Here is a 138,487-nt window from a genome sequence, read left to right on the forward strand (position 1 = left end):
CCCCCCCCCCACGAGATAAATGAACAAGCTTCCTAAACACCGGCATTTTGCACCAGCAGAGATTTTAGACGTTCTCTTACAAAAAAATAAAGCAATGTCCTGAGGTGAAAAAGCCGTTCTGCTGTGCTTCCAAAGGACACTTATTTGCTGATGCCCAACAGCTGACTTCACCTTTTGAAGCTAGGCTTAACTCGTCAGCTTTGCAGTCCGTGTTCTGGTGCCTCGGTTCAAGTTTTACGTTGTGGCAGGGAGCCTGAATGTCTCAGGATCCTGGTGACGATGGCTCAGATGCTGACACATAGGGTGGTCGTGACTACGAGTGTGTTTGCTCCATGCTGTATCTCATTTCTAGCCTACATGAAGTGAACTGTTAATCTCGGCAGAGCTCCTCACAGAGGCGAGGCCACATCTCCCTTGCACTGTAATAAATTGGCACCTTTGGTGGCTTTTGCTGGCAGATGAAGGACCAAAGGGGCTTGAGGGGGAAACTTCAGAAGCGTGTGCCATAAAAACCTGGGTCAACTCTGCAGACTCCCAATGGAGGAGACTTTTTCTTCTGGGAGTTGGGTTACTTTGCGGGTGATACCAGCACATTAACTTGTGCTCCCTAGATGTGGCTCACTTGCACTGGAAGATTTGGCCACTGTCCATACAGTGTTGGCTTCTGCTCTGCCTGGTTGTTCCTTTTTATACCTGTTATCACAACTCAGCTGAGATGGCATTTTCCACAGGGCTTCATTCATAAGACTCTGTGCTTTAATACCCATGTACTCGCCCTAGTGGTTTAGAGGGTGTGGCAAAATGGAAACCTAGTGATAAAAAATAACCTACTGCAGCAATTCTTAGTTCCCTTGGCTCTATTTAAGAACTAAGAGCATAGTAACTGTAGACTTTTTTAAATCTTCTAGTGCAAGTGGCTGAATAAAAACCAGTATATGTCTGTATTGCAATTGGGGTCACCATGCCAGTACACAAGGCTGCTTAAAAATTGCTCTAAATTAAAGGGTGGGGTATGAGTATGAAGAGGAGTGGATCAAAGGAAACAAACGCTGCCAGCATTTATTTTGCATGCTTCACATCTGTTTTGTAGATGACTGATCTTTTCTGGATTTTGTATATTTTCAGTGATGGTAAGCGGTGAAGTACAAAATGAGTATCTTGCTGAGAAACGTACTGTGAGGCACTGCTGTAGTATTTAGTGCTGTCTGGGAGGGCATGACCAAATCTGAACTTTGGCTAAACTCCTATTGCTCTGGTTTGCCTTTTCCTGTAGCTGTATTTGCAATGCAGAGGAGGAGACCTGGCGCTAGCTGCCTACCTGTGCACTGCTGTCCCTGCAGATGGGTTTCTTGTATGCCTAGCTCAAGAGGTCAGGAGAATGAGGAGGACTACTGGATGTACTGAGCTCTTTAGGTAGGCACTTAGGARTGTCTCCTAGAGCCAGGAAAGATGGTCAGTGATGACCCTTACCTATCCTCCAGGGACTGTTGTATTATCAGTTCAAAGATTTCAGCTCTAATGCTGTTTCAGAGGCTAAATGTAACTGATACCTTGCAGAATTTTTGGCTCACAGGTGACAAAGGAAACGCATTAGTATCTTTTCCATGTAGTATCCATTGCTCAGATATCCACTCTGATATGGAGACTGAACTGGGACTATATGGAGACTATATGAAGCATCAACTGGGATGACATTTTGGGTGTTGAAATGCAGATTAACATACTGCACAGACCACACTATTTGCTGAAAGCAGTATTGTCATAAGTATCTTCTGAAGTGACATGAGGTTTACAGTGTGCCACCCACAAGTGGGTGGCCTTAACTCCAAGTATTAAACATTTAACTCACATATGCTAACATACCTTCACTGTAGTTCTTTGTAATTAAAAACATTACAAATATCTRAAGTAATAAATGTTTAGAGCTTTCTAATGTGCACAGTTAATTGTAGATAACTGAGATACTAAATGATACTACTAATGATAATTATTTTTATAAATGGTAGAACAATTCCATAGCAACAGTGAGATGGGATTGGATTGGCAGAGTTATTCATAATTACAYGTTACGGAGAACATTAAACTCAGTACATCTTCTTCCATTTTTTTTTAAATCATTTCTTTCTCATAACTCTGAGCCTTTTGAATCCCTTTCATYTGCTTTCAGTGTTTTAATCTGAGGTGATTTTTCAGGCCATCAACTTGGTTTCTTGCTGAAGTAGATGCATATCCAATAATGGAAACTTCCTGGTCTTAAATCTTTAATATTTATCCTGGATCTCTCAATCCTGAAAGATGTTCTCAGGATTTCCATTCACATCCATGGTCTTCTATGTACCAGCATCCCCTTTTGCTCATGGATGCTAGCTAATCAAGTTAGAAAGCTCTGAATAACTGGTGTGTGCTGCTGAGACTCTGAACATTTACTGAACCGTCTTTTGTCATCTTAYGGAAAGTGAGACATGAAATGACAGATAAAGTTAGAAAAACAAAGACATGATGTTAAAAGGTTAAAGGTCTGTATCTTATTATTAATTTGCTCAGCCTGTTGGTTCAAAGGCATCCTGTATTTCAGAGACTAAAAATACATGTGTGATAACTATTAGTTTGCATGAAGTTTGGGCCTTTGAGTTTAGTTCAGTTTCCAGAAGACCTATATTATACATCCATCCAAAACTATCTTCTGTGGTGATCTTAATGGAAAAGTCAGTTGATGGTACTTGCAAAAGCCTGTGATATAACAACAAGCCTATCACTAAAACTAAAGTATTGCCCATTTCATCACTACTACCTCCAAATAAATTTGAATTTGTTATTTAAATTCTGATGTCCCAAACTGGAACACTATTACTGGTAAGATTGTTCCATGTGAACTCTCTCCAGTAGCATTTCTGAAGTGCATGGTAGAAGATGCAAGGTGGTGTCATCCCAAAGAGACCCTAAAACAAAAGGTGTTTGTCTGGAGGGCAGATGGAGGATATGATATACAAAGTGACCTTATCATAGATAGTATTACGAGAATAGGATATGTAAACTCAAAGTTTGGAAGTGGCAGAAAGGTTTAAAAGAGTGGTCTCTCTACAGGAGAGTTTTCAGTACTGAGGTGGCGTAGGCAGGTCATTCAGACTTTCCATTGAAAGACATCTGAGCATAGAAGAAGACCCAGACACCTAAGCAAGATGTRGGCAAGACCAGAGCTGTAGAAGTAATGCAAAGGTCAGGAGAAAGAAAGTGACAATGCAGAGWGCAAGAAGATGACAAGTACAAGCATATATGCAGAAGGTTAGTTTGAAAGCTTGAAAACACAAGGGCGGCTTCAAGTAAATAATCAGTTTAAGAATGCCAGTAATAACTCTATTACTTWAAAAAGAAAAAAGGAAGAAACAGGAAAAGAGAACTTAAGGATGTGCAGGGCAGAGGACTTCCAAGGAAAATAAAGGCAGATGAGAGTAAACAAGCCATCTCAGTCAGAAGGCCTGCTCAAGGAGAGATGAGCAAAAGGSAAGATACCAAAAGAAGCACAGGAAAGAATGGCAGGAAAAACTAAATTAAGGAATGTATATGTGAAGGAAAGTCAATTAAAGGGTATATAGCAGCTGAGAGCAGATCCTCCTGACTGGGAAAAAGCAATAGAGAAGGTACCATGAAGCAAGTTTGTGATGCCTTTTACAGGACCTGTAGAAGTTTGGAGAGATGAATCCCAGACACTTACTGGAATTAGTGCTGCAGTTTGGTGGGAAGTCCATGGCTACATCAGGTCGTCTTTAGAGTTTAGACATTTAAAAAAAAAAGAGAGAGCGAGCTGCTGTTTAAAAACTTCTCCCTCCTTAATCAGGCTTTGCAATCAACTGTGTTATCTTGTAAATCAGCTCCATACAATACAAAGAGTTTTCTAATATCAGGCACTGCATATGCCCTTAAGCTCTTTGTTTTGCTCTAATTGATAGTAGTAGGCTTTGGGCAGAGACATGGATCCATGGATTGCCATTTTGCAAAGTGAAGCTGAGGAGCATTTTTGGTAAAAAGGAGAGAGAGAAGCAGTGCAGCTGATGAGTACGGCAATCAAGATACCRTGGTGTTGGGCCAGGCCCCATATCACTTCAGTGTGGTTTTGACTGAGCTGCTTTGTCATTTGTGTTCTAGATAATCACTAGCTTGACAGGCTGTACAGATATGGTGTACATACAGCTGATACACTGACAATCCTCCACTTGCCTGGAGCTTTTTGGAGTATTTTATGGGAGCATAATCTGAAATTTAGCATTTTAAGCCCTTCTGATCCAGCTTGTGCAATGTCACATTGCCACTTCCTTTACAGAAAGACCAAAAAAAGGCAGAGTGGACTCAGCAGGATATTTTTACTAAAACAAGAGCTCCATCTGAAGTCTCTGCTCCCAAAAATTTATAAAAATATGTAAATTCCTGGAGTGCTAATAGGCATATTTCCAGGTCTCAGAGCAACATTATCATATTGCCTGGAAGCCTTGCTAGCTGAGCAAGACAGGCAAAAATCATAAAGATTAAGTTTAGTGTTGCCCAAGTTCCAGTTGTGTTTTTATCTTTTTTCTTTTTTTTTTTTCTTTTGTCAGTTACATGAGTATATTTTGCAATGGGAAAACAYTCCAGAAAAGTTTACACTGACTGCATTAATACCACCCATGTAAAGAAGCGCACATGTAGAAGAGAAGCAGTGAGCAGGCGTCACCCATACAAATGTGGCTCCTGTTGCCAGATGGATATATTGAAAATGCAACTCTAATGTGTTCCTGCACACTGTTGTGCTGTGGTATTGAAGACCATGTGTAGGCATCACCTGCTGTTTTTTGTTTTTTTTTTCTTCCCTTCAGTTTGTGTGTCTTGCACTTCTAGCTGCTAGGATCAGTGTGGGAACAACCATTCCCCTTAATTAACTGCATTACTTTTYTGCACCACACTGTCATTTATTGCCTCACAGAGCTCCCAAACCTGCATCCGGAAGAGAGTGAGAGATTAAACTGAGATTAAAAGGTGGTGGTGATAGTAAGGCACAGTCTAAATAAACTACATTACCACAAATAAACATTATCAGCTAGGTGCAAGCTATGGTGACCATGARTAGCCTGAGAACACTCTATAAATGCCTTAAAATTGAAAGAAGTCTATTGAAATATTGACTAATGAGTTCATAGTAAAGTAATGAAAATTATATGATCTTTCTGAATACACAAAAATTTGAGACTAGTGGTATAACTTGGATCAGTCAAAGATGGACAGAAACATTAAGCCATGTGTATTTCTGGCCTTGAGCCTTAAGCTTGTGCGTACATGAGCAATTTGATAAGATAGCCACCACTCAACTTCCCTCACACATGTCTTTAGAGAACAGAAGAATATAYTGCAGTGAGGACAGTGCTTGTTCTCAGAAACTCAGCTTTGTTGCTGCCCTCCCAGCTGTGGTAGGCCCTAAGGATGTGTTGACAGTGGATACTTTGGGTCAGCTCCAGCAGCATGGGGGTTGCAACACCTATTTCCACAGAGCCGGGTCACTGAGTAGAGTCCAAAGAAAGGCCTTCAGCTGTACACAGGGTTGTCTGCTAGCGTGTCATCTGTAGTGTGCTGCCTGACACCTAGGTGGAGCGATGCCTAGCCGTGAGCCGCCTTGTGAAGCAAGGTGCCTGTGCAAACCGTTTCCTTTTTGTTACGAAAAAGTCCGTAACACCATTGTACGCAGCAGCTCAATAGTTGGAAAATGCTGCTGGCGGCTGAAAGACCTATTTATCAAGTCCCCGCTGTTTGGAGAGTCTTCTCTGACCGGAAGAAGTTTTGACCCTTTCCTCTGTTAAAGCCACTCCCCTTTAACAAGCGTTTGATTATTTAGACAGAGCAGAAACCTAAATCTAGTACTCCGCAATCCCAGGTAAGAGTCACACTATGAGTCAATCTCTCTCCATTGCTCAACTAATATTTCAATGTTACTGTAAAATGGAAGTTCAAATGGCAAAAAAAGGGAAAAGAGGTAGGAAGTTACTCCAGAATACCAAGAGTTACTGCTGAGGATATTTGTTTTCACTATGAAAAGTGTGGATTTAGCTCTATAGTGGGATTTAAAAAGAGGTCTCCCATTTCCTAGGTGGCTCACCTGGCTGATATATACAAGGGGGCCCAATCCCCCCCCCACAAGAAAGCTTTTTCTAAGGCAAACAGGGAGGAATCTAGTCCAGCAGAGACGCTCTGAGGGTATACCTTACATCTGACATCATAGCAGATGGAAGTAACAGCAAGACTGAGTCTCGCAGGAATTTAGGCATGCATTAGGACTCTCAGTAGAGCTGGGTTTTGGCAGGTGCTTTTGCATCTGGTCTTTTGAAAGAAACTCAGACACCTGCATCTGAAAGCAGCTGTTGAGTGGTGGTTTTGAGAATGTTGGAGTTGGTCTAAATGCTTGCAGAAGGCAGCTGTTTAACACCTTGATCATCCCATTTAGGATGTTTAGTCCTGGGTGGTGGTGGAATAAACTGCTTGGCACAAATTTTCTATTTATTGGCTATCCTTGCCTGTTGCTAATTAGGGGATCTGTATGATCTGTTGCCAAACTAACTGGTCAGGGTTTAAGTCTTTCAGAAATCTTTGTTTTATACAGGTAGCACCTACATGCTCAGCACTGGTTTTGCTTGGTGCTACTTCTCACCAGTATCTGTAGTTTTGTGGTTGTCATGTGTTTTAATGATGCAATTTTGGAATATCACAGAAGAGGGAAAAGGCTGATTGAAAGGCCTCCAGTTGTCTGCCCAGAAGTGGGTGKACAGACGCACATGAGATTTATCATCTTCAGAACACCTTGGATTTTGACTAAGCATCCACATGCAGTGACCCACAGGAAACGACTCACTCAGAATGTGTGTGGGAAACAAGGACATTGGAGGAAAAAGTAAAGAAGACCTGAGATAATAGCTGTTCTAGGGCAAGGAAGAAAGCCTGTCCTGTCCTTTATTTTTCCCCTTCCCCCCAAAAAAAACTCCTGCAATAAACTGGACTATGTCTGTAGCGTCTGTAGAACCTGTGATACTTCAGGAGACAGTGAGACGCTCAGGAGTGGTTTCTGAATGGGAGGGCATAGGGGAAGAAAAAAAAAAAGAAATTTTTGTTGTGGTCCAGCCTAAGCCAAGGATAGGGATTGTAGTTCAGGACCAGATCTTCCAGGATACAAAGATTTCTTTGGATAGTTCAAGCTCCAACAGCCATGGAGGTTCAGGAGGATCTTGGAAGACAAAGGCAAGAAGAAGGTATATTAGATTCTCTTATTTGAACCATGCCATGTTGATTGTCCATGTTGAAGCTATAGGACTGCTGCTCCCCCATCTCCCCACCACAGCTTCCTGCAAACGCCCGTCCTATTCTCCTAAGTAATTTTGTTCTTGCCTGATTACAATAGATTCCCTTATTTCAGTATGAGCAACTCTGTGTTTTCCCATCTCCTTTTTTACCATCAACTCCCTCAAATTTCTGACAGGAAAGGTTGCCCTGCTTTAGTCCTGTGTTACATGGCTAGCTGTGCTGTGTTACGTGACCAGTTACACAGTGTGGAAGTCAAGCACAGTCATTGCATCCTGGAAGTTCAACTCAAACCAGTCTTCAATTTTGACACACAGTATAGTTACTATTATATGTCCTAGGCAGCACAATCCCACCATCTATCTGCTGGTCTTTTCATTGGTGCATATGTCAGTCAAGGATGTCTGGCTGACCATTCAAGTAGTTACAACTACATTCCATTTGACTTTCTAGTTAATGTATGAAGCACTGTAGTCAGCATTATTCAGTAGCAAAATGCACTAGCTAGCAAAGACCCCAGACTCTGCAGTTATGTCTGTGTCCAACTTTGCTTCTGCCACTCTGAAAAACAAAGCAAGAAGTCTAGAAAACTGTTCATCTCCGCTGGATCTCCACCCAAAATCTCTGAAAGTCTTCTATAATGTCAGTGCTCAAACAATTTTAGTGTTTCATTTACTATTTCACTCCTTCACAGAAACTCAGCTTGTTCCAATTCTAGAGCATGCCCTGTTAAAAGCCGGGAGAATAGCCCAAGTGTATGGTTGTCAACTTTGTCTTTTGCTTTTTCAAACACCACTTTTTTCCTGCTACACACACTCCCTACAGAAAAAAAAAAAAAAAACCTCTAGGATTGTGACTTGTCCAGAATTGTCTGCTACTTACCTGTCWGAATTAAATCATCTTTGTTAAAGCCACTGATCTGCAACTCCCAACCTCGGACATCCACATCAAAGACACCATTTTGTAGTGAGAAAACAAGTGATGAATCAAGATAGTGGGTACTACCTGTGTTATTAACTACGTAACCAAGTCTACTAATGACAATTTCTTTTTTCAGAAACCTTTCCTGCACCAAGACCACAACATGGAAAATCTAGCATGCCTCAGAATAGGGCAAAACTAACTAATTGACTGTCTAGTCAGAAGAAAATGGTAAGTCACCTGTTTCGGGTCATACAAAGCAGCTTGGATACAGAGTTTAAACTCACAGAGAAAGAGGAAATTAACCATTTGAGGAAGAGGGGGAGGAGAAAGAACAGAGTGAAAAGATCAACTGAAGCAAGAGAACAGAGACCAGAAGGCAATGGCATGTACATCCATATGAAATTTAAAATGAGCTGGGGTTGCAGAAGCAGGAGTTTTGCAGACTCCAGAGAGGATCTGTGAAGAGCCAAAGTCACTCTGCATGGTTCCCCCACCCCAGTGTATGCTCCTTCCCAGATTCATCCTTAGAGGCAAATGGGATGAAGAACAGCAGGTCTACAGATACACCTATTCCAACAATCTGTAAATCAGCTTCTGTTTTGTTTGTTGCTTCTGTTGTTACTTCTGTAAGCTGCCCTGGGTATATTTTGAATAAAATTACTTACTTTTTTTTTCTCTTACAATCAGATTGCTATTGCACATAATTTTGAGTTATTGTTGATGCATCATCATTGGCCATTTCTTCATTACTTGATTAAAATCCAAGCTAAAACATAACTTAAAACATAAGAAGTATACTACCAGCAGAAGAAACTGTATTTAATACTACTCAGTTTCAGCGTGGCTGTTTCAAGAGGGGAAAAGGATATGAAAAAATATATTGCTGACTTGGATGTGGCACAGAAATTAATAGCACCAGATGGAGGCAGCATCAGCATGTATTACAGCTTTTTGTGCTGTTCAGCTGTGTATGAGTTGCAGCATACCTAAAGACTGTTTTGCTCTGTAGATCTCACAACCACTCACAACTCAACCAGCTCTCTGGCACGTTAAAAAAACATTGTGCTGAATATAACCAGCAAATACAATGTCCATTTTTGCTGAGTGCACAGTCATCATATGTCAACAGACATCTCTACTTTGCTTTAAAAGCCTTCTAAATGCACATTCCACTGCTGCTCTGCATCTATTAAGTCCATCAGGGAACCACCATCTCTTTGGGCTTGTATAATTGGTTATGACTTTGTAACCAAGGGGAACAGTAGATTTCCAGGCTCAGAGACAATCACCGAGGGCCTGGAGAAAGTCTCCCTCCCCCTCGTCTCTCTGCTCTTGAAAAGTCTAGAGTTTTAACACTTTCTTGTAGCTCGGATTATGCCTGGCCTACTTTTATATATGCATCTCTAAAGTGGTTGTGACAATCTCTTAACTGCACTTCAGGACTTGGCTGTAGGCGGCTTGCGATGGGTTCCAGTTGTAGTTCTTGTGTATTTCAGGAAGTGCAACTGTTCATATCTTTTAGAGATCTTTGCCATATTTGCCGCTCTGAGCACATAGGCAGCTCTTGCACTTACAGAGGGGTATAACCACCCTGTGCAAGGCTCTCTGTGGTCTTCACAGTTCCACCTGTGAATGATCCATGTATCTAGGTACTGTGGCACTGCAAGCTTATCCAAGGAGTCTTAGGCAAGTGCTGCCTTTTCCAGTACCTCTGTCATTATGTTACACCTGGAGTGTTTTCCTGTATCATGTGAAATGATTATGCAGGGGAATGATGATGGAAGTCCCAACACTCCCATTGCATTTCAGAAAGAATTCCAGGAACCAGGTTCCATTTCTTTTTCTTGCTTCCCACAGGTACGGAGAAGGTAGGCTGGTTTCTCAAGGGATATATGTGGTCAGATTCGGAACAGCTGCTTTTACGCACCCAGTGGATGTTACGGTGTCTCGAATGTAGTCACTGAACCCCAAATACAGTAATCCTGGTTATTTAATTTAGGTGCCTGATCTTTAATAGAGTTAGGTCCTTYTGCTGGTTGAAGAGTTGTCAGGTAGGAGATAAGAAATGTTGCCTCTGGGGAAAGGGCAAGGATGTCTGAACTTCCTCCACTGCTCTGGAGTGTAGGTACCTGACAAAGAGTCATAGAGTAAATGCCTTCGCACATACAGGGTTCATAGTATTTCTCTCACCTTCCCTGGGTAATCCAGAARGCTTTCTGTACCTCCTGGTATCTGTCTCAAGAACCTGTGACAAAAAACATAGGTAGTAAAAGAGCAGTACAAGTGAAATGGCTTGACTTGAATGCCATGTGCAGAGATCGAGTAGACCAAAGCCAGAAGAGAGGAGCAGCTCTGTATGGTTGTGCACACCTCCCAGTGCTGCTGTGCATTGTAGCTGTGATCATGGCCTTCATACAGGTGTGAGCAAACAGACTGTTATTTTTTTCTATACAAGCAGTGGTGATTCAGAAAAGCTTCCAGCCAGATCTAAAAACACACCAGGAAGCCAAGAAACCCATAAAAACCGCACAGGTCAGAATGGTTTGCAGGGGTGTTTCCTCAATGCTCTGAGTTGGTGCTCCAAGCTAAGTTGGCATTTTGCTACTTTTGCTTTCTTCTTCTCTGACTTCTTCATCTTGCTGTGAGATGAGGAATGAAAATGCACAGGAAGCAGGCTATACTGTGGCTGGCGTAAGAGACTGCTTTAACAAACACAGTCCGCTCACTTCACTAAAACCATGCCAAAAAAGCTGTACCAAATCCTGGTCAGTCTGAAACAGTGTAGTTTGCCTGTCAARGAACATCATGTAATTAGGAGCCTAAACCATTAAAATGAAGAGACTTGAGTCTCTTACTGCCCGTTGCATAGCTAAATCTCAGTTTATCAAGCCCGTCATCTTCCTCTTTGTCTTCTTCTTTGATGTTACATCGTTTGGATGCCATCAGTCATTCCTTGCCTCCCATTCCCCCATTTTCCTACCTAAAGGCCTGCTATACTTTCCATTCCCCCTGTTGTCCTCCTGGCTTCTGGGCTATTCATTCTTCAAGTCTTTAGTCTGGTCTTTTGTTTTTTTGTCTCTGTTGTTGTGTCTGGAGAGTATTCCAAGGCATACTTTCTTGTAAATGACTCCCTTTTTTGCGATCTGTAAATGTAAAATGAGCTTGTGTGTTGTGCCAAACTTCACAGTGTCAGGAAATACTGGAGTTCTTGAATTTCTTTCCAACTATTCCAAGTTGGAAAAACTCCTGGGATATCTTTTATATTTCATGGTTGACTATAAATAGCTGTCAAATAGCTGTCATTTATATTCCCTTCAGGAGATCCATAAGAAAGGGGATTAATGCACTCGTACATAGTGTCGGTGACTGAAAGCTTTCACGCAAAGTTAACGTTTTCATTTCCTTCTGTGACATATAATTGAGTCATCTTTGCAGGTGAGGAAGAATTGGGTCTGTGAYTTTATGCAAGACCCACGCAAACTGCAGAGGTGAACTGGAGGGATTTGGGATACTGGAGAAATAGTAGTGAGTACAGTTAACTCCAGACATCCTGTTTTCTAATACAACTGTGTAGTGTATTTTAGGTTAAGGTGGCTGGTTTGGTTCTTTACCACCATAGCAAGCATTCATGCTGATAGATCTGTAAATAGTGAGATAATTTTATCTTGCCCTCAAATCAGCTATGTAAGAGGTGGTGGGGAGTCCTTCATTTTCTGGAGCAGCATGGGTTTCTAGGGGGAGGAGATAGGAAAAGAAGGGAGCATAGGCCTTTTCTCTACAGGCACTGCGTTTTTGCTATACCTATTTTAGCCCTTGGGCTGCACAGCTCTCCTATTTACCTCCCCACTCAATTCTTCACAGACTGGGCTTGTCTTAGGTGAAAGATTTTTGGGGGATTCTTTTCTAACAGTTACAGATGATTTTATTCAGCAGAATGGAAGTGGTAGAGGAATAATACTGGTGTTCCTTTCTCAAGCCTCTGTAGGGAGCTCTACATAAAAAATGTACAGGAATAGGCAGAGCTCATCTGCTGTTATGACAGCATTTGGGGTCATGTAAGGTTCTGCACTAGAATGCGAGTTTCATGTGGTTGGAGGAGGGTTTGGCTCCTGCTAGAGGTGAGACTGAAACCTGATGAAGTGAGTGATCAACAGTTCCACAGACGCTGGCTTCATGGCAAGAAACCAAGGCAGCTTTTCTGCTCAGCAGCATGTTCGCTGGCTTCTCAGCTGCCCTGCTGCGGCGAAGTTTGTACCTGTTCATACCCCCTCCCCTAAACTTCTTGTCATCCTTTCCTCCACAGGTGAGCGACCATTTCCCTGCACGTGGCCCGACTGCCTTAAAAAGTTCTCTCGCTCTGACGAGCTCACCCGGCACTACCGAACCCACACCGGCGAGAAACAGTTTCGGTGCCCTCTTTGCGAGAAGCGGTTCATGCGGAGTGACCACCTAACAAAGCATGCCCGGCGCCACACCGAGTTTCACCCTAGTATGATCAAGAGATCCAAAAAATCCAGCTCCAGCTCCTTGTGAAGGCAGAGCTGGCCTGGGGATGGGAGCAGGGGGAAGTGAGCCGCAGCAAGGACATCATGAACAGTGCAAGAGCAGCCTACTGTGGTACTGCTGTGGTCCCTACTTGCGATTTGAAAGCACATGTAGCTGAAGTTCAAAGAAGAAGTACTCTGTGCCCCCTCTGCACCCTTTGGTGATAACAGCAGTCTTAATCGAGTGAATTCAGAGTGCGAGTGAGGGAAGGGATGGCGATCAAACTAGGCGATGACTTTCTTTTGTAATTTAAAGCATTGACACTGGTGTATATATGTCTGACTGGATGGTTTGGCCTGTGACACCAGAGTAGCGTGATTCCAGGGTCTTTGTGATTGCTGTGTCATGAACATGTTTTGTTGAACAATGTAATGCTGCTTGTATTTAAAATTTGTTGAGTAAAACCACTTTCCGAGTCATTTAAATAATTATCAAGTAAAAACTCCATAGCACATTTTAGAAGGGATTTGCTTCTTTCTCAAAATGATCCTTCATTTAGAAAGACTGTTAAGAGAAATATTGCATCTGTTACTAATAGCATCTGATTGACATACAGAGATAAGGTGAATTTATACTCAAGAAGATCCATTTACTTCAATGGGTCTTTTCATTTTTCTTTGTATTAACTATACTTTTGAATATAAGCTGCACTTTTTTTTCCAGTAAAAATGTGCATAATTCAAGTGGATACTTACAGAAAAAAAAGAAAAAAAATTCAGTCATTTTCTGACAGTATGTGTATTTAGCTCTAGTATTCACTCACCTGGAAAAAACACAAGTCAGCCTACATAATGTGGCAGGGTTAAGAGGGCAGAAACACACGTCCCTCAATTGATCCTATACTTTCATTTGACAGTAAATACCGTACTGTACTACAGAAATGCCACTAACAGTGCTTTATTCTGCTGTATTTTATTTGAATGGGTGCATAATAGCAGCTACCATCTTTATAAATTGCTGCTTTTTTAAAGGTTTTTTCTCTTCATACACTTGCCTTAAAGATTTATTCTCTTCATACACTTACCTAACTCCTGCAAAATCTGATGGGAGTTGTGTGTGCTTATGGTGAGAGTAGACCTTTCCTTAAGAGCACTCTGTTAATGGAAACAGCTAAAATTATTGCAAAGAGCACTTTGAAAGGGCTCCTATATATCTCTTTACATCTGTAGAGTATGGGGGAAACCGTGACCTAGCTGGAAATACAACATGGAAAGTATGTCATAATATTCCTTATGACAAAAGCTTCCCTCAGTACTTTGCGTTGTACCTGTGTCATGTGTGACACGTCAAATACTGATAAAGGCAATATTGCATTTATTTTAAAGCTGTGTTTTGCTCTTTAAGAGGAGCAAAAAAAAACATCACTGAAGGAAAACTTTAAATCATTGTCGTTATCTATTTCATCTTTGTTTATGTTAAAAGCATGAACTGTAAGAGGTTATCAGTGACTTTTCCCTCCCCAACTATTTATAGGGGGAGAATTATGTTTACACATTTTTTTTCTTTTCAGAAACATTCTTCTTCTGTTCTGTTTTTACCCCTTCCTCAAAAAGAGGAAGGGGAGGTGCAGCCCTACTATAGAGACTTAGGGCCAAATTCATCTTGGGAGTAATCACACTGAAATCTGAAGTGTTTCCACTACAGATGAATTTAGGTGATCTTGTAAAATTTTGTACATAAAAATCTTGTTAGTACACCTGCAATTACAGTATCTTATTGTTTTACCTGATAAAAAGCTTGCTTCCTAGAAACAAACAAAAAAAATCAACTCAGAGAGTAGAGTATTTTCTTCTACAGTTATATATGGCTTTCAGCATTAGAAATCAGTTTGCATACAGTGTYTTTACCTGTGTAGTTCATGATAAGTTCTGTCTGTGTGAAGAGAACTGCTTTTAAGGCATTAGGGATAATGAGCAGTCTGTGGAATAAAAAGGGATGTGTTTTCTTCAGTGAAGACATCAGGAAACCAAGCACACTTTCTACCTCCGTTTCAGCTTTTTGAAACATTTATTTTAGAAACCAAACTTTAATTTCTGGTGTCCAAATTGGGTTGTAAGGACATACGTTCTTCCTTATAAAAATAGGTAGCCTCAGTATTCCTACTGAGCTAGAAATATACAGAGTGTTGTGCTTACCAGTACTGTTAATGCTGCCTTGTTGAGTGGGGTCAGGGCCACATGTAACCCTGTGAGATTCAAAGGAGCATTCACATTTATCCCTATTTTTCTCTGTGAAGATCACACAAACTTCAGAGTCAGTCCTACAGTCTGTATTGCTGCCATTTGGTAGGACAAATGCAGTACTTGGAAAATTAAGGCCTGATCCTGTAAAATAGGAGAGACACCCTCACATCTTATCAACTACAATGGGGAGCTACAGCTGATTGATAAGCACCKCTTAAATCAATATGTAAATGTTTTGGTCACTTAGCTACCAGGATTAACCTATGTATGGATGTAGCCGTCYGACTTTAGGGATCCCCAGTTGAATATTTGGGGTAGACACACATTTAAAGAAATGTCAGACTCCTCTAAAAGAGTTAACAGATGGGGAGTAATTTGGTCCATACACACATAGATTCATATCATATTCACTTGTGACAAGACCCTATTTCTGAAAAAAAMCCTCCTAAGTAGTAACTGATTTGCTCTAATGTATACTGTATTTCAGCATAGAACAGTCAGGATTAATATGTGATTCATTAACCACTAACAGAATATATTGGGAATGATCAGGTTTATAGATTTTTATTTTACTTTTTCATTCGAGGTTTTGAGTTTTTCCTTTTAGTAAAAGCAAACAACGGATCTAATACATGAAATAAACTCCAGGTTACTTCTTTGCATCCTGAGGTTAAGTTTAGGAAGAGTGTTGCAGTTACTGGAAAAGAAAGGAAAATCAGGTTCTCTAATAACATATATACTTGTACTATTTTGGAAATACTTAATAGTGCTGAAGTTAGGACAGTTCCTCTCCTTGGTTAAGAAAGCCCATTACTATAGAGAAGCCATGGCTTTAAAGGTATAGCTATACAACATACATCTTTTTTGAACAATTTTTCATGACCTGTATTACAGATCTATTTTCAGTTTGCAGATGGACTTAGCCCAGCATACACCAGACTAGACACATACTTCAAAATGCTGTTTTACAGATTTAGTGATCTGTGACACTGTAAAATACCAACTTTCCGACAGTTTAATCAGTTTTATTTTTGTACAGTATTCGTATCCTTTATAAGTTATTTTGCTGTCCTGTTTTGTAAATCACATGAAATTGTAAAAAAAAGAAAAGAAAAAAAAAAGTAGGCATAGATGTTTTTGTACATATGTATATATATATTGTCCAAATAATAATAAAAAAGGGAATTAAAAAAGCAAATGTTGTTTTAAATAATTGTAGTCAGAGAGTGATCATGAAAACCGGTCTAGATCAATATAAAAAAATACTGCTGTGCATGATGAAACCCATGAGTTGAGTGTAATATGAGCCAGCATCAAAGATCTCAGTGTTGCTATTCATTATTAAACTCAGGTGGTGATTGCTGTTGGTTTTTGTACTTTTCCCAGGTATTGTCCCACACATTTTTTCATCCCTTTTCCCACTACTGCATGGGGACAACAACTGGTTACAGCACAACTTGCAGCGTGGGAAGAGTATCGCCTCACCAGCATGCACCGGCCCCAGGGAGCATCTCTTCATCACTCAGTGGCTTTTGAGCTCGGATCAGTGGTCCTCCTTGGACCATACGGCTGCCCCCTGAGCTAACGATGCTTCTGCTGGTGCTGCCACACTGCTGCCTCGAGATTCCYTGGGCTTGGAACGATTTACTAAAGTAAAGAGCAAAGGCACCTGTTCAGCCCCTGAAGGAAGGAAAGACAAGAAGCCCGGTCCCCCAAAGCTCGCTGACAGTTAATCAGGACAAGCTAAAAGCAMCTACTTACACGAACTAACTTAACGTGGCACCTGAATTGTGCTAGGGCATGATTGCAAGATTAGACCCCGAAGCCCAGGGAATATTTAACCCTCAGGAAGGGCAGGCAGAGGCAGAGGGGTGGGATAGTGCCATCTGCAGCCAGAACAAGGTATATAAGCAGACACCACGTTTTGACATGATGCTTCTTGTTTGGTGATGTAGTTGTTTTTATGCCCAGGCATAGGAATTTTCTGTGCTGAGACGTAACAGGCAAAACACAAATGCACCAAACTCAGCACAGTTTTCTGGTTTTCCTGTCATTCTTTTTATGAATAAAAGGACAAAGGACTAGGGCATTAAGCTCATTCCCCTACAATCCCATAATACAGCATTTTTCACAAATTTATCATTTCTTACTTAAAACATGCTAATTTTTGTCTTTAGAAGTCTAGAAATGCTACCAAAATCTTCCTAGTGTAGAGAAGGCTTCAGCATTTCCAACCACTGAGATCCAAGAGACCCCTGCAGAATAGCTCTGACATGAATGATGGAGATTTGGTCTGGATTAGGCATGACATATGAAGAACAGAAACATTCCTGTGATGCTGGCCACAAGACTTCAGCTATGAAACGTGGCCCTGGATACAGACCAACTGATTCAGAGAGCATGGTTTCTACAAGGACATGCTTTTCCCCCCTCTCTACTGAGGGCAGAAGAAAGGGAACATGACATGCAAAGCCAGAGAAGTTCAGTTAAATGCTTGCAGCATAGTTCAGAAAACCAAGGGTAATCTCCTACCTCCTAGGGTGACTTCTTTCACTTTCATCAGAGTCTAAAACACGTGCTGTTCAGCACTTGTTCAGAGACAAGGAGTTAGGGAGGTTTCCTTTCTGCATCAGAGCTTCATAACAACTGCTGCTCTTCCAATGGTTTTTGCTTTGGAGCCCAAATCTCTTCCAGGCTGAGATCCTCACATCTCCCAGTCATATCTGACAAACTACATCAACAATAACTTGATGCAAAGTTGCAATTTTCAGAACAATGTGCTTAGCAAAGTCCTCTTTGAGGGATTGCCTTAGAGCAAAGGAAGATTTCAAAATGGCAGGAATTGTGCAATTACAACACTTGTCTGTATTTTCTGTTGCCTCTTAGGCCATACAATGCCAATCAAAGCAAAATCTAAACATCTGCATTGCTGAACAGAAGCTACAAGGGAAATGGAGCATCTAAGTTACAGGATTAGATAAGACAATTTACCATCCTTACACATGAACCTGGAGATACAAGCAAAACCCCAATTTGGGGAAACTGGGGATTGAGAAGATACAGAGACCAAAGAGCACTGACTGTATCAAACATCTCCTAATTTTGTGCTAACAGTATGCAAAGAAAAGTCTTGGGCTTTCAAAAAGTTTTTTTCTTTCTCTTCTGGCTAATGGGCAGAGGCCAGAAAGACAGCAGCAGAAGTCTGCGGAGAGATGAGAGGTAGGAGGGTGACATACATCAGAGGTCTCAGTAGAGAGCATATGTAGGGTTTGGGCTCTCCTGTTGTTAAATACTGTTGCAGAGGCCTTGAATAGTGTTTCCAAATGGAAAACACTTCTGAGAGCCTATGGAAAGCCATGTATAGCTGCTCTGTCAAAAACACAAGGACAGGGAAAGCCACAGTTGTGTTATTAATATACGCAATTTTGGTTGTAAATCACTGTGCCTGTTTTACTAGATCATAGAAAGGTGAATCAGGCCTGCCTTAGAAGCTAACCTACAGTCAACTCACATCCAGCAAACCAGTTTTTGCAGAGACACAAATTTTTAGCTGAAACATTTGAAGTCCAACAGCATTCCTGTAAATGCCTTTAAAATGAAATAAAGGATATTCCTTCAATTTAACATATTCCAATAATTCTACACGAGTGAACTGGTCTAAGGCATACTGATACCTGTGGAGCTTCATACACACTGCAGCCTGTACCACTTTAATTACACTGGCACAAAAACAATACATTTTATAGGGCAAACTATTTTGAGCAGTACAAAGGTTCTGACCATAAAAATCCCGGGCAATACAATTTGGCTCAGAAGCAGATACTAAGTGGATCCTGATTCCTCAGCCACTGGGGCCTGCATAAAACTGTAACACCAGTTGCTTTCAGCCTGAACAGCTGTTCAAGCATCACAACAGCAGCACAGAGGGGCTGATACTGCTTATGGTGTGTGATGCCAAGTCCCCTTCTGCTCTTTTTACTGACCATCTCCTTTGGATTCATTTCATGTTCGCAGTTTTTAATTCTTGGGGAAAAGCTTTGTTTTCTGTGACAAAGATATTCTAAGAGCCAAACTGAGGTAAACCAGTATTAAGGCATTGCAGTCAAGATCAAGCAACATAAGGTTCACAGCCTAAAGCTCTGTCTACAATTTGGGGATGGGGGAAATCCAAAGGTGCACGTAAGGTCTCTTCCCAGATCTAGCACATTTGCTCCTTACCTCTTTGTTATGGACCCAGAAAGCAGCAAATGTTCCTTCCCACCACCAGATGGAGGAACGAGGATGGAGTTTCTCTTCTGTTGAAAACTCTAATTCCTCAGTATGGYAAGGTCTCCCAAAGACACTTAACTCTTGTACACTATTTACGGCAAACATCCAATGTCACAAGTGTCTGCTAAATAATACTAAGTTTAGAATTTCTCCTATCCTAGCTTTTCTCCCTCTGTTTATCTCCTCCTGTCTAATACCCATATTTATTTTCACTATAGTCTTTCTTTTCCTCTCAGCTTTTTCCCCGGGTGTCTATTTTTCTCTTTAAATCATGCAATCCTGATCATGTTAAAATATGCATTCACTTTGAACCATCCACATCGTGTATTACCTCTATCATTTTGCCTTTTGTTCTTTCCCAAGGCTTCTTGCTATCTTATGCAACCATCTTCTCACCATCTGCCCTTTCGTTGTCCACTGTCACCAATAGTTACTTTCCCCCTAAAAGTGACTTTTGTGCAGGTTACTTGCAAAGTTCTTGTCTCCATGCCTCCCAAAAGGCTTATCAGTCTCTGAGAGAAGATGCCTGCTCTTCTACAAGTAAGCATTAGGCTTATTTGCCAAGATTTTGTGTAGCCCCAGCTGCAAGTTGATGCAAATCTTTTGCAGTACTGAACTCCACTTACTGATATGCATTCATTTTGACACTAACATACACTGACAACAAAATGCTAGCCTGGTGAGAGGAATAAAGTAGCAGAAGAAAGACTGGATAATGAGGGAATTACTCTGAGAGCAACTAGGAAGCAGAATTGTGTAGAAAAGTTGGTGGCATTCAGTGGAAAGCACAGAAAAGGCAATTGCTGTCTCAAGAAACAAGCTGTTGGGAAAGGGTTGAGCCACAGGAGAGGAAGACAGCTGGTAGGCTGCTACAGTGAGAAGGCAGGCTGGTTACCTCTCTTGTCTTCTGCCTCTGCTGTTGCTGCTTGCCTTTATTTTTGCACATTTTCTCTGCTGATTTTCAGCATCTGCCACAATAGCCCCTGAAAACCTTGGAATAGCTAAACACCTCCAGTCCCTGCTCCCATCTCTTCTCTCCACTGGACAACAATGCAGCCTTGTCAATTATTAAAGTTAATACTGTAGTAAAATGAAGTTTATGTGCAGTAACCACTCCCAGATAATACCYTGCACAGAAAATCCCATTCAGTCCAGGCTGTTCTAACATGCAAAAGGAGAATTTCTCTTAGTGCAGAGGTGGATTTAACTCTCTTCTCTGTCCCTTCCTCCCCTAAATTATGACGTAATGAATTCTGGCTTTATTCTGAATTAGCAAGGCAATGGGAAGAAGTGCTTCTGTAACAAARAGTTCTAGAAAATTTTCATTTTGGACATTTTGTTTCAGTAACTCGTAACTGAAAAGGGTGAATTTGGCTCTGTATATTTATGGTGAAGCTTGAGTGCCAAGATTCCTCCTTACTATGCAGGYTTTCCCACCAAACACCTTCCATCATGTATTGCTGTTAAAGCAGAAGAAACTACAGCACACCTTTCAAGAAGCAGGGCAACTAAAGACAGAAGGGGAGATGATGCATATAACGTCAAAATAACTCGCATAAAATTACAAAACTTTCTGATGTAAAATCACCAGGGTACTTGAGCCAATACCGCTCTTAAGTTCAGCTCCTGTATAGCAGCAGTGGTGCTAACGGTTCTTGGGGGTGCAAGAACAAGAGTGTGGATTACGCATTGCCCAGGGCTTTCCCTGAACCACTCACTGCAGATGGGGAGAGGACCCCTGCTCAGCTCAGTGAACAGTAAACATCTGTAATTACAGATCTCCCTTCCTCAGTTTATTTCCCCACTAAGAAAACCCTATTACTCAAACCATAAGCATGGGCAGCAGTGTCAGGTAATATATTAATGATACACATGTGTTCATAAAATTGAATGAGATACATCACATCTTACGTATTTGTTTACTCTAACACTTTATTTGCTTTCTAGAAAAACCTAATGAAATGGTATGGGAACTGGGCAAGGRAGGTGAAATTAAGACTTACTAATAAGAGATGTGCAGGAAAAAAAAAGGCTAAGGGAACAAGCAAGCAACTGTAGGCTCGTGAAAGAAACTGTAAGATCATTTCTACGAAGCACAGGAAGCAGTGTTTGAAGTTGGGACAGCAGCTTCTAGGAAGGAAGCAACAGCTAAAATGCTTTGCAGTAAAAGAGTATACCTGGACATGAACCATAAGCAAAAGCCTCCCACAGGGTTAATTCTAAATAAAAGTGTCTATTAGGCCTACAGCAGATGCCTATTCTGTCCTCTGAAAAGCACCTACCATACCCCATAGTAAGTAGCCTGTAGTGAAGACCAGGTCTGTGCATCTGATGACCTTCCACTCCAACATAGAAGTTCAAGTCAGTAACAGCCTTAACAAATCTCCTTTATCCTTCTTCCCATATAAGTCCAATTTTTAAGTTAGCATGTTACAAGCCCTGTACTTACGCAGGGGCCTCTCCCTTGCTTGCCACCTCATCTCCCAAGCACTACTTTACGATCTTTCATAGTTAACAATAATGTACTTGCAAAAGTGCCATTTTCAGTCATGAAATACAGTAAAGGGTGACTTTATAAGGAAGCACTTTTGAGCATTTGGCTTTGCAAAAATCTTTTTACATCTCACAGTAAGTCACAATTTCCATGCTACTTTTCTTTCTACAYGAGCAGACACAGATGTTTCTCAGAACTGCAGATGGTGGTGGAAGAGGATCCTTATCATAGTCTTCTGCTGGTCTAAACAGCAGGGAAGAGTACTTATGTTTGAAAGCTCAATCTATACTTCAACTGTCAGGACTATTTGGGGTCCTTCCATTTTTCTACTTTTGAGAGGTCCTGTCTAGTCTGCAGTAAAAGCTGGATACTGTATGCATGTTTAACCTTAGCTGCTACTCATCCCCTCCTCCTCACACTTATACTGAAATTAATTCCATTTGTTCTTACAGCAAGTGTCCCAGAGGAGCTGAGTGGAAGCAAAAAAAACCATGAGGAACAGCAAGAAAGCTGGCAGCAATGCAAGGGTCCTGTACACAGCTAAGGAACGCTAAATAACGCTGTAGCTCCAAGTGACTTTGTGAGTATTTTCATGGTTAAATATATTATCCAGTCCAAAAGACTTACTGTATGCCAGGAGAGTTCTAAACATAGCAAGGACGCACCTGCCAATGAATCATCAGGTTACCAACTGTGTATGGGAGGCATACACTTATGTTTACAGCCTATTTGCAAATAGCAGTGGCTGCTTTGATATACAAGTTTACTTCCCCTCTACCCCTCCAGAAAAGCTTCAGCTTCTGGATGATGAAGCTCTGCTGGCCAGTAYTATGATGATGTGGTTCAGCTTTGCTGCTTGTCGCACTGTCTGGGGAAAAGTAGGAGCAACAGTGTCACATTAAGGTTGTAACTGGAAATGCTGAACATATTGTCAGTATTTACAGCCAATAGTGACAGAGTTCCAAGGGAAAAAGCAAAMACTCATGACACATCATCCTCTTTGCCTGCGCAATGTGGCAGGTGTGTATCCAGAAGAAGTTACTTTTGAAACAGGAAGTACACTCTTGAAAGGAAAAGTCAGGCTTACACTACATGTCTCAGTCTGAAACGTAAGGGAAAAAAAAAAAACAAAACAAAACAAAAAAAAATCAGAACTCTAGGAAGAAATCCTGCAAATTTCCAAGATGACAGCATTAAGAGAGGCTGTCCAGCCATAGAAGAACTGACCAGTAATTAACAATACCGGATCAGGGTTCCTAAGAGCCAAGTACTTTGAAGACTAACAAACACATTTAAAACCCGGATCTTGCAATGGAGTGCACAGATAGGCCTTTTAGCTCAGTTAAGTCAAGGAGACTCTTCCTGCTCACTCAGTCCCTGGACTACAGCCCGAGTTTCCGCACTCATTTAGGTCTTCTGACAAATATTTGTATATGGACACTAATCCTCATGGAACTAATTCCAGGAGCTCATTTCATAGTAAGACAGAGCTCCATTGATCAACAGTGGTCAGTATTCTGGCCCGTGATGTAGGAATATTTAGTACGCTATTCCCTTAAAGGCTCCTTTATCTAAAATAAGGACTGAAGTATTTCTTTTCATTTTAATCTTTGAAATCTTTCAGAACCTATTTTATATTTTGCACAGGGATTTTTGTTCTATTTTTAACATATCATTTTCATGTTAAAAGCTAGACATATCAAGTCTACAGGCAAGGTTCACCAATAGAAGGCTGTTAAGTAAAACTCCCATCTGAAATCAAATGGATGCCAAACTTTGCTGGCAGTTCTATCAACAGCCACTTTTCCGGTGAAAATGAGGATGCTTCAGAGAGTACTATGGGACTCACTCTTTTTTAAAGTGTATTTTACATACGGATGGTAGTTTCAATTTCTTTACAAAACATATTCTTCACAATTCAGTATTAAGTTTAAAWTTTTTTAATAGTTAACTGAGTAACTGATATTTTATATTAGGTATTCAATGTTCTGTTGATAACATCTACCTTCAAATATCTAACAGCTGTATCCAAAATTCCACCAGTGAATTTTTATGGTTATTTGTCAAATAGCTATTGTGTCTACAATCACTCCAATGTAGTCAGTCTTGTAAGTTAAAACCAGGAGGCTTTTACATGTGAAATCAGCAAGAATATTTTTTCCATTTATCAGCAAAAGCATATCAAATTTTATTTATAAATAAAGTTATATATTACTTAGCTTTATTTCTACAAGCTAACTAGTTCATTCTTTCAAAAACCCCTGGCTTTGTCACTTTGCTGTGAAAAAACAAAGACTTCACCCTTCCAGGAACAGAAAACGGAAYATTAGCTCAAAAATAGTAACAGTAATAAAGTACTTTACTATAAAATAGCATATTCTTTATGTTAACATCAGGTGTATTTTCACACACACACACAAAAAAAGAAAAGCACAGCTACTTGCAAATCCCTCTTTCCCCACACATCACTCATTCATTCAAAAAGTTTCCATTTCAATTGGAGAAGTTTGAAGTACACCCTTAACTGCGTTAGGACAAGTTAGGACACTTTTATCAAAAGTAAATTCAAATTTCTTGGGGGAAAAAAAAACAGACATAGAATTAGCCCAGTGTAATCTAGAAAAAACAACAACTATATTTCTGATGTTACATGCTTACATTGGCGGAGTCCTTACTGATAAAATACAGGAAACATCCTTTTTTATTTAAAACTACTGCTGAAGAAAAATAGTTTCTTTGGAGAAAGGCCACTAAAAAACATTCAGAAAAAAAATCATACATTTCAAATCTTTTATATTTCTACCTAAGTATTAAGAACCAAAGATCTTAATCATCAGTTCTTCACAGGTTCTCATCTTTTACAATTTTTAAGTCTTGAATGCCATGTGTCCCAAAAAGGATCTACAAAAACATTACATATATATATATATATATATGTATATATCTGTATATATATATATACACAAACACGTATATATGTCTGTATCATTGTTTGTGCATCTTTCCAACTCGCTGCCGCCGCCTACAGAAAGCCTTTAAGTTCCATTTGTCTGTTTCCATCATAAAAGGTCCGTTGTAGACAAACAACACTGTCATCTTGTCATTGTAAGTGAGATTCTGCAAAAGCTGTGAAAAAATGCAAAAAAAAAAACAAAAACAAAAAAACAAAGTAAAAATAACAAGAACAGAAGATGTTGCCATTATCTAAAGAAGATAAAGGRTATCTACATAAAGCCAGAGACCTCAAAAGGTCAATAAGGCAAGATCAATTTTAAATCCTTTCTGACAGACAATGTTTAATTTTTTTTATACAAACATCCAAAGAGACTCTACTCCCCCCCCAGGCAAACTATTTCCATGCATCACTATTCTTACTATGAGAAAATGTTTTTTTCATATCTAATCTGTACCTCTTTGCTGCAAATGAGATTATTACTTTTTGCCCTAATCACTACTGGCAGAAAATACTAGCTTGTTTTTCTTTCCTTTCTTTTCTTTCTCCTTCCTTTAGTTTCCTCACCTGTCTCTTGTCTTTCCTCCTTTCCCCCATCTTTCCTTTCCTTTCTTTTTTCTCTCTATTCTTACCCCTCTCCTTTCCACTCTCCCCTTCCATTCCCCCCCCCCTTTTTTTTCTTTTTAATCTTTTCTCCTTCTCCTCTCTTCTCCTCTGCCCTCCCTCTCCTCTCTCTTTTTTAAAGAGAAGCGGGGAAGAGGAGAGAGATCTGGCCACAGTTAATCWTTAGTCTCCCCTCTTCTGAGCTAAGTAATCTCCTCAGTGGGAAGTCAAGCTTTCAGAACTTCTCACAAGTTGCACTGCTGTCTTCCCAAGTATGACCAACCAGTGTACTATTCTTCTGGTGTGTGATAGCTAAAGCTTGACACTTTTACCCTAGTTAAGGTCTTCTTAGTGGCAAGTGCAGCAAAGCGACAACCTTCAGGTATCTTGCAAGCTATATGGCTGTTTGTACTGCTAGATACAGCAATTTACTTGCAACTAATACTCAACTTGTGATCAGCTATGATTTCTCTCCCTCCAGTCATTTAGGCATTTATGCCCTAGACCTGATGTTGTTGTTGATTAWTTCCATAGAAATACCAAGACCTATGCTTGTCTCTGCTGAAATGTATCCTGTTTTCAAATAAAATTATCTAATCTAAGATTGTTTTGAACTCTAATCTTGCTTTACAGCAAAGCTGCAATCACTCCCAACATGATGGTTACTGGCAAGTTTAATAAGTATACTCTATTTTTTCATAGACTGGTATTAAAACCACTGATTTTCAAAGCAAGACTTGCTCCTGAAGAACACATTCAGTTCATCTGCTCATTTTGATAGTGAATCATGACTATTCAGAAAACAATTTTCCTAATCAACCCTATTGCATATTAATCCATACCCTTTCCCTCTGTAGTTTGTTTAAGAGTATCTGGGAAAAATATCAAAAAATATACTGAAAAATTAAAATAACAATTTCTCCTGCATCCATAGGAAACATAAAAGGAATTTAGATTAGTAAGAAAACACGTTGCTGTTATTTCATATCTCACTTTAATAGGGGATTACATATAGCTAGGGCTAGAATAATTTTTCCCRGAACTGCAGATAAACCACTGGAACTGCAGGATCTGGCTTTCGCCTCAGCTTGCTCCCAGCAGCCATTTAATTACCCTCTGATGCAGCTCACCCGAATCATCTCATCAGCTAATACAAAGTACACTCTGAATACTGTTCTTTATGGTAGGCTGTTACAGCTTCACTCGAGGTTATTGTACTAATCATCTACTTGTGGTTGATCTTAGTAAACAACAAAAAGCAACCCCCCTCCTCCCCCCCAAAAAAAACTTTAGTCATCTCTTCCTGCTGATTAATGTTCTGACACAGTCCTTAATCTTCCTCTTACCATAAATGTTAAATTGATTTTTTCTTTTAAACCTCTGAAATTTCTTGTTTCTCATTTTTACTCTAATCTTTCTGGTTAGCACTACATGCTTTATTTTCTTGCTTATCTATTCTTAGGAATTTAATAGTGAACAGAACTTTTAAAACTAACTTGTAACCTTAGACAGTTGTCTTCTACAGCGCTTTTCGTCAGAAGCACTGCCGCTGGTAGAGCTATCTCTATCCTTACAGAACCCAAATCAACACTTATTTCTCAAAGTAGGAGAGAACATAGAAAACCAGAGCCAATGGTTAGAAAAAAAAAAAAAAAAGTAAAAGAGGAAAGATCATAAATACAGAACAAGTAGGACAAAAGTAATGCATAAAAGAAATGAGTGAAGTGTGTGGARATAAGGGAACTGCAATATCAGAAGGAACAGCAAGAACCACCTTTTTAGTATTATCAGTCAGGTAAATCCTGCAGGTGGGTTTTCACAGGTCATTCAATTGCTAAATTTAAAGAAAATTTCTTGTTAAAGAAAATTTAAAGAAAACAAAGGAAGCCAGATCTTTTAAAATGTAGAACTGAAATCTTAATAAAAAGTGCACACTTATTAGTGACCATTTGCCTCCTTGGTGAATAAGTAATCTTTACTAGTTCAGCATCTCTTGAGTTTAAAATAACATTAATCCCTGTTAACATTAATTTCTGGTGCAGACTAAACAGCTACCCTACTAGTATTTTAAGCTATGTTATCTTAACCTAGTTAAGTCAATAATCCAGTTTTCGATTTTAACATCAGAGCACCTCTAACCACTAGTCATCCCTGACTGAAAAGCCCTCCTCAAGCCTTCTTCCATGGAAGAAGGCCCTTTCTAAGCTGTTAGGCTCAGTCTATTACTTGAATCATTTTCTCTTCATTAACACAAGACTCCTGTATTTCTCTGGGTATCAGCAGCAGCAGCCTCTTTCAAGATCATTACCTGACTTGCCTGAAAGTGGTTGGTATCTGCTACTATTCATACTCTGTGAGAGGCAGGATATTCCAGTATCCCAATCCACTGGTGGTTAACTTGTGATGCTTCCACAGAAGCCACAAGTTCCAAAATACATTTATTATCAGATAAGCCTTTGTGTTGCCTAAAGGCCTGTCTGGACTGTCCTTAAAATGGACAAAATCTGTTATGTTGCATCCATTTAATATGAATTTCTCAGGTTAAACAAACTAGAAGCAAGTTATATAGTGTTTACAGAGTTATCACATAAAACTAATCCCTGATACACATTAAAGTTTCAATTTAATTTCCTATCACATACCTTTGGTGTAATAAAGAAGTACTGAGAAGTGCTTTCTTTACAAGCAGTTTTCACAACCATTTCAAAAACTCTTCTCTCATTGACTGGATCCATTCCCTTAAAAAAAAGAAAGAAAAAAAATGTCTGTTCCCTTGACTATTTCATAAGCATCTGTATAACAAGACTTTAGTTACTGTGCTATTGATTCTTACCTGATTTATTTCATCTACAACCCTAAAAGGGCATCTGTTGAGTTCCTGTAGCGCCATCAGGTACAACATAGTTGAAACACTTTTCTCACCTCCACTCTGATGATAGGGAGTCAATTCATGAAGTTCAGTGCTACTACGAAATTTGACTCTAATGCGAATCCCATATTTGTCATACTCCTCCTATAAAATTAAGTATCTGTTAAACTCAGCTTCTCTGTATTACAGCTCATTTGATAAGAAAAAGACATATGAAAGGAAATCTATATCCTACATTCTACAGAAGTCTACAAACTACTTAGGGTCAACCTAATACTGATATATTTGCTCTGTTTCATAAGGTTTCCTAGATTTTGATCTGTTCTTGTTAGATAGATCATTTTTTCCACACCACTATCTCCTCTCAACAATGATTTATTCATTTCCAAATCCCTAGTAAAAAAAACTTCAGATGCCTTAAGGACTTGACAACAACGACATTTCTTGGCTACAAAAAGAAGAGGGAGCAACACCACTAGATATTCCTGATTCTTCAGGAAATGGACCAGGCTGCATAATGCTATCAGTTAAAAAGTGGGGGAATAGCTCCCCCCCCCAAAAAAAAAAAAGTTAAGCTCCCAGGGAAACATCAGATATTTTCTAAATGCAAGCATGCTAATTAAATCTTTCTGAAACTTTGTTCCAAAATAAGATGAGAGGTTGCATTTCCTGCACTAGTAGATGAGATACAAAGCCCCAACAAAATCCACCATGACAATTTCCATCTGTGGAGTCAGGAAAACTGCACGCAGGGATTCTCATTCTGGCCTTTTCTTAAACAGCAGTCTGATGCTTGAGAATGGTCCGTGTCCATGAGGCATAGGTGTGTGGATAACAGTTGTTGAAAAGAAGGTCTACGCAAGGAAAACCATTTGATTGATGTAACTGGAAGAAAAAGGTATCTCTGGAGTACTTGCTGATCTTTCTGAAGTCCAAGTAAACTTAGCATAGGAATGGGAATATAATGTCCAGTGCAGAAAGCCCACGTTGATCGCTTACAACTTGGCCTGCGTAAGACACAATCTTTATCTGTACCTATCATCTTAATGAGAGCTACRGTGAGGATTCACAGGCTTCAGGAACTTGGGTTCTAGGAGGTTAATGTCTATTTGTATTTACTGTAGAACCAGAAATCCTGCACTTTGAGGCCATCCACGCACATTCATCATTCTCCAAACAGTACACAATACTAACGCCTGGAGAAGAAAGGAACGAATGAGACTTCCTGATTAYTACCTGCAGAATACTTCTGTTTTAGAAAGGAGGGTTACTCCAAGAMGACAATGATCAGCCCATCCTACAGAAGTTGGCATGTGTCAGATTGGTTCAGGTAACCATATACCATAGACATCAAAAGGCATAAAAGACTTGGTGATTCAGCAGAGGTGAGTCCCTGGATAATGGTAAGGCTGGCTTCTATGAAGTGCAGCAAGGTCTAATAGTTGCCATTAAAAAAAAACCCCACTCTCTCTTAATTGTCTTAATGAATTTTAAATCTGTAGGAACAATATTTGGCTTCTTTKCTAACTTCATTACTAACGTACATGCCACACAGCATCTAGTATTTCAGAACATTTGAGCGGACATCAGCTGATCTCCTAAGCCAGGAGAACAAGCCATTTTTTGGAGTTCCTGATGTGTCATTACAACTGTAGACAGAGAAACATCCTCAGGACTGCAAAGCTGACAGTCCTATGCTAATATTTACTTTCCTATACTACAAATCTCTGCTGCTTCTAGATTATGGGTATTATAGATCCACAGAACTGTGAATCCTTGAGGCCAAGACAAATGCATAAGGTCTTCGTGAGAGAATAAAGGTGATTCAGCATAATTACAAACTCAGTTTGCTTAAGTACATGATTTTTCTAGTTTTGAAGACAGGTCATCTTTCTCATGCTAAGTGTCTCCTCTACTGGATGGCACTTCCAAGGAAAACTGGAGCACCACAACAATGAATGCCATACAGCTGGCACTCTGGAATAAAGTAATACCAACTACAATTTACACCATTTGCAAGATGGTTTTGCTTACCATCCTTCTTTTGCATTTAATGTAGACAGCACTTCTCAGATTTGCAGATTGTACATTGACAGCAATGCCTGAGAATCAGGAACCTAAGCCATAAAAATCACAGATCATGCTTTCAAAACAAACAAGTGCTGTTGCACTGACCTTTTTGGGGGTGGTATTTTGCTAATGGGAGCTAATGAGAGACTCTCCTATTCAGCAGAGATAACAGCACCCTCATTTAGATGATCTCTTTCCATCTGAGTAGGATTTGGTACTTGATTATCAGCTCAGTCAAGAGACCCACAGTCTGACTTGCTTATGAGCAGCAACACTTCAAATATCAATGTGAAAAAATATCCATGAGTTTATGATTTAATTCCTCTTTGTTCTCTTAACGTATATTTGCAGATCTTTTGCTACACTCTTTGGAAAACAACTCAGCATCCTTTGGGACACCACAAACATGACTTCACAAATAATAATATAAAATAAAAAATAGGTCTTAAGTCCACTAGGTCCACTGTAGTTTCAGATGCATTGACAGAGGTTGAAACTAGGCTGGGAGAAGCTCACAAGGCATAGACTGGAAAAACTTCTAAAAAGAGGCATCTGAGCTATACCACAGCCACAATGTTATTATAAAGTCGGGACTGTTGACAGACTGCTGGGAATTACATTTCATACAATGGTCAGGTATTCCAAGGTCTATCATGGATGATGGTCAAAAATCCCTGTGGCAAACTAAGGCAGATGAGGATTAACAGTGCAAGCACTCGAATTCTGGCTATCAAGTGCAACCAAGGAAACTCAGAAGGTTCACTGAGGTTTCTGCTAGGATGCCAAGGGAGAAGCCAGTGAAGTGTTTCACACAGCAGGTCCTAACACCAAGGACAACACACATCAGAATACAAGATTCTTAAAGGACTGCAAGGTAAGCTGACACAGCCCTGACTTTCAATACCACAGAAATATTTGTAACAATGATAATTCTGCTAGAGGCTCTCTATTTTGATATTTACAGGTCAAGGTCAAAGAGTCTCCTGCAGAGAGGCAGGGTAAGGAATCCAGGTTCCAGAACAGATTATCCACTTCTCTGTATCAAGGTCTTGATTTCCTGGAGAAAAGCTGTATATCTTAATCGGCAGTGTACCACTAGTTTACCTCTTACATTATTTGTAAAATCTTAGCAAGAAAAGAACAGGACCTTCCAAGAAAGATATTCAGAAAGACAATCCAGACTCCTTTTGCCTTTAAACTGCTTTGCATGTTTTTTCTGTGTACTCCCAACTTTTTATTTTAAAGATAGTATTTGTTTAATATATATCCAACTCTGTAAGTAACTACCATGAAGAACTGAAAAGCCCACGTTTCATAAAACTAATATCTATACAAACAAACTTTTTAATACACTGCTCACATAAAGAGCTTTTTCAGTTATGTTTCCGCCCCCAGTAATAACTACCACCTTAAATATTTTAAGAACAACTGCCTGAGTCATTTACAATAGCAAAAAAATGTTTTAAGTGTCAACTTTCACTGTTGCAGAATGTATGCATTACATAGAACAGTCTTAAAATCATCACTATAGAGATCAGTTTTAAACAAAATATCCAATTTCAATTCAGCCCACTCCAGTGAGTATCTCTCCCCATGGCACTAGAAAAATTTTAAACTTTTTGTCAGAGGTAAATCCTGCCAATGTTAGTGATGGCATAATAGGCTGGTCCAAATGATTGCTACTGCTCCAGAACAGTCAAAATGTCACCAGACTTGAAAACGACCACATGCAGAAGCAAATCAGCATAACGCTAAATAGTCACTATATGGTAACAGAATAGCATAAATTATCCAAAAAATCAGAATTAAATCACTAATATAATAAATCTGAGTTACAACTGAAGTAAATATAATGCTTCTAACTGAGTATTTAAGTCAGGGAAAAAACAGAGAGGAAAAAAATCAGAACTAAGATACCTACTTTGACCTATTACAGTGAAAAGAAGGAAGCTGGGACAGGATTCTGAAAATTTAGATAAATGCACAGTTCAAACACTTACTGCTTTCCCTAAAGGGTATTGCTTTGGCAGAAGGTTGAAAATATTTCTGAAATTTAAAATCTAAAAAGCATACTCAAAATCAACTTTTGCTGAAAAGATAAAAGACAGCAATTTAGTCTTAGAGAAAGACGACTGTTTATTCAGTTGCAAGAAGGTTCCAAAAGTCAATAGAGTTGAACATCTATGCAACTGGACAAAGATTTATTTTGCTTTGGTCAGTTCTAGTRCTTCAAGGAAGTTTGTTCACTAGTTAAAAACATGAAGAACCCTTAAAAGATCATCTTTCCTATCCAAATGCCAGGTTATTATTTTATCTCTAGAAACATATAAAGTGCAGGAAGATGCATGAAAATTAGTTTGTTATTCTTCTGCATGAAAATTGTACCGTACCTCATTTTCTACATGAAGATCAACTTCACCAGCACACTGCATAGAACTAAAAAAGTTACTGAACTTCTCATTGATTTGCTCAACCAGCTTTTTCAAGGGGTTTAGCCATCTTTCTTTGACCTAGAAGTAGAAACACTCTTGTAAAAACATCTTTAACTGAGCTTTTCTTTATTAATAGCAATTAAGTACATAAATACTGTAATTACAGAAGTTAATAYCTCAGTTTACAGGCAAGAAACCTTGAAATGTTACCCAAAACATGCGTATTATATTTTTCTACATATATTGCATTCTAATAAGGGCACACAGCCCAGAAGTGCTAATTTCAACTACTACCTGTGAAATATTTTGTTTATAGTTATCCAATACATTTTTCTTTTCCTCTAGTTCTTCCATCAGCTGTTGTATTTCTTGTGTCCGCTTATTATATTCTTCAACAACCTGCCAAAAAGAAAAAAAAGTCAACAAAATGTTTGTCATTTCTAGCCCTGACTGTAAAAATATCACACCACACTGATTCTGTTCAAATACAACTACATAGCCAATTGCACTGTATACTGAACAAGATATATTTCTAATTCTAAACTAAAAAAAAAAAAAAAAAAAAAAAAAAAAAAAACCCCCAAACTTTAAAACAATTTTTTTTTTTTTTTTTTTTTTTTTTTTTTTTTTTTTTTTTTTTTTTTTTTTCCTATTTAATGCATGGAACACACTGTTCCTTTGGAAGAACCTACTTAAAATTCTAATAGATGCAGAATCTGGCATTTATAGCACATTGTTCCTGCTGTCTAGCTTATTATACCAAGAGATCTAGTACAGAGTGGGAAGCAAATACAATATGAGTGGAGAGGGGGAAGGGAGCAAGGAGAGAAAGCAGTGAACATACTGAAGCATTCAGGCCTGTGAAACAGGAGGCCCTGGATTTCTCCTCATTCAAGAAAGCATCAATTTCCTCCAGTGTGTTCGGAAGAGCCTGAAAAGCCTACAAGAGAAAGGACACACATGTTTTACAGCAATACTAATRAAGCAGTGAAGTTTACTAAAAAGAAATCAAGTAAGCCAGACAGTATTAAATTACTTGTATTCAGGATGCCAGTTATTTAAATTTACAACAACAATGTTCTATCACAAACTATTCTGGACTGAGAAAGAAGACTACAGTGTTACTACAGATACATAATTGCTCCTTTGTTGCCTACCTTGTGCAGGTACAGGTGCTCACAGACTTAGTATAAGCTAAGGGCTATGCTAGTTAAGCCATACAAATACTCTGAATGCTGGGAAGACCTCCAAGGTAGTCAGGCCAGACTTCAGTGCTTTTGCGTTCCTTCATTAGAGCAATAAGCTAGAAGAATATGGCCTCAAACTATTTCTATCAACAGAAGAATGTGGATTTTAATTGAAATTTCCGATCAGATTTTCTCACCCCCTACCCAGCTTTTATTAGCTCACTATTGAAAGGTGCTTTAAAGGGGTAAGCAACAATACACAAGTCAACAGTACCAGAAATTCACAACATCMCTTACTGGTACACTACTAGCATTAAATATATAATACCCACTGCTGCAAACATGATAATGGTGCATGTCATAGAAAATTCAAGAAATATGTGGAGATTCATTTTTTGTACATACAGTTTGAAATTCTTTTGGAAGATGTTGGTCTGGACTCAGTTTGCACACCTGTCGAGCTTTTTTCAGCAATTCCTTGCAGTTCTCTATAAGGACACGCTTCCTATCATCCAGTTCACGAAATCGTTGCTATCAGAAAAGATATTGAAATATGCATCTTTTTATTTTATTTTAAATTTCCTACTGATTTCCACTACTGCCTGTTACCTTGCATTGCATTTCACTGACTCCTTAAGAGAGAGCTGAACTTTTAAATGTTAAGTGATCTCTATACCTTCTAACTTTAGTTTTAACCAGAGATGACACTAGCATACCACCAAGAGACATTACAATCAGAGAAGGTCCATGAAATTGCACTGTTTCAAGACTGAAAATCCCCACTTCAACACACAAAATTCATTCTTTCTGCTCAAAGTCAACAGATGCCAAGGCAAGCAGATCAAAAGATGCTCTTGTAATATGGCTAARTTTACTTTTTCTGAACTAGACAAGCGTGTATGTAGGTTCAACATATGTCTAAAAATAGATTATTTTACATTAGATATCCTATAAGCCAAAATATAACTATTATGAGCCTTCTTTTTTCATTACTTCTAATTTAACTCTATTCATCTACTTGGGATAACACACTGAACATGACTTACACTGAATGGTATTCACTGTGCAGCTCCCCCAGTTATACAATCAGAAATAATTCCTTTGCTGTTTCATATTCCACCTCTACAGTGCAACTACCAAAACATCAAAAAAAAAATCCAAAATTTCTATACAGCCATTGTAAAGTAAGTGAAAAGCAGATACAGTATTTGCTTTTGAACAGTAGCCTAAAACTAAACTCTCTGGAATTTACTATAGGTAAGGTCACCAGACCAGCCCTATGACATTCACAATGCTATGCTATTGCAACAGTAGCCAAAACACAATGCTACTACCTTCATAAAACAATAAGCTACTGATTATCATGAAACAATAGTATCCAGGAAAAAGCTTGGAGAGCTTTAAGTTATCTCTTCTCCCTGTCACCAGAAATCTCACTTACTTATCTTTACACATTCCCTCCCAATCTCAGGCCTGTCACTTGCACATGCTGAAGAGGAAGTGCATGGGAATAACTGCTTGTTGCYGTCTTTCCACTCAGGTGAACGCTCAGCTGCAGATAGTTAGAAACTGCCAACAACTTTGAAGTGGAAAGGAAGATATACAAATAGATTGGGAATCCAGAAGATTTTTTATTATATGCTTAGTAATGATTACACAAGCAATGCATCTTTCTGACGGACAGTTATACCGTGGGAATGTGCTATTACTACTTTTACTACAGGCACAAAACTAAGCTAAAAGTCATGTGAGAGAGAGAGAGAGAGAAAGAGAGAGAGAGAGATTGTATGTGTGCATTTTTTTGAAATGTGTATCATTTGGGGACTATACAGTTGCACAATATTTATTCCACATTTTTACAATATTTAGCCACTGACACATAGCTCACATTGCTTACATTACACGTTAACTATATTATTAATCTCTATTTCCTAGATACAACAGAAGCAGTTGTAACAGAGAATCATGTGTGATCACCAGTGGAGTTCTCATGTTCAATTAAGAATTAGGGTGGATGTTCCGTATGGCAGATATCAACTCAGAATTCTTATTTTCCCTTTCTTCCACAGAACACTAGCAAACTTCTTCCTTAGAGTTAAGTATTTCACAAACTTCCCAAACCCACTATAAAGATATATTTTTATACTATGATCATGTTTTCAGAAAGTAAAACAAATAGCCATCATTCAGATTTTTCTCCACTTCCCTCCTTCTCTACTACTAGCCTTATGGAAGTGCCACATAAGGGCAAGAAGGACTGGCAGTAAAGTTATACAGATAAAGCTATACAGCCCTTTTAGCCACAGCCAAGTTATTATGTCATTCTAATTAACATAAATACAACTACATACCACAATGTACATGTTTCATTACATATCTGTATATGCCCTGTGCTAAATTAAACACAAAGATGAAACTACACTGTATTTTGTATCCCAGAACTTTAAAAGCTCATTAGTTTCATTTGAAATGTAAGTGTTCAGTTTCATGACAACAAAGGCAAAGGGTCCAGGAAAAGGCAACCSTCACTTTTTTTATATAACAAGCATCAGTTTTATAGTCATGCCTCTGACCATTTCCAGACCCAAAGCCAATTCTCAACCATCTGAAGTAGGAAACCTCAGCTTTCAACTGCACATACAGTCTCCATTTCAAGCCCTGCAAAGTAGCATGAAATAGGATTTTATGTTGATTTCTAGGCACTGAAAATCTGAAATAGATTCAACACTGAATATGCCTAACTCAGGCCTGAGGGAGGTAAAAATTTTCAAGGTGGGAAGAGGAGAAAATATGTTTGAGAAGAGGAAAAACCTCAACATGCAACAGAAAACTGGAAAACATCTGACATGGTTGAGAAGCATATACTAGAATAAACACACTGACAGTTAAGTCTCAATTTTCATTCAGCTTTGTCACTTGATTGTAATATCCGCAATAAGCCATGTTAAATTAAAAAAAGAAAAAAAGTGCTCATTCCAGCTCCCTCTTACCTATTCAAAAGTGCAAGGCAATTTTAAAGGTTCCTGTTGATTTTCTAAAGATGCTTTAATGAAACGCACCTAGATACAAAATTAACTCTAAGTAGAAAGAATTACTGTTTTGAATAGAGAAGCTACTAGGAAAAATCCTAGCATAGAGAGAGCTTTAAATTTGTTTCAGCGAACAAGAAACAACTTAGAGAGAGGTGCATCTGGGTATTTCAAGAAAGTTCTACATTAGCGGGAGGCTGTGGTTACAGCTTACCGGTCAGGAAGGCACCTACCTAATAGTAGAAGCCACTGACATTCTGCATTCACAAGCAATTTGTACTCTGTTGCACTCATCAGCAGTGTAATTAGTTTTGTGCAAAATAAGAAGCTGGTTTAAGAAAATACAGTTACCAGAAGCCAATGTTTTTCTCGTGAATTTCTGTTTGAACGCATGCTCATTGACAGTATTTAATTATTTAAAGTTTGGAAATTTATACATAGAAAACAGAATCTGCACTTTATTAAAACTTGGCTTAAGAAGTAAATGCTGCAATGTACATTCTCAGTATTAATATCAATTACTTCAACAAATTTGTACCAAATGAACCTAAAATTCAGCAAGCTATCAAAGCAAGACAATTAGCAAGTCTCTTTCAAATAATCATTATAAATACAAAGGCAACTGTGCCAATTATCTAATGAGCAGATGGATCCTCCTTAACGYTGAATACAGGTCACAAACTGAGATTTACTTCTTAGTCTCATTAAATAAATGTAATATAAAAAGTTATTAAAATAACACTCAGRTTCTCACTTGAACTGCCATCACAAAATATAAACAGCAGAAATCTGTTGTTGCTAACTTGAATTGTTCATAAACATGGAGTTTTTCGGCCTTTCTATCTATGCGCTTAAAAAAACCCAAGCTCACAAAGCAACAAGTATGATGCTCTCTCCATGGTACCCTGGTGCCAAGACCTCATAAAAGTAATGTTTGTGATCTTCTCTTAGATAGAATAAGAGGGTTTTGTGTTTGCTTCAAACCTTTATCATGTATTTATTCAGCTCTTTCAGAGTCAAAATTGCTTAGGAGATGAACATCACGAAGAAGTTCTAAGTGTTAACAAAGTTTTGCAGCTTCTTTGGCTGATTCCCAGCATTCCAACTTCAATGAATGCGTAAGACAGCACATGACCTACAAAAAGTGTCTGATGATTAAGCAGAAATTAATTGACATAATCACAGTATTTAGGTACCAATTAGTTTCACTACACAGCTTCTGTCCAACATACTTATTTCTGTTTCTGTTCGGCTTCCTCCTTTTTGTAGGTTTATTTATTTTATAAAAACATGCAAGAACTGTTTGCAAGACCTTTCCTCAGTGTTGTGAAGGCATCCTCAAGAGCAGTTTTGGGACAAGACTACCTTAACATAGAACTGCTGCAGAAAAATATTTATCATGAAGTAACTAAGAAGAAATTGGAAGGCGACACTTTAAATAAGTTATAATTTCAGATGATTATAATTTGGGATAATACATACTTCTAAGAAATATTGAGTGTTGTCATCCCCCCACAACGAAAGAGCATCGTGAAGTAGAAAACAAAACACAAACCCCAAAATACAAAACATACATCTATTACAGGGGAATACAGGAGAGTTAGAATTCATAAGGAAAGGCTAAAGACTTACATCAAAGACTTACTAGGCAACAGATCTGGGAAATCTAGGCTTTGGATTTTCACGTAAGTGAAAACTAAAGACGTACAAGAGTACTTAGAAGAGCTTTCCTCCAAAGTAGTTAYATTTTTCAGAATTCTAATCACAGGGATTACTGACTTATGTTAGGTTTTAAATATCACCAAAACTGACTAAAGCAGCCACCTAGAGTATCAATTCTGATAAGATTTCCTACAACTGTGTGGCTGAATCTAACCAAGTAACAATGACTAATGCGGCCTCAGTTAAGTCAAGTATCTGTTCACTTAGGAAGGAGAAAATTTTTGCTCAATCAAGAATTACCAGAAYGTTTATCTTACAAGTCCTGTCTGCTGATCTATTCATACACCACGTCAGGCTTACATTCTCCAAAGGAAGAACACAGGTGCAGGGAGGACCGAAAAATATTAAATAAATCTACCAGTGATGATATAGACTACTCATATGAAATTCATGGCTTTGTAATACATTCTTATTCTTTACTTCATAGAAGTATAAATAACAGCAGCATCAAACTACAGCTCTGATGCAACAGCGACCTTCCAAGTAACATGTTGGGCATGCCATAGTCTTCAGGGACTTTTTGCTCAAGATCTCCCTTTCTTAATTTTTCTGCAAGTGATGATACCTATAATCTTTAGTGGTTTTCCGAAGATATGCCAACGTCAATTTTTCTGGAAGTGTATGGCAATCCAAAATAAAAATCACTTACCTTTTGAACTGCTTTCTAATTTAACATGCAATTATTTCTATGGATTAAAYTGAATTAATATTAGGCTACAATTAAACTGACTAGTGAAAGACAAGGAAAAAATTACCTAGTAATATTTTTTTCCCAGTATCTTCAACATTTGCCTATCCCCTAAACAAATACAAACATTGACCTCCAAGCACCAATCCATTGGAGATCACTACATTCTCTGCTCTTAGAAAAAGAGTACCTGTCTGTGGGACTAACTCTGCAGAGACTGTCTTTTTACCTGAACACTGAATAGCTTCCTAACATGATCAGTGGAAAGACTGGTTATCCCTCTTYTCTCTCGTCAAAGAAAGCCATTTAAGTACCATATGAGAAAATGGCTATGAAAAAAATGACGAAACAGTTCTACTCCGCTATATTACAGTACTTTCTGGTTCATCTTGAGGCTCCATCTCCCACGTAGGTTGGGTTTACGTATCTATCAAAGACTCTGCAGAAAGAGAATACTTCTGAAGAACAGCTAAGCTTTTTAGCTAGACTACGTAGTACAATAACTAGATCCAGGACATGATAAATGTTCGCTACTTTTTTTTCTGGAAGCTCAGCTGTATTAACCAAGAAAAGCAAAGCTTTTTTTTTTAACCTCAAATGAAGAGGCTGCAGTAATGGATCAAGCTACAGAAATCAAAGTTAAATATTTTCCAGTGACAATATCCGTTCCTAAAGAAAGACACAGAAGCAGCCTTTCCTCCTCTATAAAGCCTTCAATTCAAGGTATTTTCATAGTTAATTTCCTAGTATTCACAGAAATATTTACCTCTGAAGCTCTTAGTTGTACACTTGCYGCTTTATACTCTAATTCTAGTCTATTCTTCTCAGCAGCCACAGTAGCGCTCTGAAGAACCAAGTCTGCTTTGATGATGTTCAGTGATACGCAATTCTAGATAAGAAAATAGAAAGTGTCAATCTTTTTCTGTGGGCAATTCAAAACTGATATAATTACTATCATCCTTTCAAAAGTGTGCATTTTTTAGCCATGGCATACAACCTCAGACTGTTCAGCTCTTCAACGGGATTTTATTTCAAATTTATTTTAAGAAAGAAAGGCAACTTGCTAGTGACCCACATTCTTCAAAATGTATACTCCTCATCTATTCTTATCCTGCAAGTATAAACATATCACCTGTGACTAAGTAATTCATGCTTGTACACCAGAACAGCATGCTCACTTGCTCGCGCTCTCTCTCTCTCTTCACCATATACTCAAATGTGAAGTATGAGACTACACAAAGCTATCTCAATTCCTTCTCAGAGATTGAATCCAACAGGTGGATTCTATAACTCAAAGATAGAGATGGAAAAGGGGTAAAAAATAAATGCACAAGACATGTCTCTTACTGGTGGTACACTGCAGAAGCTGTGATACTCTCCCTGTTCTTCTACCCACAAACACAGGAGCAGGGTCTTCAAATAACCAACAATAASCAAGTATCCTACAAGCTCTGGATGCCTCTCTGCTAATGCAGCAATCACTTGACAGATGTACTGTCATGTCTTAATACAACTTGAACAAGTTAAAACAACAGAAGTAGTTTTCCTTTTGGAGTCTCAGAGCTTTAGTGAACCCCACAACCTGGTATGACAACTCTGACATGGATAACATTGCTTCCTTAAATGAGCCAGCCTCAGGGACTCAAAAATCATCATTATATTCTGTAGTGTGAGGAGGACAGTTTTAACCCTAGAAGTGTGAAGCAATGAGAAGACTGGTTCACTGTTTTTCTTACGATCAATATAAAAATACAAAAGAATCTCCTCTCTTAAGGAAAGGGAACACAAGATCCCAGATGCAGACTTAGCAGACATGCAGGATGAAGTTTTGAGAGTGTTATCATCTGACCACACTAGTCTCAGACTCACACTAGTGAGTCTGAGATCTTCATCATTTCTCTTTTTAACACAAAGTTTCCAGTATTTCAGTTGTAAAGAACTCATGTGTGCCAGGTATACTCTGCCTTATATATTTGTATCTTGAACATTCATAAAGAAAACAGAGGCTTCTTTCTGTGGATAGAGGCAAGAGAGTTCTGAATACACGCAGGTGTATGCACACTAGTGTCTTTATATAGGGTGACTATTTGTCCCAAACAAATACCAGAACCTCTTAGAAAAATGCTAGGCCACATTGTTACCATGGAAACAAAAAAAAATTCCATACATGTTTTAAGTTTCCTTCTGTGGCAGAAGTGAGTATGCCCTAACCATATAACTACGTAAGTATTTGTCATTTTAGCCTATAACTAATGTAACTAAAGAAGCCTTTTGAAAAAAGTAGAAAGACTCCCATAAACTTAACATACTATGAAATAGCTTTCTTGAATTAGACCATTTTGGTTTCTTCAGCATATACTACCATCTATTTCCTACAGCACACACACAGCATCAAAATTAAGCTGACGTAAAACCAAAAGAAAATCCTTTTGTAATCAATAACTATTTCAGACAAGTAYCAGTTATCCACACATACATATACCCTTTCTGACATGCTGAGAAATACACTGTATGTCTCAGATTAGTTTCCTACACAGAGCAAAGAAGTGATTAAAATGCTGTTTCAGTCAGTACAACAGTCAAGAAGTGACTTTGGTGGCTCTTTACAACAGCAACATGCTCAGACAGTTCCCAGTACATACTGGGAAATGGGCACCCAGCACAAAAGTTAACAGCACATTCTACAAATTCCCATATTAAATACAGAGTATTTGTATGAATTTCAGAAGTAGTTACTTAGCAGCTTATTACTTGCATAGCAAGTTCTCTAAAGTAATCTAAAAGTCTAAGTAACTGTTTTAACCTGCCAGTCGTCATCTGCCATTCTTTGGCATTTTCAGAGTGGCTCTGGCTACCTCACCAAAAGGTGATCTCTGAAAACTTCAAGTATTGCAACTCCAAGCAATACCAACTCAGTGTACTGGAATCAGTTTAATGTCAAAGGTCATACGGAAGTCTAGCCAGGTGGTAAGCTAAGAAACATTGCAACATAATAGTAACACATGGCAAGGAAATAACATACATGCTCAAGGTAGTTGCAAGAACAGCACCATTTCTTGCTGAGCACAAAAGCTTGTTCCTTAGTTACTGAGAATACAAACCAAGATAATTCACCTCATAGCAGCTCCCATTATATGGGCTCACAGTTAAAGCCAAAGCAACAACTGAAACCCAGAGCTGTTGTTTGTTTTTTTGTTTTTGTTTGGTTGGTTGGTTGGTTTTTGTCAGTGAGAACAGTTGGGGTTGAGTTAAGAAAAGACAGACAGACAAATGTATATAACAATACCATTCGTGATGCCGGAGCCTAAGACCTAAGTCCTTTTCCCCTCCTAGCCCCATTCCACATGGATTCTTACAGTTTCAGGTCAGTTCTTCCCTAAGGGCAATGTGAAAAACTCAAAAGAGAAAAAGGAAATACAGAAAACTGAATGCAAATCATATCTAAAAATATCAATGAACAAATCAGTCAGGTTGTAGGAATTACTTCTTAGTTATCAATAGTAGTGGTCGTCTGTAAGGAAGATCTTCCATATTCTTAGAATGACAAATAATGATTACTCTTTTTCTAATAGAAGCAAAGAAATGGAGATGATAAATCAAGAGAAAGTAAGGGTGTACAGAAATATGAAGTATTCTGAAAATATACAGATTGAAATAATTACACAGTTCACACTTTTTTTTACTGGATTACTCCATGGACCACAAGACTTCAGTGAGTGAAAGTATAAATCAAAGGAAACAAACACTTGAGATAACAATAGATGAACAAATTCAAAAGTCTTTAAAGAGATGTATCTTCAAACAAGTTAGCTTATTAATATCTACATTAACATAGCCGAATTTTGTACGCCTCCTAATTATGTTACAATAATTGATACAAGAATTGATCTTTTCACAACAAGGGAACACTTACGAAAATAAACAAAAYCCCCATACCTTTATGAGATGCATTAATTCTGTAACAAGCCTTCCTTTCTGGACATTTATTTCTTTGATCTTCGTATTTGCCTGTTGAGACTCCTCTTCTAGATTGATAGCATCTTGTTCCATCTGTCTTAAACTATGGGAAGAACCAATATATTGTTAATCCTGATTTCTTTCTTACAGAAATACCAAAATTCTTAATCTCATTTGTGATGAACCATCAATTAGCAAGAAGTGAACTTTGCGTTTTGAAACATTTCAGACATTAGAGGAATGCACTGTAAATCTAAGAGGTCTAGAAAACAAAAAAAGCATAATGAAAGAAAACCAAATATTGGTTGAGCATGGCCACTGAGCAATCACAATACATTACTTTGCTAATTTCAAATTTTTAAAAACAAGTCAGTGCAAAAAGGGCATTTTTCTTTTTTTTTCGTACTTCCTTGTAACAATACAACATAGCAGAGGTTAAGGAGGTTTGCTTAATTCTTGCTATATACATCAGTAAGAAATAACTGTTCTTAGCTACTGTGCACTGCAGAAAACTATTTTTCACTCATTCTAAATCTCAGTCACATATATTTATGGGTTGATGAACTTCAAGTTAAATAATTCTGCCCTTCAGGGAGATGCAGTGTTTGGATATCTTCAAAGAAGGCCAAAAGTGTAATCCAGAAAACTACAGACCAGTCAGTCTCACTTCAGTCCCACTGGGAAAATTAGACTGAGTACCTCCGGAAAACATTTCTAGGCACATGAGGTGATCAGGAACAGTCAGCAAGGATTTAACAAGAGTAAATCATGTCTGACCAAGCTGATTGCCGTTTATGATAGAACAACTGGAATTGTGGAAGGACAGCCTATGTTATTAACCTCACATTATTGTTTTAGCAAGGTTTTRACATACTCTCCTATTGTATTCTTGTATCCAGCTTCTAATGTGACAGCCTGAATGGGCTAACAACCAAATGGGTTAAAAAAAATAGTTTGAATACTGAGTTCAGACAGTCATCACTAATAAGCTGTACCGTGCCTAGATGCTAGCATTAAGCGGGATGCTCCAGGGTCTATCCTGAGACCTGTTCAACATCTCTCTGTCAGTGAGTAATCTGGAGGAAGGGATGAAGGCTACTCTTGTCAAATCTGCACATGACACCAAATTGTAGGACCAACTGGGTTGCCATTCAGAGGCACTTGGTCAGGTGAGATGCATGAGTCACCAGGAGCTTGATGAAATTCAGCAAGGACAAATGTAGAACAAATGCAGAGCACTTCCACTGGGAAGTTGTTGCCACTTGGCAACAACACAGGCTGGGGACAGACAGGTTGGACAGCAGTTCTGTACGGAAGGACCTGGGATCTTGATGGCAAGCAAGCTGAACAGGAGCCAGCAGTGTGCCCTGGCAGCAACATGCACCAAGAGCCACCTGGGCTGTATGAATGGAAGCACAGCCAGGAGGTTGAGGAAAATGATTATCCYCCTCTGCTTTGCACTCATTAGACCATTCTAGATACTGAGTCCATTTTGCCTCTCACCAAATACATCAGTAATGTTGAAAACTGGAGCAAGTTCAGTGATGAGCCACAAAGATAGTGGGAGGCTGGAGCACAGGTCTGTGAGGAGAAGCTGAGAGCTCAGCTTGTTCAGCATGAAGAGGTGGCTTAAAGAGGCCAACCTAAGAGCAACTCCTCCAATATCTGTGAGAAAGTCATTGAGAGAACAGAGCCAGGCTTTTTAAAAAGGTGCATGGTAGAAGCATGAAAGATAACGAGCGGATAAGTGGAAACAAGAGCACTACAAACTGGACATCTAGAAACACTTTTTCCCCCATGAGGACAATCAAGCAATAGAACAGGTTGTCCAAAGAGGTTGTGCAGTCTCCGCAGAGGTTTTCAAAATGAGGCAACATAAATCCCTGAGCAACCTGGTCTGAATTTGGTGTTGACCCTGCTTTGAGTAGGTAGTTGGCCTAAACAGCTCCTGAAGTCCCATTGTATATTAACTTCAAAATTACATCCAGTATTATTTAGAAATTCTGAGAAATAGAAACATATTATATCTAAGAATGGTTACGCTCACTGCAAGGAGTATTTATCTCATTTCTATCTCTACAGAAAAACATCTACATTATACAACACATCTCGTAAGATCCTTCTCTGTAATTATGCCAGCATTCTTTCCCTTGCTTCAAAATTGAAGAATGGAATTATGTCCTTCAGGGGAAAGATTTAATCACTATTGAAGTAGTTTAGGTAGAGGGTCCATCTTTCTCCTGCCTTCAAACAGTATTATTGTAAAACAATGCAACAACACAAAGAACAAGTATATCTGTATCCCTAAGACACTATAAAGCAAGCAAGAGGCTTTGAGGTTAATCTCACGTCCACAGCATTTGAAGCTAACTCCCTTCACAGCAAACTGGCCTCTTGTAATTCCTACAGCCCTACAGCTTTTGTAGGGGGAGGGTTATGGGTCATTTCTTTCCCCTTTTTTTTCACCCTAGAAGTAACACAAGAGCTCAAGAGCTGTGCATGCAAGGACCATCATGTTTTTACAGAACAAAAACAAGTGCACCATGGGAACACACAGGAGTACTTGAGGGTACAGTCTGCGGGGACAGTGCTATTGTACAGGCTAGAGGGAGTGATGCCTGAAGGTGTCTATCCATACTGCCTACTGCCTTTTGAGAGTGTGATCTGTAGTTAAGTGTCTCTTGAAACATGCTGAGGCTTTGCCTCATGACAAAAGAGTAACAGAAATAACTGCAGAGCATCACAAAGCCAGAAAAGAAGGTAACACTTAAATACAGTGGATAGCCAGTATCCCAACATCTTTTTTTAGTACTGTTTATGCACTTTATGGTGTCATTTAGGTATGTGGTACCAAGACCTTAGTAATGTCTAAGTAAATGACTGCAGTGGTGTCTCACTAGAGTGCTATGATTATTACAGTAATCTGTCTAGGATGTYGTTAGATGGTTTCTCAATTTCTAAACATCCTATTTATCTTGATCACCACATATATCTCAAGCTCAGCTACTGCTTACTGTGTAAAAGCACACACAGTAGGAGGAAGCCAATACACATTTGTTATTAAAATACCTCTTGTCTAATATACAGTTTGGCTTGTCCAAAATCCTACCTGTCATGCTTCACAGCTATTTTTGATTCCAACTGTCTTCTTTTATTTCCTCTCTCTAAAAGCTCCTTCTTCTGTTGCCTGAGTTCATTGTCTCTTCGTTCCAGACGTTTCTGCCTTTCAAACAATGTAGCCAACTGACTATCCAATGACTTTATCATACTATTAATTTCCTGAAATGAAAGAGTTAGAAAACACACCATTAGCATTTTTACTACATTGATCTTAACACATGCAAACAGGCTGTGTTTATTTGGCAGTAAAACTGTTAGTAGTTTACATCATACACAACACCAAAATAAAGTTCTACCTGTTGCTGGTTTTCCAACTGTCTTCTTTCATCTGTATCCACTGAAATAGTGAGAAACTGTGCTGCCCTCAAGAATGTGTTGCTAGAGAGAGTTTGGTTTGTATAAGCAGATACTTTAACAATGTATTTTTCTTCTGCTGTGTAGATTTGCTTAAATTTGGTTTCTTGTATTACCTAAAAAACAAAAATCATCTGACAAAAGCCTTACTTAAGGCAATGCTTTTCAGAACGAGAAATAAACTAGTTGTAATGCAAAGCAAAGAATTCAAGCTTACGTAAGTGTCTGATTTGTTAACATGTCTTTACAAAAAGCTGATGAAAAGTTTAATGCATCACTATACTTGTAATTTAGGTCAGTTAGCAAAAAACAAGATACTGTCCTACAGAATATATTGCCATAAACAATTAACAGCTTCTGATTACTCTAGTGGATGAGTTACTTCTAACCCTATCATAGTGACCATAGGGTCACTTTTTTTCAGATTATCTATATTCTGCTGATTTGATTCCTAGACAGTGAAAGCTGTATTTAATGGCTTTTACTCTGCTTCACAGCTCACACCGAGGTGAAGGCCATTTCCATCTCAGGCCTCTTTCCACATGCTCAACTTTAAAAAAAAAAACAGCTCTCTACTAAGCTAAAACTTTCTTTGATGGGTTTGAAACAAAATCTTGCAAGCCACGCATTCTTCAACAAAAAGTAGTAAAAGCTAAAAAAAAGAATAAATAAATAAATAAATAAATAATCACACAACTGTTCCGAGACGTGTTAAGCCAAAAACATTCAAAATAGTGGCTTATCTTTCTTCTAGATCAGTGATTTCATACTTGCTGCCTACTGGGCTCTGAAAAGAATGGGGGGTCTAGGAAGTAATTTTGAATGGTCTCCAAAATGTAGCTCAAAGACCTACCATACCRGTTTCCACTTTATCATATGATAAACAGAAAGTGCTGAAAGAATCACAGTTTTAAGAGAAAAAAATGCTGAGATTGTCTTTTTCCTCTCAAAAAGAAAAACATTTTGATTTAGGACTCTCTTCAGTTTTACTTTTCCTCATTCTTAGAGCACGAGAAATCGAGAGGCAAGAAGGGGGAACAATTAGCCCAATAAAACAAGAATTGCTATCTATCTAAAATCCACTCCTCTAAGTTTCTCAAAAACACAAGCCATATTCTTCTCAGAAAGCCCTCTTCCACTTGGGAGAGTTCACTCTCCATGCAAGATGACAGCCAGCTGCTGTCCATTATAGACAGAGAGGTGAATAAGGATTTAAGTTGAAAACTTTCATGCACATCACCCACTGTAAAMCAACAATGACTAGCTTTTGAGAAGCCAAGAGAAAGCACGTTACGTACTGGGAGCTCTTAGCCCGTTTCTAGAATCCAAAAGTTTTTATATGGTATTTATTGTATCAACTCATGACTGAAATCATACAGCAGAATTGGTCAGAAACGGAACATTTTATGCAGAAAAAAAAACCTCTATAACTGTTGATCTAAACACTACACATTAAGAAAAAAAAAAGCAGAAAAAATATCTGGAGTTTCTTCCCCTTGTCCAGAAAATATTATTTTCCAGTTCTTCAGGTTGGCACTGTCATGTACTATCAATTGTTATATTAAAACTTTGCCCAGAATATTTCAGGCACTTTAAAAAGTCTGAGCTCTAAAACATGCCCAGCGCTTTTATTATAATAAAGCAACTTCATATGATTGATTTGGAGTGCATGCAGATCAAAAAAATATTTAATTTCCTGTGAAACACTGCATTAGATTGGCTGGATTTGTTAAGATGTCTTGTAAAACATTTGTGTATAGTGAACTGTTCTCATTTCAAAAAAACACATAAAAGACCCTAAATTTTTGCTCTATGTCATCTTGCCAAAGAATTTCCTAAACAGAACTCTAGAATATAGGTGTGTTTGTGCTATTTAAGATATCTCACCCTTTCAATCATGTTTTTGGTCTTCTCTGTTCCCACTGGGACATCATGAACACGATACTGGGCACAAAGATAACTCATCACAGGACGAGGAGCATCAAATAACTCTCGTAAATACGAGAAAAATCCATATCGGCTAAAGAGGAGAAAAAAAAAAGTGAGAATCACAAATAAACTTGGTAGGCAAGGAAGCTGAAACTTCTGAAGGGTCAAAAAAAATCCCACTAATTCTGAACTGAATTAGTAATAACTTGATCTGCAAAGAAAATCCTAATAAGCAGCAGTGACAAGAAAGTATTATATTTAAAAATACCCCCCACCGACTAATCTGATACATACTGTAATTCTTCAATAGGTCTTGAAGGTTTGTTTTCAGCACACGACTCAGCAGGCGCACACACAGCGTTCACTTTCAGCTTCTGACGATCGCGCATCTAAACATAGGTTACATTAGATAATTTGGTGGAAAAAAAAAAAGAGAAAAGAAATCACTACATGAAAATAAAATTACTTATTGAAGGAATGTTTAACCAATCTGATAGCCTTCTATGATGGAATGACTGKCTGGGTAGATGAGGGGAGAGCAGTGGATGTTGTGTACCTTGACTTCAGCAAGGCTTTTGACACTGTCCCCCAGATCAYCCTCCTAGAGAAGCTCAGAAGTGTGGGTTAGCTGAGTGGATAATGGGGTGGATTGAGAATTGGCTGAAAGGCAGAGCTCAGAAGGTCATCATCAGTGGCATGGAGTCTAGTTGGAGACCTGTGGCTAGTGGCATTCCCCAGGGTTCACTACTGGGTCCATCCTGTTCAACTTTTTCATCAGTGACCTGGATGAGGGGACAGAGTGCCTCCTCAGCAAGTTTGCTGATGATACCAAGCTGGGAGGAGTGTCTGACACACCTGAGGGCTGTGCTGCCATTCAGAGAGACCTGGACAGGCTGGAGAGCTGGGTGGAGAGGAACCTCCTGAGGTTCAACAAGGGCAAGTGCAGAGTCCTGCACCTAGGGAAAAATAACCCTAGGCACCAGTAGAGGCTGGGGGCTGACCTGCTGGAGAGCAGCTCTGCAGAGAAGCACCTGGGAGTGCTGGTGGATGACAAGGTGACCATGAGCCAGCAACGTGCCCTTGTGGCCAAGAAGGCCAATGGTCCCCTGGGGTGCATTAGGAAGAGTGTTGCCAGCAGGTGGAGGGAGGTGATCCTGCCCCTCTCCTCAGCCCTGGGGAGGCCTCAKCTCGAGTCCTGTGTCCAGTTCTGGGCTCCCCACTACAAGACAGACATGGAGCTACTGGAGAGTCCAGCGCAGGGCTACAGAGATGATCAGAGGGCTGGAGCATCTGTCCTATGAGGAACAGCTGTGAGAACTGGGCCTCTTCAGCCTGGGGAAGAGAAGACTGAGGGGGGATCTTATCAATGTGTACAAGTACCTGAAGGGAGGGTGTCAAGGGGACGGGGACAAACTCTTTTCAGTTGTCCCGTGTGACAGGACAAGAGGCAATGGGCAAAAACAGAACCACAGGCAGTTCCGCCTGACCGTGAGGGGGAATTTCTTCCCTGTGAGAGTGACGGAGCACTGGCACAGGTTGCCCAGAGAGGTTGYGGAGTCTCCTTCTCTGGAGATCYTCAAGGCCCGCCTGGATGCAACCCTGTCTAACATGCTCTAGGTGACCCTGCTGAGTGGGGAGGTTGGACTAGATGATCTCCAGAGGTCCCTTCCAACCTTACTGATTCTATGAATCATAAGCCATACAAGAAGTCACAAAAATCCAAGTTGGTTCAGACACAAGTGAGTCCTCTGAAAGCCAACCTCAGTTAATACTGATACATGAAAGTAATGTACGTTAGTAAAAATAAAAGCAAAACAAAGAAATCTGCACCCTGGTGCTCCATCTAAGTAGTTACGCTGGATGCTAATTTTCATGGATGTAATAAGGAAGCCCTCTCTCTTTCAGGTTGTATAGTCAGTTTGCACAACTGGCAGATCAGTAGCTACAGAGGCTTTGTAAAACCTGATGCTAACAGGGCAGAAAAGATGGAAGATACACATGACAGATCAGTTTGGCCTTTTAAAGAAGCTTGCACTGAGTTCCACAGTAATGGAAGCAAGATGAGCTCCCAAAACCTCAGATGACAACACTATGGTTCAATTACATAATTACAATAAGCTTTTGCAAAGGGCAAATGGGTCTTTGAAAAACACAGGATAGTTTGTCATTAATTACACTATTCCTGTGGATAGCATTTGAGAAGTGCTATGACAGCTAATGCTGTATCTTGTAGCTTTCCTCCTCTAAATCATCTCTGCCTGTCAGAGGGAATAATCTGCATTTYCTCACTGCTCCAGGAAAGAGGAGCATTAGGAAAAACAATCCTGATTTCCTGCTTTGACCATTATTTCCTCACAGAAGATGTCCTCTCCTTTCTCTGTTCAGAAGGCACTGAAAACGCTTGGTACGTAATTAGCAGTTTCCTAGTTTTGTCATTTTTTTGCAAAGTATTTTCTCCTGAGCCTTGTCAAGCCAGACCAATGTATTTCTAAAAACAAAATTATTCCTCTTATTCCTTATCCCTCCAGTTGGTCTAAACTTTGAAAAATCTTGTTTATAATTAAATACTTTATAAATACTTTTATTAAATTAAATTATAATTAAAGCAGAAGAAAACCTTTGACTACTTTGTATTAGCTATTATGCTGATATTATCTAGAAAACCCATTAAAAATGAACTTAKTAGTAAACAAAAACCTAAAACTATGGGGCTCCTATACCAGTTTTAGTCAGTTTTAAAAATCTGTGACTACTTGCCTCATGAAGAAACATTTCCATATCTTCTTGGCTTTCAAAAACAAAAGCCCTCATGTCATTTGAAGAAATGTGATTTTCAACATATTTAGCATGTCTGTTGTCTTTCATGTTGATCTGCTCGTTTAAAAAAGATAAAGAAAGGTAATTACGGGAGACCAATTTGATACAATCACACTTAACCCCCCCCCCACCAATATTTTAAGCAGTCAGATGACATCCAGACCTATGTTTAACGAAAACAAAGACAAAGTTTAAAAGTCATTGAAGACCTATTCCCAACCATTTTGCAACCAATCCTCTCTGGAGGAAACCAGCACAGCAATATCTTTCTTTTGCTCACTTTTTAAGCCATCTATATGTTTCTCAGTGTTCCTGGAGCTAACACTGCCTTTGCCATGTCACCTCCTCCTTTTCCTTTGTCTTAGCCTTATAATTGCTACTGCCACCATTTCATCTCTACTAGCTCTGCTCCTGTGCTACTAAGCCTATCTCACTGCTTAGAAACAACTAGACTCCATAGTCTCTGATTAGGAATCAAAATATAGAAAACACATTCCAAAGCTTTCACACGCAGTTCCCTTTGACTTGGACAGAGTGAATACCAACAAATTTGAATACAGAATTGTGAAGCTCTGGAACAACAAAGCCAGAATGAATTCTCTTCTACTTCTTAAAGAAGATCCATCGTTTAAGATGGACGAAGCTTTTTGTATCTGAATAGAATGTTAAAATACAGTAGCTGACTTGTATTACATCTCTATCTGTGAAGTATGAAGATAAAATTACACAGAAGTGCAAAATTTAATAACCTAGACTCAGCTAAAGGCTGGATATACTTACACTTCTAAAACTGGCATTTATAAATAAATGAGACTAATTTACGTTATATCTTAGAAAACAAATTCAGACATCTGTGGATGTTACAGAGGTTAATGAGGCCTAAAAGTAAAAGCAAAGGTCAGACAAAGATACTCATATAATTAACCTGATGTGGTTTTTCAGGAAAAAATAGAAAATCCTGGTAATAAGAGGAAATATTTTGTATTTTACATTGACTATCTAATAGCTATTTTGAATGCTTCTACAGCATATACGGCTGCAGAAAACATACATTCTGCATACAGCACGATGCATACAGCATTCCTACAAAGCATAAGAATTGGTATGTAATTCTCAATGTTCAGTAAATTTAAATTCTCAAAATACACTAGTAAAACAAGCTTGCAATTTTGAAGTTGAAGAGGAAAAGCTCACTAGAGTTCTTCCTTCTCTTTACATTATATGGAGGCTGGGATCATCCTATGTGGCTGGGATAAGAGTGGAAGAATCCTCTAGAAAAATTATTTGTCTCTGGAAGTTTAGTCCTGCTATTCTCAAATAGTACAAAGACTGTCAAAACAAAACAAAAAAACAAACAAAAAAAAACAAAATGAAACAAAAGGTAGATTTAAGTGTTTCTGTGCCTGCAGTTAGTTGGGCAAAACAAGCTACAAAACACCTGGGGATCACAGTGACATCTTGTAACCTCTGCTGAGCAGCTGGTGCTAAGAGTTCAACTGCAGATACCACGGCTTTTTTAAGAAGCCACTTAAGCCTCAGTAATGGGATGTACCTTAGAGGAAATCTGCAATGGGCACCTTGAGAAAGGTCAGCTCACTGGAAAGGAAAAACTCACCCTATCTTACTCAATGTTATGTATTACTACACTGCTTACAGAACTGGAATTAAAAATAGTTCACTATGCTAATGTATGCTGTATGTAATTGGCAGCTAGTTTTAAAATATGCAGCAGACACTCTTGAAAAACATAAAGAACAAGAAATTAAACATTAATTGGTTAGTATGATATACAAGTAAATTTTCTTACTGCAAGCATCATGGGTTCACAAACATTTTTTTTAAACTTGTCTGTGTTCTTTCTTAGCCACATAAGAGCAGAGTGCGTGTCTCCGAATTTCCCTTTAAGCTTCTCTTCCTTCATATTCATTATATTATCAAGTTCTACGATGCAACCAGTTATTCCTGTAATTTAAGACAGTTTCTTAAACAGAGTCCACAGTAAAACACAACATAGTATTTTCCAATATTTAGTGACTACACTACTCCAGTGATAAGGTTAACTGGAGATAAGAATTAAGAGTTTATCTTCCCACAAACAAGATACCACTTATTCTAAAGCAATCTTAAGAACTAATTAAAATTTAAATACTGGAATAAAATGAAGCTTTACTCAAAGCATAAGCAAATGTGATGGTACAGTACTACTTTATCATAAAAATCATMTATATTTAGTCCTAGAGATATCTCTCTTCAAATCTGGTTCTACCTTTATATTTAAAATCAAAAATACCCTAAGAGGAAAGAGGCAGTGAGTGCAGTAGGAAATTTCTGGAGTTTATTTCATGTTTGTAGAAATCTGAAGGTGCAACAGCAGACTGCGCAAGAAAGGATTTGCTACTCAGGAGAAAGGAAATTAAATACTTTCTACTCCTTCAGAAAAAAAAATACATAATCTTTCTATACCGAAATTTCTTCTTAAGGTACATTAGATATACAATCAGCCAGATATGTTAAAGGTGTTTGGACTCTATGATGTATTAAGTGCAGATAGACGAGTATGCATAGATGTAGAACAGTCATCAAGAAACGAGTAGAACACTCAAAAAGCACTAACCTACCATTTTTGTTTCTTTAAAAAAAGGGGGGGGGCGGGAAYCCTAGACTAATACAAAGGAACAAAACATAATTAAGGTTAGCTGAAGTTCACCTAAAAAAGACAAAGGGAGGAAGAGTTGCTAATGTCCTGCCAAAAAGATCATTTTAAACACTGTATCTTCAAAAGTAACTAAACTGGCTTTACTTTTCAGCCTTCTACTAGTAAGAATCCAGCTTCATCTAATCACAGAAAAAAATACAATTAGCAAAGCAGTCTCCTTACTCACTAAGCTATTCATGATCCTTGCAATAAAACTGGTAACAGCAAAGAAAAATGCTATATATTTAAGAAAAATACAAGTATGAGGCTTGATTTAACCATTTCAGAAATTATTTCACTACAGCAAGACAGCAAGTAGGTTCTGTAAGAACAGTTTAAAACAAACAAACAAACAAGAGACTTACTTTTCTTTTCCCTCTGTTGGTTATCCTTCTCTGTTGCTAGATCACTAACATCACTATCAATATTTGCCCTTTCTTCTTGCAAACGTTTYAGCTCAGTGTTAACAGCATCAATTTGTGGCTGAAGATTCTCACAGACACCCATTGTATTGAGCTCATTCTGCCAGTCCTCTATCATCTTACGAGTGTTGTGTATTTTTTTCTGTCTGTCCATTTCTTCATCTTTTTTCATTCTCAAAGCTTGATTAATTTCTTCAATCTAAGAATGTCGAATATTTCCAACATTAAAGGAATTTAGTATACAAAACCTAAGACAACTAAGATATCAATGAAACAAGTATTAAATGCTGATGTAACTGTGCATTAAAATTTTAAGAAGCTGTTCCAGTGACACTTTATTAACTGGTAAGATTTTAAGATATAGATTAAACTACAATCAAGCCTTTAAATCTGTTTTTTAAAATTCCTTTATTTTTACATAACCAGAAGCTTAAAAACTCCCGTAACACATTTCAAAGTTAGTCTAAGACCACACATAACCTGAAACACAAAATAGGAATGTGCAACTTTAACTCTGCCCCCTTGTGTTTAACTCTGACATTTCTTGACCAAGTACTCAGATCAGTAACTCAGTTTTGCAGCACCTTTTTTCACTGTGTTTTAAAAAATGCTGGATGCAGAGTCTTAGCTAACAGAAGCAACAACTCTAGCCTCTCAAATATTTGAGGGAATGCTTAATRCTGACTGCATTACTGTACCACAGTAGCTGTAGCCTTCCAATCCAGTAGTTGATAGAAGGACAGCTTATGAATATGCAGTAAACAGTACTTATTCTGAAAGTTTATTTCATCAAGATAAATGATTTTATACACCATAAATCTGCTCCTTAGTTATACTCTATTTTACTAATAGGCATTATATTGCCAGGGTGCTTCCGTTTTGCCCGGAAGATGCAAAGAATCATCGTGTACTAGAGGGACCGTGGTGATTAAAAGTTCTTCCAACCTCTCCAGAAAGAGATTTTCCTCCTTAGTGACAGAAGAGAAGACAAAACATGCATGTATCTCACTAGAGAACTTAAGGAGTAGAATTCTACCTAAACACAGCATGCACTATAGCCATTACTGAATTAATACACTAGCAAAGCACCAAAAAAGTCATACTGATCAAGCCTCTTACTTGTTTATCTTTCTTCTCCAGAGCATCTTGCTTTTGTTTACATTTTTGAGAAGTGTCTTTGATTTCAGCAGCCTGTATACAATGACATATTTAAATCAGACRTTTGTATAAATTCAGTTACAGCTATATTTGTAAAAAGCAGCCAGTCATATTTGTAAAGACAATCAATATATGCATAATCAAGCACTCACTTCACAGCTCACTACTGAAAAAAACCTACTCATTAGTTTTTTACTAGTCCCACTTGTATCTGTAACAGATGCATCTTCAGAAATTTGTGAAAAACTGAATATTGGCTTTTAATCTGTCCACAACAGTGCAACACCAGCAACTGATCTGTAAATTAAGATATGACAGATAAAGGAAGGCTCATAACCCAGTCTGAAATGAAAGCAACTCCAGCCTTGATTTCAACAGAAGTATTAAAGTTAGACCCTTAAACTTCAAAATGCTTGTCTCTCTYTAAGATCATGGTAAAATTACAGTTCAGTTGTAAGGCTAACCTTTCTGGTAAAGTTGGTTGGAAAGAGAAAAACTTCCTAAGCCCAGGCACAGCCAAAACAGCATCTGTAGAGGCCATCTTACCTCTGGGGCTCATCATGCTAGAGCTATAAGCCTCCACAGCTGACCATAACAACTTGTTGGCTGATGCACAGACATTACTCTTTCCCTAACCTAATCAGCTTCCACAGAACCATAGAATAATCGAGGCTAGAAGGGAGTTGGACTGTTGTTCAGTCCAACATCCTACTCAGAGTCGGTCTTAGAGGCAACCCAGACACTTGCCCAGTCAAGTCTTCAACATCTCCAAATACGGAGGTTTCATTACCTCTTTGGACAACATGTCCCATTGCATGTCATCCTTTTCACCACTAGTCTCTGATAGGACCTCCTCTATGGAGAAAGCTCCTCTACGGAAAATGAGTAGGAGCTGGGAAGGTCAATGAAATCTCTTTGCATCAAGAGGCTACCTGGAAAGTGCAGTGAGAGGGGAAGAAAAGAACTTGGCAACTTCTGGACTTCTTACACTCTCTTATTGCCACTTTAAGATAACTAAATTGCAGTGCAGCAACTTAACAAGTCTAAAAGAATCTCATCTGGAAAAAATAGTCAGAAARAGTTACTAATTGCAGACTTGATAAAGACTTTAGGAGTGTCATTACACAGTGGAAATATACCGTGCTTTCTCTAAAAGTTTACTTTCTCCTTCCATGAGCCACAAGGTCTGAAAATATAATATATACAATAGTGGAAGACAGTAGAGGGATGGAAATATTTTGGTTAAATTCCAGTGCAGATCTTAAAAGGAAAAAAAAACACAGAACCCTTGCACTGGATGGAATTTCTTCCTACAAAAGTCACAGTGCAAAAGCTATGATGCATTAAGAGTGAAAAAATAAATAAAATTATGCAGAATCTTCCCCCTTATGCAACCTAAAAGATGCATACAAATTTAAAACTTGATTCTGCGGTTGTTTGCATGATGGCAACATGAAACAGTACACCTTGATCTTGCAGCTGACTGCAATAAAGTATTGATTCCATGACGCTCTCTCTCAAAAAACCTCAGGTAGGCATTCTCAAGAGGAATGTCTCTCCCAGGAAAYAGTCAGCTGCAAAATGCTCAGAAAGCAATTCTGAAAGCTCTCAAAGCCAGCACAGTAAGAGGGAAGTGGAATTCAATTTTGCAGTTACATTTTTATCTACTGTTTATAAGAAACAATCTAACAATAGGAATTGCTTTTACATTTTTGACGGTATGACCACAACACATTGTTTTATACTAACAAATACTACTCAAAATAGCAAAATGCAAAATAGCATTAAGTAGTCCATTCTGTGTAAACACCTTTGAAGAGTCTGGAGGGAGAACTATTCTAGGCTTCTCATCTAAAATTTTATCACTCGCTTCCTGCAAAAATGGGCAGACTTCTCTTTCTTCAGAAAATCCCCAGCATCCAAAGCACAAAGTTTCACTAGCTTTCCTTACTCTAACCAAATTCTTAAAAGGGTTTTAAAACAGAGGGAGGACAACTGAAATTGCCAGGCAGTCTCTGGATGCACCAACTTCATCCTAGATTTAATACTGTCTTTACCTTCAGTCTGGCTCCTCCCAGACAAAATCTGTCAGTATGTTTTGCGTTTTGCCAACAAGCCCAAAGATGACATATGGAAGAGGTATCTTATATCTGCTCTCACACCAATATCCTTCATCAAAGAGTAAGACCTAAAGCAGCAGTCAGGTTTATAGTTATTGGATAACTGATATAAGTCTAGACCAAAAGGCCTGAAGAAAGTCATGTTACTTTCAGGTCTGTGTGTCTCAAATAGAGAGGTCTTCCAGTGCTAAACTGCTTACACTTAATGCCAAGCTGAAAGTAGACTTAAAAATCAACTTCTATGCTATGAACAGTTATACTTCTTTCATAATAAAATCATTCATTAATCAATTCGTGCTGTTCATAGCACAATATCTATGACATACTCATCAAATGTTTGCAGCTAAARAAATCAATTTTTAAGTTTCAGTAAATTCAAGCAGTGTCTCTGAAGAAATGAAAACTTCCAAAAAAAGTGCTAATTTAAGCAATTTTAAGGTATGGTATTTAAGAGCCTTGAGGTCTTGCCTTAGGTTAAGAATTGTCTCATGACAGTGTAGACAGTACTGACTCTTCCTTCAATAAAGGACTCCATTTTCAGAGACCAGGAAAAAAAAAAAAAAGTAAAAAGTATGTGTGAGGGAAACAGGTACCAGTATCTGAAAAAGAGCTACTGGCACAAAAGTTCAGAAAGTATCAGTATGCCTGTAACATACTGGTTTTGTAATAATATCAAGAACTATTAGAGTCTATCCAGATTAATAGACAGCTATTTATTTATCTTAAGGATACCTCTTAATAGAAAAAATGCAAAGGAAGATATGTAATTACCTAAACATCTTGCTAATGTCTGATGTAATTCAAACATTCATGTCATAACCAGGCATAGAGCTTATTGCTTTAAGTTTCTTTTCGCTATGTCAAGATTTTGGACTCTACACAAGTTCTTCAAGAGAAGAAAATGCACCTAATTCATTCTCTGGGCCCAAACTATTCCAATACTTTGGAATAAAATTAATCTTGGAAATGTTTAGTGTATCAGAGTCTTAATCCACAACTTTGAATTCAGCAAAGAAACATGTTGATTCAAGTGCTCAGGTAGATTAGCTAGTACATTCTTCAATTTTGCTTCCACAATACTCTAACAAAAGCATCTATTTTGGGCATGCTCTCTGCAACTTAAAACTAACATGCTTTTTCTAGGTTTTTCATACAAACAGAAGTATTGTGCTATATTAATGCAAAGATTGTGTTCTATAAACTGTAGTTTTTCTATAAACAGTGGTTCACAGCAGAATTCCTTCCTATTTAAAAAAATGTATCAGTGAAACATTAATTAAAAATGAGAGATATGATTAAAACCTAGCAGATAATACCAAACTGTGAAAACACAGCTTAGCACATAACAAGCATGAAGGCCCTTACTGCATTATGAAAATTAATCTCAAGCTTCCAGCTGTTAACGTCCCTCTAAGGAAGCATATTTACTCTTCAAAAAAAAAAAAAAAAAAAAACTTCAAAACTGCAACATTTTGCAAAGTTTAGATGTTTTGAATCACAGCATAATAAAATCTTAAGCTACTGTAAAGCACAAAATTCAAACACTCTTGCATGCTTTCTTCTTAAAGGACCCATTTAGCAAGGAGTTTTCTTAGTAATAATGTACTGCTGTAAGTAGTATCAGCTGTTTTGGTTTACATCATACACCCAAACAAAAACTGGAATGATACAAACAACAATCTGCCTTTATTAGAGATGTTTTATCTGCCAAAGTAGATTCACAGAAAGCTACACAAAAAACAGATAATTTGGACTGAGATTTTAGCAGCAGCTTACATATAAGATATTGCACGATTGCCAATCTTTTTTTCAAAAAGCACGTCAAGAGTATATTAATTGACACTGCACTGCTAACTGCCAAAGACTCAGACCCTTMCTCTACAAGCTGTTCCACAACAACAGTCTTCTACAGGTGTCTTCACATCAATAGAGCATGTGGTAAGATCACTAGATCTGATCACAGCTTTCTTCAAATAGAATTCACTGCAGCAGGTATTCTCATGTTATCAGTTAACCTTGGCTATCCCTCATAAATCGTCTGCTGGTGCCTACAGCATGATTTCTGCAGCCTAATTGGATAGTACACCCAGTACAGGACAGTTAAAATCCTGTGGAGAATCACAGTACTTGTGTCTCTCATGCAGAAATTGTAATTTTCCATATCCTTAGAGAAAACAGCTATTCAAAGAGATCCTAAGCTGTTATACATAGGTAGGTTACTCATTTAAATTCTTTTACTCATGAAAATATTCACAATTGATGGAGGATTTCTCTGTTTAAAAGTTATGCTCTACTTATGGAATGAGGTTAAATGTCAGAGGAGAGCATTTAAGCCAAAAAATAACATAATTTAGCTTAAACTAAGAGCCTGAATTGGCTAAATTTTCAGAGGATACTAAGTATCCACAACTTGAAAATACAGAATAGATGAAAACACACAATTAATTTGATAAAAATATCTAWCTATCTGTCTATCTATCTATCAGGATGTACCTGAAAATTTTTAAGGTTCTATGGAGAGAAACTCTAAAATATGGCTGCTCTAATGCCAAGAGACTGTATTTTTAAAGTGACTATCAAAAGTTTAGTAAGAAATGCATTCCTTGAATTTTATTGCTTTTAATGGAATAAAGAAAGTGACTAACAACCAAAAGTATTTCAAAAAAAATTATCATGACACACTAGAAAGAAAAATGTTATTGCTTTAAACTTTACCAAGCTGACCATGGAACACCTGGAATGCTAAATACTTTAACTTGAAATTTAAAATACCTACCTTATCTCTGATTTTCATATCAAGATTCTTATAATACTCTCCAATTTCTTGAATTTTTTTTGTCACTGGAGATTGCATTTCTTTCAGATTCTTCAACTCTTCCTTGGCCTGGTCACGACTTTGTTTCACTTCCTCATGCTGCTGCCGAACATTTTCATATTCCTTGCAAGAGTTTCAAGCAAAATAATAGATTTTGTCTTCTAATCCATGTGATTTGATACTGCTCTAGCATTTCATTTAATTGTACATGAGTTTGGGAGAAAAATCTCATTCAGAAGCTAGTATTAGAGTGACTACTCAAATAATCCCTTGTTATTGGTCAGTATAACCAGAAGAGAAACAGATCATTTAGTCTCCAATGAACTGCACATACATTTAATGCTTTTAATACACATACACTTACACCATTCAAGCAGCAGAATAAACCAGCTTGTCTGCAATTACCCTGCCCCTAAGTCCATCTTAGGTTGAGGTGGAAAGACTAATTTTTTTAGCCCCTCCTTTCTATAGCTTGAGCACAACTTACGCAGAAATCCTGAAACTAAGGGGCAAATAATCACAAAAAGCTTCAGATGAAAGAGAAGGGAAGAGCTAGACAGAGGATCAGAGCCAGTTATAGAAACAACCCTGAACTAAACTAGAGGGAGAGAGAGAGGAATAAAACTTAAAAGAAGACCAAAAAAAAAAAAAAAAGAAAAAAAGAAAAGCCACCCACACAGCATAAATACCAAAGAAGTCACTATCCGAGGAGATACATTCCTGAGAAGAAAAAGATAGTAAGCAATGCAGTGAACAAAAACTACTCCCACCAAGAACACRGAAGTTTTTGGAAGGAACTGCTCAAGGCTCATAGAGGCATTACTACCTTTATGAGAAATAAGTAAATTTTTGATATTAAGCTGACTGAAAAAAAAAAACAAAAAAAAAGAATCTGAAGTTCAACAATTGTTATGACCCGAGGACCATAAACTTGGATTATTCCAAGCTTTAAAGTGCAAAAAATGATAGGTAGCTTGCAAGCTCCAACTGAATTAGCTAATTTTGCTTYATCCTCCACCACTTTTTCCCCAGTTAGCTATTTAATCACCCCATTTGCAATAATACATAATTAATCAACAATACTCAAGCTCTTAAATCAAACTCAAGCTATTAAATCAAAATTCTTTTTTCACAGTAGCTTTTTCATAAAGCCATAAAGTCTTTGAAGAAAGCTGCTATCATTCATGGATGTGGGGTACAATCAGTAGTCACCATTATAAATAGCTAAAAAGGTAAAGCAATTAAATCTCTACTTAGCTGACAGAATAATCTCAGAATTTAGCCCTATTCTAAGTAAGGCATCATATTTCAAAGTAAAAGCAAGAAAACACACACAATTGCACATAATTTCTTCAGATACGGGAATGTTTCTCTAGAAACTGTTATGATATTGTTTTTATAGAGAAAATCCCTTTAATACTGTAAGAAAATCTGAGTTTCACTAGACCTATGTATTTCGGTAATCTTTAAGCACAATCTTGACCCTTGCAATTACCCACAAAGCAAGACATCTGCAGAACTTTTGAAGCATTTCATCCCTCCCAGGAGTTATTCACACCCAAGGCACCTAATAAAGCTTTTCTCAATTGTGAATGGAAAAGGAAGAAAAGAAGAGTGGAGACAGCTTGATTAAAACACATTTCCAAAATTATGATTTTCCAGACATTTACAGTTTGAGGAATAGCACCCCATGCCTCTAAAATACCTCAAGATACCAAGTCTTATAATATACAACACTACTTAAAGTTTAGGCTCGGAGGGGTGAGAAACCCCTCTTCTTTAAGAGTTATGCAAGAAAGGCTATGTCAAAAAACTGTAGCTCCTTAAATCTGCTCATTGGTTGTAGAYGACATTAAGATAATTTGATGCAAGGCCCATTAAAGTACAAAAAGTGCCCTTTAAATGCTTGAGCCCAAATCTTTTTTTAAAAGATTTCTAGGGTCCATTTAATGGAATTTAAAGTCGATGCTTAAAAGATAAATTAAATAGATATGTCTAGGTAATATTTAGACATAGATATATTAAAATGGTGTATAAGGAATATGATAATTAATGATTGTAAATTTCCACATACAGGATCAGCTGGCTATAGCACTTGACTTYGAAGGTATTCTCAGGTGAAGAGTAGTAGAGTATTCAGAAAAAACACAGTTATACTGTGATACAGTGGTCAAATAGTATAAACTATGTTCAGCCCTAGACTTGCTCTTTTTCTTTAAGATCAAGAGAGAATCTACCGTCATCAAAACAGTGACCTACTTCAGTTGATCTGTTTCAGGCTGCCTGTAAAAAGYGTTTTCTCCATTATGTTTGTCTACTGCAGTGTTTATATACCTACATCCTGGTTGTTTTGGAGGCTCACCTAGTAACTCCATTTCCTTACACAGGCAATTCCAAACAGCAGCTTATGTTTGGTCTACAACTACACAACTACCTTTCTGAGGAGGATAAAGGGAAGAGGAAGATCCACAGAAGGAAGACTATACTCCCATGCTAGTCTCAATCTTGTTAAACCCTATTTTAAGGCATCAAAAAAGTTTACTCTTAAACAGTTTAACAGCAGATGACACAAAATATGACTTAGTAAAAGAATACCATCTTCTTTGAGAGAGAGCTTGATTTTGCAATATAGGAGAATATCAAGAGATCTATCTGAAGGATTTGACAAACAATGAAACAGTAGCAATCTTGTACATTTACAGATCATGATGAAATGTGAAATTTTGCTGTTCTGTGATTCAGTGTCCAACAGCTGCAGCTAGGGCTAAAAGGGACCAGTCAAATATTTTCTATCTAATAGAGTGATTATGTTGATGAGTCTTGATTTCAACTACAGTGTATCCATGGGCAAGTGGCTTGTGTACTTGCTGATACTGAGTCTATACTGCACAATACTGATTCTGTATCGCAAGCAAATGTCAAAATACACTGCTCTTCATATGTATTCAGTGGCCAAAAAGTCATTTTTTTCCTGATTTCAGTGTGCCTACCAAATGGGCTAAATACCGTGAGCAATGCAATCTGTTTAGAAGAGAGCAGTGAAAGACTGAAGTGTGATGAAGTCTGTCTAAATTTGCTTAGGAAACATCTAAGTAAAGGCAATGTTCTCAAGCTTATAGAAGACAACTTTAACTTGCATCAGGCAAGATTTGTAATTTATTTTTCCTTCACAGTTTCTGACCAGCTTCAGAGCTCYGTATCTATACATATCTTACAGAAAGAGAGAAAAAAATCAATTTACTACTCCATATTAACTATGCAAGTTAACTACATTAACTAGGTCAGGACACTTGTAATAAGAAAAATTCATATCATTCAGTAGTGCAGAAGTCAATCCCCAACGGCACAGACAATACAACCCACCTCCCTAGCACTACCCCATCTAACAATTTTGATAGCTGCTCCTACCCCTCTGCACTGCCAGCACAGTGGTCTGAAGGGAGTAAACCCACATACCTTGAATCTAGGGCCTCTTCAAGATACAAGGGACAAAGATCTTTGTATCCCTGTAGGACACTTTGTTATTTGCGAAGCTGCTATGAAATGCCTTACAGATATTTTTTGTGTCTTCCACAAGTATTATCTGCAAGTTTTTAAACTTTCTAGATCTGTATTTCATAATATCCATAAGACATGCAACATACTGCCTCAGGATAATAAAAAACACATCAGCTTTAACTAGTGCCTCATTCTCAAATGGAGGCAAGAGACTGTTTAAATTAAGACAGTTATCTGTGCAAGGAATTAAAAAAAATACTGCTTTTGCCCCATTTTGCTGGCTTTGATAAATGGGCAGAAGCATCTTAACTCTATATACACATGCAAAAAAAAACTCTAATCAAAGTTAGACCAAGAATAGTATGCCAAGATCTGTCCAGTTTGCACCAGGAAATTCTGAGGATGTTCAAGCTATCTAGTCAAGTGCCTTTTAAAGAAACTGCTATCACATTACTAATTCTGCAGTTTTAGGAAAAATTGGTTACATTAGAAAAACACAGAAAATAGAACAAAAGCTTACCACCCAAGGCCTTTTCCTCTCAAGCATCTCAATTAAGTCTAGATGACGCTTGCGTTCATGGTATCTCTCAACATCTTGTTTGTATCGTTCAATCCTCTGTCTCATTTTCTCCAAAGAATTACTTTTCTCTTTGCACAAGTTCTATAAGAATACATATTTTCATGTTTTACAGTATCTACTCTCTGAAAACACTTTTCAGAAATAATGTATACCTCACCTGCATATTAACTAAGCACAATGGTTTCATACAGCAGTAACTAGGGGGGTGAAAATCCAATTGAAAATAGATGTCCAGTCTTATCAAGTAGCTTTATGATACTTAAAAAGTACACATAATTTCTGTCAAAGCATACCTAAAAGCAGTCTTAACATGAAGAAAACTTTTTTAAAAAAGCTTATACGTTTTAAGATGAAGTTATTCCCACAGGTCAAACTTCCATTAATCTAGAAGTTTCTAAACAGTTTAAACTGATTCTGACAAACACAAGTACAAAAAATCCTTATGAAAGATTTTGTAGTGATTTATAACAGAAATACTAAGGTTGGTACTAATATGAATGAAAAAGCATGAGCACTGATAGGCACAAGAAGAAACAGCAGAACAAAGGACTATAAAAATGGCTTGTACAGATAATGAAGGACACTTCTCCCAGTCATAAAATTGAGGAACATGTTATTTCTGTCAAGATCAAAGAGGCTGAGCTCTGGTAAGGCCACAGCACAGATCACAGAAAGACCCTGCCTCCTTATACCAAGAGAAAGGCAACAAGGTTGCAGCACTTTACCTACACCATGTCTTTTCTAGTTAGCCTGTTTCTTATATTTTGAAGAAAGAAGAAACACGCAATGGGCAGCAATCTTGGCCAAAATTTACGGAAGTTGAAGTCAGTAAGATTAAGGCCAAGGATCACCACATAACAGCTGATGAACATAAAGTGTATCACAGAACGGTTGAGGTTGGAGTGGACCTCTGGAGATCATCTAATTCAAGCCCCTGCTCAAGCCCGATCACCTACAGCATGCTAGACAGGATCGCAGTCCATTTGAGTTTGAGTATCTCCAGAGAAGGAGACTCCACAACCTCTCTGGGCAACCTGTGCCAGTGCTCCGTCACTSTCACAGTAAAGAAGTTTTTCTTCACGTTCAGATGGAACTTCCTGTATTTCAGTTTCTGCTAACTGCCTCCCGTCCTGTCACTGGGCACCACTGAAAAGAGTCTGGCCCCGTCCTCTTGACACCCTCCATTCAGGTACTCATACACAGTGGTAAGATCCCAACTCAGCACTCTCTTCTTCAGGCTAAACAGGCCCAGCTCTTGCAGCCTTTTCTCATAGGACAGATGCTCCAGCCCTCTGATCATCTYTGTAGCCCTACGCTGGACTCTCTCCAGTAGCTCCATGTCTGTCTTGTAGTGGGGAGCCCASAACTGGACACAGGACTCGAGATGAGGCCTCCCCAGGGCTGAGGAGAGGGGCAGGATCACCTCCCTCCACCTGCTGGCAACACTCTTCCCAGTGTACCCCAGGAGACCATTGGCCTTCTTGGCCATAAGGGCACATGGCTGGCTCATGGTCACCTTGTCATCCACCARCACRCCCAGGTGCTTCTCTGCAGAGCTGCTCTCCAGAAGGTCAGCCCCCAGTTTGTACTGGTGCCTAGGGTTATTYCTCCCTAGGTGCAGGACTCTGCACTTGCCCTTGTTGAACCTCAGGAGGTTCCTCTCCRCCCAACTCTCCAGCCTGTCCAGGTCTCTCTGAATGGCAGCACAGCCCTCAGGTGTGTCAGACACTCCTCCCAGCTTGGTATCATCAGCAAACTTGCTGAGAAGGCACTCTGTCCCCTCATCCAGGTCACTGATGAAGAAGTTGAACAGGATGGACCCAGCAGTGAGCCCTGGGGACACCGCTAGCTACAGGCTTCCAACTAGACTTTGCACCACTGAGCACAGCCCTCTGAGCTTTGCCTTTCAGCTGGTTCTCAGTCTACCTCACTGTCCACTCCTCTAGCCTGCACTTCCAGAGCTTACCCATGAGGATGCAGGAGACAGTGTCAAAAGCCTTGCTGAGGTCAAGGTACATAAAGGGTCAAGCCAGCAAACAGTTTGCTACTGCCAGTCAAGAACCCCTGAGAAGCAATTAAGACTTGACAATAAGTATCCTTTGTCATCTGTGTCCAGACCACTTTGACATATATGTCTCACTGCTTTGTGAGCATGAGAGTGAGTGATTGAAATCTGAGAGATGAGAATGTGTGAATAAAATCAACTTACTTGCACATTCAGTAAATAAATACTGTTTCATAAGATCTCATATTAAATTCTATTATGCTAAGTTTCCTATTGTTACTTCTCCRTGTCTCTATAATAGGCCTGTTTACCTCCAGTTCTCTTTCTTTTTCTCTGAAGTTTTTCAGTTCACAGTGAAATTGGTACATTTCTGGAGGACCAATAGATTTTTCAGTGGCTTCAAGCAACTCAATCTTACTCAGTTTTGCAAATTCTCCAACTCTGTCCTACAAAACAAGAATTTATAAAAATGCAGTTAGAATAGTGTAATACAACAACATTAGATTTAAACAGAGCACATTACTTCTCATTAATATCTGACTTACAGTTCCATGCCCGATAGCTCTGAAAGTTAAGCATAGCATGACCACCTTGTAAAGCAGCAACCTAAACCTGTTAAGCATTTGTAAGGATTTCAACATGGTTTTGTTGGAGGTGTTCTAGACTAATTTAAACTTGAACTTCTGCTGTTCTCCTCAGCTGTTTGGCTTTGGTGGTAGCTTCTTAGGTAGTTGGGCAGGAAGAGATAGGAGGAAATGATGCTCATTTGTTTTTCAATTCATTTTCATTTTTCTGAACCAGATAGTTCAGATAATTTCAGATTTTATTCTACTGTAATCTTCATGTTGGTTCTCAGGCTGTTGAGGTTACATCTTCCCAGTATAAATTCTATGATTAAATCAAAAATTAAATAATGTGAAAGCTAAGACTAAGCCTATGAGTCAGGTGTATCAGGAACCACTGCTGCAAAGGCAGAGCAACAGCTCAAAACAAGACTGGAGTGAACGATACACTTCCCATTGCTACAGCAACAGAAAGCACATTAACCAAACATATAGCTCAGAAATATTAATCAAACTGACGTTTACGTACTTTAAAAAAGCTGTTGTATATACAAGAGTTATGTTGGTGGATCTGCAGAAAGTTCTACTCTGAATAAATATTGTCAATATCTAAGACGAGAAAATAGAGTTGTTTCCAGGCTTTCTGAATTTCTACATTTTATTTTTTTCAGTATATCTTCTTGATTGCTTTTTTTCCTTGAAAGAAGAGCAAATACATGCTTGGCTAAGCTCTGACAAGGCCTCATTTTACTACCATCGAAGATGATCCACATGAACTGGGAAAGACTCAAGAAAGAATCCATCACAGTGTGCTGTTAAGATGCAGCTATGAGGCAACTTAGCTATCTGCACAGGAGTCCTAGTCTGCCTGAGCATAGATGGATTCAGTACAGAAGCAGCATGTAGTATTCTTTAGTCTTCTACCTCTTTTAGGAGCTATTTCCATCAGGATAATTTTACTTTTACATAATCCTAACCCAGAAAGCCTTTAAATTCTACCTATTCTCCAAGAATTGTTGAGCCAGAGAAGTTAACAAATAGGGCRGTGGTAGCAGGCCCTGCTGCAGCTGCAGGCTCATTTAATAGAATTGCTTCTGTTTTTTGCTTTTTGGAGAAATAAATCTAGTCAACTCTTTCCCTTCAGTTACCAAATACAGGATCTAACCCTGAGAAACTGACTGCGTATGATTAGTGAGAAGCATAAGCAGAGATTGACTGGGAAAGTCAGCAACACAGGACTGCAAAAGCCATGTAGATAAAGGTACAGAAAAGGTGTTGGAAGACATCAAGATTACACAAATTTCCCTTCAGAAATCCCTTTTTGTTATCTGAGAACACCTTCAGCAGAAGCAGTGGGACTGAGAGACACCACTGGCAGTGTTGCTACCCATGCAACAATAGAGTGAACATCAGCAGTTTTCCTCTCAGTCTCAATTGACAGCAAGTGCAAAACTGAACCTTATAACATCACACAGTTCCTTCTTTCCTCCACATAGAATCAGTAACGTTGGAAGGGATCTCTGGAGATCATCTAGTCCAACCTCCCAAAGACTTCTGGTGCTGGTTCCACCGGGGCTTGAACCCAGGACCTTCTGCATGTAAAGCAGATGTGATAATCACTACACTATGGAACTATACCCCAAGCATCACACCAGTGCAGCTAACTCCTCCCTCTCATTCTTTTTGTTGTTCCATTAAATTGAATAAGCACTGCAAGATGCAGCAATAAGCTGCTGCAAAACCCTCCCAAAATACAGCGCCCTATTTGCATCTACTGTCTCTCAAAATTATTTCATACCTGAGGAAGAAACTGGCACAAATTGCCCACTTGGATATTTAAGGCAGCAATCTGTTCTTCTACCRTTTTCAAGGTTGATGGCTTTCTGTTGATAAACCATGTAGATGTGTTGTTCACCACCTGAATCTCCCGTGTGATAATGATATTGGTAGGTGTCTTGGACCTGACCATAAAAGGARTATTTACACTTTTGAGAGTACACGATTACTCAATGTCAACAAAATATGCTAACAACCTACTGCATTAAAAGCTCTAAGGTATCTAAAGGTTTACCATAAAACAACTAGATAGTAATAGCAGATTCAGATCCTACATTTCAGATAATGCCCAGTAGTTCAACAATGCATTAATCCTGTCATGTTCCCTGTAGAAAGTCTCATAGAAGCTTTATGGATGGAAAGTCTCACGAGTAACTGCAAATCTTAACTTAAAGGAAGCTGTTCATATAAGCGACATACTCACACTGAATGTATGAATGTAATCATTCTAATTTGTTACAGATACGAAGAGAATATATATGAATATATATACAACATTTAGTAAGTTTAAAATTTTATATGCACAAGGCACACACTACCACTATATCTTTGAAGTTAAAAGTGTTAATATACAGAAAGCCATTAATAACCTGTATATATTCCTTCCATCTAGTAACAAAATAAATATCATACAGTATTAAAAATACTACTTTGTTTTCATTTTCTGCTTTTAAAGAACAGCAAAAATATACCAGTTGTCCTCATGTTCATATTTAGTTCTCTATTTCTACTATTTTCTCTCAAACAACCATCACCTCATTCAAAATACCCGTAAAACCATTTTCTTTCCTTTTAACAAAAAAGGAACTTTTTACTGTTGTAACACTTGCTTTTCGTTACAATCCAAGGGACAAATTCACCCAAGACATGCATGCTCATACAAGTCAAATTTTAAAAGATACCAAAATTCCCACCAGCAAGTCCTCTCATACATCATTGTTTTCCCGTATTATACCTTCCATTTAAATATTTTCTGCCGATTAGACAAAGTATTAAATTAGAAAAAGGACAGAATGTGAATCCACTACAGTGAGTACAGAGGGTAACAATAAGGGAAAGAGGCTCTTTGTAAGACATCTTTGTTTCCATCAGAAAAATCATTGCTCGATTCTGCCATTGGATATATAAGTATCTTTTTAGATGAGATTTATTTAAGGCATTCAAATAAAAAAAAGAAAGAAAAGAAAACACATTTATTACAACAATCAAAGTCTCCACATGCCACAAGTCTCTCTCCAGAGTCTTTGGTTAATATTACAATATACTACAAGTAGCACAAGTTCAGCCTGCCAAAAAGAAGTACTACACCKATCATTGCATGGCCAGTTTCCAAGGACTGAATTACTTGATCATTCCCACAAGAATAAATGCAAAGAGAATTTTCCAAAAACCTATTCCAGATGGAATTTTTATATTATATCCAATTATCTTTTTACACAGTTTGATCAGGGTAGCAAATTTTAATACAAGTTAACTTCAAATCCAAATCAGTTGATTAGACCATGTTCTGTTTAGTACAAGCAGACAGAGCACGTTAAGGCTTTTCACAAAAATTACAATATTGCAGCTTCAGTATTGCAATGGAAGTCTCCACTGAAAAGCACTCTAAGGCTTTCACACTGTCTCCTGTAACATCCTCATCCTTCAAATTYTGAAGTCTGAGAAAAAACTCCTGCTTAAAGACCCCTATGCACTAGACTTTTAAACAGTTTTGTGAATGACTGTGTGGGAAAGTAATCTAATTATTAATACATTAGGAAATATAATTTTATTACTTACAGTTCAATTTCTACTACACCTTTCAAGCACCCCCGCTTTACAAAAAGACCAACCTACAAAACAAGTTATAGATATTATTATTGTAAATTATCAGATACTTAAAAGGTAATTTCTTACAAAAATATATATTTGTATAATATAGTTCATGTAATGAAATATTTTTGTTGAAAATTAACAATTAAAAAATAGAATTACTTTGCCTATTAACAATAGCTAGTAGTAAAGGAAAACACTACTAACGTCTTATGAACCAGCAGTGCTAGACCTTCCTCCACAGATTAACAATTTCTGACCAATTTCAACCTCCAACACTGAACAAATTATAATCAAAGGAACTACAGAGGAGGATTTTCCATGAGTTCAGGGAACAGAGGCAACGCAAATGGAAGACACTGTCAAATGTTAATTCCTACGGTGTAAAAAAATACACAAATACAAAAGGCCAACAAACAGTAACAACATACAGTGCTTCCATGCAGACAATTTTTATATGTATTTGGGTACTTAAATGATTTTATATATTCTCCAGTTACAGCTCAGTCTTGAGCAAATGCTGTGTACCGAGTAACCAAATTCAGTGCTCCAAAGTTCTAGGAAAAAATATTCCATGTAACCACAACATCCAAAAAAAAAAGAGGAAAAACTTAAAAATCTGATAATGCAAATTAAATTCCTACTGTGATGTCAGTACATTATCTCTTGGGAGTACAAGTGATACAAGCAATCCTATTAAAGATAATAGGCACATTTATCCCAAAATCATCCAGCTTGTATTTAAATCAAAGATTAACAGTTTCAGGCTTTCAGATAAATTCTCAGACACATCAATGACATCTTACTTTTACTTATCACATACATTTGGAAATTTATGTTAGACTTAATTCTAATTTTACCTTAAGTTTAGCTGGTACTCTTGTCTGCATGTTACTTACACAACAGGAGGCATTTTTTTCAAAATGTAACACCTAGTCTACTAAGGTTCCAGTAGAATTCAGATGTTCCCATCTTATAATTCAAGCACAATAACAAGCAGTTAAGTAAGGCCTTTTCCTTTGATAAAGGCTCTTGCTCCTGGACCAAGGTTATTCTATGTTTCAGACACCTTACATTTTATTAAAAAAAAAAAGAAAAAAAAAAACAGTAAATGAAGATGATCTTTTCTCCTTCTGCTGAACTGGCCCTCAATGAAATTCAGATTAAACGTCAATATTACTAAAGTCTGTACTCACCTTATCAGCTCGCCCTATAAAAGAAGGTTTACCAGCTAGTCCAAGGCAGATGGCACAAACAATGCTTGATTTTCCTGTTCCATTAGCACCTACGATCATGTTCAAATTGGGTCCTGGACGTACTTCACAGCTGTCATATGTTCTGGGAAACACAATAAATTTACTTCTCAAACCTTATAGACACTATGTCACATTTTAAAAGTACACTTGCTTAAAATCCCCTTAAAATTATATCAAATACAATAAATTATATTTTTTATCAAGTCYACGTTAAGTAGAGACTCATTCCTCAAGAACTAATTTACAAGAAATTCCTCACAGTGAAAGAAATGACACTACATTAAAGTATCAAGGAATAAAATCCGACTTGCCACACAGGTCTTCACAAGAAGATTACAAAGAATGAAATGTTAGATCCAGTCAAAAATGGCTGTTTATTATTCTGTTCCCACACAATACCAGAGCTGGACTCGAGAACAACAGAAGCACTGACACCAAAGAAGAAGCAGGAGGCACTTAACGACGGAGGAGGCACTCCGCCCCGCTCCGCCGGACCCCCGACGGCGCAGAGCAGCCCCCCTCCTCCCTCTCGGCACGGCCTCGCCTTCCCCCAGAAAAACCCTCGCGCGGCTCCGTCCTCCGGMCCGCACCCCCCGGGACGGCCAGGCCCCTGCCGAGCCGCCCTCGGCGCCCCGAGCCCGCCGCCCCGCCTTGGCCCTCGCCGCCCGCCCCACACCTCGCACCGCTCTGGAGGAGGCAGCGGCGGGGGGAGAGGCCGGCGCGGGGCGCGCACGGCCGGCGGCCGCCCCTCGCCCCTCTACTCACAGGAAGTTCTCCATGAAGATGCGGACAATGGAGCCCTCGACGAAGCGGGCGCGCGGCTCGGCGGCCCCTGCTGACCGCTGGCTGCCGCTGCCGCCCAGCTGAGAGGCGCCCGGGCGCCACTTGCTCGGCGCCGCCATCTTCGCCCCCTCCCCTGGACCCCGACCGCCGCCCCGCGCCGCGCGCCAACCCGCTTGCGCGCGCGGCCCACGCCATTGGCCGGCAGGACATGGGGGCGGGGCAACGCGCCGCGGCGGAGGCTGCGTTCATTGGCTGAAGGGGAGCCCCAAGCCGCGGTCAAGCTGCTCATTGGCTCGTAGAATGCCACACTGTTGCCTATTGGCTGGAGCCAGGCAGGAGCGGATGGCGGGGGGGAGAAGGTGGGGTGTTCTTGCGCTGCTTTCGGTTTCGGAAGAGAAGAGGGCGCGCGCGGTACCGGGCCTGCCGTCAGTTAAGCCGCACGGGGCTACCCGGTGCTGCCGGCTGCAGCGGGGACAGGGCGAGGCCCGCTCCGCTCAGCTGTAACTGACGTGAGGCTCGGCCTCGCCTCGGCCCTGCGCGGCGGGTGAAAGCGCTTCGCGCCGCGCCAGACTACATCTCCCGGCGCGCCCTGCGGCGGGGAGGACTACGCCTCCCGGCGTGCCTTGCGGGGCCGGGGGGGCGGCGCACCGTGAGGGGAGGGCCGCGCCGTTGGGACGCGACATGGCGCCGCCCGGCCGGGCCCGGGGGCCGCCCCCGGGAGAGGGGCGATGGCGCCGCGGTGCCGTGTTAGGGCGCCGCAGCGCGGGGCTAGGCGGAGGAAGCGGTAAGGCCTCCGCGGGCGGGCGGGAGGCTCTCGGCGCCGCCGGCAGCAGCGCGCAGTTGCGGGTGGGGAGCGCCGGCGGCCGCGGCCTGCCCGCGAGGTGGCAGCACGGCCCCGCGCGGAGCGGAGCGGCCGGAGGGGGCGCCCGGCCGCCGCTCTGCGGGAGGCGGTTCGCGGGGACGGCGCCTGGCGGAGAGTCCGCGCTGGCTGATGGGGAAGACTCGGGCTCGGCTCGAGCGCGTTCTTGTTTCTAGGCGCTAGCATCGATCTGAAGTTTTTTGTTTTTTCGTAGTTGTTGACAATATGCGGAAAAATATCTTAYTTGTGTTACCATGGAGATCTGGAAGCACATAGGAAGGATAGATGACCTCTGAAAGGATCCTACAGAAATGCTTATCTGTGAGAACTTTTTTGGCACCTGGAATGCAGGATTACCACCAGTGTTACTAAACAGCCTTCAAATGTCTTTCTTTTCACAGATTTTTTTTTTTCCTGTTTCAGGAAGAGGTTCAGTCGCAGCACAGGGCCTTGTAACTAGCCAAGGAGACTGATTAAAAATACTGAAGGCAGGGATAAGAGACTGCTTGTGCTCAAGTGATTCCTCTGCCTCATTCCAGTGGTTAACAAGACTGATTTGTTTTGGAGAGTTACAAGGAAAACAATGTGTCATCAGATAATTGTAAGGAAGACTTGGTATCCAGGGTCTTCTAAGGCCACTACTACCTTGGTGGTATCACTAATACCATAAAAGGCCAAGACTGCCTTGGTAATGACATCATCAACACCACATTAAGGTGGTCCATTAAGGTGCACATGTAGCAGAATTGGGACCAAAGTGGAGAAGGTAATTTAGTGTTGAGTGTTTCTTTCAGAGAAGTTTTTTGTGCAGAAAGGGAGGTACAAAGGTAGTGAAAAAAGGTTGTTTTGGATACAGGATATAGAATGAATGTACATGTTTTGGGGAAATCTTACAGCAGTGAGGTGGTGTGGAGAGGGAAGGATTTAAAAAACAGTAATTAAGTAGTAGCTGTGTTATTTATAAGATTTGTGACAGTAGCTTTGTAATTCTGTGTAATGTGCAAAATTATAAAACTGTAAATTACAGTGGTATGTTTATTAGTTAATTAGATTATTAGCTGACTTATTTCTTGGTAATGTTTTGCTAAATCAATAAAAAATTGTAGTGTTTCCAATCATTAAAGTCTCAAGCTTGCAGTCTAAAAGTGTTATCCATGAAGTAATAATGACTTCCAGACAAAGGAGAAGAGGTTAGATTAACCATTTCTACATTTCGATGCTAGAGACTGTTGAAGAAATCTGCAGAATTTGTCAGGGCAGATTTTCTGGAGCCTGGTGAGTATGAATGCTAGTAAGAGCTTGGAAAAAAAACACTAACCCAGATGCTGCCCATCTTGCATCAACGGGAGTTCTTGAAAGGAGATGATAAGGATTTGAAAGCTAATATAGAACATAAAAGCAGCAGGTTGGAACACATAGCTTAGCAGTGAGGAAACAAACATCACAGAATATGCATGGATCTAGGAAAGAGACCAAAAATATCAGGTAGAAATGCTGGTGTCCAGAGAAAACAAGCAAATGGGGCATAAAAATGGAAGGAGAGTGTGTGAAGAAAAGAACAGATGAACGATAAGCAGAAAACAGCATGGAGATGAATACAGATGGAAGTAATACCAAGGAGAATTGAAAGATTATCTGTTCATTTCTGAGCAACTAAAAAATTGTAAAAACAGAAATTTCCAAAGGAATGGCTAGAATGAAATAAATGTTACATCTGATGTTCAGTGTTTGAGGGAGCAAGAGACCTTTGCTCTTCAAAGTGTGAGGGGTATTTGACTCCCTGTGTCAGGATGGAAGAAAAGTGTGCTCCCTTCTGCCCTCWATTTTACATAGTAGTACTTTTGGAGCAGTGGTTCCCTTGAGTGAAGCTTCATGACTGTAAACTTGGAACTGTTTTGTTTATTTTGATCTAATACAATATTGGGTCAGAATGTTYTTTTCATTACATTCATGTAAAGTTAGAGTAACAATGATGTTCTGTGTAGTTATTCTGGATTTCCATTGGTGTAATTGAGATCAGAATTTAGCCCTCTTAGGAGGTAATAAACATATGACAAAACTTGAACCAATATACTGAAATAATGAAATAAAATTAATATTAGACCAAAGAGCAATGAAGGGACTTTTCCTCTGCTTTCTGCTTATCTTTTGCTGGATAAATTCGTTTCAGCTGAAGCACGAAGCCATGTTTACAGCAGTCAAATACAAGCATTTTAGTGTCTAGTGTGTTACAATAGCTTTTGAAGTTTTCTTTTTTATAGCTGTTCTGTGCCACAAGCAGGCTCAAAGCAATTAGTTGTGGGTTCTTTTATATTTACGGCTTTCAAAGGAATTATCTAACAGTAAATGTGCCCAGTACAGCACAGTCTCAGAACTATTTTATTTTATCCAGGGCAGAAATTAGTTGCATGAGGAGTTTCTGAACTGGACAGAGCTGATGGAGTGTGTTTTACCTCAGCACARGATTGAGTTTTGCAAGTGGAGAAATCCTAATGCATTTGTCTTTTTCAGATGTTTTGCAGCCTTTCACTAGTCTGAGAATTTGCGTATAGTGTAGGCTAAAATTCAGCAGGTATTTAACTTAAGTAATAAAAATCTTTTTAAAGAGCCACTTTTAGAATTCTCACTTCATCCTTCTATTCATACAGAGGCAGTAACAGATGGAAAGGGGCTGTTGTTTCCTGGTGAAGGGAGAACTTTGGCTTTTTCTTTGTAGTCAGGATACCACCTTACACCCTAGGAATGAATACTGCTGTCAGTGATACCAACAAAACCATCACATTAGCAAGGTCCCTGTAAAATAACTGAGCAGAATAGAGTAATTGACTGTCTCATATCAGCTTAAATATGAATAGTTTGATATTATGTAATAATAAATTAAAGCAGAGTTGCATAACAGGGTTAGAGATGGAAATCCAATGGTTACACTTTGTGTTTTATTTCATTTATAGAAAAGTCCTCTTAGAAGTATGTAGAATCAGCAGGCTTGGTGACTTTAACTGCTTCATTTGTTTTCTGATTACATGCTTTGATCTGAATGTTGCTGCTAAAGCATCTGAAAAACTCTTATGAAAAAGTCCATTATTTCTGGCTGTTCTTTTCATTTTCAGAACATAGTTTCAAGAATGATGCATTGGTAACCAAGTGCCAATAGAGACTATAGGTAGTTAGGACACACAGTTAWGGTGTCAGTTTCCTTTGGCTCTTCCTCAGTCTCTAGGAAATAATACTCTGTACCATATGGTCCAACAAACATGCATGTTACTGAATGTTAATTGCACAACCTCTTTAATCGTGTTGCCAAAATGAAGCGGAAAAAAAAGATTAGAGAGGGGCTAGATCTTCAGTTTTTATCTCAAAAATGCTCTGTACAGCTCAGTATGACAGGTTCTGGGAAGAATCTGTTCTATTATAGAACAATCTGAAATCTGATCTAACATGTCCTAGGTGCTGGTGGTGCTAAAGAATTAGAAAAGCTCTATACTTTGTACCGAAARGAGAAAAGGCTGTTCTCATTTTTCGAGGCTCATGCAGAAGTAGATTGGAGGTGGTGGCTTTTTAGACACTTACGCAGCTCCATGTAGTAGCTTCCTGCAGCAGATGAGACAGGCTTTGGGCTGCTCTGTGCTGACTGTCTTAGATGATGTGACCTGGGTATTTTGTTTTTTCAGTACTCAAAATACTGAATTCAAGCTTTAAGTTCAGTTGTTTCTTGCTATGCCAATAACTAAAGTTTGAGGCAGAGCAGTAAGATTTTTCAAACTTRTATTTTATTCAGAAATTAGAATAACTTCAAAACAAAGTCTTATGAACAAACACAATATCTGAAAAACAACTGTGAATTCAGTGCCTTATTAACATAAATTCAATGTATTTGTGGTTGGGTAAAGTATAAAAAGACAAGTATATTCTACGTTAGCATACAAACTGATTTTATTTAAAAAACAAGATACGTATGGCAGAAATACTACACCTTCAAATGTATGCAAACTCATTTCATGTAATTCAAAACAGCAGTAGCTTACACTGAATTATACTGGAACACTAAAAGTCAATTTGTTATTGGCAAGAATGACAAATATATTCATTATAGTAAAGAATATAAAAATACAAAAAATTGGCAGCAAAATGTTAGTTTCCCAGAGAGATTTGTCGTCATGAATAATTGCACCTAACCTGCAGGATATTACTAATAGCTAGTATTATTTTATTATTTCAAAATATTTATGATTTCCATTTAAAAAAAAAATCCTTTCTGTACCCAACATAAAACATTCACTGAATGCAGATTTAAGATAACACAGTAATAGGTTTTAATTGTGCACCTACTTTCCTCTTTGATTTACAAAAGCATTGAAATACTATTTTTAATGATATGTGCAAAATGGGAAGCCTTTATATAATAACTGATACCTCATGCAAAAGAAAAATTTAAAAAACAACAGTCTAAGAAGCCCTGAGTCAATTTCATTGCAAAGGCAAGGAACATGAGTGCTCTGAGTTCTTCCTATTGGTGAATATTCAAACCAGTCCAGTATTTATTTAAAACATGCTCTGATATAGGTAGTTTGTGCAGTTTCTCACATACAAACCTTCTGTGCACATCATTCCTTTCAGCAGCACGTGTTTAATACTCAATTTCATTTAAGCTGTCAGGATAGCCTGATGAAAACTGAATTTCTTCCACTTCTAGAATTCAAAAGAAGGGGGAAATACTGTAATTACTTGCATTTTTTATCACTTTATGTAACAAGAATGCAATTACTGTGTTGGATTTTAAATGAGGTGGCCATACAGCTATCCGTAAGATCTTTACTAGTCCAAGTTATCAGGAGTTTCTCAGGTTTCACATCTTACAAAAAAAAAAAAAAGGAAAATTTCTGCAGTAGCCCAGAAGCATGATACTAAAATCAGATGTGTTCATCATCCCCATCCCATGGGAATTCATGGGTAAGAAGTATCTAATTATATCTTCTTATAATACTGCACTAATTACTAGGTGTCTCCTAAGAAAAATTTTCTTCAGCTTACCTAAACAGGGTCCTGCCTGGAACAGAATATCATCAATAGCTGTGTCACTTCTTATCGATATCCCACGAATTGCTTCAAAAATAATCTGTAAAGGTAAGGCATAGCTTCATGAATACCACATCTAGGGAGAAGGATGGGGTGGGGGGGAAATCACTGCAGTCTATTCAAGGATCTAGTGTGTCCTGAATGTCTGCTTCATGGAAAGAAACATACCTTCCATCAGTTGTTTATCTGAATGGATTTCCCTTGGTCAGAGTATCTAAGGACATAATGATGTTGAAATGAGGAGATTTGTTCTCCCAATGTGACACACAATTGTGTTTYGCAGAGTACTGTTATAAGAGTTTATTCTAGTACTACAGTATTTCTGTCTTGCTTTTCAGCCCAGATTGGTTGCCACGATTTACTATGCAGGTAGGGTTTGAGGGGAAAAAAGTATCACAATATTATATTGTGTTCTTACTAATGGAGCTGAAATGAGCTTTTTTTCAGTAAAAGTGCATTTTGTTTTATTAGTTTCCATACTCAGGCAAACTGAAAAAGTAAGCACATCTTAGGTTAGTGATCGGTGCAGTTTTGAGCCCTGTCATGTTTCAGTGAACAGCAAATTCAGCTTTCTCTTTGACAGAAACAGGCCAGCTTTGACTCTGGCAGCACTGAAATCAAAGGCAGAGCTCTGGCCCACATCACCCCTTGCCTTTGGTACCAACTCAGAATGCCCATCCTGCAAGTATGAGAGCTTTGWGATTATATCAAATCTGGACAAGGCTTTTATATACATACATAAAATGAGTGATGTAAGTAAGTGCTACTGGCAAGAAGTGAAGTAAAATGTACTTAGGTAATTATGAATTAATTAATTAATTAACTATTTCTATATTTGCAACTCATTAATACCTTTACAAATTCCTTCCCCACCTTCATTTTTTCAGTTCTTCATCACTTCAGCTTGTTCAAGTGGCCATTTAATCCTGTCTGTGTTTTTTACGTGAAGCATTATAACACATAGCTAAGTTTAATCTTCCATTTTGACTGATTTTTGGGTTTGTGTGTTGTTGTTGTGTTTTTGTTTTTTTTTTCCTGCTTACCTGGTGGTTTTTTTCACTTTCATATTCTATCAGTCCCCTTAGCCATGAGATGCTTTGTTCCCCTGTTCTCCTCCATAAAGGAATCTCTTCATCATCACCTTCCTTTTTTAGGTAAACACTTAATAACCCAGTCCCAGCTCCATACATATGATAGAAAAATGTCAAGCACAGTTTTCCAGAGATCCCTCTTAGTGTTCTTGAGGTTAGGTATGCTCTCTGTCCATACACCATGTCAGATGCCTCTACATACATGTAGTATCCTTAGAAAGATAAACAAACATTAGCACAATAGAAAGGTTCTTTATCTTAAAGTGATTGTTATATCAAGATGTACATATGAAACTTTTGATAAATGCTCTTGCTCAAACTAGAATTGAAAATGAGTTTTTTTTAATCATAGTAGAATGTATGTTAAATGAATGCTGATATAAGAACATCTAAAATCTTGTTTGTATCAGAAGACTGCATAAAGGATAGCAATAGAAAGTAACACAAAATAAATCATAAAGAGAACTGATATTTTAATAACTGATTTTTTTTAAGAGTTTTCCGTTCAGTGAAGTTGAAGTGACGGAGGCAGGTAGAGAATGTTTCTTCTTTTGTATAGTACTCCTTTGTACAAAAAGCCAAATTAGACCAAAGAAAAACTTCTAACATTTCAAGCACAACTGTGGTTTTGACAAATGACACAGATACACACAGGCACCCCCACACACTTCACTTTTTAAGCCCAGAATACACACTAATATTGATAGATGAATTTACACTTGGACTTCAAAGACACTTGCATATACATTTGAGGGTATACTTTAGGCTATCATTWGAGCTGATGCTATTAACAAAGCAAATTCAGCACAATCACAGAAATAAAATTATTATTGAGGTCATATGTGATGTCAAAAAGGTATTTCAATTGATTGTGATGTGAGGATACAAGCAAAGAAAACTGCATTATCAAGAATCCAGGAGTGAATGAAAGTTTACATCACAAACTCTGATAGCTGGGAAAATTAATTGGTGTAAGAAAAATTACTTTTCCCTTGAGAACCTTCATTCAGTTATTTCCAGTTGGGGCAAACTGAGGTATATCAGAGGTCTGGGAAACATCGCAGTGTCCCATCTGCTACATACGACAACTGCTTTGCATCATGAGGCAGACGCTCCACCAGGAGGCAGGAGGTTAAGATTTTGCCATGGTTGTTTCTGCAGTCCCACTGCTCCCTTCTTGTCTTACGGGAGAGGAAAAGCTGTCCTCCCACYGCTACAAGTAGTGGAATTTGCATCAGCTTGGGAGAAAGGGGGTTGTAAGGATCACTGAAACAGGAGAAAAGTAGAGAATAGGAAGAGCAGCTAGTAGTGCTCCAGCTCTGTATCTGCCATGATGTTCAAAATCCTAGTATCTAAGTTCACACAGAAGACATCCTCTGTAAACATGATTATAGTTTGGTGGTCAGGAGCAGTAGGAGAAAAAAAGGATGGAAAGGAATAAAATTATCTACAGCTGTGGATCTACAAAGACAATACCATTTTGTACAGTTTGTTGGAGGAAATTCCCAAGGCTATCATACCAGGCCTAATGCATGCCTCATTAAAGGAATTTTGATGTTGACTGTGCTTAAAAGTTCCTTGTGTTAAAAATCCAAACTTATAATTAGTAATAGAACATGATAAAAAAGCTTGCTTTTAATTTTAAGGCCTCAAAGATACTACAAACTTGTTGGAAAGACTGGATCAGTTCTAGGTTTGTGAATTCAYATCCACATTTTTCTCAACACATTCTGCTGCAAACAGTTATGTGATATAAGGAATAAACATTAAACTTGTTTTCTTGTCACAGCCCTGGCTTAAAAGATTCTCTTCACAATTTCTAAAGGCAAGCTATCAGTCTCAAATTTCAGAACAGCCAGTGATCTACATAAGCAGAAAATAGGTCTGAAGTCAGTCTCTGCTTTAGAGATTAAGTAAGCTAACAGCCAATTCCTTTTCTTGAGCAAGAAACTCAAGGGTTGTTCCTTCAATAAGTAGAAAGGATTTGACTTTGGGAGTATGAGACTTGGAATGTAGAGTACTTGGAAGTGGAAAAATAAATGACTACCAAGGGAATGGCAGGATTAAAAAAATGCAACAATAATGCTTGGTTACCTACCGAAACAACCAGTAATTTTAAAATAATATAATCCCTTCAAATTATGTTATGTATAAAAGTGTGCCAGACAGTACAGAGATGGCCCACACAGGCTTCTCTGAGAGGTTCACCAACATTTCAAAATATACTCACTCAAATGAACTTTAAAAATTGTTAGGAAAAATACGTGCTGATTTTAAGGCTGGTTGTCACACACCTAGTTGATGCAGAAGAACTGGACAGTAGGGATGGCAAGGACTTTTTGACAGTACATCATCTAGCTTACTCCCTAAATAGGGCAATTTTTCTAATGTTACATTTCTATTTCTTTTTCATCTTTAAATGGAAAAGGAACAGGAATATCAATATTTTCTTTTGAAAATCATTCCACAGTACAGAGGTATCATTACTAGGAGAATTTTCTCGGTATGTATCCTACATTTTTCTTTGTGTAGCTTAGCCAGAACTACATCTGCTCAGAAAATGCTCCAATTTGCAAGTAATGCATCTGTTGCTTGTTCTCATTTTAGAACACATGAGAGGAGTTTCAAGGTTTAAAACTTACTTATCCTTGAAGACTATTCGTATTTTTACCTGGAATCAGTACTGTTTAGAATGGACAGTGGAAAAATATAATTCCTTGGCAGTCTGAAATTTTGAAGCCAAATTAAAACATTCTCATCAACATTCTGAAATCCATGTGCAGGAATACGGCCATACAGTCCCATATACTATGAATTTATACCTCTGTAAATGGTTAATGTCTATACCCTGCTCAGGATGCAGCTACTACAGAAGTTTTACTGGAGAACAGGAAAATGACATTTTGCTGAACATGCTCATCATTTCAAGYGTTTTAAATTAAATCAATCTCTGTTCTGAAAGTTCAATGTGAAGCTTAACTCACCTACCCCAGTAGTGTGGTCTCCCCTCGGTCCAGTGTAAGAYGTGGGAGTTGGACCCCTTCTCCTGTGCCAGCTCCCACGACCTCGCTTCTTCTGGGTAAACATACACTCATCTTTTTCAAAAGTACATTCTCCAGGATTGGGTGGCAACAGATCTGTAATGAAAGGTCATTGTTTAAAACTGCAGATATATTAGACAGATGTATGGGGAGATTAGATAAAAAATGTAATGTGTTCACTTACCTGTTGAGATCACTTATTGTATATACCTAGCAGTATTCACAAGCCTATAAACTTCAGCTTCAAATTGAAATAGCAGATATAATTTTTTTTTCACAGCCTTGGGAAAATCTGTGTCCTAGTCTGGCTCTCTATCATGTATTAATGTTCTTTAAACCATCTCTTAGAGTTTATCATCTCATTGTAGCGCTTATTCCACAGTGGGCTCCACCAGCCTAATTTTCTTCACTAGTGTGACATCCCAAACAGTTTAATGAGCTCCTGCATGCWTAACATGAAAAGACTAACATCTTGCCAAAGATCAGGGTTTCTGGGATGGGCAGATAGTCAGGTTCAGCTTTCCTACGTTCCCTTGGCATCAGATTCTAGTATCACATATAATGGACCACAGAGAGGCATTTTCCAGAGTATTTTCACTGTTTGCAATTCTTCTATGTGATGCAGAAGAGAGGAAGTTTAGAACTGAGGTGCTGGATGGTAAGAAAATAAGGAGGTGTCTTTCAGSTCTTTTGCTATAATATTTTGTTTAGGAAAAAATGCTGTAAATTGTTTTTTTCTTGTAAAAACCTCATGCACTGTGGGGTATTGTATATTTTTTGCTGCTATCATCAGTGACAAAATTCCATTATGATTATACCTCAAAGAATCAGTTTTGCATTTTTGATTCTTTTTAAAATTCCTTAGGAAGTACAGACAGGCAAACTGGACAACTGTTGGAATTATTTTATAAAAATGGCATGTTGTTTTATGTGTGTGACTTTCTCTGTTCAACAATGATTAGGTACCTGAATGCACGAAGTCCAATGAAATGGGGTCCTAAAAGAGTTGTTATTACACAGTAACATGAAAGGCATCATAAGTCGGCCTCATCACCATTCTTTATTTAGAGGAAGAATGCGATTACGGATCGTGCCTGTCTCGTGAGAATGGTTTCCAAAATAGCATTCAGTTGTTGTATTGTCAAACCTCAAAAAGCCCCCAGGAAAGAGAGTCTGTGTGAGTTCAGAGAAGTCACACAMTCTACATGCCAGAGAGTAAGGACTCACTCAGAAACTTCCAGTTCCTCCCACTACAGGCGAGGGTTATTATCTTATTTTTGTTCATTAGAGAACTGCAACTCAGATAAGGGACTATATTTTGGCCTTGCATAACTGTACATTCAGATTTTATAAAAAATTCTATCTTTTGAAAATATTCCCTTTGTTTCTGGTCTCCTTGTTTAAGACTCGGCTGTAAACTGGAACTGCCTCGTTTTGGCTGTATTTTTTTAACTGTAATGGCCCCCAAAAGAATCCTCAAGTATCTACAACTGCACTGGAGTCRGTTCTTGAAGTCTTCTTCTTGGTGGTACCACTGTGAACAAAATCTGGTCCTCACTATAGATATTCTATTGCAAAAATATGATTAATGCAATACTTACGACAAAAAATAAAATAAAATAAACCACAGTGGGAATAGCCAGCTGCAGGATGGGCTTGGAAAATGAAGGGGTAAGATGACTTTTTTTAAAGAGGGAACAGGGAGTGTAGTAGTCTTTGAAAGACAAAAAYGTATGGTCTTACCAGCAGCCTGGCAGCTTCCCAGGCTCAGTGATATATCATCCAGTGCCACCAGTCCACAGTCCCAGAAGCTTTTACACCAGCTCACAAAGACAACCTGCAATACAGGAAGTTTCAGGTATCCCTAACTCGCACTGTTAATAGTCTGAAATCTTAGATCTTCTGAATGCACTAATAATTTTGACATCTACAGTACAGAAGTGATCAATTAATTTTTTTTCTGATGTAGTAACTTTGCCAGTGACTGAAAYCCAGTGGTTTTTTGATGTTTTTATTCAATAAAAAGTGTTACCACATTTTTTTTTAGGTAAATGCTGGATCTCTGTATATAGTTATYTTATTAGCAGAATTGGTACTTTTTCGTATATGAGAAAGTATGACTAACTACAATAGTTGTTTTTTTACCCAAAAAAACAAAACTGGCCAGCTCAAATGTCCTCAGCTGCCCTATCCTTACAACCTCCCTTGGAATTTTGTTCCTGGGAAAATATATCTGAAAGAGCAATGCAGAGGGATGGCTAAGAGAAATGGCACAGGCAAACTGCAAACTAAGAGCAACAGCAGCCAGATGAAACTGCTGCATACAACGGGACTCTTCACAAATGCCATAAAGCCGTGATACCACAGAGCAGGAAGCTGGAAATGCAAAGCATCATTCACAGGGCTTGTCTGGGTACTGTGAAGATTAAGAAAAGATGTATAAGATGTCTTATTTGACTAGTCGTTAGTTATGGTCACGGAAAATACAAGTCACTCCAGATTTGAAATATATGGTCCACAAAGTGAAATAAAATGCAAAGAAACCTCTGAAACTGTAAGATTCCCAGCTGCCCTTCCCCAAAGTTGACACAGATTTGTTTGGATTAGACAAGAAACAATACAGTTTATTTTGTGAAAATACTGCTGGCAATTTTATTTGCCTAACTACTGCAAACCATCTGTATGACCATTGGGGTTATGACCATAGTCTGGGAGGAGTTTTTCAAAACAATTCCTTTGTGGTGAGGTCTGAGTTAGTAGCTGGAGACAGATAAATGTCACTTGTAACAGTTTAATGCTCCAGAACAACTGTAAACTCCTCAGTTAGACATCTGAGGTTCAGTATTGATAGATAGTTTCACGCTGATACAAAAAAATTATTAAAAGTACCACACCCTTTATTTACTAGTCCTTTTTAACTGGGTCAGTAACACCTTCAGTATTGCTGCTATATAGAATTTTGCTAGATTGTTTTGCTATGTAGTATTTATTTATTCATCTGTTTGTGAAATAGCCTGAGAGGTAACTACTCATAATCCTCTGAAAAATGTATGGATTTTGCTGAGTGGCACAAAACAATTTTCAAAACCATTTTACATTCAGCACTGCTGATCTTGGTAAAAGGCATCATATGCTTTGCAACCTGCTACAGGTATAGACCTGAGGATGTTCAGCATGCACAGCAGCTCAGTGTATAGGGGCTTAATACAGGCACTGGATTTTTTTCAGTAGAGCTGCTTTCTTAACATTAAGGTTTGACAGGATAGGTTTTTTTTTTCCCTAACTTGTAAGATCCTTCTCAAGAAACAGGCAAAATCTATTAAGAATTTTTAAAATGGTAGCATGTACTGGAATAAATATTACAATAAATACTGATGTGTAGACACCATCCACCAGACTCTTTAGCTGTTAATAAATGCATTCTGGTGAACGTTTGTAATTAACTGAAGATAAACTATAGTCCAAACCCAAGAATCTTCAGAAAACCACACATGAAAGGGTAAAGTCAGTTCTCATTTGTGAAACAGCATTTCTGCACAGTGGGCCTAATCTTGTTCTAAGTGATGTTTTCCCATTGACGTCACTGGGAATAGGATCGAGTTCTTTATCCTTAAAATGCAATAATTTGTTCCATACAAGGTATGTAATTGCCCACTGGACCCTGCAGCAAGCGCTCTGTTTTAAAAGCATTGCAACACTAACTGCTGGTCTGTCAAAGGAACTAGTACTCCTCATATAAAAGATTGATCTGTTTCAGTGACACTTCTAAGCTTGTTCAGTATTTTTATTTGTACCTTTAACATTGCTAATTCTTCACTTGCTTTCTGTGATATCGAATGACATGCTGCCATAAGCAGACTTCATAACTGAACAGGGCTGGAGGTGGGAACGTGTTAGTGTGCGCTTGGGAATGTGGAATTTCCAATATTAGCTCTAGCATAATCTACTGAAGTTGTCTGTTGTCTTCCTGGCTAATTTTATCGTTACAGTCTTAATTTGTTTTAAGCAACAAATAGGTAAAGGATATTTTATCCACAGGTCAAATGGGTTCACACCTCCTTTGTCCAAATGCCTTAGGCCACTGCAGAGTACTTGAACTTTACCTACCAAAATCGTATCAGGTTGGTGTTTACTCAGCCACTCATTTTCATCCCAGGTTAGATCTCTGAATCCCTTCTACACTCTGCATAGGACTGGTGTTTCCTCATGACTTACATTTGCTCTTGTTTTGAATTAAAATATTTGCTAAGTTGATTCTTCCAAAAGAAATCTTTACAAATTTATCTCATGTCTTGGAAGAGAGAATAGAGAGATCTTTGTTCTCAATTCACACTTTCTTTATAAAATATGACGTATGAACAATATACTAATTGTTTCAAACTAGATAACAACTCTTTTATCGGTTTATATGCCTTCCTGGAGGCTAAATTAAAAATGTTATCAAACACAGGCAGTCATTGCCAGTGTTACCAAAAAATAAAACATTTTTCTCTTCTGTCTCTTCCCATTCCAGTAAGAGGAGCTGGCCAGAGCACTAGTCCCTTCCAAATAATTGCCTCAAGTTCTGGAAGCCTATGTGTTTATTTTCCAGTGCTTAACCAATGTTATTGAYCTACAGCATCAAAATTATCAATGATCAGTTCTTTTCATTTATCCTATCAATAATGACTAATGCCAAATGACAACAATTAGTAGAGCAAGCAGGGTTTCACTTCTTCTTTGATATTTTGCTGAGTTTTGGCTCAGACACTGAGTTAGGTACGAGGGATTTCTCATCCTTACCACTCTGCATCTCCACAAGTAGAAATGAGTTGAATGTATGCATATAAGGAGAATACCTGCTTTTGGAGAAGAAGAAAGAATAGGACATGGGTTAGGTCTCTCAGTCAAGAGGTAAAAAGAAGAAAGGACTAATGGAGAAGCCTGTGAAAGTAGTCTTGAAGGAACTGGACTTGGAACAGRAGAAAGGGAGAAAAGGAAAAAAAGCTGTTCCCAGATTCTTACGGGTCCTGCGTGTTTTCTTTCACACTTGTTTACCCCAGAAGGGATAGCTGTTGCTCAACTAGACAGCCAGACCAGACAAACTAGAGAAGAACGGGGAGTGGACTCTGGGTTGGGTTTCTGTGAAGAGCAACATTTGTAACTTCAAGTAACGTGACACAAAACTCAGTATTATGAAATCCAAACAGAAATCTGAGCACCAGAAGCGAAAATGTGACATGACACAAAGAAGCCGCCAAGACGTTTTAACCGAACAGTGAGCCTGACTCTTCAGCCGGTGACACCAGCACGCAGCTGTGTAGGCGCCTATGAGCCACGCAGCGCGCGCCGGCACAGCGAACCAGAGAACCGCTGGGACTGTCCCASGGCTGTTTGACACAAACATCGTCAGTCCAGCCCAAATTACTTTCAGCTAGTTTCAACTAAACTAATTTTTTTAAAATCGCTTGTTTTCATTTAAATTACAGAGGAAGTGATCTATCAAATAACAAATAAACTAGTAAGCCAAAATGTGAATGTCTGCAACCTTTTGTATCATTTTAAACAAACTGACTTCAAAACAGCGGTTGCCATGCAAGTTTAATTTTCTTGCTAAATAAATACTGTGAGCTGCTGAGGATTAAATAATAGATCATGAAAGTTTCTATATACGTAACTGGATGACACTGGTACAAAGTTATTGACATCCAAACAAATATTTTTGAAAATCTCTCCTGTCCAAGGACAAATAGGTTGCGGAAATAAACAATGAAAGATAACCATAAAATTGACTGCAAAAAGCTAAGGCCACAGGCTGTTAATACTGCATCTAAGTTCAAAGAATTGCACTGTCTAGAAGAGAATACTATCTGCAYCGAAAAGCTTATAAACTAGTGATAACTTCTGCTGTACCCTAAGGCCCTGCTAGCTTTCCAGTATTCTCTTACTATGGCTCTATTTTCTTTTCATTGAAACTGGTTTGCTGGCTTTTTGTAATAGGGAAAGGTTTTTTGCCTTTAGATTGGAGTCTTTTCAGATGACCTGGCATAGTAATATCAAAATATTAAGTACCCAAAATAAAACCTGAGCAAAATAAGGAAATGTCAGTTAAATATGACAGTTACYAAATGGAAGCATGTAATAGTAGTGCAACACAGCCCTTTGCTTAGCTGCTGTGAAGGTGCAGGCCACTAAGATATCACTTTCTAACCAGAGTAATTTTCACATTCCTTTCCAATATATTATTTTCATAACTATATCAAATATCATAGAGACTAGGATACACATTTTGCAAGCACTACTGTTACTGTTTAGAAACCCTAATATTTTGCTTTAAATGGGCATCCTCAGAATGACACTTCTGTGACTGCTCTTTAAAATGCTACATGTTTTACAGGTGGGAGAAGGAAGGACAGAAGGACTCACTGTAAAACYGCAACTAATCCCAGCATCTTTAAGCTGCGTATCTTACCATGCRAAGACAGAGCAAGAGTTGTGTCAGAACCTCACTGAAATCACAGAATCACAGAATGGGTAAGGTTGGAAGGGACCTCCGGAGATCATCCAGTCCAACCTCCCCGCTCAGCAGGGTCACCTACAGCATGTTAGACAGGGTTGCATCCAGGCAGGCCTTGGAAGATCTCCACAGAAGGAGACTCCACAACCTCTCTGGGCAACATGTGCCAGTGCTCCGTCACTCTCACAGGGAAGAAATTCCCCCTCACGTTCAGGCAGGACTGCCTGTGGTTCTGTTTCTGCCCATTGCCTCTTGTCCTGTCACACGGGACAACTGAAAAGAGTTTGTCCCCATCCCCTTGACACCCTCCCTTCAGGTACTTGTACACACTGATAAGATCCCCCCTCAGTTTTCTCTTCCCCAGGCTGAACAGGCCCAGCTCCCACAGCCGTTCCTCATAGGGCAGGTGCTCCAGCCCTCTGATCATCTTTGTAGCCCTATGCTGGTCTCTCTCCAGTAGCCCCATGTCCCTCTTGTCCTGGGGAGCCCACAACTGGATACAGGACTCGAGATGAGGCCTCCCGAGGGCTGAGGAGAGGAGCAGGATCACCTCCCTCCACCTGCTGGCAACACTCTTCCTAATGCACCCCAGGAGACCCTTGGCCTTCTTGGACACAAGGGCACATTGCTGGCTCATGGTCAATTTGTCATCCACCAGCACTTCCACGTGCTTCTCTGCAGAGCTGCTCTCCAGCAGGTCAGCCCCCAGCTTGTACTGGTGCCTGGGGTTATTTCTGCCTAGGTGCAGGACTCTGCATTTGCCCTTGTTGAACCTCAGGAGGTTCCTCTCCACCCAGCTCTCCAGCCTGTCCAGGTCTCTCTGAATGGCAGCACAGCCCTCAGGTGTGTCAGCCACTCCTCCCACCTTCGTATCATCAGCAAACTTGCTGAGGAGGTGCTCTGTGCCCTCATCCAGGTCACTGATGAAAAAGTTGAACAGGGTGGTGCTCCTTTACTTGCCAGAAGTGATGGTTTTCCAGGAGAGGAAGAGATGGGGATGAAGCCAGCCCTCCTGACCAAAGGGCTGTCCTTTACAGACTAGTGACTTGGCCATGGTGATCTAGGACTTCATGTTAAACAGCTCTGGATTCATCATTACCTAGGACTTAGGTATACAAGCAGGAGACACAGACTTTCAATAAAAAGGAGAAATGCTGACATAATTTAATAGAGATTTTAAAAGTATGCTATTCTGCTGAGTATCATCACAGTGACACTATATGACAGCAAAGGTCCCACGACTGTGATATGAAGCCCTGGGGAAGTAGTTGGGGGGAGAATATCATAGGGGGTGGTTAGGGAGAACCGTACAGGAAAAAAAATTTAACCATGATGTATTATTCCTCTGAAATGTAATGTTCATCTTGCAGAGATCTGGTTGAAGACATTACTGAACTGGAGGTCACACCTGTACCATTGCGTTTACAGGTCACCACAATTCATGCACAGCATGGATTTGCCTAATCCCTTTCTAAGTGCATGTATACTCTTGGCTTGCACAGCATCCTGTGCAAAGGATTTCAATATTTAGTCATTTGGAAAAAGTCCTTCCTTCTGTTCATTTTGAAGGAACTAAACATTGAAGTGCAACACTCACTCACTCGATTTCACTTTCTCACAAYTCTAAGTAAAACTCGTTATGTAGGTAGGATGAGAAACAAACGGGTGAACTCAAGGAAAGAAAAACGAGGGAAAAAAACTGTCAGAGAGGAAGAAAAGTAGATTAATAAAATGAAAACCCTCAAAATGCTGCCACAGCTACCCTGAGGGAAATAGCGGGGGGAATGTTATGAGGCCAATTGCCCTTTTGTGGATTTGGGTGTTAACTCTTTGGGAGGTACTCAAATGCTACAGCATTGGGTAACGTTATAAATATTTGCATGAATGGATAAACACGAGATGTTCACCCTTGAACACCAGTGAGATGTTCTGAACAGCAACTCAAATCTAGCTGAAGTGAGCAGAGCTAATGTGGGTAAAGCGAACTGCACTCAAATCTTCAATTTAATACAGCAATTTGAATTTTGTTCTRCAGCTTTGTAAAAGTAGTATCTTTCCATGGTTGTGCAAATGTGCAYGCACACACACTCACTCACTTAAAATGCAAATTCAGGCTCATTGGTGTATATAAGCATCCCCAGCTTCCTTATGGCATAAGTGAATTTGGCTTTCAGCTAGGTCTGATCCTCCCCTGCCATATATTTATATGGAAAATCAATCTCAGAACATTCAACAGGAATAAAAGAACCTTTATATTTCAGAATCTGTTTTTTACGTTGCTGTTAAACAGGTTTATACAACAAAGCATGAAGGGTTTCATTTATTTTAATAAATGCTAGGAAATTCTTTGTTTTTTGTTTTTTTTTTTTCATTCCCACATTTCCCTGGGCACTACAAAGTATGAAAACAACACCTTTTATGTATAGGTTAGTACCATAGGTAGTTAATTAAAAGATAAGAGTGACTCAAGAACAAAGTGAGAAATCAAATTTTTGAATTTCCAACTGTTAACATTATATAGCATATTCATTTGCAGTATGTGTGTATATTTACGCACACATATATAAACATTTATGAGTTGCTCACTTGGATCTTACCCACCTACCCTTTTCACATGGTATTTCCAAAGAAGTGTCATACTAAAGCACGCCTGCCAGCTTCAAGTTTCCTGCTCACAGAACTCAAGCCAACAATCTGTGCCAGACTCCAGTTAGTTAATTCAAAAAGAACTTATGAAAAACCATTACACAACCCAGGAGCCTTCTTACTGGCCTGATGTAAAAAATATATTATCAAAAATAAAACATATTAGAAAGATTTTTTTTTAAGGCTTGGGAGGAACATGCAAAGTAGGAAGAAAGACAAAAGATGCATGTAATCAGAATTTTAGAACAATCATTTTCTGGCTGAAAAAGCTTCGTGACCTTCCCGGCTCTCTGGCCCAGGAAGCATAACGACTGCATCTCTGACTTTGCTGGTCATTAAGGAACAGCCAAGAGACTGTTTACTGTTTCCACAGACACTGAGCCACTCTGCAAGTCCCACCCAGTAACCAAGAACTCCAGCCACCAAACTACCATGCACGCACTCAACCTCTTATCAATTCAGTCTAGACATGATGCACCCCACAAAACAGCCTTTATGTCTGTATTGAAGGAAAGGTAGTACCACTATCCAATTTTAAGACCACCTTACTCTATTAAAAGACTGAATTTTCACTTGCTTATTACACTGCCAAGATGCAACGATTTCAGCTCATACTTTCCGTGCTGGGTGCTTGCTTCAAGCTTGTTTTGGAACTTTTAAGCCAAAATGGTTCCATCATTTCCAAGAACAAGACTAGGGGAAAAAAAGCATTATTTTGCCCCTATTTTAAAAATTCTATTAAAATCTTGGGCACTCCTAGACTTTGGAACAGGGGCATGAAATGTGTCAAGCTTTGGTCACTGTGCCAGAATTGTGCTTTCTGGCAARTCATTAGTTTTTTGAAAAACTACATTTTGCAAGAACTGGGGCAAAGCAGGCACAGAGACTGGGACACGGCAGGATTCACGGGAAAAACTGAGACTGGCCAGAGCTAAGGGACCATGAGTAAAATGGAGAACRTGAGTGGGGAGCTGCTGCCTACGGGGCAGCACGGAAAAGACAGAGATGTATCAGCAAGTAGCTACAGGATGCAAGGACAGATCAGAGKAGAGAGGGCAAGAGAGGTCAAGCTTCAGCGAGCAGGTGAAGGTCTCTTTCTCTGTAGCATGCACCTCCACCACTGGCCTACACTGAAGATGGGCAGTGATTGCTCATTGTCAGCTATTTTATTAGGTCCTGGGCAGAGATCTTTATTTGTTTAAGACTCCAGTCCTCCAGATAGCCAAAATAAGTGTCTGTATAATGCTACTGCCCAGTGCCGTTCCGTTTCCTTCAGCTGGCTTGGGRAAAAAAAAAGCAAACAAAGTTATGCATAAAATGATTTTTTAAAGTATTAAGGCTGAAATTTAGCCATGAGAATGCAAGAATTAGGTTCATTGTGCAATTTAATTAAAGCTTCCTTGTGCTTATTACAATCAGGCAGTTTTTAATTACAGTGATTTCATACCCTTGCCTTACAGGAAGCAGAGACAGACTTTAACTCTGGCATTGTCTTTTGCATGTGCCTTCTCAGTCCTAAAAACCTAGTTTAACTTTCCAATCCAGGAAAAAAAGATATATTAATCATAAGATAATAGGCCAARACCCTCAAATGACATTGTTAATTGGATAAGTGGTGTCTGAATTACAATATGTGAACTCAGGTTTTATCTAGATCTCAATCATCTCACTTCTTGTGATATTTGAGAAATACCTCCACAACAGAAATACAAGAAAAAAWTTTTATATTAATCAGAGTGACTTCAGTGAGCTTTATTACCCCCTGTCAATGGGTGGTTCCAAAACTTAGTAACTTCTGATTACATAATTCTGTAGTGAAGCATGTCTGGCCTAGCAGGCTGGTCACACAACATCAGAGATTTGCCAGAGACCTGCAGGTGTTTTTGGTTTTGTTTTCCCCAAAATATGCTTCTGTTCTTTTCTTTTGCAAAGATGGCCCTTAATAGTTGTTTCACATTTTGAAATTTGTTTCATCAGGAGAAAATACCTGTCGCAAGACCTAAAGAACAGGCTGAAGGTTTTTGAGCATTGCCAAAGGCCTCCTTCCACAGACCATTGGGTTTCTTTCCTCCTGCAGACATTACGGCATGAAAGAAGAGAGGATATTCCCCCAGTTTCTTTGTTCTTGCCCCATCTGCTACTGCCTACAGACAGACTAGTAACTACAGGCATGAAAGCAGCAATTGAAGAAAAGCTTTCCATCCCAGTCAAGGTTTTTACAAGTTTTTTAGATGCACTCATTTCTAGGAAAACATTAAAATTGTTCTTCATCAATTCATATCGGGGAAGATTTTCCTTGTAAATGCTAGATGCTAAAAAAAAAAAAAATGCAGAATGCTGCCTCCAAGGCTATAAACCATTTGCTAGCAGTCATGTACAGCTGTCATCACTACTCTTATGGTGTATTACACTGCATGAGTAACTGAAGCTTTTTTAGAAGCTATAAAGAAACAAGCAAGCAGGAGATGAAAAAGTATGTTATAAGCTTGCTTTTTTTAAAAAAAAAAATCTTTTCTGATTTAAACAGAGGAGGAAAATATATTTCTGCAGATATTTTGGGGTGACACTGTGAGAGACTTTTCTATCATTCATTTGCTGGACAGTAATATAATTCATATGTTGTTTCTTTCTATCTCAGTTGAAAGGGCATTTGAAATTCAGTAAGTTCTGTGTATAAAAATCTCATCTACTTTTTAAACATATCAGATATCAGAGTTATTTTTGTTATAATATTACATAATATATATAATATTATATAATATATCTAAATACATATTATATATGGTATGTATACATTACATATATATAATATAATATAATAACCAATTATCCAACTGCTAGGCCTGAAATTTTCAGAGTAAATCTCCTTTTTAGCACAGATAGACAACTGTTTTGTGAGCTTCTCTTTTAGAGTGTATTTGCTTCCACACAAAACACTTTTTTCAAAAAAAGTTAAACTAAATAACTACTACCACCTTTAAATTACTTTATAGTGGCGTAAAAATGCTTAAGATGTTTGTCTATAATTCAGAAATAGTGTCAAAGAGTTACTAGCACAAGCTGTCATCCATATTTGCACAGTATTATTACACTGAAAAAAGAAAGCTAGATTTATCTCAGTGTCCTCCGGTAGTGATCCAACATTCAATTAGTTGCATCTGGTCCTCCTCAGATGACTTACAGATTGTGAAAAAACATTACAGAAATCAGAATAACTGCAGGAGTAGCTCCTATGGTAGTTTGTATGAGTCATCCAAGAAAAATCAGTCTCTGTTAAAAGAACAGAGAGGAGGAATTGTAGCAACTAGAGGACTTACTCAAGAGGGGGTGTGAAACACTATGTTGTTAATCTTATTAACTTGCTGAGATAACAAAGTATCCTCTCCAACCAGACCTTGCAAATACTTCAAGTCCATTGCTCTAAATTATAGTGACTTAGAGTTTCATATTTTAACCCAGTGGTTTAGTTCAGGAAACTAGGATCAGCTTCCCAGTTTGACCAGAATGTAATCAGTTCTCAATTTTTAGATTAGTTCAGACTTGCAGTTCAGTAGGGTAATTCGAAATCTTGTAGGGTAAAACAGAAAATGTGTATGGACATAGAGCCCAAGGCCAGAGCACAACCACCTCCCGCTATAAGTCATCAGCTGAAATCCGTATGAATCCTGCGACTACGCTCCAGGACACCACAGCACTGCCCACTGCCCTGGTCCCACCACGATGCCTTCTTACTGGAGCTCACCAAGAGCCAGACTGTGAAGAAGACCTCCAGCCAGACCTCCGCACAGCTCTGCCTGGGGACCTTTAATTCACATTGTAGGTATGGCAGGACAGACAACTTGGTAACACAGCTGTCAGGGAGGAAAAGGCTAGGGAAAGCCTCATCTATACCTTTGCAGGAAGAAACAAATGTGAAGAGTTGGCTCTTACCTTGCAAGCCATAGGTTTTTTGAACGAGATTTCAGCTTGTGTCCAAACTCCCTTTGGAGAGTCCAAGACAGACCAGATTTTCTCTTGAACCACATGATTCTCCTCAAAGATATAAACAGCAAGAGTGCCACTCATTTTGAAAAATCCGTATAAGGCATAATAAAAACGTAGGCAATACTGCAAGTTTCCTGGAAGAGTAGGGCCATACAGTCGTCCAATATATCCAGGCTGCGAGGTAAACTTTGTGTTCGCCAGCAGGTAATAACCTGTAGGACAGTGCAATTACTGAGTATTTCTAATATGCAATTTGCAAAGACAATTTGCTATTAAAGCAGTTTCTGTTATTGCACATTTGGGCAGTAAAGAGAGTTTCTACTGGCAGGAAACAGATTATTACACTCTGTTTGAAAGGAAGTAAGAATTTTTCTAAAAACATCCCTGCTATTTTAAACTACACTGGCACATGGCTAAGTTATTAGAAGTGAGAATTTTTCAAATTTACACTGAAAAATGTTCTCCTTTGCAGCCTGCTCGCTCCACTGGAAACCTGACTTTATTTCTAGGGTACCACTCCCAGACTGAAAAATGAATGATGGGACATACAGCATATTATTTCCTGCACGAAGTATGGAAGAGGTGAGACTTTAGCACATACAGATTAATAACAACAAATATTCTACATAAAGGGATGTGTGAGAAGCCCTGTATCAGTGTGAAAGACATCTTCAGAACATATTAGCATACTGTTCAAGCAGCAGTATGCCATTTCACTACACAAAACTTCAAAGTTTTCCCTTAAAAATGCAACTGTCCTAAGCATGGAAGAGCTAAGAGTCCAGTGCTCTTCCACATTAAAAGCAATGCATTAAACTACTAGTGTATTTTCTTGCATGTTTTTGTGGGATCACATTTGCCACAAATCAGTACTGCCCAGCACAGTTACTGTGATTTATGGCCCTGGGTGACCGCAGGAAGACGAGCCTGCCGTGGCCTTGGGGCACATAACGGCATGCTGCAGGTGACCTCCACGCTCGCGTGCACGTCCCTGTACGGCCGGACTCTCAGCCGGACGGAGTGGTGTGCACTGATTTTTCATGGAAGGGAGCTGCAGGGAGGTACCCTAACCGATGTGCCAATGACATTATGTAACAGGGTGAAGAACAGGTTAAACTTTACATCTGGTATGACTCTTCTGATGAAAAAGAGTTTTGATTTACCAAATCCCGTAGTGTGGTCTCCTGCTCTATACACATTACGCTTTACTTTCACTCTGCTCCATCCTGGACCATCCTTGTGATCCTGGTAAAAATTACACAGATCTTCCTCAAAATTGCAGCTGGCCTCGGCAGGATTGAAAGAAATTCCTAAAAGATATATGCATATGTTCTGTTAGGAAAAGCACAGGATAATAGGCATAGGTATTTGAAGAACAAGGATGCCGAAATATACTGTTTCATCTCCTTTTGCCTGTGTTTAACAGTAATGTGTATTACAGCAGACCAACATATACAAAGACCTTGTGGATACATGGTACGAAGTCACATTGATATCAAACTATCAGCTGTCTATCACAAGTGGACCTTATTTTCTTCTATTTTTCCCAGAGGAAGAAAAAAATCCTCCTTCATAGTCCCTTTAAAAATAAATAAGCTACATATATTAAAAGAAGATTAATCCTTCAGGATATAATATATAAAGACATTCAGACATTTGTTTTCATCCTGCTCCTTTATTCAAAAGATAGTTGGACAAAATGAGCATGTGTGTGAGTGTGTCGGTGTGCATGCTTGTCATATTTAGTCACATTTCAGTTTAATTTCCAAGTGTATAACTTTCTAACATAAATATGTAATATTTTTTAAATTCACTTTTCTCAAAAGCTTTTTGTTGTAATGTACAATGTGTGTACATACACATGCTGTATGTATGTAAGTCAAATAGCATTTGGTTCATGTGCTGCTTCGTTCATGGCTACTGACTTCTGGAGCTATGCATCACTCAGCACTGCACAAGTCACCACACAGAAGAAAACTGCACCATATATAGTGCTGTTTATTAAAAGCTAAACTAATCCCCCCAGCCCGGCTGATGGCTCTCTCGTTGACCTGCTACGTGGAATTCATAATCAGGATTTGCTGTAGTCTGAAAACAGCCCCGTTGTGAAAGGCTGCTTTTAAGTCGGACGTTCCTTCTCCTTTAAAAGCCGCACCAATCGCGCGTAGGTCGCCCAGCGAAAGGGGGGCACAACCCAGGGCGCCCATGTGGTTCTCAGCTGCACCAGAAGCCAGGGTCCTCTACAACAGCGGACACAGCCCATGCAGGCCTAACACAGCTGCACTAACAGGGACTTCCCTGGCAAGGGCCGGAAAACAGGCAGGTAACTTCAGAAGAAGCAAATTTTTGGCTTTGCAGAGATGCCTCTGGTCTCTCCAGCTTCACATACACCAAATGTAAGCAGCTGCTCTTGTGTCTTTCTCCACCTTCAGAAAAAGAGGTGGCTGCTGTGGACCTCCACCTCTGCTTTCCTAGGCTCAAGAAAACATAGTCGAAGCACCAACAGACCCATGCAGCATTAGACCCAACTTTTGAGTCATCCTTTGGAGAGCAAGTTTAATAGTCTGCAACATTTTCCCTCCCTTAGGCTAACATGTAGACCTTTGTTGACCAAAATGTCTAGAAACCTTTGTTGACCAAAACGTCTTGAAAAATTGAACATAGTGCTGTATATACAACAAAAGACTGTGATCTTTTGCAAAAAATGTCTTCAGAACAGCTGAAAAAACGCCTACAGCTGAATGCAAGGAGAATGAACATCTGTTGCTCTTGGAACATCTCTACTTAAAATAGTTGAGGATGGAAATAGCAGATAAGTCTGAAGAATTAACCAGCAGCTAAACATAGTTCAACAAAATATCAGGCAAATGATTGGCATTTGTTTCTCAAACAGGAAAAAAAAAAGCCCTTCAAAGTCAGAGTTAGTAGGCTAAGTTCTAGCTGAATTTATCCATTTAACTTACCAGAGTGGATCCAAACTTGAGCCTTGATATTGAGACTAATGTGGGGTTAGGGCAGGAAATACTATAATCTCTCTCTTTCTGAGACAGTCCTGCAAACGGTAATTTGTTTAAATGTCAGGGAGATGCAACTGCATCATTCAGCCCAGTGCTGCAGTTACAGATCTCTGAGGCAAGGTCATTGAAGAAGAAGCACTAAAGACTGGTTTCTGGGTCAGCTGATCAAATAAACAGTATTAGTGTTTATCTATCTTACAGTGTCATTTTGCCCCTAAGGAGAAAAAGGATCCCATAGCACTGGTCAGTTGAGATAGCAGTATTTCCATGTAACTACAAAATATTGCAAGTATTAAAATATGTGGTTCAAAGAGGCAAAGCATATGGGGGAAAAAAAAAAAAGGAATGCAAACAGCAGTAAGAACTCATACCTGTCTGATTGCTGCAGTAAACTGGAGAAAAAGCAATGTCATCAAGGGCAACATAACCTCCCTTGGCACTGTTGAAAGCAACTTCAAATATCACCTGGAAATGATAATCATTTGTTATTCATCTACCATACACGCAATAACGTACAGAGTATGTCTTGGTACTACTGAGCTGTGATCAAACGGCCCAGCAGACGCCAGGGCAGCTCAGAGAGTACTGCAGGTGTCGGGACAAATTGTATTATATCACTGACTAGTAATACAAATCGTGGTCAGACCGTGGGGTCACATCTCTGTCCACGCAAGCCTAGGAAGAGCCACCGGGGACACAGCTCTTCCACTACTTTATGAGGCATCAGTAGTTTCAAAGTTTCAAACTGTCATGAGACCATGCAAAGCCAGTACGCAGGGTTATTACTCTAGATTGACTTTAACTTCAAAGTTGCCTGATTACTACTGTGTCCAGCATCTATCTGAATCAAGAGCTAAAAAAAACCCCATACGTAATACTCTGCATGAACTGTCATGATCGTACTACGTTTTCTCTGAAGATAACATCCTCAGACACTAAAAGTCATGCCTTGGCATCAGCTGGCAGGGAAGATTTTCTTTAAAAAGTTACAGTTAAGATGAAAACCAACAAAGTTGTTATTCTATTTTGTTTACCACAAAACCAAATAATGTTTGTACTCAGCCTTTCTCAGGAGATATTCCCAAGGTAAATGCAGGACAGTCTGTAATTCTTGAGGCAGTGTGTTAAATCTTAAATATCAAAACTCTGAATTACAGGAAAACTTTGAGAAAAGGCCTGAATCACAAGGCAACCCTGGGGACAGAACAAGGATATAAATACAAAATGCTTCCAGAGTGAGAGCCTGTTCAGCAAAAGCAATGCCTGTGATGTCTCACCTACAGATGGCAGCCAAATTATGAGAGCTGCAAAAGAATCCTGACACTTTTCTTTAGCTAGATGCACAAAAAAAAAAAAAAAAAAAAAAGACCCTTTTGAAGCTCAGCTGAAGTAAGTATAAGCAAAGTTTTCTTTTACTTCTGTCCAGTGGTCTCTAAAAATAACAATTGTATTATTAATAGCTAGATTACATGGAAAATCATGGGGTAGAACAAAGGCTAACCTAGCCCAGTATCTTGTTTCTGACAGAGGAAGAAGCCTACAGAAAAAAATGAATAAGGCAAGTCTTCAGATTTACTTCCCTCACATGGTGTTCCTGATGGATTTTTTTTCTTCCATGAAGAAAATCACCTTTTGGCTCATCAAAATAATATGCTGTTACAGTGAGTTCCACAATATAGTTATGTTATCTATGAAAAAATTCTCTGTTAGTTTATTTTAAACCAATTACCTGATCATTAAGAATTTTGGACAGCAATGGAAACTATGAGAAAGAATAGTTAAAACTTCTCCATCTCATTCATGATTTCTATGAACCTCTGCCATATTCTCCTTCATTTTTTTTACAGGTTGAAGTGTCTTCATTCACGCAGCTTCTCTATAGTTCTGATTATCCTCATTGCTCTCTTTTAGTTCTAGGATGTCCTTTTTCAAATGAGAGGATTGGAGTTGTACACTCTACTGAAGACATGAGTACCCTGTAGATTTATTCACTAGCAAGGCATCTTCTATTTTACTGTTTATTCCTTTATAAATAATTCCTAAGATTCCAGATGGTTTTATGAAAGCCACTAAGAGCTGAGATGATATTTTCATAAAACTAACTACAAGTGATTATTAACTAATTTACAGCAATAGCACTAGGACTGTTTTTTCCTTTGCATGCTAGTTTATACTTATTGAACATTTAATTCATTTACCATTCAGTATTATGAGACCTTTCTGCAATTTTTTGTGGCTCTTTTTGTTTTTATTCTCTTTAGTATTTTGAATAGTATCATCAGCAAACTCTGCTACCTCCCTACTTAAAACATTTTGAAGGTAATTTAAAACCTCATAGACCTATTTATAACTGGAAGATAAACATGAGAAACAAGAGCTTTGCATGCAGTCACAGAGCTGTGACATTGCTATGATAATGGAGACATGGTGGGAGACCTTGTGCAACTGAGTGCTGCAGTGGACAAATACAGGGTCTTCTGGAGAGGCCAGTAGGAGAGATGAGGAGAGGGCTGCCCACTGTGTGGAAGAGCAGCTTGGGTGTATGGGGCTCTGAGTATGGGTAAAAGCTTGTAAGGCCAACTCAGAGGAAACACTACCAACTGTGGCATTGCAGTGGGAGCGTGTGACAGATCGCTGCCCACCAGCGTGAGGAAGGGGATGAAGTTTTCTTTGACCAACTTAAAGAAGTCTTTGTGATACAGATGTCCGTTCTCCTTGGAGACTTTAACCTACCCGACATCTGCTGGAAGGGCAAAATGCTGGGATGCGAGCAATCCGCGAGGTTTCTGGAGGGCTTCTTGATAAGCAGGTACTGGGTGGGCCAACCAGGGGTGGTGCAAAGCTGGTGATACCCAGCTGAATCTGATATTCACTAACAAGTAAGAACTGGTTGGGGATGTGGTAATCAGTGGCAGCCTTGACTGTAGTGACCATGAAATAGTGGAGGTCAAAGCCCTAAAGAGAATGAGAGAAGTAGGAAAGTAGCAGAGCCCAGACCCTTAACCTTAGGAGAGCAGCTTTGGGCTTATGCAGGGTAGGATCGGTAGGGTAGGTCAGATCCCACTGAAGGTAACTCTGAGGTCCAGAGTGTCCAGAAAACCAGGTAGGTCTTTAGGCAGAGCATCCTCTAAGCACAAAAACTGTCACAATATTCAGCAGAACAAGAAGACCTATCAGAAGGCCAGCTTCCTAATCAAGGAAGCCGTGGTACAGCCTTAATCCAGAAAGCAGCAGACAGGAAGGGGAAACAAGGAGAGGCTGCAAAGGAGGGAATAAGAAACACTGCCTGAGCATGTTGGTGTGGTGTCAGGAAAGCAAAAGCTCGGCTGGAGTCAAGACTTGCAAGGGACTTCAGGAAGTGCTTTCATGGCTACACTAGTCGTAAAAGACTGAACAAGGAAAATGTGCGTCCATTGCTAGATGGGGTGGGTGCTTTAGTGATAGTGGTCAGAGACGATGCTGAGGTCCTTGCCGCCTTCTCTGTCATCAACAGCAAGGTCTGCCAAGACTCTGTGCTCAGTGACAGGGCTCAAGGAAAGGAACCACCAGCCAGGTGAGAATAAAGTCAGGGATTGCTCACAAGCAAAGGTGTTGAGGGAGCTGGTAGATGTCCTTGCAAGGTCAGTATACACAAGTTTTGACAGGTTGTGGAGATCAGGGGAGGTCCACCTCAACTGCAGAAAGTCTAATCCTGCACATATCTATAAAATAGGGGAAAAAATTCCATCTGAGGAACTGCATGCTGGTCAGCATCACTTTTGGTCCCTGGGAAAACTATGGAGCAAACTTTTGGGCACATGAGGGAGAAGGTGGTGATCAGGAACAGTCTGCGTGGATTTACCAAGAGTAATCCATGCCTGACCAACCTGACTGTTTCTGTGACGACCAGATTTGCAGGTGAAAGGAAAGCAGTGGCTGTCATTTACCTCTACTCTAGCAAAGCTTTCAATGCCATCTCCTACAATATTCTTGCATATAATTTCTGACATTAGTCTGTGTGAAAGGACAACCAGATGGGTAAAAATCTGGTTGGATGGTCAGGATCAGAAGCTTGTGGTTAATGGGCTGTACAGTAGACTGTGAGGGCAGAAACAACTGTGGTACCACAAGGGCTATTCCACAAATAAACATCTATCTTCAAGTTTTTAAATGTTTATTTTTATTTATAATATCAACCAATTTGCCCAATAGGGAAATCATACAAAATCTGCAACCCTCTTGCACTCTCTATTCCTGTCCTACTTAGGCAATTACATATAATTGTGTATTACAGTTAGCAACTTGGCTATTTTATGAGAGTTCCTTTGATGTTCTTCTGTGATACCATCTAGTGTTGATGATTTTTTACTAGTCTTTTTACCTATTCTCCCTCTGATGAATCGATTTAAGACAGTTCCTTTAACTCTACTCCAGTAAAAAAAAATTCTCTAATGATGGAATTTTTTCTCACATCACAGAGCACAAAGATGCAAAGGACTCACTCAGTTTTTCTGCTGTGGTTAAATATTTGTGCACTTCTATTATACCTTGGTTAGAGCCCCCCAGATTCTTAGATACCCTTTCTAATTCTGACGTGTGGCCAAAGGCTTTGTAATTAATGTTACTCCTTTAAAATACTATTCCTACTCTTTCTTTACAGCCTGCTAGAACACACTATCTTTTTCTATTCCTCTCATTTGGATACAACTTCTGCTTTTAGAATAACGTCTTCATTTCATAGCTTACTTCACTTCACTGTTTAACCATTTCAGCTTTTTTTCTTTTTTTTTTCTTTTAAAGTCTTTTCAGATTGTTATTACACATTCATTCCTGGCTTCAGATATGCTGCTTTTAAATGACTTCCATGATACCACCAAATTTTATACCTTGCTAGCTACCCCTGCTCTTCCGTTCCTATAGTTCCTATAGTGTCATTTGCTATTAGATCTCAGCTCCTTTCCTACACAATCTGATGTCTGTTTCAATAGATGACATGTAAGTTGCTGCACTTGTTTTATTCTATTTTGTCTACTTACTAATCCTAATGTCCTGCATCACTCAAGGAATGTACAGAAGTTCCTTCTATACATAATCAATACTAAATCCAGCTCATCTCACCTTCCTGGTGAAGAGTCTCCTGCTGATAGAGTAACTTTGGGTTCATTTGATGTGTTCCATTCATTAATGGATTTATTTGGTCTCTGCCATCTCAAAGTGGGCTGAGAGAACCTTGACATTATTTAGTGGGAGCTCAAAGATCTCACATTAGCGGGACTCCACAACCTCCCACAGTGGCCTGTTGAAGCACTTCGCTACCTGACCCCATCTTTGCTGAAAACCAGAATGAAAAGTGATTTCTCCTTGGCCTTTATGCAATAGCAAAGGAAGCAACTGATCACCACTATGTTTAAAACAATCTTTCAGATACTGGAAGGCTACTGCCATGCTCCCCACTAGGTCTGATACAGCACTGATGTACAATGCAACCTGGAAGGTGTAAGTGAGCCATACCGGAATGACTGTTTTACCTCCATTGGGTATGGTGCATTGAAGTCAACTTCTGCTGAAGTCCAGCCTGCACTCAATGCACTTTCTGTTTTCCAGATCTCTTCATAAAAGCCACTTGTATCTCTCAAGTAAACGGTAAAAACAATGCTACTCTCCTGCTTAAGTTGATAATAAAAAGATAGGCAGCCAGACATCGGGGACGTTGTCTTTGGTGAGATTAGCTGGGCCACTTCCTGAAAATGCTTGACGTAAACAGAGTCCACATACATGTAGTGACCTAAAAGTATAAAAGAAACTTGGTATAAGGACACCCTTTAAAGAACATGATTTAAAAGAAGTATCCTCAGATGGGCAGGAACTAGTGTATCTCTACAACTTAGACAGCAATGATTGGTTCCTAGGAAATGTTAGTAATCCTAAGCAACCTGTTTTTTTCTCCTTTTTTCCTATGGACACCACCGTTGTTTGGCTAAGACATCACAGGCAAAAAAGTCAATCTCTGGTCTTTCTCAACTCTTTATTTTAAAACTTTATTATAAAGAAAGTAATTTTTTGAATTTTTTGGAGCTGTTCCTAAATGCAAAAATGCACTACAACTGAGTAAAATCCCTCCCTCACAACAGCTTAGTTTAGTATTTAGTCTTTATCTAAGTGCTAACTTCCACTGAGGTAAACTAAGTAAATGAGTAAGACTAAGCCATGTATCTCCTCATCTGTTTTAGTCAGTATTTCATTTAATAGATCAAATGACTTAGTTATTAATAACAAATGACTTAGTAAGTAATCTTTATTCTGTACAGTTCACTGCATGTATAACTCTGCTTTGTTTGTCTAGGATTTGATTTCTAAATATTTTATCTTTACTGAATATTTTTTGTGAAAACATTTTTTTTAAAGTCCTTTGGGGAGTTCTTCATAAGAAGAAAAATGCATTACAACTGAGTAAATTCCCTGCCCTCCAACAGCCAATACTACCCACAGGATTTTAAAATGATTTTTAATAGATTCTCAGGCTTATGCTGATTTTGGCAGCACTATTTGGATTTAAACAGGACATATGCATGTGCATGGTATGCTGTGCATCTGTAGTTTTTTCCTCTTTCACATGCCCAGAAACACAGATCTACAGCATCAAACGATGTAAGCTGATCAACTGAAAAATGTTGCTTCATTAGTAGAAAACTTACTGTAGGATGAAATGCCAAATTCACAGGCTACTTCAGCATTGACCTTGCAGACTGTGTATTTAGCCTTGTACTTGTTTCCACACTCCTATAACCCATTAATTAGCTAATACTGTTTTTAGACCTGGAGATTTCACTTCTTTTTTTTTTCATTTGAGTGGAATAAGGAGGCTCTTCTGCAAATTTTGGCTTCTTGGGATCTTCTCTGTCCGTGGTCCACAGAGAGGATTTGTTGTAAAACAGAAACAGTCTGACTACCAGGAAACAGCTCCCTCCCAGATGGTAGTTTCTGCTATCATATACAGTAATTTTTAATATATAGATCCACAGTCAGCCATTAAAGTTGTGGTGAGTTAAACTTTCATCAATTTTTTTACCAATATTTAAGTCACTCAGGGTTATGCAGGGCTGGACTGACACTCTGTACTCAACTCACACAATTGTGAAATGAAATAAAAAGGCACAGCGGCATGAGTTAAGGAAGGAGTATCAACCTTACTTTTCAGGATGCAATTCCTTGTTTTGTCACAAACTTCACTTTGTCTGAGATGTGCAATGTACTGCAACAAGCCAGATCTCCTAAGTGTCATCTACTGTGGTATTTCATACGAAACTATGTTAAGGATTAAAATATCTGCCAACCCTTCGCTATGATTATTTAAAAGGCTCTTCTCTCAGCAAGGTAGCCAGGACAAGTTTTTCACATAGGTGAAGTGCTGGAGAACCCCTCAAGCCTTTAAAGTACCCTCCCTTCTGGGGGCTGCATTAATAGAACCTTGTTTGAGTAAAAGAAACAGAACTCCTAAAACTTGTGCGATTTAACGTCAAATTTTCTAAATGTGCTTCAGTCCCTATGTTTTCCCGCTCAGCTCCAATGGCCATTAGGAAAAAATCTCTGCAAGATTTACAGGCCAGCAGTACAAGTTTTTAAAATATATTACACATTATCATGGCCCATATTTTTAAAATCCACAGAAAGATGGTTCCCTCCCACCCCTTACCATCCACCATACTACTCTGAGTTGTTTTTAAGCATAACAACAGGCACAGACCCAAATTTTCCACTTTACTTCCATTTTACATTTCCTGCTTACCCAATTCACTGTTAAGTGTGTGGTCTTTGGGAAGGACAGACTGAGAACTGCGAATGTTTCCTCCACCAACAAACCAGTTTACGTTGGGGTTCCAGCGGTTCATGAAGCCACAAAGGTGATTTTCTTCAAAGTCACACTCTGCAATTGTAGACACTATCATGAAGATCTCGTAACAGCTTAACATACACATCTGTATTACAGAAACTGCAAGAAAAGCTATTCCTAAGCATTGGCCTGGGTTTAGGTGAGTCAGTGCATTGAATGCCCACACTTGTAAAACTGGACACAACACTTAATAATAAATGGAAGCTAATTTAGCCACAGTTCTTGATGACCATTATAGACTCTCATTTCCAACCTGTCCAGTTGTACCTATCTTTCATTGTTCAATTTTATATGGCTACTGTAACTTAGAATTGAATAAAACAGACTTAAAATATACCACTTTCTAGCCCTTATTAAATAGTCAGAGCAAAATTCCCACTGGTAAATCTTACTGCAACTGTATGAAACCACAATGTTGCTCTGCTGAATGGAAAGCTTTGCAGGTAGCTGCACTGCAAGGGTGACCCATGGCAAATGTGCCAGGCTGCTATAGCACGGAGCAGGGAGCTGTCAGGGGTAGGTGGAAGCAAGGCAGGACCAGCAGTTGGCACAGCCAAAGAAATATAATAATTCAGCTGCACTCTGCCAGTGTGCTAAAGGCCTCCTAGCCTCCCAGCTGCTGCAGTTTTTGAACTTCATTAGCAGTTTTGGAAAATGTCATGGGGAACAGACAATAAGTGCAAGTATCAGCACAGTTTTGTCTCTGCAGCTGGTAGGACGCCTCTGTAAGGCAGCATGAACAGGCATACAAGAAAAATAACATTGCAGGTGTTATGTCTACTGTTTGCAGCAGTCTAGTTTTGTGAAAATATAACACTCGGTCCTGCTTGAACAATAAATAGCAAAAGAATAGAATGAATGTATGAGAAGAGTCTACACACATTAGAAAGCAAGGCACACATTAGAAAGCAAATATTAACATAAGAGTGCACAATCTTATTTTTAAAACAATGAACTGTCCATTTCATTAACTTCTCAGACTATTTTTCAAATTAAAAAGATACTTTTATTTCCCCTAAGCCAAGACCTTTTGTTCAGTTTTCAAACAGCCAGTGAGGCATTTTTTTTATGCAGAGAATATAGGCAGCTGGGCAGAGACTACTCACCAATACAATATCCTGGAGTTATTTTTATTTCAAAAATTGCTATGCTGGCAGATTTATCCTTTCCCATCTCACCTTCAAGAATAATCTGCACAATATAAATCAAATGGTACATTTTAGGGGTGTCAGTATTTCCATCATCACACTGGACATTTAAACCACAGAAACAGGTGAATTAGTGAAACATATGTAGGAGACTCTACTCCCTAGAGTCCGTAGAAGTGCATTTGATGAAATAACCTGGGGTAGTGACAGGCAGACTGCACTGAAGACTGAGTTCACCTCCTTTGCCTAGGAGAGAAAGCACACCAAAAGGCAATGGGACGCGGCGTAAGTAGCCTGCACTTCATATCAGTGCAAATGTAGGACTTTAGACTCCTCAGCTGTGGTTACGTATAATAGGTTCCCCTTCTGTACGGGAAGCTACTGCAGAGATATGGTGTGACAGGATTTGGATAGAAATACTCTCCTCCAAGCTCCTGACTCTCACTTCTTTCACACAGGCAGAAGACAGGAATGAGCAAGCACAGCTGCAGACCTAAGGCCTGGGAGATCAAGCATCTGCCACAGCTCTGCCAGTCAGCAGAGAAGTGAGGCATTGTTGCTGCTTCGGTTCGGTCTGCTGTGCTTTTCAGAGAGCTGAAAAATGCATTTATTTGGAAGCACATTAACTATCTGACTCAGAATAGCATTGCTCACTGATTTTGGAAATAAAAACGGTCGACCGATTCACTCAGAGCTAGGCCAGATCAGTTGCAAGCTAGAGCTTTTGGAACAAACAGCCAGCATCCCAACAGGCTGGAATTAATTTTTGATCTATCCAAGAAGCATGGAGAATACACTCTCCATGGAAGTCTTAAGTGAGAACTTAAAAAAAGTATTGTTTGCACTCAAGTTTATTGCACTCAAGCACAATGCAAAAACTGGTTTACAGTGTCCAGCTCTGTAATATTACTGTAATGTTACATTGGTTCATGTAAGCCAATCTTACATGAAATCCTGAAATAACATGAACCAAACATGAAACAAACTTATGGACCTGTGACACTGCTAGGACTGATACAGGACTGTATGGAGAACAAACCTTAATTCTCTAACACTTCGTGGCCCTGTGTTCACTTTTCTGTGAATTACATCTCATGCAAAGCAAAAGGTATTGCATACGGCAGGCCTGAATGTTCAAGCCCTTTAATAAGCAGGAAAGTAAAATCCAGCCTCAGTTCCTGGAGAAAAATACCATTTCTGCTCAGTTCTCTTTGTTTTTTCCACAGTAAGCTTTCCTGCTTGAGTCGACAACGATGGCCAAGAATAAGGCCAAAGGTGACAAAGTTCAAAAAGTAATGCATATATCACAACATGTGCACAATAAATCCTTTGGTACCTTCTAAAATCATACGTACCTTGTACTTTTTTGTGCTATTTGCTAAATCTAAACTAGCTATGAGCCAGCTATCTGAAGGCTCCTTGGCTGACCACAGCAAACGATCAAAGCTCTCTCCTTCTTGCCTCAGATACAGGTTGAGCCTGGCAGGATCAGATGAAGACTCTGAAGTTGTTGCTATTTGGTAAATCAGTCTGATACAGCTCCACTCTTCCAAATGTAGTTCAGGACTGGAAAGTATTGCTTTCTCACCCTCATGAGATGTATCCACAGAAATGTAATGTCCTGGGAACAGAAAGACAAACATCAGAATAATGAGTGCCAGAGTCTTTACTTTTGCATCCCTGGATAAAAGTGAATACAAAAGAACAGTTACCCCAGGGTTAGCTCCACTCCTTTACTAGGCAAGTCATTTTACCCTTTTACTCTCTACACATACAAATCTCACTACATGTATCTCACTGCATTCTTAATCGTGTTTTTAAAACTGTGTACTCAATGTGTATTCAGTGAAAGATACTGTATCAACATAGGAGGAGATTATTGAAATAAAGAGCCATTATGTTTATTCAAATACTGCCCTCCAAAAGTGATAGCTACAGGTAGACCATTTAATTGACAAGATAATTCACACAGAAATACCCTGCAGGAACATTGAGTTGTTTACAGACCAAAACTTTCTTACATTTTTTATTTATTGCTTTTAAATCTAAATTATAAAAATGAAGTATCTCAACTGAAAACTTCTAAAGCACTTTTATTTTCAAAGAAGAAAACTAGAAGACATTGTTAGGCAATAATACTAGAATGCATAAATTTGTTAATTCAAAAAAGCATTAATGTGACACTAAGTTTAAATATATCAGCAATCTCAATGGGGTTATTTCAAAACTAATCTCCAGATGGGTATTTTAGGAACAGGGCCTAAAATATCAGCTCTTCTATAAAAACAAAAGAAAGGAAGTGATGACAAGCTAAAAATGCAAAAAAAAAAAAAGCCAAAAAAATGCTAAAGAGACAGCATGTAGAAAAAGGGCGCAACAACAAATCACAGGTGAAGCAGAAGCTTGGTCCCAGAGCTTGCCAGTGCACTGAAACCAAGGTCAGGAGAGTGTAATGGGGTAGGAGACTCACAGAGTCACGGAAAGCCAGAGGCAAATGAAACTGAGCAAGAGAGAGAAAATTTAAAGATAAAAAGCAGGCTAGGACATCCGCAGCTGAAATGTTATCCCGCAGACACCCCAGAAGATGATCCTTGCAATGCCATGGCAATGCGTATCAGGCAGGCCCTGCTCCTAATACCGGTTCTCACCATCCAGACTGCAAGCAGAAGCCGCAAGAGTCACGACCGTGGCACGTTAGCCCTTCACACCTCCGCGTATCATGCCTATGCTCTTCGTTTCCCTCTGCCTACATATACCTTTTCCTTTAATCTCATCTCACTTGACCACAGAGCCTGTTCTCTGTTCCCACACATCAGCACTTGCTTAACTTGGATGCGGTCAGACCAACATTAAATATGTTTCTTGACTGTGGCCTTCAGGCACCCCTCATGCTCCCTTCCCAAATCCTGCCTGAACTCTCGACCACCACCGAGCCACCCCAGGGTTGCTTCCTGGGAGCGCTCTTGTTTTCTCGCATGCACAAGCATCCTCTCCGCAGCAAAAAAGCCACCAGCATGGACGAGGTCCCCAGCTGGGGGTGCCGCAGCGGCACCACGCGGGTCGCACCCGAGCCCTCGGACAGCAGCCCTGCATCTGCTCCGTCCCACCAGCGACACTGCAAGGCAAACAGCCTCGCCCCGGCGTACTGCACGTTGACGTTTGACAGACAGGGAAGCAATTGCCGCTTACCGGCTTTTGGGGTAGATGCAGCACCAAGCAGTCTAAGGGGCTGCACAAACATAGAAAAGATGCATTTTCTTTCCCTTTTTAGGGAATGGAACGATTTTTTCCTCTCACCATAACTTTTCTCTGTAAACCTTATCCACCGTGTCTAATTTTACTTTCTTGGAAGAACACACAAAATCACAGGTGAAGTATAAGTAACTCGTTTCTGTGGCAGCATATGAATGAAAAGTAAACAAAGCATTGAATATTTCAAAACAGGTACCTAAAGTGCCTGCCAAATATGTTATCAGCCGCTAACTACACTGTGAATGCATAAAACATCCGCTCGCATACAGACATCAGGTTCAGCAGATAGCACGCACCGTATTTGCTTGCTGGCGTGCTCTAGTCCAGGGTGTGCAAGTTTTCCCAGAAGCACAGAGGAGAGAGGGAATTACCATGGCTCTGTCAGAAATGGAGCATGTCTCACACCACGTTTGCTCGTAATTGGTTTAAGTGGCAATATACAGTTCAGACAAAGAAGCTGGGTTTTTTTTCAAGGTAATCTTAATTTGGATCATTTTGGTTACAAGGAAACCTACAATTCTGAATCCATGCCTGGCAATTTCAGCCCTATTTTTGACTCGGGTTCATGAGAAACTCTTTAGGAAACAGAACCTTCTTGCAACAGTCACCATTTTTTCTGAAGTAAATCAGTGTCAACATTGGAAAACACATTTACATTGAGACCTCAAATTGCCAGCTGTGAGGCTCAAAGAGCTGTCTGCCTTGAAGACATAATTATAAGTAGACTAAGGTTCTTCTACAAGAATAGTCATTTAAAAAAGAAAAAAAAATGCCTTAAGAGTCTCCAGTTCGGATGATTACATCACCATGAACTTGTCTTTGCTTCCTATTTATGCTTACAGTTACTCTCACTTGGTCTGATTCCTCTCTGATAAGAAAGCAAGATCATGGAGTCTTTTTTTAGTCAAAGTCTTTTTGTTGTTGGTTTTTTTTTAAGATTAGTTCGACCTATCGGTTAAAGCCTCCAGAAATGGAGTGCTCTCACTCCCAACTTGGTAATGATTTCAGCAAGCTCTGTAAAATTAAATATGTGATTAGCTGCTCTAAAATCAATGCGACTATTGATGAGGTGCATTACATGCGAGTCTCAACGATTTGCTCATGAGGATCAGAGCACTTTGCAGAATAAAGCACAAAAAATGCTAATGCTAAACTTTCGCCAAATGAATGCTGGCATTGACTAAATGGCCTTTATATTGAACTGTATTTCAGTAATAGCGTTGCCATGTGCCCCTGCTGCTGAAAGGAAGATCCCACAGCAGCGACCCCAAGGGCAGACACTGAGCGATTGTGAGAAGGAGTCAGTGCAAAGGGAGGGCTCCTCTGCATGCAGAGACCGTCCCCACTTCCTTGGGGGAGTAACAAGGACATTTAGCACTCCAGTCTACTGAAAATCTGATGAATGCACAGTGCTGTAGCCTGAAATCTCTTATTAAAAATGCAACATGGAGCTTCATCTTCCAACATGCCTCTCCCTCCTCCTCCCCCCCCCCCAAAAAAAAAAAATCCTCCTCCCTCCAATTACCCAAAGCACCTAATTTATAGCAGTCACTCAGGAGTTCCCAGATAGACCTACTCTTAAAAACTAAACAAAGGTAAAGCAATGGTAGTAGTCACCAAGTGCTGGAAAGAGCCTGATCACCCAGAAAAACAGACATGTCACGGTGGACACCATGCTAGTTTCTTTACAGAGTACAACACTAAGAGATTGGTAACTACCTTTAATTGCTGACAATTAGCTGTAACCTGGCAAAGGTAAACACCTACCAGATGTGTGTTCCTCCCTACTCACCTGTTGGTCAAGCTGGAGAGTAAAGCATTTTACCATGTCCCTGCAGCAATTTTTCATCCACTGTGTACCTTAACTGCTTTCTTCTCCACAGCTGAATCAGGCTCTGCACACCACCAAGCATGTGCTCATTTCACATTCCTCCTTACCTGAGCAAAATATTGAGCCCTGGGATCTAGCACCCAGTGCTGCAAACCTAACCATCCTCAAAGCAACTATGCATCAAGACTTACAAAATGAGACCTTTAAAATCCCTGTGTACGCACATCTTTGATCTTGCTGTTCTAATAAGCAGTTTCTTACAGAGTATCTCTCAATTACAATTGATTATACATTAAGTTTATGAGTCATTCACCCGGATTCTGCATATCCATTTTTAACCTCTTTTACTTACCAAAGAGGCATCAGTATGTCAGTCAGCAGTGATTATATTAGCATTTTGGTGGGGAGGAGGTGGTTTTAAGACAGGCAATACTATTTTTTCCCTGAAACAGTAAGAAAATTACACTCATTGCTCTCTCTGTAAACAACACAAACAAGGCAAAATGCCAGACACTGGCTAATAAAGTGAACCAAATTCCATTGACCAAAAAAAAACCAAAAACAAAAACAAACAAAAAAAAACTTGGAAAACACTTGGGATAGCTAAAATTACCAGCTAGCCTTTCACWATGTATTTAGCTTATAAATATTTGGAAGCAAAACCATAGGCATGTTCCACCCTTCATGGGGTTTATATCTGACACAGCTGTTTGCTCAGTTCAGCAGCAGTGCAATTTTAAAATAAAAAATGTATATAACGAGGGAGTTCCAAGACAAACATTATTAAGCAAATATGAAACAGAAAAAGGCTAGGAATTTACATTTGATTAGGTACTCATTTATATCTGTCTATGTGCAAGAAATACATTAAGAGCCACCAATTATGTTCAGATTTCCTCCATACCTCCCATATGAGTGCAGAAAATATTATTATCAAGGTTTCTTATAACAAATATTGATCTATTGATACCTTCTTTGGAATCTCAGCATCTTGATTTCTGGAGGGTGGCTTTTTTTTTTTTTTAATATGATACTACAAACACTTAAAAAGAAAAGGAGACCATTTTTAGGACCCACTAAGCCTTCTTATGTCACCAGGAAGAGTTACTTAAAAAGTAAATTAATGATAGAGCCAGGGAAATATTATTTCACAAATTGAGTTTGTACTATGGAGGCTATCCGTGGGCAAAAAATAGGTTTAGAGGAAGGTTCAGCATATGAGTTGAGAACACAGAAATTCTGCCAGCTACTTTTATGAGATTATGGCTGAAACTAGTAGAAGGCTTGAGATACTGGACAGGAAGCTTCACAATCAACACTCCACAATTGCTTCAATCTTTTTCTCAGTAGAAAGTAAACTTTTCAGCTAAAGTAGACTTTTTCTGAGGACAATTTGCCTCGAGAAACAGAAGCATATGAGTCAATATTAAATCTTCTTTTTTCTAAGAAAAGTTCAGTTTTCTGAAGAAAGTTCTACCCCTACTCATGATCAACCACCACGTTTGCTGATCCGACAGCTTTTTGGAGGGAAAACCTGGGAGAGCAAAGTGGAGGATTCTGAATTTTTTTCAAGGTGTATCTCAGGAAAACAAAATATTGCACGAGTAAGCGACTTCTCAGTAGGATGGAAAGCTTTTGCTCCACAGTTCCACGAAGAATTGCGAACAGGCTTTCCTCACCTCGCGCAGCGGCAGGGGCGTCTCCAGCCCAGTGCTGATGCCTGCCTGCAGCCAAGCCTGCCTGTCCACCTCTACCTGAACCCTCTTGTTGCCCAACCAGGGGCACCTGAGGACTCCACATAAACCTGCCGCAGTTTGATTCAGCTTTCTCAGGGGGAACAAAAAGGTTTCCAGGCAACCTTCATAAAGCTAGCTATTATTTATTCCAAACAAAAGCATTTTATAGAAAAGAGTTCCTGTAGGCGGTGAATACACGGGCAGCTCTTCCAGGCAGTTGTGCACCAACCCACAGCATGACAACAGCGTGTTGCCCTCGGGCAGATAAACTAAGCTCTTCTCGGTTTACAAAGCCAATCTCCCCCTGGAGGTGAGATTTATTATTCGACCATTTGCCAAGGACACCGAATCAGGTCAGAGAGCTCACATTTCTCAAACTAGAGGAATGAATTTTGGAAGATTTGTTATTGATGCAGAGGGCTTGCATTAGCTGCTGCCCCCACCTCCTGCATTACCCTTTACTTCTGCAGAAAGCTTGGAAGCACAGCTGTTAGCAAGCCCATCAAAAAGCATAAAAGAAATACCCTGTGACTAGGGCATGTGGTCACCATCGCTCTCATACCACAGGACCTTCTAGCCTCAGTCCATGGGCTTGACTGTAAAAGGCTGGCAGAGGTTCAGCCTCTGCTGCCGTTCTCTGTTTCTGATTTGCAGCAGCTGCTCCCCTACAGCCGTCTCACTGGGGATGTTTCCACTGTAAGGGCTTCTGGCAACTGCCATGTCCTCTCCTCACTCTCCTCCTTGAAATCCCAAGATCCTTATGTCATGCACCAATTACACCAGATTCACTGTTTTGTTCCAAACACAACCATGTGGCTTTGTTTTCATTCATAATGACCTCACACGTTTTTATATACTCTTCAAGTTTTCCTTTCTGCTTGTTTCAACTGCTCCATCAGCTTCAGGGAGCTGTTGATCAAATTACTGAGTTCTCTCTTTCGCATAGTTCATTATATAATTTTGACAGACTTTTTATCTGTTGAAGTAAAAGTTTCCAGATCCCTGTCTGTTAGCTCTGGTTTTACTTGCAACAGCTGTTTCAGAAGGCCACCTCCACGACTTTATTAGCTGGTGCTTTTGAGCAGGAAGTAAGTAAGATTGAGACATGATTCTCTGCCTTGAATTTGTAAACTGGAAAGATATCATTCAGAATAACTTTTTGTTTATTCTTTGGCCTCCTAGATCAGTTTCCATCATCCTCAGTGCATCGGGAAACTTACAAATAAAAAGCAGGCAAAGTAGAAGCCATCAGGCATTTATTATTTCACAGTCTCTTTGATTCCCAGCTCTATCCCTTTACTAAATCATGTTTCTGACCAGAGTAAAACACGCAGGGGAAGGCTCTGTGATAGCTCTTTTAGCAGTTGCTTGTTTTGGCAGTCAGCAGCACAGGGTAGCCTTCCTTCGGTAAAAGGACACACAATCTCCCTTCCATAGTGTTGGTCAGTCACTTGGTTGACTGCTCCCCCCATTCAGTTACGCCGTTGCACACTGATGTGGTGCCTTACCCAGTAACGCACTACGAGCTCGGCTCTGCCCTGTGCGCTGAGCACACGCACACGTCTCAGCTTGCCCAAGGCAAACTCGTGGATCCACAGTCCATGCAGCTGCCCTGACCACAAGAGGTGTTTGGCACTTCTTTGAAGAAGCTGCCACCAGGTTTGCCACCTGGAGCCAACCACTGGCCTTTGCTTTAAAAGCAAAGACTTCTTGGCTGAGAAATGTCCTCAGTATGCYTCAGTTCCTTCCACATTGCTCCAAAGGGGTTAAATGGAAAGCCTGGCACACTCACCATCTAACTAAACCTCTGGAGCACACTTGCACTCACAAGGGAGCAGGAGGACCCAGCTCTTACGGCAGCATCCCCAGGATGGAGAGAGGAAGCAAGCCCGGGAGCGGGGCCAGCCCCCAGCAGCAACAAGGCTCTGCCTGGATTGACTGAGGTGCACATGGGAGCAGGGTCCCAACAGGCACCTCATAAGCAGAGGGGTCCTGGGCCAGGCCCTAATGCTGTCCTTGGGAAAACAACAAAAGAAAAAATAAACTGGTAGCATTCGAGAGTGCATCTAAAAACAGGAATGCTCTCAGTAAAAGATTACATAAACAAAATTTGGCTACTGTATGGATCTGCTCACTCTGCATCTGCCAAATCACTTGGCCTACTGCATTACCCTGAAAAATTGCTCATCTGCCTAAAAGCTTGTCTCTCTCCCGGTTACATCAGATGATCTAATAAAATATTACTTTTGCCCACAAGCCTTGTCCCTCCAAGGAACATTATGAATGTGCTTGGACTATATAAATAACATTTACTCTGATGCCTACAGGAAGATCTTTACCTGGGCCATAGGTCCTGCACAGACTGAAATCATCTATTTGGTTTCACTGGCTTTAAAAGCTGAGCTCCTGTGAATTCCGATCCCTGATTTCTGTATGTCTTGTGTTTTTATACAGCCTTTGTTGGCACCCAGATCCTTAGGATAAACAGCAGAGTCCTGCAGTACTGATCACTGATCTCACACCACAGACACAGAGCTCCTGACAGATGAGATGTATGTTTAGATTCACATCTGGCTAGAGAAAGTGCTTAAAGGTGAGCTAATCAGATCCGATGGTTGCTAACAGGCTACCTGAGGACCACAYCATCAGCTTCAGAAAACATTTCCTGTTTGCTGGCTCCTACGTTGTTTACCCACTGTCCGCTGCTGTGGCCACCCACATTTACTCAGCGGCTGCTCTCACCTGCATCCGCAAGACCTGCAGCCGAGGAACAAGCCTATTGATGCTGAATACCACTACCACCAGGACTACAGCACATCTCTCCTGAGGCGCTGCAGATCTGCCTCCAGCAGTTATCCATTTCAAAGATGTGAACAAAAATGTTGATATTTGGGGCTTCAACTTAGAGGGACATCAATGACCTKTAACTCATCCCTCTTTGGCAAGTGGCTGGTAGCAACTGAAGAAGCGAGTGAGTGCATACAGAGCTAAAACCCACAGAACTGGAGAATGGTTAAATAACTGTAATCTCTGGAACATCTCATATGCACATTTTATGGTGAGGGAAACTAGCTGTATATTTAATCTGAAACATCATGCTACGCTTACCTACATCTGTCATTTGAAATTTAAATATATCCAGCTGTACCATATTCATTAGGTATCAAATCCCACATGGCCAGAGGTGTTCATATTTAACAGCAAATTTTCCATTCAAGTATAATGCATCCAGCTTCCTACCCCTTCCCTTCAAGGAGAAAGTACACTTTCAATGATTTGTATTTGTGCTCCACGGTAGATTGCATCCATTGGAAGCCAAGCACAGGGGTTCTGGTCAAAAATCCTGCTCCTGTAAGAGATTTACAACTCCTTTCCACAAACACAAGTAATAACTTCTGGCTTAGTAAACTTTAACAGAATCTGCTAGAACTGGTGGAAAATAATCTAGAGGTGGATTTCATAATCCAGGAAGCCTGCTATTCAACCTATCAAGGTTAATCCAAATTTCAGGGGTTTATTATTATTATTATTACTCTCTATCCCTTTTTGCTGGAGTGATAATTTTTAAAATATGAAATGGTATAAATCAAGAAGTTATGCTGAGAGGATGCCATCTTTCTTACAAAAACCCATGTTCGTTTACGATCCCCAGGACAGCCTTACAAATTTTATAGGTATTCCAGACAACTGTACATTTATAACCTTACTGTTGGTCTCAAAATTCAAAGTATTTTACAGGAGGCTATGGCCCTCTGTGGAGAGTTGTGGTACCCTGTGGCTCCCTCCCTTCCACCAGTCTCTTGACTACTAGACAAGAGACTCAGTTGTGGGGCTTCGAATCGCAGTGAGACATTTGAATTACACAAATACATATCTGAAGGGAAGGATCACTTGATACAGAAATCGAAAGACATTGTGTAAACTCTGGTCTCAGGGAACAGGAAGAAACAGATGCCAATGAACATTTAGGAATTTAGGACATTTATGAACAGAATTAGTGTTTTGCTTTCCACCAGATACCTGAACTCTGACATACATCAACAGAATTTTGCCAAATTTTCACTTGCTTCGCTTTTTTTAATTACAACAGCCAGACAAATCCTTCTTTGAGGCTGTATCCTTCTCAGTAAATGACTTTACATCTGCATTCATCTCAGGTTATCAGATGTCACCCAGCACATGCACCAGGTTCTGCCATCTGCCCAGCCTTATCCACCTGCTATGCATCCCCATGTCCCTGTGGCCACAGGGCTTCTTCTCGCTGGGCAACAACCAGGAGGTGAAGTCCTCAGGCCATCCCTTCTCATGGTCCTCCCGCTGCCCAGCAGCACCAGTCACTGCAAGTGCTCAAACTTCATTCTTATATGCCCTAGATAGCTCCCCCCCCCTTTTTTTTTTCTATGTAACTTATGAATTGAAGTGCTACTACTACAACTTTGGACAAATTATAGCATTTACTGTAGTTTCATTCTGATGGATATCTGGCATTATCCTGAGGCACTTGCTTGCAAAGGCATGTAATATACCTAGTTTTGAGCTGCAACACACTTTAACTAGACAGAAATAACACTTGAGATATAAACTGGTCATTGGAAAAAATATATCAATCTGATTGTGTCAGCTCATGACATTGTTTCCTTCAGGATATCCTCACTGACTTGCATTTCCTTGCCAAAGTAGGTAAAACGTTGGCAAAAATTCCCAAAGTTTGGGAATTTATAGATTCTCATTAAACTTGCTTCTTTTTCATAGCAGACTATTAAGCCTCTTTTTATTTACTTTATATCCTAAATGTCCTAGAGTGATCACACAGATGTTTATGCAGCTCAGGTAACCCATAAAACACAATTCAGATTAACTTGCCTTAGGCACCTGGGCTGCCAAATCTCACAGGGCACATTATCCATACAGTGTGGTTCTCCTGAAAATGTGCCCCCTAGTTTATCGCTCAAAAGGTAGTCAGAGAGCGTAAAACAGCTACAGCAGATGTAAACTAGGATCCACCTAGCCAGGCAGTAATATCCCACAGTGGCGATGAGTGGAAGCTCAGGGAAGAATTAAGAAAGCAACAAGCGTATTTAGATATTTCCCCTCATGCCATCCCAGCCCCTGACATTTTTCAGCTCAGAGGACTTCCTCAGCTGGCTGTGCTATCAACTGTACCAACAGAGGAGCCCAATTTAGCCGCATGTGCTTTGTTCATATTCTAAATCAAAATAACCTCTGTAGAAAATAAACGCTGTAGAAATCACTTTGCTCTATCTGCCAAGCTTTGTGTGGTCTTTCTGAAAAGGAGTCTGTGGCACTCTTTCTTGAGAACATTTTCTAGTGCCATATTTGCCATAAAATATAATTCCTAAGTTATTAGAGACAAGACAAATCGAAGGGTGTTATAAAAATTCATAAAGAAAGTGTAAATGAATGCATTCAGCACTGGTCCCTACACATTATATATATTTTTATAGTTTTCCCAGCTACAATGAATTTTGAACTGGAAAAATATTTTCTGCAAACAAGCAGCCTTTTGAGGGAAAACAGAGCAGAGAGGCAGGCTGCCGGCGCGTGCGAGCGCTCCCGGCGGTTATTTTCTGCACTTGGCGGTCCCGGCTGAGTCCTGGCACGTCTGGTCGGTCACCAGCCATGACTCACTGCTTTGTTTCTGGTGTCAAGAAACAGATTTTCAAGTCTCAAACTGTCCTGGGAGCTGCTTTCAACAGGGAAAGAAGTTCTGCCTGTCAGCCTGCAGAGTCGGAAACTGGTGCTGCCCGCAGGGAGAGCTCGGTCAGCGTCTACCGAAGAAACCTGCAGCTGCACTTGCGTACGGGGTATCAGCGGACATCTGGGACTCATTATTAAATGCTGCCAAGGGGTTAATCTAGTTTAACAGTCTTCATTCGGGGTTCACCTTTACACAGACCTCCCCCCGCAATGCAGCCCATCGTAGGATTGTCTTTCCCAGTCTCTTTTCCAGGCTATAAACCCATAGAGCATCAACAGCTGTCCACACCTCACGCGCTGGAGATACTTGCCATCAGAGCCATAAAACACGTCTTCCTTCCACTGTCCCTAGGGTAAGGGAACGACAGCCAGATCCACAGCACACAGAGGGTGAAGCTCCCCTCCTCCAGACCTCAAAAGCTGAGATTAAACCAGGCCACAAGACTAGCTGCTTGCCAAGTTTTATCTTGGAAAACAAGGAAAATATTTATGACTGTTGGGAACTTGAGGGAAAAAAAAAGAAAAGAAAGAAAGAAAATAAAGACAACTTTTCAATGTGTGATACTGAAATAACCTTAAGCGCTGAGCCAGTACTTCTTTAACTGCTGTGATCTAAAGGAAAACACAGTGTCATGCACACCAGCCTCCACGTCTGGTCTGTAACGCTACCAGGAAGCTGATTCAAGTTGACCACGTATACCACAATTATCTAAGACCAATAATCTTAGTCTCCAAAATTAAGGTGAACGTTATTTCACAAGATCACTGCAGATGGAAGCTTTTCTATACAGATTTTCTTCAGTTTAAATAAAAATGTTAATGATGGGATGGGGAAAATCAACAAAACGCAACATGCAAACAGCCAACTAACTCTTCTGAGGTAGACATTAGATTTTTAAGAAGAAAAAAACATGCAAGACTTTAGAGAGAAAAGGGTAGAGGATGTAACACAAAGAAAATAACCGAATAGGGGTATTAATATACACAGTTATTTCCTTGTTTTTAAAAATCCTGTTCTCTTTTCAACAGGAAATTTTTCTTCATGTCTTTTTTTATTAACTGCTTTGAAAAAACAATCATAGTCTGCAATATCTTTACATTCTGCAAATAAAGTAATTAATTCTTTCTTTTGCTTCAGACTCGGTATCACAGAAGCAAAGTAAAGGAATGTTAATGGCCATGAAACGGGCCTCCARAAATACCTGTTGCTATCTTTGCAACCCTCTAGGTAGGAGAATGGTTCTGCTTTCCAGCTATTCTCAGATGAACCAAGCTGTTTCCAACATAAATTATCAATAAACTGATTCCAACAGGGGAAGAATAAAAGGAATTTTAAAACTGCTTTCCTCCTCTACATCTCTGTGCCATGTGAAACCCAGTTGGGAGTGAATTAAACCCAMAATGCCATACTAAACACAGATATAATCAGATGACTCAAGTTCTACACAGCTATTTCATGAGGGAATAAAATTGTAGTTACTTCTTTTTATCTCTCTCCCATATGCAATTCAGCAATGTATGAGGGCTTCAATTCTGCATCAGATGCAAAGTGGAAAGCTAAATACATCAACAGAAAGTTTTGTTTACCATAGCATGAGAGATTGCCAATGGCCAACTGGGTAGAAACTCAAAATACTAATTAAATTACCCCCTGTATGGAGCAAAAGCTGTAACTGTCTGCCAGATGGTGCCATGAGAAATAACTGTATGTCACAGAGGTCCCAGAGTCAGTAACAGTCAGAAGGCAGYGCTGAAATCCCGCGCCGGTTTGTCTTTATCTCTTGGCATTTAATGTTTGTTCGTCGGCATGTAGGAAATGTGTCACAAGAAGCCAGTTGGCAACCTCATCCAGAGAGGAAAGGATTCCCCCAGTGCAGGATCTGAGGCAGACGTACACGCTGCCTACTGAGTAACATTTGTGGTTCAGCTTTTGCTAAAATTCATCATGGCACTCCCTGTCAGGCACACGCCTACAGAAACTCTGTGGGCAGGCTTGCTATTGCTGGTATGCTCTGCACTGCATACATGTAATCTCTCCCATCAGGCTGATTACCTTCTTTATTTGTTTACTGAATATCCAGGAGATCAAAAATCCTTAAGTCAAAATTCCTTTTTTCGTCTAGGCATATTTTCCATCTGAAACTTACATCCGTTCTTTTCACAGAAAACAAGTATGCAGACATTTGATGGCATAGCTCAGTAAATTTTCCTTATTGAAAGTAACTGTAGACTGCTCACTTTTTTCTTTTTTTTTCTTTTTTTTCTTTTTTTTTTAAGACAATTACTCTGATAAGCAGGAACTYAGGACAGTGAATTCTTGATAACATCAGAACAATCTTGAGCTAACTCAAACTGTGCACATTTTGACAGTGTCTGGTTAACATAATCAATTTTCCTGCTGAAGCAAAGATGGAAGAGATTCTCATTAAAATCTCCTCCATAATCACATAAAATCAGACCTCACATTTTTGAATGCCCTTTCACAACACCTCATTCAGAATTAGGTGCTAGATTCAGACTCAGGGTGGCCTTTTAGTAAATACTAATTGAAAATGAGAAGTGTACTTTCTGCTCCAAGATAGCTGAAGCTTTGCTTTTAGTTTGCATACGGTCATACTATGTGTCAGTACAAGTGTTGCCAGAAAATTACAAATATTGGCAGCAACATATGGAAACCTGGGCAACAGACTATGCAAACAGACAATAATGCTAATAATGAAGCATGCAAACAAGTAGAAAACAATTTCCACTGCAACCGAACTGTATTCATCAGACCTGTTGTAGTATCTTTCTGTGCCAGCCATGAAAGAAACACTGTGGTGTAAAGGAATACAAAAACTATGCTCAATAAAATTCAGAGCCTAGTCAGGATGAGTCAAATATTAATTATGACATTCAAGACAAGCTAACATCAGAATATTCCTCWATGTTGAAAACAGTCTTTAATAACAAATATGAATGCAATTATGGAATAAGCTGGTAGGGTAGAAAAAGAACAGCAATTGGTAGGTATAGTGTAATTCTTTCTAGCTGGCATTTCAAAAACAATTAATTTAATTTATATTAGTAGAAAAGTACAAATATATGCAATCACTGCAGACAACAGAAAAGTCCTCCTTCAGCCTCTCTCTCTCAGCAGGCCTGCTGTGACTAGATACCTAATGTCTTCATGACTAGAGACAACTTCTACCGCTCTAGACCTTTGCCCATGCCCTCTGCAGGGCAATACTTTCATGAGACTTGCAGGCAGCTCTTCCACAAAGCCTTCAGGTAGCTCAAGGGGTAATGGGTGACCATGGGATCAGTAACGCCAAGCCCGGCAGCAGGTTCACCACGCACTTTACCCTGCAGCAAACACACAGGGGGAACTGACTTCACCCAGACCCACCATGCAGGTACAGCCTGCAAACTGCTACTTAAGGAAGGATGTTACAGACTCCCCACTTCTGTCACCCTAGAGCAATGCACTACTATGAGCACCCTTCAGGCTGCTACTTTCCCCTCACAGGGGATTTCCCGTAGTACGACGCAGGTTGTATAGACCACATGCAATACAAACTAGGGTGGCACAACCATTGCATGAGGAAGGGAGGTCCAGCTCACGCAGCTGTCTAGCAGGCAACAATTCCACTTTCCAGCAAGATTAAAACTTTCCAGCCAGATTCAAACAAACTTTTTGTTTTCTTTTCACAGAACTATTTGTATATTTTTCATGCTATGGACTTCTGTTGAGCTTTTCATTGCTCTGGGTTTCAGCTTTAACTCCTACTCTATCTCTCACTCACTTTCTCTCTCTCTTATCAGTAGCAGAGAGAGGTACCTCAGCTGAGAAGTGAGTGCCACATGCACTCTTGCAGAAAGCGGCCAAGTTACTTCTTCAAAGAAGAAGGGGCTAACTTGCAAACTGACCAAAAGCATTGCAATGAAATTCCTTGCCATAAAGCAAAAAAGGTGCATCAAACAGAAATAGCACAAAAAACTAAGCAACTGTTGAAAGACTGATAGAAAAAGATCTAGCTGACCCAACACAGGAAGCAACCGATGGAGTCCTCAGCTTGTAAAGGGTGACTGATCACGTTAACTCTATTTTTGGTTTTAACACTCACCAGCTGTGAAGCCGATCCTTGATTCATGAGTACTTTTTTCATACAAAAATTAATGCTGATTACAGCTCTTTGCTTTTTACCTACATGTGGAGGTCCAAGCCACACATACCACTCATCTTATTTCCATATATGACAACTTCACAGCACAAACTTCTCTCTTCTTTTTCAAACAAACTGCAATTACTGCCTTAATAACTCTCCAGCTTGACACTTAGTTTAAAATAAGCACTAAAAGTGGCTATTTTTAGAGAAGAATCTGGATATAAATCCTCTTATGTTTCCACTTAACCACACAAGAATATTCTTGGCCAGGAAAGAAATCCTTCTGCGAAAGGCCTCCTAAAAACACAAAACAATGAGCTGACTAAATAGAAACTAGTAAAGACTCATGCATTTGTACTCCTCATGCTTGCTATCAAACTTCAACCAACCTGATACAAAGCAATAGCTTAAACTAGCATCACCTAAYGACATGTATATTTAAAACATTCCAAGTAATCCTCCTTGATATTTGAAAATAGTTTAAAGTGGTTTAATAACTGATTGCCTACATAAATACTGTGATTATAGGTAAGTGCTATGTAAGCATGCTGAGAGTAAGCTCTATGAAGCTAAAGATACAAATGCAGATGCAAAGCAAACCAGTATACTAATACAGATTTGTAAGCAGACTTAATTCCTCACAGTGACAAAGTTTCTCATTACATGTGCCTTAGACTTTATCACACCTCCAGGGCAGATTTCTGGGGAGGAAAGAAAAGAAAAGTAAATCCCACTAATTTAAGTATCTTTATTCTGTTGATATATTAGGTACACTTAAAAAGAATCCAGGGACCACGATGCTCTTATTTGCAGTTTTCATCAGTGTATGCATATGCACTTTAGAATTCATCCAGCCTTTGCCTCCCCTTACAAGCACTTAGGAAATTAAACAACCAAAACTGAGCTCAGACTTGGGGAAACTGTAACTTTTGATCCTTTGGTTGCTGGGAGGGCTCTGAATTTGTTTGGGGCTATGGAAGTTTGCCGCTGCCGAAGCTATGGCTGATGACCTGTGCGATGCTAACAGCTCCTCATATCCTTGCTGCCTGTGTTGAGTAGCTTCTCTACTGAACACTAAACCTCCTAAGCATGGCAGTGAACGACCGGCCTGGAAGGTGACTTGGAGTCTAGAAGAAAGGCAAGAGGTAAAAACAACATCCCTAATACAAATTCCCTCTGGTGTTCCACCACAGTCACACAGGACAAAACTGGCTATCACCTGAGTACTTGGGTGTGATTTTCCTGGGATGGGATGGATCTGTCCTGCATGGGTCAAGCATGGCTCGACAGATGGGATTAACAAAGCAGGTTTAGCTCAGTTGGTTAGAGCATGGTGCTGCTAATGCCAAGGTTGCAGCTTCAATCCCTGTATGGGCTATGGTGAGTGTTGGACTAGATGATCTCCAGAGGTCCCTTCCAACCTTACCATCCTATGATCTATGATCTGCCTTTGATTCTTTGATCTTCCCGTTTCAGCCTCTAGCATCTACAGCTTTTAAATTTTTGTGACTGTCTGCCACAAGGCTGTGCATGTTTAAGGCAGGGAAAACATTTCTCTGAATGTTAGGCACCTGCTACATGAGGAAAGGAGAGGAGAAGAGACTTGCTAAGAGCAGACAACAGTCATAAATACAGATGATGAACAGCAGGTTAATTTGGGGTTGCATGCCCTAGAGAATTAAGGCCTCTGTTTCCAGAGCAGATGCAAGGCAGACAGCGCAGAAACGCTGCATCTGCTTCAGCACTCGCCTGAGCCTATTCGGATGAGCTGAGAGAGCAACCCAGAGCCCAAACCCTTTCATCCGTCCACCTCCCCGCTGACTGTACCAGGCAAGGGTGCTAATTACTGTCAAATATAATTGTGACTCTGTCATATGGCCTAAAATGAACCCAGCTCACTTTGGCTAAGCAGCTACGATTCGGTGCTCTCAGTTAAGGAGGTTCATTTGCAGCCTAACCTACCAAGAGTGATTAGACGGAGCAGGACTATTTCGCTAAAGCTTCCTCAACGTAAGAGTCATGTTTAAAACAGCACACACCAAAGACAAATCTACACACCAAAAAGTCTAGACTATCAGATTACTAGAAAAGAAGGAAATGATGAAGAACAAATCCTTAGGCAAAACGCATAAGGGAGTGCACCATGCCTTAACTGATCTGTTTCTCCCTGAAACATTGCAGTCACGAGCACCAGAAACTTTAACTTCGTAATAATAAACTTCCCTATAATGCACTGAGCCAGAAAAATACCAGTAAAGAACAAATTCTCCATCTCCCATTAACAACAATTGTGAGATCCTTTATGTAACAGAGAACCCGCAAAAACTCCCATTTCTTTCAAATGAAGGTGCAGAGCATTCATGTGCATATACTCTTACATGAATACAAGCATGTACACATACATGCACTATTCTGTTTATTTTTTTACCTTAAAAAATACCAGAAATTCTCATGTTCTCCGCTGTGAGTGGAGAACTCTGAAAGATGACAGAAACACRGTTTTTCTTAGCTTTCAACAGCAAGGTTTCCATTAAGTTCTCCAGCAAGAGAAGGCAAGMTTTAGCATTTCTAAACTAGTCTCAGCTAAGGTGCCTTTATACACCAAAGAGGCAAAAGAGACAAATTCTATTTTTCTCCTTTTGAAAACAATTTGTATGTGTGCTTTTGGGGCACTTCTGCTGTCCACCACAGCAAGAGAGCAGCAACACCACATGACAGACCTGTTCCTTGGCCACAACACATGTTGCCTTCCCTATAATGAAGCAACCACAGCTCAAATAATATAGTCTTGCAAACATCRTCACTAATAATAAATATAATAATCACTGTTGCCTTGGAAAGATTTCTAAATACAGAACACAAGATTTAGTTCATTAGTTCTATTCTTCCTTACAACAGGGGACATACCACTTTCCCTGGGGAAAATAAAGTAGATTTTCCCTGTCTTTTTCTGTTAAACTTTAATCCATTCAGATTTTCTAGATGAAGCCCTTAACACCATATTTACATACTATTTTACACAGCATGTATACAAATCTAAGCAAAACAAAACACTTCTGAAGCACAGAAAGCATACCAGAGGCAGCTCAAAAAATCCAAACGTTAGCCAAAATCTTCTACCAGAGATGCTGTCATACCCAGTTACTGCGAGAAAGCAGTAAGTTCTGCCATCCAAGTTCTGCCAGCATCCGAAACAGGAAACAGAGAGTCAGGGAGAAGTCAGAATGTTATTTATAACTCCCCAGGAAAGTCATCATTATTGATTTCCAAAGAAAATATCCCACAAACCAAATTATCACCTCTGTGCAAAAGCATAAGGAAAGGAAAAATTAAAGCAGAATTTAGGGGTTTTTTGCTCTGAAAGGCTCAGCCACATTCTCCCTCCAAAGGGCAGAACTACTGGCTCCTGGGAGGCTTAGTGGTACCCGCACAGACATAAGAAAGTATCTACTGCCCATTCAGCCTTTCCACACTCTTTTCTAGACATCTTTTCGGCCCACTTCATGCAATGAGAAAGTCTGTGTTCCTCCTTTTACGCCCTCTTAACTTATGGGTCCTTTCTGTCCTGCTAAGGACAGTAATTTAACGATGCCTGTAGCCTGAAGTTACATGAGAAACACAATGTGAAAACAGCCAAACAACCAAAGAAGAGWACAGAAGTGGCTGCTGTTCCTCTAAGCGGAGCGTAGCCCTATTCGAAACCCAGCTACAAAGCACCACAAAATGGGAACAGTTAGCAGTACAGCAGAAGCTACAAAAATGCACAATTCTCCATGATAAAATGAATGCAGAGGCTTTTAAAGATTTCCTCATGTGGTAGCCAGCGTTCCTGCAAACATCTCTGAGCCCCTCTCATGGGCTTTCAGCCCAGATTAACTAGCACAGCTAGGAGTATGGGTTTGAAGCCATGTCTGCTCCCCTTGAGCTGTAACCTTCCTCTACCAGCTAAGGGTGCAAGCTTTATCCAATTTCTGCCACTGTCCAATGGCTTTCTGAAATTCTCAACCTATGCCCAGAATTGAATACTTTTTATGGAATACTCTGAAAAAGAATTGGAGTACCTCASTTTACCACAGCACAAAAAACATGCAATATGCTCCCAAAGGGCCCTGCAGCACTCACAGGTCAAGTCCCGATGAGGACTTTAACCTCAGAAGTGCCTTYCCTTAGGGCTACTCAAAGAGATGTGAGGCTGGCCCACGTCCCCTCAGCCAGCCACCAACCTCAGCATCCAACTCTGAAGTGAAGAGAGCCAAAAATCCCAATGATAAAAGAGAGGCTTACATGATCCCCATACCTCACAGTTCCCCACTCTAAGCAGAGTATTGATCCGATGTGCTGAAACCAACCCTCTTTAACAGCCTTCTCAAGTCAGGTTCATGATTGCTACTGAAAGGGAAAAAGCCATGATCCAGGCTAGAAGAAACGTGGTCCTGGGGAAGGGGATGTGTTTTCACTGCAAGATCTACAAATGAATCAGGGAATCGTTGGGCAATTTACTCTACCCGTTTCTACATCAGCAGAGCATTTCTACTTATAAATATATCTGTGAAGCACTTGAGCATTTACTGCATAGAAGTGTTAACATAGTTACTCTGAATTTTGTTCTTAGATACATGCATGAAAACACCATCTTTAATGATATGATCAGACAACAGGCAAATCTTCTGCCTGTTCACTGGGCAGGTAGAAGGGTTGTCTACGAGGRAAGCAGTTAATGTTGAATGTCTCCCTGCTCCCAGCTACAACTCTTTACTGCAGGAGGACCTGCTCCAAAGTTGAAGGCAACAGCATTCCTCAAGGCACCACCATCACACAGAAGTTTGCTTCACTCTTTGTTCAAGATGAGTGGGCACTAGACAAGGCCCACCCTCCAAAGAGTTTAATCAATGGTTATAATGTAACGCCAAAGAGAGATAATTTGAGAAAACTGTACAATGCTGAAAGGAAATGTGGAGAATGGCTTCCTTTAATAACTGTGCATCTCACTTTGCTTTTGTGTACAACAGCTGTAATCTGCTCCTTTCATTTCTGTAGCTCTTTCCAATTTTTGATATGAAATACAGTTTATGGCCCAGCAGGTCTAAGGAAACTTGTAAAGTCACAATAGAGCCTCTTAAAGTATTTTAATGGTTCACTAATTGAAAACTGTGGAGTCTGTGTTTCCTAGAAGACTTTGGCTGATATTTCAAGTGGAAATCTAATTACTGTGATTTACAGATATTTTCCTACTAAGACTTGCAAGGCTTTCAGTACTGACCAAAGTGTCAGTAACATGCAGTTCATACTTTATCTGAGAATACATTTATTTAAAACAATGTTCAAAGTGTACCAACACAATTATTCTTCCTACTACAGTTATCTAACATATGGATCTGAAGGCATGTTTGCCAAAAGAAAGTGCGCTGCAGGAATAGCTGCTGCAAACTGTAGAAGTGATCTGTTCAAAGAACATCTTTAAAATGGTAGACATATATTGCTGTGTAAAAAACATAGGAATCTTCAGTTTGATTATAACAGGAACAAATTCTATCATCATCAGACTTGAAACTCTGGCTGCATGAAGACAGGGAGGAGCAAATAAAAAGACATTTATTCTTCTAAATGGAAGTAATAAAATACATTCAGATGATATAGAGGCTTTTATGCAATCAAAGCAAATGGTATGAAGCTACAAGGATGACTACACTGGCCTTTTATCTGACCTTCTGTTGCATTACTTTTACAAAGGAATATTAARATAATAAAAAGTAAAAGATTAATGGAAAATCTCTTTTTTCTTAGCGTATTTTCTTTAGATACATCAGAACAAAGCTTGACACTGTCTGATAAGTTTTATCAGTTAGCAAATTGTAGTGTTGCCTGTACTGATCTAACATCCTGTGATGGGAGAGGAAAAAATCTCAGAAGGTAATAAAATGAGAAAGCTACCAAAAAAAGGCAGGGGGACAAGACAACTAATTGTAATTATTTTTAGCTTTTTTTTTTCTTATATGCTCTCAAAGATTTTCACACGATAACATCCTGTATAAGAATATTAGAACATGTTCAAGCTCATTTAATTATACTTTTGAACAGAGTCGGTACCATAGGCAAGGTGAACAAGTAAGTCATTTTTAATAGTAAAAATGCTTCTGAAATGTCTGTGGTGACCCTTCAGTACAAGTACAAATACATTTTTTCTCACTACAGATCTAGACCCATATTCACTCCAGAATTTCCAGACTTCCCTTCCCTCAAAAAAAAAAAAAAAAAAAAAAAAAAAAAAAAAAAAAAAAAAAAAAAAGAAAAAAAAAGAGGCAAATCTCCTTCTGTTTCAAGATGAGGATCTGCATAGTATAATAAGCTGAATGACCAGAGAAGTTTATATTGCCTGTCAGCAATTTTACTGATTCTGATTTCCTATATAAAGATTCACACCTTTTGCATCCTGAAATTGCTAAACAGCAAGAGTTTGATTCATTTATCTCTTCCATTTTTTCAGAAATTTAAAAATATTCCCAGCTGTTTTCAGCATGTGATATTGCCTCTTTATAGATGTCTTTCAGCAAACTTCAGTAACAAGTCCACTGCCCATCCTGTCTACAACAAGAAGCTGAAAGCCTAATTTCCTATCAGTGGAGAACAAAACGGTACAAAGCGAGAGAGGTTTCCTGACGCTGGGCCCTATCCCTCTCCACGAGCAGCAGTGTCCAGGCAGGAAGCCCGACCTCAGCCTGCAGCGCTCGACTGGGACTAGCCGAGTCCCCGGGGACCCTCCATGCAAGCTGTGTGCCCCGCGCTTTGCCCACTGGTGCAAGTCCGCAGCACTGCGTTAGTCCAGGTAGTGCCAATGTGCTCAGCTGCCTTGCAACTTTTATATAAAACTTAAATATAAGGCTAGCTCAGTTGTGTCTGAAATCGCAGCACTGGCTGCTGCACAGACACACCCCTGGCTTTCCATGTTGAATAAGAATACTTTTGTAAACTTGCAGCATTTTGGCACGCGAAGCTGCAGAGCAGTTTTCAGGAAGTGTGGCTTTACAGCGCTGCACTGCTGACAGAGAATCACATGAAGTTGCTCCATCTCAGCAGCGAGCAGGAAACCCTGTCAGCTGGAGGGGACCAGCTTCATTTGGGGTTGCATGCAAAATATTAATTTGACTGAGGTGCTCTAGCCTCCATTGCCTCTCTCCAACATCCTTTTTTTCCTCCTACAGTTTTCTCATATAGATTAAAAGAATCAGTGCATGTATCCCGCTATTACCCCATTCACTATTACCTGTGACAACTGTCCCAGCTGTTGCCCCAAATCAATTTCTAGTGGTAAATTAAATATTTTAAATTGTTTTCAATCCAAATAAAGTCCAGATCATTGTCAAGAGCAGCAGGTATTTTCAGTAAATGAGAACATTTTAACAGCTGTCCTCCCTCTTTGTCACCAAGCTTCATGGCTCAGTGTAAAATACACTAAAATAGACTGCTAATTCCCTAAGCACTGAATCACTAGCAGCTGTAAGCAAAAACACGCATCTGAGAACATTACTATCTTGTGGAGTGGAAGGAATGCTTTGAAAGTCATCTCTCATCCAGTGATGCACTGATAACAATTTAGGATTTGTTTATTCTCCTACTGCAGATGCAAAGCCAAGACTTAGCAAAAGTCTCACCCACCGCCAGCTGCTGCTGAAGCTCTCCCTGAATGTAAAATGCATGTGGCCCCCTTGTCCCCCTTTCTGCACAAGACCTGCCTCTGAAGTGAACTAAAAGTATGTTAATAACCATAATTCAGACAAGGCTCTGGGAAAATCCTATTGCTTAGGAGCCCAGAGCGTAAGGTTATGCCTAGGCAAGCAAAGCGTCAAGTTGCCTCACAAYGCGTGAGGCTGGAACAGAGCTGCAATGGCATCACCAGCACACAGTACCAAGCTGTCACCAACAGACTGCACAAGAAAACAGCAAAAGAAATGAGCTGAGCAGTCAAAGTTGAGTGCACAGGAGAAACAGCACCACTGATGAAGGCAGGAGTAAGAGCATGAGAGCCTGAGTGCACCCTTCAGAGGGTAAGCCTTCGTTTTTCTTCTTTCTCTGAGGAGACTAGGAAAGAGAGGTCTGTCACTCCAAAGGCAATTATTTTGTCCAGAAAGGCAAATACTTTAATTATCAGGACAAGGCAAGGAGAGTTGTGAGCCCATTCTAATGGCACCTCCACTCTGCAAAACGGCATTCAGGACAGAGATGTCCAGGCTGATGTGACCCAAACCACTAAGCTCCCCAGCAGAGCAAATTTACCAAAGAGCCGAAGACCTCGCCAGCGAGCTAGCACRCACTATGCCGGCCCAGCTCTGCCGCATCTAGATACCAGCTGGCACAAGTCTCCCTGAATTACACTCTCCTTTTCTGCCAGTTTCATGTTTATCAGGATCACAGCAAGGCCACTTGTCTGACCTTAGAGTTGTATAAAGCCAGTGATGTTACCCTCTTTTCACAGAGACATTTTTAAAATTATATACTTTCCTAAGCACTGTGGACAGTTGTCCAGGAAACTAACACAGCTGAGCGGCCACTACTGATTACCTGTTTTGTTGCTCTGTATTTACACCCAAATGATGTGGTGTTCAAGATGGGAGAGGTTAGGTCAAAAGAGGTCAGCTTTAAATCATAGGACACAGCTGTAAATACAAGCTGCTTAAATGGTATGCAGGCAGAGTTTAGATTAGAGATTCCTCAAGCTTCTGCTCTTGTTCCTCATTATCTGAAGCTCTTTGATGGCTGATCTGCTTTTTGAACTTATTTTTTATCTTTAAATCATTTGCAAGTGTAACTATTTGATACACATATCACAAAAGACAAACTTTAGTTTCCTGACACTGTCTTAGTGATGCTGCTTGGTTACCATAACTTACCTGACAGACTCCCACTTAGAATATGCCAAAGAAACTGAGTCTTGGACTGCTGCAACAAAAATCAGGCATATTTTAAGAAGAAAAACTCTTCTTAAGGATTTTATGGATCCTTAAATTAGTGGAGTACATCATAATTCTTTACCTCACTATTTCTTTTCAAGGATATGTCTTCTATTATTTGGAATATTGCAGGAAGAGAAAACTCTGAAATCCATGCTATTAAAAATACATCTTTGGAGATACAAGACTCGAAGTAATATACATTGCTGGAATTTTAGAAGCAAAGCAGCACGGGAAACAAAACACACACACTTAAAGATGTCACTGAACAGATGACAGCCAGCTGCATGAGGCAACCACGAGTCACAGCTTCAGCTGTTCAGTCCACATGGCTCACTACAGAAGATGGACATTGAAAGTTGCTCAACAGCTCTCCACAAAAGAGCAAAGGCGGTAAGGACAGAATGGTACAAGTGCTGGTAACACTAAAATAGCACCGAAGACCACAGGTGCCACGCACAGGCACATTTAGCAAACATCATCTGCTTTTCAGAGCATGTTGCTAGAGTAAACAGTCTCTCTTTCCTCTGTAGCTTGCAGGGGTAACAGATAGATTTCTTATCTAATGCTTATATCCAGTCAAACACATCCAGCACAAAAACTCCATTAGTGCAAATTTGAGCTGACAGCTGAAATGCCCATTATTTCCAGCTCTATTAAAAAGGTCTCTGCTAAACTGAAGGGAGACTGGGAACAAAAAATACCCACAGACACCAGCAGATAAAATGCTGTACGGCTATTCTTGGTAGAAGTGTAAACAAATCATCCAGAGTCATAAAAAAGATGTGCCATAGTTAGTTTATCTAATGAAAATAATTTATAATACTGCTATGAGCAGGATGTTCTTACAGCTCAGTTACGGCTGGCCCTGTCCTGGACAGGGCTGGGAAGACAGCGAAAAAGGCCAAAATCCAACCCTTCAGTATGGAGACACCCCATTTCATTCAGATAGCCCCTTACTCCCACTTCTGGTGGATCTATACAGCTTCATCCATTACTCTACTGAGGATTACTGCCTATTACATACAACATCTTCTTCCGTGTTAGAGCAACACAGCCTCATCCTTCAGTGTGCGACACGGCAGGTTTGTCATAGAGAGTAAAGACAGAAAACAATCCTTTGCTTAATAAAGTAGCACATCATTACATTTATGAAGCACAAGTGTTTTTTGAAATAAATACCTGATGTGATTAAACAAAAATCTCAAGATTATTTGATAAACCATACAAAGTTTGACACTGGAGTATAATTAAGTCTTTCTCCAGTAACACATCGCGTATTTTGCTGGCATGTATTCTGCAGACAAAACACTAAAATCCTACAGAAACTGGCCACTATGGATCCACAAAGCTTTATGCCCCAAGGTGACTGCACATGAACTCACACTAAATTTATCTACAGACATTAGTGGTAAACGACCTGGAATTAAAGCTCCTCAGCAACCTTTAAATACGACTGAATTGCTGAATTCAGTGCACTCACTGCTGAATGTAGGTCTCCCTTCTAAGTATCCCACCGATTAACTGAGTCCAAGGAGTTTGATATTTGCCATGGATTCCATACCTGGATATATATTTTTTTTAACATAAATTCCCCATTCAGAGGCATTGTGAACGCAAGAACATTCCCATTAAAATGGAAGCGTGCCTACACCCCTAAACCTACCACACACTATTAACACCTTGGTTTATGTGTACCACCAAACCAGTTAAAGCTGACATAGCCCATTACCGCTCCACTATGCACATACAAAATCATCTGTTGCTCATCAGATTTCAGACACAGGGTTACATAATGCAGCCCTTTTCCTGAGCAACGACCTTGCTGTGTTTCTTGTGTAGTTGGTAACCTACAAACAGCCACTTCACCAAATGTGTCAAGTTTGCACGGGATTTCGCCACTCTTCCTGCAGCTTGCACTATAGACAGAACGGGCACATGGGGAAACCTGCTGCCAGAAGCATGGTGCTGTACGCACCCAGCTCGGGCTCAGACCCTCAGCTGGGCACRCTTCTCAGCCCCAGGTAAGATCACCAGAGGTTTATATCCCAAACCAAGCCTAATTTGCACATTGCTGTGTGCTTGGTGATGGTCTGCTAAAACCATTATCATTCCAAAACGTAGACACCGAGTTAGCAGATGACTGACTCAAAAAGCTAATAGTTAAAAAGGCACCATGATGTTTACACCTAAGGGTCCCACTTCTGCATTCAAATCCATATAGGAGAGCATGAAGCATAAGTTTATGGGAGTTCAGATCCACCAGACACATACTGTGGTACAGCGGAGACACTGCAGCCCAGTTTGAAGTTGTGTTTAAAGCAGAACTTCTATCCATTTTAGTATTATTTACTTCTGCACTTAGACTAAAATGGGCTTTGTAATGTCAGTAAATTATATATGTGTCAAAAATTAAGGTAAAAAACCCAAGTCTTCCAATTATAAAAATGATAAAATTAAACACAGGAAAAAACCTTTTATACCAGAACTACCAGAATACTAGGGAGAAGCCAAAGACATTTTTTAAAAAATCTGTTGAACCGCACAAACCTACTGGCTTAAGTGGGAATGCACAGCTGTAAACAAAAGCAAAATTTAGCCTTGTATTTCCTATCTGTGTCTGGCGTCTGGCCCTTCAGAAGATAGTGGCTCCCTTGGCAACTGGGCAAAAAACTTACAAGTATGGAGTGGAAATTTCTGGGCAGGATTTTAGCTATATTTACACCATCTTGACAGTTTGGCAAAAGACCACACTACTGAGAGATTTATAAGATGAAGAACTAACACTGCAAGTCACATAGTCCATTTAGGAGATTGTACTGTACATAACCCTATAGTACAAATTTTATTTTAAAATAATAATCAAAGATTTTGAATTTACTCTAGTGGAACAATCCAAAGCTAAACTACCTCTCTCACCCTTAACTTCCTCCACTGTGCTGGTAAATCACTGCATGTACTGATGCTGATCAGAGACCTGCAAATACCAGGGCCTGGTACTACTAAACTGGACAGGGTTGTATTAAGTAAGACAGTAAAAGAGCATCGGAGGAAGACTTGTTTTGCACACCTGCCTCCTAGATTTGAATGAACCGCTTTCAACTACTTTTAGTTACAATTCTGTGAATGCATTTCCAAAGAGGCATGCCAAATGTCCACATGGAATGACATATTATGATTAAATTACAGACTGCAGGAAAAAAAGGTTTATAATAGAAATAGCTGACAGAACTATAGCTATTGAGAGTGTTGGTATACCGCATATGCTGCCAGAGTAACAATCCAGTTACACAGACCTCTGAAAAACAAGATCTACAATGACAGAAGCTTCACTGCAGTATTTGCCACRAGTGTGGTTATGGTCATGGAACAAAAGCAGGTTGCAACAAGCCAGCTAGTGATCTGTGGGCCAAAAAGATCAGGCTGCTGCTGATCTGAATCATTTGCCTAATCTTCCTGTTTTGTGAAACACCATAGCATTGATGTGCACATCTTGCACAACCCTGTCTGCAGGTATTACTCCCAGCCTCTCATAGCCACTTGGAGTTGAATCAATACCACTACCATGTGGCCTCCCATTAATCACAAAAAGGAAGTGCTGCTTCCAACCGAAGCAACTCCAGAGGCATGATGTTAACAGGCACAGCAGGGAAAGCAGAGGCAGTTACCAAATTCCAACTACTATCTTCAAAAATACAGGAGAATCTATTTATCTTCAAATAAGCAAAAGGAAGAGGAAAAAAATGTTTTAATAGGAAATCATCCTTGCAGGTAAGTTAGTGCCCTTGGGACATTCTCAAACCCTAGTGATTAATCTAAAAATACACGAAACTAAAATACACTAAAAATACACATTAAGGTGGCTTACTTTGGATTTGTGAGAACTAGGAATAAATGAGGGGGGGAAAGTCTCATTATAAGCTGAATGAGAGCAGCCTGACAAGACTAAAGCAGCTACTTTTGAATGGAGCACTGATGAGGGGTATTTACCTCCTCGCATCTGCGCTGACTTCTTCATTATTCCTGGCTCACGTTTTGGAGTTTCAAAACTTGCCAGACACATAGCCTCTTTGTTGTGTGAGCACAACTTTCACTTCATAAATGACATTCTGGCCAAAACATAACCCAAATAAGTAATTTTACTTCCCAGTTATACCCACGTAGTGTTTAGCTTCACCTTTGTGTGTTCAGTGTGGTCCAGCTGACCCTGTCAGCAATRGGAGTCTGAACTAAAATTTGATCGAGCTGCGTGAACACGCTGAGTACTGAAAGGGCTTTTTTCTCCTCGGGGATTGCAGCCGGTCCCATACCACTAACTCACGGACACGCGGATCTGCATCTTTTCCCCGCGGAGCTGCCGGCACCGCCGGACGGACAAAACCCGCCGCATCAGGCCGGGATGCTGCCGCCCAGGTCGGTCCGCCYGCCCCGCTCCGCAAAAGCAGTCTCCGGCGGGGTGGCCGCCGCCGCCGCCCTCACCTTCGCCGTTCAGGGTCCAGGGCAGGTGCCCGCCGTCCCACGCGTAGCCACAGGCGCTGTCCTCGAAGGCGCAGGAGCCGGCCGAGAGCCCGGCCGCCGCGGCGAGCCGCAGCGCTGCAAGCACAAAGCGAGCCCCGGTCACTCGCGGCGC

General features: G+C 39.6%; 2 protein-coding genes, 1 long non-coding RNA gene, 2 other non-coding genes and 1 pseudogene across 5 annotated transcripts in view; 2 read left to right on the top strand and 4 right to left on the bottom strand.

Moving 5' to 3' along the window:
* The first annotated feature begins 6,533 nt into the window (after positions 1 to 6,533).
* LOC146601092 (uncharacterized) lies at positions 6,534 to 13,187 on the top strand. The gene is made up of 2 exons (XR_014896896.1): positions 6,534 to 8,463; positions 12,539 to 13,187. It is a non-coding gene; the product is annotated as an uncharacterized LOC146601092 (long non-coding RNA).
* A 10,880-nt stretch (positions 13,188 to 24,067) lies between these two features.
* SMC5 (structural maintenance of chromosomes 5) lies at positions 24,068 to 73,132 on the bottom strand. The gene is made up of 24 exons (XM_085313744.1): positions 72,982 to 73,132; positions 72,157 to 72,298; positions 70,928 to 70,980; positions 69,111 to 69,273; positions 67,061 to 67,195; positions 64,685 to 64,825; positions 60,628 to 60,789; positions 55,693 to 55,764; positions 54,517 to 54,772; positions 53,264 to 53,418; positions 51,397 to 51,510; positions 48,934 to 49,028; positions 48,598 to 48,730; positions 46,653 to 46,826; positions 46,346 to 46,515; positions 43,216 to 43,339; positions 40,046 to 40,168; positions 34,246 to 34,371; positions 33,498 to 33,593; positions 32,948 to 33,052; positions 32,612 to 32,731; positions 28,116 to 28,295; positions 27,925 to 28,020; positions 24,068 to 24,852 (listed from the first exon to the last, which is right to left on the bottom strand). Exons 1-24 carry the CDS (start codon positions 73,116 to 73,118, stop codon positions 24,712 to 24,714), a joined length of 3,213 nt encoding a protein of 1,070 aa, XP_085169870.1. The 5' UTR covers positions 73,119 to 73,132; the 3' UTR covers positions 24,068 to 24,711.
* Positions 65,187 to 66,149, top strand: LOC146601094 (uncharacterized; annotated as a pseudogene).
* TRNAV-UAC (transfer RNA valine (anticodon UAC)) lies at positions 68,874 to 68,946 on the bottom strand. Its single transcript has one exon. It is a non-coding gene; the product is annotated as a tRNA-Val (tRNA).
* Positions 73,133 to 77,766: 4,634 nt separating the features above from the next.
* The window catches only part of MAMDC2 (MAM domain containing 2), a 77,522-nt gene continuing 16,801 nt past the window's right edge, over positions 77,767 to 138,487 (bottom strand). Inside the window, exons 5-17 of the mRNA XM_085312335.1 lie at positions 138,337 to 138,477; positions 109,583 to 109,848; positions 108,186 to 108,270; positions 106,975 to 107,112; positions 104,717 to 104,973; positions 99,581 to 99,674; positions 97,356 to 97,502; positions 96,139 to 96,404; positions 84,810 to 84,903; positions 83,010 to 83,162; positions 79,978 to 80,237; positions 78,890 to 78,974; positions 77,767 to 78,547 (exon numbers count right to left, since the gene is read on the bottom strand). Of these exons, the coding sequence (XP_085168461.1) occupies positions 78,486 to 78,547; positions 78,890 to 78,974; positions 79,978 to 80,237; positions 83,010 to 83,162; positions 84,810 to 84,903; positions 96,139 to 96,404; positions 97,356 to 97,502; positions 99,581 to 99,674; positions 104,717 to 104,973; positions 106,975 to 107,112; positions 108,186 to 108,270; positions 109,583 to 109,848; positions 138,337 to 138,477 (2,048 nt within the window). The 3' untranslated portion in view covers positions 77,767 to 78,485. The remainder of the gene's footprint in view (positions 78,548 to 78,889; positions 78,975 to 79,977; positions 80,238 to 83,009; positions 83,163 to 84,809; positions 84,904 to 96,138; positions 96,405 to 97,355; positions 97,503 to 99,580; positions 99,675 to 104,716; positions 104,974 to 106,974; positions 107,113 to 108,185; positions 108,271 to 109,582; positions 109,849 to 138,336; positions 138,478 to 138,487) is intronic.
* On the bottom strand, positions 78,756 to 78,841 carry LOC146601097 (small nucleolar RNA SNORD86). Its single transcript, XR_014896915.1, has one exon. It is a non-coding gene; the product is annotated as a small nucleolar RNA SNORD86 (small nucleolar RNA).

This window comes from Rhea americana, unplaced genomic scaffold (assembly GCF_003343005.1).
Source record: "Rhea americana isolate MKP2758 unplaced genomic scaffold, rheAme1 scaffold_11, whole genome shotgun sequence".
NCBI lineage: Eukaryota > Metazoa > Chordata > Aves > Rheiformes > Rheidae > Rhea > Rhea americana.